At 42.7% G+C, this 127,708-nt stretch overlaps 3 protein-coding genes across 7 annotated transcripts; 2 read left to right on the top strand and 1 right to left on the bottom strand.

Annotated features, from left to right (window-relative positions):
- Window positions 1-20,874: 20,874 nt before the first annotated feature.
- Window positions 20,875-32,838, bottom strand: GFRA3 (GDNF family receptor alpha 3). Its single transcript, XM_087753927.1, has 8 exons — window positions 32,711-32,838; window positions 28,927-29,202; window positions 28,118-28,210; window positions 27,363-27,708; window positions 27,175-27,284; window positions 25,943-26,077; window positions 24,827-24,957; window positions 20,875-24,518 (listed from the first exon to the last, which is right to left on the bottom strand). The coding sequence occupies exons 1-8, from the start codon at window positions 32,751-32,753 to the stop codon at window positions 24,384-24,386; spliced, it is 1,269 nt and encodes a 422-aa protein (XP_087610053.1). The 5' UTR covers window positions 32,754-32,838; the 3' UTR covers window positions 20,875-24,383.
- Window positions 32,839-43,319: 10,481 nt separating this feature from the next.
- On the top strand, window positions 43,320-54,857 carry LOC104012039 (C-terminal-binding protein 2). The gene is made up of 10 exons (XM_087754246.1): window positions 43,320-43,879; window positions 44,521-44,675; window positions 44,768-44,912; window positions 47,335-47,541; window positions 48,161-48,375; window positions 49,155-49,285; window positions 49,446-49,573; window positions 50,133-50,253; window positions 51,307-51,511; window positions 54,495-54,857. The coding sequence occupies exons 1-9, from the start codon at window positions 43,831-43,833 to the stop codon at window positions 51,476-51,478; spliced, it is 1,323 nt and encodes a 440-aa protein (XP_087610372.1). The 5' UTR covers window positions 43,320-43,830; the 3' UTR covers window positions 51,479-51,511; window positions 54,495-54,857.
- A 2,282-nt stretch (window positions 54,858-57,139) lies between these two features.
- On the top strand, window positions 57,140-126,738 carry KDM3B (lysine demethylase 3B). 5 transcript variants are annotated; one of them, XM_087754245.1, is made up of 25 exons: window positions 57,309-57,444; window positions 73,516-73,650; window positions 78,882-79,049; window positions 81,500-81,613; window positions 82,065-82,170; window positions 83,665-83,789; window positions 85,216-85,284; window positions 86,215-86,793; window positions 89,356-90,601; window positions 90,901-91,102; window positions 92,464-92,678; window positions 93,756-93,908; window positions 96,480-96,587; window positions 100,811-100,938; window positions 101,577-101,856; window positions 102,864-103,120; window positions 106,215-106,481; window positions 114,447-114,618; window positions 117,707-117,797; window positions 117,885-118,015; window positions 121,309-121,428; window positions 121,942-122,081; window positions 122,412-122,588; window positions 123,144-123,278; window positions 125,390-126,738. In XM_087754245.1, exons 3-25 carry the CDS (start codon window positions 79,005-79,007, stop codon window positions 125,468-125,470), a joined length of 4,941 nt encoding a protein of 1,646 aa, XP_087610371.1. In that variant the 5' UTR covers window positions 57,309-57,444; window positions 73,516-73,650; window positions 78,882-79,004; the 3' UTR covers window positions 125,471-126,738. The 5 variants fall into 5 exon arrangements, 3 of the variants coding, with proteins under 3 accessions (XP_087610369.1, XP_087610370.1, XP_087610371.1); XM_087754243.1 differs by lacking the exon at window positions 73,516-73,650 and having other exon boundaries at window positions 57,141-57,444; XR_015703988.1 differs by lacking the exons at window positions 73,516-73,650; window positions 125,390-126,738 and having other exon boundaries at window positions 57,141-57,444; window positions 122,320-122,588.
- Window positions 126,739-127,708: the final 970 nt, after the last annotated feature.

The raw sequence follows: 127,708 nt of genomic DNA, 5'->3' as shown, positions 1-127,708 counted from the left end.
CAAGCAGGAAGAGAGAGCATGCATCCAAGAATCGTGAAATAATTTGTTGAAGATATTTTTGTCCCAAATATGTTAGATTTTTTAAAAGTAAATATTGAAATATATATGAAAAAAATCTAATGCCCTGCTAAGTTTTAAGAAGGGCAAGCAGGAGAACTTCCCTAGCTGACAGCTGTCTTAGGCTTGCAATAGTTTTCAGATAATATAAAGAAAATCCATTGTAGGATCCCTGAATTATAATTCTATGCTTTAATGATGTTTTTTTTTGGAAGACAGTTGTTATCCAACTGTTTCATTCTTTGATATTACAGATTTAGTCAATAAAATCAAAATAATATGCTTAGAATTCTGCAAGGTCTGTGAATTTAGGATTTCGTACACATTAAACAACATGAAATTTAACCACCTTTCTTTAGCCACCTTCTGTGGTTAAAGAAAAGCCAAGCGTTCAGGCCTGTTTCATAGCTGCTGAAGGGCATTGGTTATTCAAGAGGATGGTTTAAAGTACGTCTTTACCAGGGTTAGCAGCCTAATGCAGTTCACCATTGTTATTGATGGTATAAGATAAGCCAAGGATGTGTCATTCGCCAACCTGTAAGTACTGAGGACATGGTAATCGGAAAGGTGCCTGGCTTGCTTGGTAAGCTGAGCTCATTCAATGGACTGTTTTAATGCGGCCAAATGCAAAACTGTACGTCTGAGTACATGTAGGCCATACCTGTAAAATGGGAAGGTATTCTGGAAAGCAGTGACTCTGAAAAGGATTCGGGAGGTATGCATACGAGTGACAGTGAGTTTCTTCCCTGAGGCTGTAGCAGAACCAGGTAACATCATCTTTGGTGTCTTTAACCGCAAGTAAAGCGCATGGAAGCGATTTTACTTCTGTCCAAAATCAGGAAGTTGTCTCAAAGCCTGGGACATAATCCCTGTTCTGACAACCTTAAGCTCCGTGTTCCCTTTGCATAGAACTGTAGTAATTTACATTGGAGGAGATTTTTGGTCATCAGGTCTAACCCCATGCAGAAAGTAGGACCACCTGTAAAGCAAGATCCAACTTCAAATTTATCTGTACGCCTTCTTCATTTAACAAGGCGTGACTTTTTTTTTTTTTTTCCTCTTCCCTGTCCCGCCCCCCCAACTCAGACTTGGTACTGGGATGAAGAAACGCAGCATTCCCAAGATCTGTCCGAGACAGATCTGTGAGTGGACAAAGTAGGAACACGCTGAATAAACATGAAAAGAATGCAAACCCACAGGAGGAGGAATTGTTTAGTATAAACTGGAGGTCTAACAAGTGATATGAAATTAAGAATGTTATGAAAAAAGCATAGCAAAGCTTCCTAGTGAGGTGCATTAGTGTGGACAGTGATCTTGTTGGGGCAAAAATAGACACTCCATGCTGTGAAATGACACTTGAAGTGCACTGGAAAATGGGATGTTAGGGATTGCAATCTTTGGGCATAATGGAAGGGGCGGTTTTCAAATCTTCAGTTTGTGATATTTTTTTCCCCCCATTATTTCGTCACGTATATACCGATTGTTAATCTTGTAAATCATGTATGCTGCATAACAAAAACAGGGAACCGTTTATTAATTATGGGGAATTGACTGCAGGATATCTCATGTGACAGAGTTGCAGTGTAGTCCACAGTCATAGCGCTGACCAGTACAATCTAAAATGTCTGATGTCCAGAGAGCGTGTTAACATGAGTAATGGAGCACAGAATATGATCTTTTTTCCCGGCTGTTTGATGCAGTGCTATCTACCCTTTGCCCTTAGGCGACAAACTGTGATAGAATACACTGCAGGGCAAGTTTATAACCACCCTGACTGAAAACAGACATGTCTTCATTACAGCCATGATAGAATAATATCATTCACTGCAACAGTTGTTTACTCTTTTTCATCAGAATTTAAGTGACAGGTACAGTGCAGATAGCCCTGGAAAGCACGTAGTCCTTGTCCACAAAATTACAGCATGCGTAGCAAGGCAGCAAGCTTTCATACCTCACTTGTACATCCATGTTTTGTGTTACAGGGATTACCATGAGGAGAACTGGGGGCTGTGATAGCCAATGGGTTTGATGTGGCTGTGGTAAAATCTGCTCTGCCCCCTTGAGACACTTCCATTGATGGCAGAGTAAGCAGCTAGATTTCACGTTGCAAAAGACGAGTAGTGGGTGCGTGTTCTTTTCTGCTTGTCTGCTCTGCAAGGGCAAAATGAGTAGTTGAGGGACAGTACTTTCTTAAATTGTCATTGGGCAAAAATCTTGAAATGAAATCTTAAAAATGTCTGAACAGCTTTAGTTTCCTTTGCCACGTTGCTCAGGCTGCAGTTTCCTGATCCTTCTTCACCCGCTCCAGGCTGCTTTATCCTAATGCCTCTGCCGTGCTGGTGGTAGCAATTACGCAGTCATGGAATCAACTGGATTGGGAAACTGATCTGGCTTTAAACAAATTTTGGGTGAAAGAGTGCTTCAGCTTTCAGCTGAATTGCCTTGTCCAGCTTGTGGAGAGACCGTAGGACTGCTCATTTGGATGGCAAAAAGGCTGTAAGAGCGTATGGGAAGGATGGGACTCTCCTTTGCAGCAGCAGTTCAGGCTTAGTTTGCAATCAGGTGGTTTGGAATCCATGTGTTTCACCTGCTAATGAGAAGGCAGTGCTAGTTGTGAAGAGAGTTTTGTAGTGTGGACATCTCTGTGCTGGGGGCTTATGCACTAGAAGAGGTACGAGGTGGCAGCCAGGCTGAAACAGCTCCCTGCTGGAGCTGACCCGGTGGTTTGATATGAAAAACTGTGGTTTTCCTCCTGCAATTATTATTTCTAAAGATCTGTATAAGAACTGCAGAAATATATGTGCTCTTGTATCCTGATCACATCAGGGTTATTTTAATTTTATTTGAAAGCACTGGTGCTGTAATGCTGGATTGCTATAGACGTTTTGAGCATCTGGTCCAAACACCATTAAGGCCTGGTTTTGTTAAGGTTACTCATTTTATGATTAATGTATTTTATGTTTAAGGTAGTCTCTCTACTAATAAGAATTTCTCAGTGTTGCTAGAACCCTACATGCCTTTGCATGTAGCTGCAACAGTCCTTGTGATTTGTCCTTTTGATCCATTACCGCAGACTGCTGGCTTCATGCAACCAAAAAGCATTCCTGTTTCAAAGGAAGTACTGAATTTTCTTGTGCCGAATGCAGTGTAGCATAATGAAAAAAAGCGTCTTAAAATCATGTAACAGAGTACTGACAGTTATTTCTGTCAGTGCTGCTACGTAAAGGGTGGTGCTGGAACAAGAATGGCAGATCAGGTAGTGGCAGCTATGAGTTTACAGTAAATTGTCTTTTTTGGAAGTGAGGAAATAGAAAACCATCTTGTGACCCAGAATCTACTGTGAGAGAGTTAGAACTATTGTATTCTTCGTTTGCAGTAGGTGCAGAATTGATATGGGGAACATTTTGAAGCTGAATAATGTGTCAAGGTGCAGCTCAGAAAACTTCTTTAGCTTTCAGCAGCAATAATAACAACTTCATCGGCATATGAAATAATATCTCCTCTGATTCACAGCAGGTAGCTGTTCTTCTTTCTGTATTCTTTATCGCCTGCTTTCCTGCTTCAAAACTGAATTCCAGGAAATCTGCCTATGACTCAAGTAATACAGCATTATGACATCAGAGTAGGCTTTTGTGTGTTGTCAGTAATGTCTTTTTTTCCCCTCTCTTGCTCAGATCTGAATTGCTTTTTTGGGAGGTTAATTGAGATGAAGTGACATAAAATGCCTCTGAGGACCCTGGAGTCATACAGCAAAAGTGTTTACTGTGCCTGAATCACTTTATATCTGAGAAATCCATTGACTCATGTCATATATTTTCTGTTTTGAAGAGATTTTATTTAATTGCAGCTTCTGATGAGCTTGAATGTAGTATCAGATATGCATGCATAACTAGCCCAAGTGCTCTGAGGAAACCAGCATGCACCATTTGCTTAGCATGTTGCCCACTAGACCCCTAGATATTGCAGTGAAACTAAAGAACTGTGGAGGTTCTTCAGGATTCTGTTATTCAAGAGCCTTCAGATTGTTGCTAAACTGCAGTTCCTGATTTAATGGAGAATAGACTTGCTCCCTTTTCAGGAGACCAAGACAATTGTTTTAACCAGTCTTCAAAAATTATCATTAGGCTGAATTGTAAGAACTAGATTAGTTTGATTGGATTGCATTTAGTGTGCTGCTATGCATCCTAGAAGTCCTTGAGGAGAAGAGAGTCTGGAGACAATTTATTGAGTGGTGGTCTTTGTCTTGCAGGTGAGCAGTAGGAATCTGTCACTGACGATCAGCCCGATCAGTACTGAGATACCGCAGCCTGTGGTTCCACTGGCGCTGCTGTCTGACCGAAGTCTGCACTGTACGCTGAAAAGGTTAGTCCTATGCCTGCCATCCTCATTTGATGTTAATGATTGTACACCTAGATGGTAATGAAAGAACTAAGGGGGATGAAAATCCATTGCTGTTTTTTCATGAGGCCGCTGGAGTCAACGTAAGAGTGAGGGAAGTGAATGTGTGAAAGCAGAACTGCCCCTTTCATTACTGGTGAAAGTTTATGCTGGAAGAAGTAGAAGCTATTGATATGCAATGATTTTTTTTCTCCCCTCCCCCTGGGAACTGAGCATGGAAGTAAAACAGTGCTCAAAGCTGCTGGTATTTTCCTTATGCTTCAGAGCTTTGCTACTGAGCAAGTCAGTGAAGAGTGCTAATGTCAGGAAACTTTTAAAAGTTCTTTCTGCAAATCCTTATTTATATTTGGTCTGTCCAGGCATTTTTTTTTGCTTTTTCACTCTATTTACTCTCCATTTGATAAAAGAGGAGGATGTTTTATGGTGATCAGCAATCCATTACTATGTTTTAAGGCAGCAGCATTTTATACAAATTAGAGCAGTACTTTTGACCTTACCAAATAAATAAATGACCGGTACCCACAGCTCCTCCTGATTGTAAGAGGGACTTGTGGTTGTTCAGCGCATCACAAAATCAGAATGCTTAGTAGCATTTCCATTTTGCATCTGTGTTACTGAGAGGATATATTTAATAGGAAGGATGTCATCATCAGCTTGATCTTTTTAAATAAAACACAGTATTTCTCTCATATTCTTTTGAACCTTAGTGTTGATTAATGTTTTCTGCATACTTCATTAAGAAAAAAACCAGTTCTTTAAATAGCTGCTATAAAACCAACTTCTCTCCAGCAAAAGAATGTTGTGACTGTTTTCTGCATAGCACTTTCTTTGGGGCTAATGAAGGCATAGTGCAAGTAGAGCTGTATGTATTAGAGAACAAAACCAAAACAGAGGTGGATAGTTGTCAAAAGGGTGTGATAGTTCCTAAGATGCTGAAGATGCTAGTACTCTGGATACCCTTGTAGAATTTACCTTCAAAAAAATAGCTTGTCTTGGCAGTTGTGGACAGCTTGTCAGAGTTGATGAGCATCATCAGTGCTCAAGAGCAGAAATCTTAACTGTAGTGTCTGAGCAAGACAATAGAATGAAAAGACTCATCTAGGTTTGGTTTGGGTTTGGGCTTGGGTTTGGGTTTTTTTTTTGGTTGGTTGGTTTTGTTTGTATGTTTTTTAATAGCCAGAGTAAATAAAAGTTCAGCAGGTAAGAAAACAGAGAATAGCTGACGAGTTTGTAAAATGGAACTTTTGGGTTGTATGTTGTCCATTACCCCTACAGGAAAAAAATAGAATGTGACAGGAAGAAACTTGTATAAAACATGGTACCTTAGAAGGTTCTTTGGACTACTAGGAAAACCTTCTTGATTTGTGAAATATTTCTGGTTCAGAAAAAGTCAAATAACAGTTAGGCTTGACAATCAAAGCAGGAGTTGTGCAAGACATGTCACGGTGTGGTATTTTAGTAGTCTGTGACTTTTTTCTAGTAGACACGTCTTTGTAGTGGGAAGCAGTAAAGCTGTGTGATCCCTCATGTGGCTCAGACACTGGACTGGAACACAGGACATGAGTTTGGGTACCGATTCTGTGCATCGTCTTGTTTGGATTTGGGTACGTTGCTTAATTTATGCTGTGGTTGTAGATGCGCAAAATTCACAGAATGGTTGAGGTTGGAAGGGACCTTTGGAGGTCATCTGGGCCAACCTCCCTGCTCAAGCAGGTCCACCTAGAGCCACTTTCCCAGGACCGTGTCCTGGTGGCTTTTGAATATCTCCAAAGTGGGAGACTCCACCACTTCTCTGGGCAACCTGTGCCAGTGCTCGGTCACCCTCACAGTAAAAAAGTCTTTCTTGATGTTCAGAGGGAACCTCCTCTGTTTCAGTTTGTGCCCATTGCCTCTTGTCCTGTCACTGGGCACTACTGAGAAGAGTCTGGCTCCATCCTCTTCGCACCCTCCCTTTGGGTATTTGTACAAATTGAGAAGATCCCCATTTGAGCCTTCTTTTCTCCAGGCTAAACAGTCCCAGCTCTCTCAGCCTTTCCTCATAGCAGAGATGCTCTAGTTCCTTCATCATGTTCCTGGACCTTTGTGGGACTCTCTCCAGTATGTCCATGTCTCTCCTGTACTGGGGAGCCCAGAACTGGACACAGCACTCCAGGTGTGGCTTCACCAATGCTGAGTAGAGGGGAAGGATCACCTCCCTCGACCTGCTGACAACGCTCTTCCTAATGCAGCCCAGGGTACCATTAGCCTTCTGTGCGGCAAGGGCACGGCTTGGTGTCCACCAGGACCCCCAGGTCCTTTTCTGCAAAGCAGCTTTCCAGCTGGGTGGCCCCCAGCATGTACTGGTACACGTATTATGAAAGTAATTTTCTTTCTGCTTCATAGGCCTGGTGTTAGAATGAAGTTAAAGATGCTTTTTAGCAGGTTAGGTTCTACTGTGATGGTGATAAAATGAATTTTAATTAACTTTTCAGTGTCATTGTGATGACTCCTCAAATTTCACCAGTTCTTTTGGAACTTAATGATTTGTAAGCCTTGCTCAAGTGAAGAGTTTCTGAGGACACTGTGAATATCCAAGTAAACAGCAACGCTAGATTACAGGGCTTTTATTACTTGTGCTAATTAGATTAAAATTCCTAACTTGTTAACTGAGCTGTACTGTTTCGGATGGAAGATAAAGTAGCGCACATGTAGACTTCTACCATGTTGATGAATTGCTGCAAAAGTGGTTTCTCCTGTCACTGGATCTGATACAAATGCAAAATTTATTTCCTTGATGTAACAGTGTATCGTATTAGACATCCTGAGGAAAATGAAGTTAAATATTACTAAAGTATGTTCTGCACATAATTGACTTTATTTTCTTTAATTGGGAGTGATGCCGTTCTGAAACAGAATTTAGTACATCTAAATTGTCTGGTGCTAGCCGCATTATGATGGATTAGAAAGTCCAAGAAACCCAATAGTGACTTCTATGACATAGCTTGTTTCCAGTTACTTTTCCACAGATCAAGAGAAATTGGGGTATTAAGGACCTTCAGTTTAACTGGTGGTTTAACTCCAACACTGATAGGTTGAGTGTTAACTCCAGCCATTGAAGTACTTAATAATTTCTGTAATCCATGCTTTTAAACTGTTTCTGAGAGAGTTTTGTGAATTTCATCTAGATGCCCAGGCTGTTAAATTATTTTAAACATATATACAGAATATGCCTCTTCTCCTTCCCTTTAAGAGCAAGAAATATAAAAACCCCACAAACCCCACTAGGTTAATATAATGGAGATGCAATATAAGGGAATTTGTAGGGATGTTTTGAGTGAAAGTAGATTACTTTGTTTTTTCTTATCACCATGAAAACTTAGCATGACTCCCGATCACCATGTAGTCCATATCAAAATACAACAATATAAAAATCCCTGGTAACCGTCTTGGTTCAGGAAAGGAAAATATCACTTTATATAGGTTTACTGCCAGTGGTATGTGATTTACTGCTTATCCTCATTCTGTTTTATTAGGTGCTGACATGATCTGGAAGAACTTTTATGGCATTTGATGCCTTCTTTTCCCAGGTTGCATAGTGGCATTTGGTCAGATGACTGTTAATGATTAAGTTAATAGTGATTTAAACTATTACTGCATCTCCTTTGAAAGATATCCCTTCATCTGCTGAAGGATGACAGTTGAATATACATTCTCCTCTCGTCTGTTCTAACTAAAAGTGAAACGGGTTAGCTTAAGTCACCATGGCGTTTCAGTGGACTAGAAATGTGTAGCCATTTGAAGGATACTCGTGTTTTAAAATTGCTTTAACTTGTCTGAAGTCATCTTCCCATACTGCTATTATGCTGTCAGGGTAGATAAGTAAGAAGATTCTATATTCAAAGGCAAAGAGGAGGCTTTGCATGCTCCCTGAACCAATGCTTTCTGCCTAATTGAAAACTGAAACTAAATCAAGTGCATGTGTTCCTGCTTAGTAAATTGAATTTTTTTCTAGTAGTTTCACTTCAAGGAATTTTGGTGTCCTGTCCTCCTTCAGCCTCTTGGCCGCTCTAAATAAGCGAGCTAAAAGAGGTCTGTTGGTACCTAGCTCGTATAATTAATTCAGTTCTACAGACATATCAAATTAATAACTAGCAAAGAAGGGCCCAAAGAGGACTGATTCTAAGAGTCTGGAGCTTTCTGTGAGTGACAGGTACAATAAGCAGGGATGATTGGACTGAATCCAGTCAGTTTACAAATGGAGAAGGCAGCACTGGTAGCATGTCACAAGAGTGTAAGCACAAGATTTATTCAAGGAACATTTAATTAAACTGGAAGGTAATGGAAGATACAGTGTGTAGCTCTTCCATTATAGAAAGTACTACATTGCTTAGATGATTTATTACTGTGGAGAAATAATGGCTTCATGTTTTTCCAGGACACAGTATGCAAGTGCTATATAACATTTGAGAGCTACACAGATTACATTGATATAACCTTCAGAAGTTTTATTATGCTGAGTTGGTTTTTGGACTGTACATCCAAAGGCAATAAATTCTGGTGGCCCGTGTGAAGAGTTTGGGGTACTGTTATTTAAAAAGCGTGTTTGACAGATACTACAAAAGTCAGTAGTGGAGCCATAGGTTACAATCCGATTCTTTGTGTCAGTGTGTTTTGTGAATTGATAGTCAGTTCTTGATAGGCATGACACTTCCTTAGCATATTCTATTGTGTCATAGTATGTTTTCTGTTAAAATATTTTTATGGTTCCCTAGAAAGACTTGTCGTTCTTTTTTTTCCTTCCCTTCCCCCCCCGTGATTTGGGTTTTTTTGATGGAGAGAACTTGGGTGAATGCGCTGCTTGTCAGCTGGAGATTTACAGTGCTGCATATTTATGTTGCTGGGCAATTATGCACTTTGTATTCTATAGAATTTGTATTCTATAGAAGTTGCAAAAGGGGAAGATGATCTTTGTGATGCATTTTTCAGGAGCATAATTTTTAAAAACAGTAGTAGCTGGGGGTTAATTGAGCAATGCCTTCAAGTTTGCACAGCAATAAGGCACCGTGCAGTGAGTGAATGTCAGTTTTCTTCCTAGACTAGACTGTAATTTTTTTTTCCAACTGAAATCTCCTTCTCCTGACAGTCACATTGTGCAGTGAGCACTGCTGATCCTTGACTTTAGGAACATTTTGCTTATTTAAAGACATGGTGTTCTGTACACTGACTTCAAAAAGTCCAATAGAAAACAGCTCTTTCTATTTTACATTACATAGTGATTCTTATATTCTCTCCAGACCTCCTATGACCCTTTATATTTTCTGTTTTCCAGTATGCGGGCTTTCCTCATGAAACCCTTCTGCTGTTTTTTGACCATGAAGTCACTCTTTTCATTTACTATGTTAACCCCACATACAAAATTAAGGCTGGTGAAAGATGATACTTTGTGAAAGAGCATGTATTTTAAGATGACAGTCTTTTAGAAATAAAGTTATTAAGAATTGTACAGGGGTGGGGCAGTAGGACAGATTTTGGTAAAGTTTGGATAGACTGCAGTATCCAAAAATTTTGAGTGCAGTGTATTAAACCGACGGAAAGTGTGTAGTAGTAGCTGTAATCCAAACTTTTACCATGTGCAGATACTTACCTGTGCTATAGTGTGAATACTTTTGCACAAGCAGTTGCCAGTTTCAAGAAGGCTTTTGGTTGAAGACACTGAAAAATAGAGGCAAACTTTGTGTCCTGTTTGAAGTGTGAAAGAACGGAGACTTAGTATAAGAAAACGGGAAGGAAGAGTTGAACTTCTTGCAGATGCATCCATTGATGTCAATTATCATCCTCCTTTGTATGCTTAAGTGAAATATGAGGAAATAGACTATATAATAAAGTCCTACAATGAACTCCTGGGAATGGGGGGGATTATAGGAGAAGTAAAGAGAGGCACATATTTTAAGAATATAGGTCTTGAAACAGCCTTTAAACAATAAAAAGTTCACTAAAGCAGTAAGGTTTAGAGAGTTCTTAGAAGGAGGGTGTTTTGAAGGGGCAGATATGAAGACTTTTCATTAATTCAGGCTGTCAGTTTTGTTTTGTTTTTTTAAATACTGTGACATGCAACATTTGTAGAAAAGACACCATGTTCAAATCATTTGTCATGTTCACTTATATTTATTCTTAAGTCCTTTGCAGGAATGACTGCTGTCAAGAATCCATTTCTTTTGTGACGCTTCAGCTTCTCAAGGTACACAGAATGGAGCAAAGAAACTTTGATCTGGATGGAAGGAAAATTTCAGTCAGGGGGACAGATCATTATTTAGTTCTAGAGCATCAGAAGGTTTTTTGATCACTTCTTTTGACATAATGGTAGTGTGTAGGTGGGCTGCCCCAGTGGAATCTCTTATCATCAAACCTGCAGTATCCAGATCACTGAGACAAAGCACTGGACTCGAAGTGGTCCTGTTGTGCAGTGACATGGGAGATAGCACACTGGAACAGTGCTCATGTCTTTTTCTCCCCCAGATCTTTTAGAATTGGGTTGTGGAAGCCATGTTGTCAAAACTGTTTTACCCTCTATAGTGATAGGGGCATCTGTCAGGACTCTCTTCTTTCTGAAGGTATGTCTGCTTCCGAGATATTCGAAGTTGAGCGGGACACTGGGCACTTCTGCTTTGAATGCACTTACTGTTTCTCATGTGCAGCTAAAATTCGTGAGTTCGCTTTTATTTCTGATTTTTGTATTCTATAATATCTCTGATAATGTGTTTTTCAGTCTGCTATAATGTTCCGTGCTGTCATGCTTACCCATCTAAACAGGAATAATGAAAATTCCATCTTACTGCTGTTGCCTGCCTTACGGATACTTGTCTCCCTTAGCACGTTGTGGATGTTGTAACCACTCTTGTCAGATTATAGTGTCAGTCGGTACTAGCTGCAGTGCTGCCTGTTCCTAGTCGATTATGGAACTTAAATTTCTGTCAGAAAGTATTTAAACTAAATATTCTGTGGCATTTTAGATATAGTTAATGTTTGCTTCTATTCTGTTTGAAATGTCAAAGCCCTAGGTTGTACACATCTGTGTAATGTGAGTGTGATCCTTGTTCTTTTAGTACTGTCCTCTTATAGATCTACTTGTTTCTTATTTTGTTAGATAAAACATTTCAGGGGAAAGATTTGGCTTTGCTTTGTAGCATCCACCCGTTAAGCAGGGAATTTGTAATGTAGCTGCTGTGCGCTTCCTTTGAAACAAAGGTAAAATTCAATACAGTAAAAATAACTTGCTGGTTAGGTGATAGATGGTATTGCAGTTTTACTTAGGGAATATACAGAATGGAAAGCATTTTAAATTTTCGTCCCGAGACGTGTGTGCTGCTGCTACGTATAATATTGTCGTGTCAAATTTCATACCAGTTACGGGAGTTGTCAATTAGGTATTTTACACTTGCTGATTTCAGTATTGATTTGTATTCTCTGCAGAGGTTATAAATTCAGGGTAAAAACTGTCAGTCTGGTGTGACTGACAGGTTCTTGATTAATGAAGCGTAGGACTGAAACTGCAAAAAGGGGTGGACCTGCTGTTGCCGGTATGGAGATGGCGGAGTTTTACAGGATGGAGCATCTGTATGTAAAGATGCTTTTCAGTCACTCTTTCTTAAGATAACTGTGAAAATAGTACTATTAATACATGTTGGAAAGCCAGTGAGGTTTTAATAGAAGTAAATGTGGCTTCTCCAGACTGTGGGCTGCCAGTCCCATTTGGGAAGGCTTCTCCGTTAATCTGACATCTTGTTTAGCACTGATAACACTAGAGAGTCCAATTAAAGTATTTCAAGAAGACATCCCCATACAAGACTACATTGATTGTTCACTAATGTGTATTGAATTTTAGCTAAATACAGCCCCGGGTGCTGTGCTGGAAAGCAGGGGAGCTTGCTGTCCGACCCCTTAATTCCTTTTATATCGATTTGCCTGCTAATGATATAACCTTCTACTCTAATTAACTGACATCTGCATTAGGCTGAACAAGAGCCCCCTGCTTGAAGCTGTCCACTTGTTTGTGTTATGAAATGTGTCCTCCTTTTGTGTTAGATTTTGTCCAGATTAGCTCAGGCTGTGCAAAATGGATCATCTAAAGGATCGACTTTTCTTTTAAATATCTTGTAAAGCAAGATTGTCTTTCTGCTGTCTGCATTCCTGCCTATGTGTCCAGGGCTTATGTTGCTGGTGAGCCTGGCCAGAGCTGGTTCACTGACTGGACGCTTTTCTAATCCTTCTCAATGGATTATTTGCTCCTTTGACTGACTTGAGGCTGCCAAGAAAGGTGTAAATTTAGATAAAGATGGGGTATGAAGACCTGAGGATAAATGGGTCATTTTGTATGTCTTAGGTCATGAAGCAACCATCAGATGTAAATGACTAAATCAAGTTAAAAACATTGCTAGATTGGAAGGGGTAATCTGCTTATGAAACCGTATTGCCAAATCTACAAACTGCCAGTTCTCAGATTGGGACATTTTGATTTCAGCATCTGAAAAATAAGATGCATGTTTTTAGTGCAAAATTGTTTTTACAACCCTGGGTAAGTTAAAGCCACTAGTTTGCAGAATTTCATCACAAGCCGCTATGTTGTTTTGTTACGTGTGCTGTTGCCACAGCTGTGCTTACACGTTTGCTTTGGGAGAAGGTTGTGAGTCTCATTAGTAAGGATGATGTGAAGTCGAGACGCTGTTATGTTTTTACCTCTGCAGAAGCTTCATACTTGGTGACAGGCACTGCAGGAAGCTGGTTTCTCTTGCTCTGTGTATAAAATGTTGTTGATTTTTTCTTTGAACACTATTTGAGCTGCTTGTTTTTCCATGTTGTTTGTGCAGTTAGACCATCTCCTAAGAAATAGAGGTATGTATGATTGCATTTCCACTGTTCATTTGATGGCTGTTCAGCCAGACTTGACAGCTAATAACTGTTCCAAGATTTCTGTGTCTGTGCACTTCGGCAGCTAGTAGCTATGAGGAGAGCTGAAAATGAGTGCTGAGAGGGAAAACTCTGACCGAACTCAGCTGGCAGCTACCAGCTTCTTCCGTCAGCATGTGCTTATGTCACTTAACGGTCAGCACATCCATAATCCTGAACGGGTTTATAGCGTTTTCCATTTCTTGCCTGATGGGAATATTGTTAGGAATACAAGCTTATTGTGTGTGTGTATACACACTATATATATATATATATATGTATATATACGCTGTTACTTCAAAGATGACAATAGATCTGTGAGAGTAGGTTTCATTAGTTCCTTTTCTTAGGGAGCAAGTTGTTTCCCATGTTATTCTAGTCGTACAATGATTAAAAAAAATCTTACTCTAGTCTGTATGTAACAAAATAGTTCTAGTTCTGGTTTAGTTATACTAAAATGATGTTCTCATTCCAGTTTCTGCTAAGAAAATGTACAGCTTTCAATAATTTAAGTATTTATTCGCAGCAATTTCTTTTTTCCTTATTGTACCATATTTGGTAAGAACTAACAAAATCATTTTTATATTCTTTTCCTAGCCTGTGTCTCAGGACATGCTTAGAGAGGTAACTAGACGATGAAAGTAATAATTTTTCTCTCCCTCGGTACTGCACAGATTCCAAGCCTTTCCCCTCCTTTCTCTTTAATTCCTCTTTACTCACTACCTACCTTACTGCACAGTACGCACAGCCGTTCACAAAAGTTACTAGAGCAAAAATACAATCAGTACCTGAGGTTCAGTATACTGATAATGTAAAAACAAGAAAATTCAGGTTAAGTAGGATATAATGCATCAGTCTTGCTGTTGTATTTTCACTGTACACAGACTGAGAATTACTGGATGTAACAACACCGCATTCCAACTTCAGTGCTGGAAGTTTTTTTGTCTTCCAGAAAAATCTCAACAGAAGCTAAGTGGCTTGTATTTCATGAGTATCTCAGGATCTGAAGGTCACCATCTTGTCTGAGAACTGGAATTCTGTGAGTAGAAAGCAGGCATTTTCCTTTCCAAGAAGAGGCATTTTTTTTCCCCTTGAGGCATTAATGGAACGGTGCTTCGGTGCTGACAAACACATACACAATGAAATTTCTGCTTGTTATTCAGTGTGGAGGGGTCAGCTAAGCCAGCTTTTAAATTATACTAATAACAAAATGCGTGCCTGAGTATCGGTGAAAGAGGGCAGAAGTGAATTTCCTAGACTGCTAGTTCTATTTCACTGGCAAGCAGAGCTCAGGAAACTGTGCTTAACACCTGGCCTACACCTCTTTTTATTTTTTAAGTCTTATTGATTCCTAGTTATGTTCTTAGGCATAAATTGAGCAATTCATTTTACTTCAAGCAATGCAACCAGTCCTAATTTAATTCTTGATCGATCACTTTTGATTTGTCAGAGACTTGCATGTGTAATTAGGGCTGTCACCTTCTGTTAATAGAAAGTCTGTACATGTTGTAGTAGCAATGATAATATATTCTGCTAGGTCATGGCCTTGCTTTTGCATAATCTGGTTTCTTTACAGCCAGTAGCTGTGAGCGGCAAACAGAGGAATGAGGAAATAGCACAATCCAGAAAACAGAGGAACAGCAAACAATTTTTCAGTGTGGCAAAAGGTTAACGTCAGTGAGTCCCCAAAGGTGGGTTTATCAGTAATTTTAGAAGAAAGGTAATTGGCAAGGAGATGAGCAGTACCTAAAATTAGATAGGGTGCTTGAGATCCATGGTCATCAAAGGGATCTAATGAAGCTGAAGGACTAGGCAACATGATTACAGATGAAATTTGGTGTTGGCAGATGTTAGAGAACACATACAAGAAGGAATGGTTGGAATACTCCTGCTTATGGGGCTCTATATTGCTTATAACCACTTAAAAAGATCCCCAGGTATTGCTATGGCCAAGACGATAAAGACTTCTGCTCAGTGAGCAATAGTAGTGGTTAGAAGAGAAATATCCATCTCAAGATTTTGAGTTAAAACATTATTCTGGTGGTCCCAGCTCTGGGGCCTCCGAACAGCTAGGCCTCACTAAGTCTGCTTTGCCTTTCTCTTATTAACTGTTCTGTTCAGGGGTAAAGAGAAAAAGCAAATCAGACATCAGTATTAAATTCCAAACGGAATGGGCCAGAGAAAGTGTCTGAGTTGAAGTTTCCATCTTTGTGTTCCTGGCTGATACTGGGCAGACCAGTGTACTGAATCCCGAAGCCAACTTGCAGTAGTTGGCACTGAGCAATTGGGAGGAAGAGAGAGTCTCGTGCAGAATTTGTGCAGTCTCCTCTTAGATAGGAAGCCCAGCCTCTGCTGGGGATGAGGACAGTTGGGTAGAGATGACAGTGACGGCGTAAAAGGAGCACATCGCAGAGCAATTGATGGATATCCACGGTTCAGTTTGCCTTTTCTCCAAAAATCATTGCTCTGTCATTCACATGTAGAGGGAGGGATCTTTTTGTTCCTCTCTCCTCCCTCAAGCATCTGGCTTTATTCAAGAGCTGGGAACAGAAGAATGCAAGAGAGGTGTTTTATTGGAACGGAGTGTTGATCTGTTCCTTCAGGAAGCTTTGCTGCTTTTGTTGGGGAAGTGGCCTGACATGCAAGAAAGTCTTGACACATGACAGGCACTTCAGCTGATGCTGCTCCTACTTAAGTGGAGTTTGTACTTGAGGAATACTGAAGATTAGCCATACCCTGTTGCAGAAGGTTGTGTAACCTTTGACAGAACATGTTCCTTAGTTAGCCAAGTTCTATGACAGCAGGATGTGGTATGATTGAGCTTAGTTTGAAAAGTTGCGTTTGTATTTTTTTACAACATAACAGATTATATGAACTTTATTTTTCTTAAAATCAGAAGCGAATTATTAGATTAGGAAGCGTGCAGACCATTTTTACTTGTGTCTGTGTGGCATTGCTGATTGAGGGCATAATCAGAACTAAAACAGAAGAAAAATTATTTGGGTCTTAAAACAGGGTGGTAGACTAAGTCTTGGAAATGTTATGCCTTAACATCGGCAACTGGATTCTGAATTGAAAAGTTCATGCTTGAAAATCTGAATTAAAATACAGACTCAGGTGGATACCTGAGTAATACTATGCTATCATGAGTAATAGTAGGATTTCTGGTGAGATCTGCTAACTAAGCTGAGATCAATTTAAAAAAAATTAATATTAATCTAGTAAATTGATCAGCTCATCATCTTTTCCCTTTCCTTACCTTTTTATTGTGCCTCATTTACCAGACAGAAGATGTAACTTGGTGATGCTTGAGAACTGAGGCCAACCTTGAGCTTCTAGTGTTAGCATTTCAGGCCTGTAGAGGGAATGTATGTCCTATGTAGTATGAATAAAACAGCTGAGATTTTACTCCCAACTTTTTAGTAAATTCCTTCATGACAATTCATAATATCTCTCTGCATAAGGGCCTTTCTGTGTTGAAAATATATACAAAACTTGTATTTGCACTGTGATTTGCAGTTCCATATTAGTTCCATTTGCACTGTGGTTTGTACTTGCATATTAAGAATTAAGTGTTCAGTGCGTTAAAAATGTGCTGCTGATGTGATACCACTGCAGCTCCAAGGTGACTGCAGAACAGCAATCAGTTGTGTAGCGTATTTGAGGACCTGGACTACTTACACATTAAAAATTTTGCACAAGGCTGGATTGAAATTGAGAAATAAGATGGGAAATCTCTTAACTAGTTTCTGGTAGAACTGTCATAAAAGACACACATGCTCTGATTTGGAATGATGGGAGTGAAATCCAAAGAGCTTGAGGCTGGAAGAATTAGCTGCTAATCTCACATTTCTACGAAAAGACTGAGCAATTCCTGGTTTATAGCCCTGGAAACGTAATGGAGCCCTGGGGATCACTGACACAACAAGCTTCTGAGCGCCACTAGCACTTAGCAAAATTGACTTCGGTTAATCAAAAGATTCTTCAGGGAGAGGAGGAAAAAAAAAAAAAAAGCTGCTGGTTTGGAAAGCTGCAAAACAAGTAACTGTGTAGATGGGTAAAGAAATTTCAGTTCCTTGCAGTGGGGTTCAGTGACCTACAATGACAATATCTAATGGGCAAGCTGAAATAGAAGGAAAAGTAATTTAAGTGCTAGACTGCGGGGGGCGGGGGGGGGAGCGAAAGGGAGGCGAGTACAGTGGCACTTTGCTCACCCTTTATTAAAACGTTTCTTGAGCGAGTTGTATATGAATCTGCAAGCACCTAAGAGACTACAGCAATAATAGGTGCATTAAGAACAGAATTATCCAGTGTGCGTGATCTGGAATATTAACATGCCCCATTATGAAGAAACATTTGCCATTATTCTGACTCACGTGGTGTTTTCCTGTAGACCTAGGTAAAAGGAGGCACTGAATTATAACTGGTACCCCACAGTTCTTGAAAGTCTTTGGCATTTTTTTTGAAGAGCTCATGGTGAAATCTCTGGTGCAGGATCCTAAACTGGCATGTAGGTTTGAAGTCAGCTTGCTTTTAGTAGTATAGCAACTTTATAATAGTAGCATATAAATATACAAACATGGCAACAATATAATAGTAACTTTTCTTAGGAGAAAGCACATTTTATTATGTTCTGCTTATAACTGTTGAGTGCTAGATGTTTTAAAAGAAATCTGGGGGGAATCACCCTTTCTACAGTCCGTTGGAACGACCGATATTGTAAGAACAAAGCCAGAATAACTAAAATAGGACAAATATTGCATAAAACGGTTTTGAGAAGTTTCCATTTGCTTTGTTTAGGGACTTAAGACTGCAAGGGACCTCCTGTGTCATCAGGTCCAATCTCCTGTTGTCACAGTCTCAAGTTCATACATATAATCTGTCACATAATACTTGTTTTTTCTGAGAGCAAATGTGTTATGATTTGTATGGCTCACAATAAAGGAACAAATGTTTTTGTTTTAGTGGAGTTTACATTCCCCTGGCATCCACCAGTGACTAATTTATCTGCAACAGCAATTCCAGCATTATAAAAAAGCTAGCATTTTTTTCTTGCTGAATAGGTCACTGTAAAACAAAATTTTAATTTTGGCTCTCTGTATGTGTTGCAATGCAAATGTTTCCATTTAATGGTCCTCCCTGACCAAATGCAAAAACATTAGGAGTAGGAATGGACACAGTTTAGAACAAGAAGCATGGTTACGGGCAAACACTTCTGTTTTCCTTACCTGAGCAATATACTGGAAGGAGGAAGGCAGGAATATAAAACATCAAAACCTTGAATTTAGTTTTGGATGTGAATGTGGAACCCTAGATGGTTGTGGCAGGAGAAAGAAAACTGAAGTCTCATGCAACTGTTTTATTCTTGCACGATCTTCAAGGGGATGATATATGCAACAGAATACAGGTGAGCGTGTTGCGTAATGAAAGTGAAATAAAAATTGGTAGATACATAGTTAACTCTGTTTAGTGCTTTTCTATAATTTTGCTCTTTATTTTGAGTAGAGGTTTCTGAGATATAATTCAGTTGAAGACTAATTTACTAGTTAACTTTAATTCAGTCAGATAATCAGTAGAACATTTCTCAGGCTTTTTATCTACACACAAAGATAACTGTAATCTTCTCCTATGTTCTCAAGCTCACCAGCAATTCTTGCAAGGTGCTTCTAGAGGCTCCAGTCCATATCTCTCAGGTCTTCAAACATCCAGTGGTGCGAACTCTGTGATTCTGGCCACGCAATAAAACAAAGGCAGAGAGGATTTTCTCTCCACCAGGAATAAGCTATTTGAATGCTGCTTAATAAATTCTGTCATCTGCTGGGAGGAGGGGAAGAGCAGCTGAATCTCATGCCTTACAGGAAAACAGGTGGGACCAATGAGAAGAAAGATGAGCCAAAAATCACACAATTATTTTGTGCTAGCTTAATGGCTGCCTCGTTCTGCCCAAAGGTAAAGACATAGTTATCAGCGCCATTTATCAGGTATACCATTTTAGTATAAACTTGTTTGAAACCGGGTAGAGCCCCTTTTTCATCTTAATTAGACAGTAACCCATTGATTCCAAGTGGGCCTTCATTTTCTAATTATTTAGTACATAATATAATGTCATTAAACATCTTTGAGTGGACAGGATTGCTCTAAAAGCTTTCGCTCCAGAGCTCTAATATTAGGCTTTTGGCATTCATCCCTGTGTGTGAAAAGCAGTCAGTTTGTTTACCAGGAATTTAGATTCACATTACTGGGGGAATTAGCAGTGAGCTATTAGCCTGATTCAAGCACTTAACAATTGCTGATCATCTCCTCCTAGCCTGGGGATAATGGAGGTGATCAGCTGTAAATGGAAGGTATGTGGGGCTATTTTCATGAAGGCACTTGGAGAAAGTGCTGCATCCCCTGACCTCTGCTAACCCTGGGGTTTGCAAGAAACCCAAACACCAAGTGGCTTCCTGGAGGAGGGCTAATCACCTCGAAGAAGAGCTTCCATTAGAGACAAAACCAAGCTCAGCCTCAACAGACCCTCCCTCATCTGCAAGAAGGTTCAGCCACAAAATCCCTGAGGTAGAAGTGATTCAACTCTGATCGTATTTACCAGTATCTGCTTCCATGGGGGAAGCAACTGTAGAATAGCGGCTGGTTTTGATTCCACAGCAGTGCTGAATGATCCTGTTGAGCTCGGTGGTGCTGGCTGGCTTCTTGCTTCTCCACTGTTGACCCCAAAAGCTTTGTCTGGTTCAGGGACACCTGAAAGACGACTCTGAAAGTTTTCCTTTCTTCTTCTTGTCTAAAGTTGCCTACCATTTTAGCAAATAGAGTGACTTGTGATTTTTAGGATGTATTGAAAAAGATACTTTCATTCTTCATAGGTGTTGAACCTGTAGTGTTGTAACTCGAAGTTACCTTTTATTGTCAGCAGATGTTAAGAGGCATGCCAGGGATCCGTAGCCAGGAATTACTCTTTGAAGCAAAGCTTAGCTTTTCCTCATCTGCAGTACATATTGTGCCCCCCTTTAAAAGGAAAACTGCAGTAACTTGATTCTTACTGAAACATATGCATTTGTTGGAGGCTGTGGGAATGATTTTAATGAGGCAAGGACACAATAATTTTGGACTTCCCAATTCAAGGCTTATCTCTGCCATCACCTTGCTTATGACCTCGGGCAAGAAATGCGTATTGCTTCTCCCACTTGTCCCACAAGAAACAACTTACCTAACACAGTGACTGAGCTCGCTGCTGGAGAAGGACTACGTGAATGCCCTTTGTAAATGCTACATTAGACCATGTTAAGGGATCTAAAGCTATGTCAGAGTTCTAGAAGCCACGTCTGAAGTACCTGACAGTGAGTGATGTCTGTAAAAGTTGTTAAGATTGCTTTGTAAGAGATTCTGTCTAACTCTGTTCTTTAAATTTCTTTCCCATAATGCCTCCAGCAGTAGGAGACAAGGAATGTAGCTTCTATTAAATGCAAAGGAAGGCCCAAGACTTCTAGAGTTGCAAGATAAATTTTATTAGTGAGTTTTGGCATTATTTTACACTTTTAAAAATAATCTACATTACAACAATTAGAAGGTTCCCTCCTTGTATATGCTTGCTGAGAGCTCAATGTTAAGACTGTCAGGATAGAGAATTTTTATTAGATTATTTTTTTGTATTTAGACCAAAGGTACTCACAGGATGCTGTATTCCAGTTTCTGGGGAATAGAAGCTGAGGGGTTTTTGTAAGTTGCCCTGTAGTCTGGCTAGCAAGAACTGCTCTGAATGGGTTCAGGTAACTGTGCCAGTCTTTGAACATCAGTGGTGCTAACAGAACTGAACTGATACAGATATTGGCATGACACTTCTAGTAGTAGTTATACTTGTGCATACATGTATGCTGTGTAGCTGAATAACTGTGATATTTGGAGATCAGGTGTCACAAAAGTCTAAGTGAGAATGGGTTTGTACTCATAGCAGTGCAAGTACCTGTGAATGCAGGTGTATTTAGAGGTGAATTTTGTTTGCAGTTATTGATGAACAAGCCTAAGAGGTAGCCGTGTATATAACGGTGCATATGTACATGCGAAAGGGACACAAGGACACTTGGAGAAAAACCTAACCTGACACATTTTGCTTTAATTTCAGTCTAGAGCAGGATTTGCCTGAGTGTCAAGCATTTTCCTATGTAACCCAGGACATGACAGGAGGCTGCAATTGCAATCAATAACCACCTTAGTAGGGGTACAGGGCTAAAGGTCCACAGTGCCCTGAATATGAACAACAAAATGCTAGTACCTTTTTCCATATCAACCTGTCTTAGAGCACTGAAGTGGGGAAAGAGGAAAGATCACAGTGCAGATGAGTGGAAGATGAATGCAGTACGCTGTGTGTGATACAGACGGCTCAGGGAAATCTACTCCGTTATTCTCACAAATATCCTCACTGATTTGTGAAATATTGGAAAGAACAACATTTTCTTCTTCCCTGTCACTCTCCACTAAATTCTGGAGATGACAGACGTTATTACGCTACAGTCAAGAGTCTTGATGCGTTTCTAGTCCGACCATATGGAGGATGGTCTAGCGTAAGTATTAGAATATGGTAACATGGACTCTGTTTTCGTTAAAGAATGGTAGCAAACATGTGGCAACAGTGCTGTCTCTTGATCCAAATAGCCATATTTCAGTAGGTAATCGGAAATACCAGCATTTGTAGTCCTCTTTCTTAATAAGACATGGTATTTGTTCCTACTTCATGGAAATAAGATGTTGCTTCTCTGTGCGATAGAGGAGGTGGTTCTGCTGCATGCAGTGATTTCCTTGCCCTACCTGCCCAGGAAGTAAAGCGAAGGCTGGAATTTGAAATGGAAATATTACCACTGCAGGAGGACAATTCGTCTGATACGCATGACAGTGTAAGATTCTGTAATAAGAAGGCATCTGACAGCGACTGGGAACCACAGCATATTACCTAGCTCGTGCTTCCCTGGCAACAGATAAAGCACAGGGTAAAAAGAAATACCCACCCTGTTCTGCATCTATTCAGGACTGTGATATTGTTTGGCTGTGTATAATAATATTCAGATCTGCTGTATCTCATAGGATGAGCCATGGGCACTATACGTGTGCATGGAGGAGCTGCTTTGAGCTGAGTTTCTAGCTATCTTGAAAGCGTAGGCTGGCTGATGAGGCAACTCTTGCACACAATTGATCGTGGACTATTAACCTATGCTCAGAAATCAATATTCACTTAACACCACATTTTAACAGGCAAATGCAGTACAAAACAGTTACACAGTGCACACGTTTACACTCAGAATAAACAGGTCATGAAGTAGAGCTTGGCAGAGGAGGAGACTGGGCAGGCAGCGTGGAAGGGGACAAGGACAACTTGAATATGTGGAGAGGTACAAGGTAGTTGCAGCTCCCAGAGATTTTTGCAACTGAATGTCCCAGGGGTTTTGTGGTCAAAACAGCTTCAATGAGCTATAAGGCCAGGCAAGGTCATCCTTTGCTAGATAAGACTAAATTTACTGGGGTTGAGCACGGAAATCCATCTTAACCCACAAAACCCAAGTCTGTTGCTAGCCATGAAAATAGATGATATATATATAAGTTGCAAGGGGCAAAACAGAAAGGAGCAAGTATATAAACTGTAGTATAGTGTCCTTGATCTGGTGTTTTTCATATACTTAGAAGAATGGATTTGAAAAGGGAACTGACAGTAATCCAGAACTGGTGTTTCCCAGGGACTTTATGTGTATGTTTATTGAGCTTTACTTGCAACCCACCCTAGAGCGCGGACTTCCAGTCTTTAGGATGGTAGGCTGTACTGTGCGCCTCGACGGGCTTGAGCAGTGGACCCATGTGAACCTCGTGAAGTTCAACAAGGCCAAGTGCAAGGTCCCACACCTGGGCTGGGACAATCCCTAATATCAATACAGACTGGGGGATGAATAGAGCGAGAGCAGCCCTGCAGAAAAGGACTTGGCAATACTGGTGGATGAAAAATTGGACATGAGCTGGTAATGTGCGCTTGGAGCCCAGAAAGCTGTATCGTATCCTGGGCTGCATCAAAAGAAGCGTGGCCAGCAGGTCAAGAGAGGTGATTCTCCCCCTCTACTCTACCCCACCCCACCTGTGTCGAGCTCTGGGGTGCCCAATACAAGACAGACATGGACCTGTTGGAGCAGGTCCAGAGGAGGCCACGAAAATGATGAGAGAGCTGGAACCCCTCTCCTATGAAGAAAGGCTGAGACAGTTGGCGTGGTTTGGCCTGGAGAAGAGAAGGTTCTGGGGAGACCTTATTGTGGCCTTTCAATATATTAAAGGGATCATAAGACAGACGGAGACTTTTTACCAAAGCCTGTAGTGACAGGACAAGGGGCAACAGTTCTAAACTGAAAGAGGGCAGGTTTAGATTGGACATAAGGAAGAAATTTTTTACAATGAGGATGGTGAGGCACTGGAACAGGTTGCCCAGAGAAGTTGTGGATGCCTCAACCCTGCAAGTGTTCAAAGTCCGGTGGGATGGGGCTTTGAGCAACCTGATCCAGTGAAAGATGTCCCTGCCCATGGCAGGGGGGTTGGACCAGGTGATCTTTAAAGGTCCCTTCCAACCAACCCATTCTATGATCGTATGCCTGAGGAAGAGCCCCAGAAGGTGGGGTGGTAGCACACACTGTGGCAGGTCCCTCCCTGCAGTCAGAAACCGAACCCTGCACAAGTTCTGACAGAACTCGGACCTTTGTTTTAAAATATTGCCCTGGAATATTTGCTGTCTGTTGCTCAAAATGCTAACATGGCAGAAGTGATGGCGGGTACCCTGTCTGCAGAGCTCAGTGCAAACTGATTCAGGGAAAGTCGGGTGCAAGCTGGGGGGAGGTTTTCGATGACTGCCGTTCTGGGTTAAGGCTGTTCCATTCCTCTTTTCTGGAAGCCTTCTGTTTCCCAAAGGTAAATCAGTAATGGAAGGTGCCTGGATATGGAATAAGGTTAATAATATGGGAAGGAAAGATGACATTTATGCCAAATTAACGTGGGCTCAGCAATAGGGGCAGGAACAGAGCCAGAGACGGCCAAGAAATAGCAGCTCCAGAATATACAGAGGAGGCCATAGGCATACTGCTGTGTTTGGAGATGTCTCGCTGTGTCTTCCCTTCAGCCACCTAGGAAATGAAAAGGAGGAATGAATTCCAGTTAGACACGTTTATGCTCAAACGTCTGGCTGCAGAGCCTCCTGTTCTGAGCACTAATGTGAGACTATAGAAAACTCCTGTGGCCAGGCAACACGGCCTCCTATTTCTGCTTGTCTGTGGAAGGAGTAGCTCGAGGTAAAGTGGTCCAGGGTTCTGCATGCATGTAGTATCCCTTGCTTTGATGTCCAAAATCACACATTTCCAGATCCAAGGGTTTCAACTACTGTCTCTAGGCCGTTTGACTTGCTGCTTTGTATAGGCAACAAAGCAATGCATACCTGGGACATTTCTGAAGCAAGAGATGTGCTGGCACTGTCTCCTTGGAAGCTTAGGGAAGACGAATAAAATAAGTCCTCCTGTCTTTCTGGAGCTGTCTGCTTGAGGTGCATTTGAGACCAAATGGCATTTTCTGCAAACAGAAGTAAAGCAAGAGTCTTATTGTGCTTTTCTTGTGCAGACCTTGGAGTCTAGTGAACAGAAGCCTAGGGAAGCTATTTTAGGAAATGCACTCACAGGCTGTGTGGCTTTGATTTAGAAAAGACATATTCTCTGTTCAGTGAATGGCGTGTTAGTTTGTGGGTTTACTTGTGAGGTTGAGCAGACTGCAAAGCCAATTTGCACTGTACTTGAGGACCTCTGGGTCCCTCTGGGACTTTCCCAGCTGTCTGTTTCGTAAGGGGCAGGTATGTAGTATCTCAGATGGGATGTTTAGGTTGTAGGTCTATCTATAGGGCTGGCTGTCAGGCTTTTCTATACAGCAGGAGATAGATAGGTTTAAATATTAATCATTTATCTAATGATGCTGGTTTCTTTAATATCCTTTAGAAGCTTTTACAAACATAAAATATTTAAATCTTATTAAGGTCTGTTGCTAAAATGCTAGGGAGATAAAAGAAATACAGACTTAGGATTACATAGTTGCATGTAACAGGATTTTTGTAACTGCTATGCTGCTGAATCTAATAACGGGCTGGGTCAGGAGCTATTTATCTTGACCAAGTAAGTGAGGGCCAAAGGCGAGCATAGGGAAGGAGCAGGAGGAGGGGAACCCACACCCCATAATCCTGGGGCACTGATGTGGTTACTCAGCAACCTATGGATACAGCATGTCTGACCTCCCCTCGTGATATTTTTGCAACCCCTTCATTTGAATGCTGTCTGGAAATAGCTTCATGGTGTTTGAGATGAACAGAAGTGTTGCCAAAAGATACAGAAACACTTCTGAGAGCAGATCCAGGCTGGTCCCATAGATTGGGTAGGAGATCATGGAGACACTGCAGAAGAAGACAGAACTATATGCAAGAGCAATGCAACGTAGGATCTTGAAATCAACAGGATTTGAATTTCCCTGTGCTGAGCTGTTTCTCTGATTCTCTGACATGATTGATGCTTACCAAGGCATTTGTTGCTCTCAAACATGCCGAGTATCTGGTCACACTTCTCCTTCTGGTTGCCGCTGCTCTCGCATGTACACCACAGGGAGACCTCCACACTGGAGTTACTGACGTAGTTGGGTGTCATGGGCGTGCCTGTCCCAAACCCCCAGAAACTGGAATCAGGATTTACTTCACCAAATGAAAGAAGCCTTGTGAGTCCTATTATGCTAAAGGGAATGCTGCCCTGGAGGCAGAAGCCTTCCCCTGTGATATGCATGTTACCCAGGAGAGGTCAGGAGCCCCTGCGAGGTGACCCAGGCCTGGTGGATCTACATGAAGTCTTGCTGGGCTGTGAGAAAGTGTGGAGATCGCTACCCCTGACTCTGGCAATCTGATGGCGAGGCAGACTGATAACTGAAGCTGGTGCAAGCATTAGATTGAAGGATGTGAAGCATCTGCAGGGACTCAACTGCGGTACTGGCATATGGCAGCAGCAGGAGCTCGCTCTTCTTGTGTAGCTGGCAACTCTGTGTGGCCAAATGCCTTTTGCCAAAGAAATGCTGCACACCTGTAGTGTGCCGTTCTGCCAGAGTTCATTTAGTACAAAACCAGCACAGACATCTGGCAAACTGGAAGGTATAGTCTAGATCTACAGCTTCTGAGATATTGCTGGTCTTTACAGCTCCTCTTTTGAGCCACTCTGAGAAAGTATTAGCAGGTTGGCAGTGAATGCCTAAAACCAAAGATGACCTTCCTTCTAACAGCTGGTAGTGCCATGTTCCGGCTGGCTCCGAGAAGACAGTGTGTACAACACTAACAAACCATCAGGAGTCTGGAAGTCAGGCAGTGAGGGAATGTCATGTTTAATCACTGCTGTGATGGGATGTAACTCCTGCAGCAGGGATCACTTGGTTCATACAGGACCAGAGAGCCCTGTTGGTCAGGCATTTAGGCCCTTTGCACCAGCTGATGATGCAAATGGGTGTTCAGAAATCTCAGGCAAGTGCTGCTGACTTGACAGCAGAGGATGGGACAAAGTAGAGCGATAAATGCCATAGAAGAGCTCTCTTTGGGCTGCATTTACCTCAGAAGCAAGAGGGAGCACTAGCATCAATTAGGCTAAGGCCTAATGGTATACTGAGCACTATCTCCTGCAGGAGAGCAAGATGGTCCTTCACAGCACCAGAGCGTGCCTGCAAGTTTGTGGCCTGAAAGCATCCACCCTGTATGTTCCTGTGGATATCACTTACCAATCATCCCCATGTAAGCCTGCAGGCATGCAGCATGGCTGTGCTGAGAGCAACCATCTGGAGACATGTCTGCAGGTTGACAATTTTGTTGGAAGTCAGCCAGTCGGGATCTGTAGGAAGGAAAATGAGACTATCAGTGTCTATGCTGTTCTCTTCTCTTGGCTAATGTCCGCTGCTGCTGGACCTACTTGCAGATGTGGTCTTCTAAGCAGAAGTCCAGAAGCCAGAGGCAATTGGGTTTCGTGTTATACTGGAAGGAACAATCGGGAACAATAGTTTTCCGGCGTCGTTCTCCACAAAGTTCATCTTGACACGGACAGAATAGGATCCTTTTGGTGAATTCCTCAGGGACTTTCTCAAAGAAATTCCTTAGCCCTCTGTGGCATTTGCGACGGTCACACGTGTCCTCGCTTCCTGCTCCCTTGGTGCAGATCGAGGCGTAGTCTGTGCGCAGACGAACACACTTCTTGCTCAGATTGCAGACATGAGTTGCTTTCAGGCATGGATTTGTTGCATCTCCTGCTAACTGTGAGCCTATAAAGCCAAAAGAAACCCAGAAACAATGAAGCAAGTCTCCAGAAGAGATTCTGTGTGGAAAGAGGAGTAGCCCTTACTTGATGGCCAGATTGGGAACATCAAAAAGAACAAAGCAAACTAGTCCTGCTATGTGCCTGTAGTATGACATTGCAGTTATACTAGTTACAAAATCATATTTTTTATTGGTTCATGTTAGGGTGTTTGTTTCAGAGTTATTCCCTGTTTCATGGGCCTGGATCTGTGGCTATATTTACACGATAGGGGGGACAAATTTAAGCAAGTATCCAGAGCAAGCGTTCCTCTGGTTAAAGGGGCCATTACCCCAAATTGTTGTTCTTAATAATTTTCAGCCCCTGAAAAGATAACAAAGGACAGTATTATATCACGTAACTGTTACAATCCTTACCTGATAACAGAGCTGCCAGTTTATTATAATCTGTCTTCCAGTGTTCTTCATTTGCAGGATTCTCATAGGGAGAGGTCTCCAGATTGAAATAACCTAGGCAAGATACCAGATATTTTATGCAGTGGGAGAAATGCTTTGTGACCAGTTGTTTTTTTTTTAAATTTGATTTTTTTCTTATTTGTGCCTGGCTCTTTCCTCAGGCTGGAGTTCAGAGATGCTCTGTCTTGCTCAAAGCCAAATGCCAAGAATGGTTCTGCTGGAGATGCAAAGGTATTAGTGTGTAAAAACAGCATTACATTTTGTTATCAGATTTCCTCTGGCTGGAATTTGGTCTACATTGTCATTTAGTTTTTTTCAGCCTCAGTACGAGTGAGGAGATGCGCAGCACAGGCGGTCTTTAGTGGGAGGCCAAGTAGAAGCATCCCACTAAAGCCGGAGAGAAGCGGCATGCTCAAGGGTGCCATTACCGTGTGTGTCATAATCACACGTCTCTTTCCAGTGACGGACAGACGTGACCATTTTGAGGTGATTTTCACAGCAGTCTCCCCTCACAGCACTAAATCTAACTGCCTCAGAGGAGCTATCTTTGTCTCTTAGGGTCCCTGGAGCATTTGAAGGGCCGGTCCCAGACCAAGCCAGTTTTCTCTGCTTATCGAACAGAGCAGTAACGAATTCTCTTCACTAGGAGATGTGGTTGCAAAGCGATACCTGCAGTGTTGGGAAGCGGCCTTTCGCAGTTGTTTTCAGATGGGGGGCAAGGGTGAGCCTTACTAGTAAGTACCTTGTAAATTCGTATTATTTCATCTCACCATCTGCCATGCTGGAGTGAACGGTCCAGAAAACGCGTAAGCAGTGCTCCTGCCTCTTCATGCGCCGGTGACACCTGCAGTGCAGCAAAGAGCTGTTTCCGAGGTCTAGCTCTGCATTCAGACATCTGACCCTGCTGTCGTGATCCAGCGGAAGGATGTGAGTCTTAGCCAGGGCACAATGTTCCAGGATCCTGTAGGTGGCATTGCAGGTCGAGTCCGAGAGGCACAGTTGTTCTGCTGCTATGCAGTCACTCCTTGGCAGAGCCAGGAGGTCTCCTGGTCAAGGAGGGAAAAGATTGTTAGGACGGCAATCAGGACGAATGCCACACAAGCACTTTGTTGTTGTTCTGTAGGCATCCTATATTCAGTAAGGACTCCTCTCAAGAGGCAGAACTGGTTGGGGTCTTTCATATGGAGTAGTAAGGAACAACAGCTATCTCCATTTAGAAACAAAAGGATGAGTATTAACGTATGAAAGATGGAACAAAAGGTTAAAGAAAAGCCTCAAGAATAATTTTGTTTAATAAAACCTTTTTTTATCACCCTTAACTCTTTCAACTTGGCCAGGATCAGGGATGGCTCTGTATTTTATGGAGTAGTAAATCCCTCTGGAAACCTCTGGGTGGCTGAGGCCTGCTTTGAAGAAGCTCTTCTACCTGGGTAGTGAAAACGGCAGTGCAATGAGCACATAGTAACGCCATACTGTGCGCTGTACATCCGTGCTGCTGCCATTGCTGAAGTGTATACTGGTCATGAAGAGATGTGCTGAGAAAGCCACTTGTAGGGTGTAAAAACAACTACTTTACTGAGCTTGGAAACTTAAGAATGCATATTTTTTGCACAATAGAATAAATCCTTAACCCTAGATGCAAGTAGCTTCATATAGAAGGGCTGATATGCAATCAATTTAAGTATATAGAACCCAGTCCCTGAAATCCCTGCCAAAAATGCTGGGATGCAGGCTTGGCCTGCCAGCTTTCATCTGTTGGTTGACCGTGAACTCTGACTATATCTCGGTGTATGTGTGTGTATATTTGCGTAACACATGCATTGATTATATATATATATATATATATATGTATACACACACACACACACATGCACCACCTTATGTTGGAAGTATTAAATAATCTCAGTTTAACAATATAATCTTTAAAACTAGACTTTTTTTCAGCTTTTAAAAATTTTTATATGGACTGTGGTCTCCTAAGGGTAATACTGGGTTGATACCTAGGGTGATGTTGTCACAGGTAGGTGAATTCAGTCCATAATCTTTCTTCGTTTCTGTAGTATATGAATCTGTGTTTACAGTAAAAACATAATGAAGACCTGGAACAAGACTGTTTGCCAATAAAATTTATATATAGGCTAGTATGTTTCTTCCCTTCAGGACAATATTGCTTGGCTAGTTTTAGGAAATGACTGCGCTGAGCCTTACATCTACCTTTAATGTTCTTTGGGTACATGATCTTACCTATCATCCTCTTGCTCGGCAGGTGCAGTAGTGTTATTTCAGTCTGCCTTCACTACAGATTAGAAAAAAAGTCTTGGTGCAGCTCATCATATGACCTGGTATACTGTCTTCACCATCTAATTTGTCTCTCACTTCCTTCACTTTTGCTGGCTTCATCAGCTTATTTGCTGTAAGCAGTAGGCTGCATAATTCTGTGCTAGTCTGCTTCTCAAACTTTCTACTTTTCCTACAGCCCGGTAAGGTTATCTAGGTGTCTGTCTCACTTGTACAAATTTCTTTGCTTTTCAGGCAACTTCTTGTACTTTGTTGTTCATCTGGCTGTTATGTACAGACTGTGTGACTTTGTAAGCTCCCTGAAAAACAAATCTCTCATCAGAAATGCTTTGTACCCAGGACAGTGGGTTTTGGTTAGGCATCACACCCAGGCACAACCTTAATGAACGCTCCGAGTGTGATTACATCCCGTAAGGCTGCAATCAGTGCCAATTCCCAATAGCAAATCGGTCCACTCTCTCCAGTAGCTTTTGGAACTCTAAACTGAGCGAACTGCTCTACCCCACCAGGCCAGACCAAAGTATCAGCTCCCCCAGTATCCCATCTCCAACACCGGCTCGCAGCAGCTGGCGTAGGAAGTTCCTACAAGGACAGAAGGTGCTTTCCCAGCCTTAAGAGCTCTGCTCAGCAAGCATCTGAGCTTGACGTGACGTTTTTAAAACTTTATAGTGACACGGTATTTGCCAGGGTAGAGCAGAGCTGGGTGTAAGCGCGTGGACTGTGTTTCTACCACAGGCCTGTACCAGATGCTTCAGGTGAAGCTGCTGAAAAACTCAAATTTAAAACAGTCCTCCTCTACAGACATCATTTAATAGCTGTGCATTGTCTTAAGCCCTAATACTTGACATGTTGTTTCATTTTTTAAAACCTTGTCTTAGTATTCCGGATAATAATGTGAAAGAATGAGAAAGGTAATTCTTTCCTAGACCCATGGTCTAGGTTGCAGAACACGTTAAAGATGCATGTGTAGGGGAGTCCCTTCTCTAGTTTAAAAAAAAAAAGTTAAAAGGTAATAATCAATTCACAGACTATGATTATTTATACCTTAGAAAAAAGGGATAGCTAATACAATATCCCTTTATTCTCCCTCTTCACTCCACGTCCCGTCATATCTATCTATCTATCTATACACACACATGTATTATTTTGATGCCCCTGGTGCATGGTGCTGTTGAAAGAGAGGACGACTGCAGAAGGGAAACCTTTCCTTTATTAAGCACAGTTATCAAAGAAGCATTAGTATTTGGACGTGGAAAATTGTGGGAAATCTACTGTAATCATGTGGCTGCAAGTGCTACTGAGGTCTCGGTGCAGTAGCCCATTTTTATAGCAGTCACCGTGCTAGCGATACAGCAGCTTTTTCTGAGTGTCAAGCACTGACATCCCATAGCCAGGGTCTCGGAAAGCTTCAGAGCAGTTTCGTAATTTCTGTATTTCTAGTCACATCAGCCATGAAGACTGCACAAGAGATGAAGTGGAAGGGGGAATAATTTCTCTCCTCGGCTTCAGTGCCTTGGCAGTAGTAGAAGGCGGAGTAGAACAAACAGCTCCATCTCTGCAGGAGCTCCTTGGATCGGTCTTTGCAAACTGAGCCTCAGCTCAGAAAACTCAGCCTGGAGCATTTCAGAGGGGGAAGGGAGGGAGGGTAGGTATCAAAAAAAGCTTTCGGCAAAGTCATTGGGAGCGAGGTACAGCAAGGACTGCGGGCAGGTCCGGCTCCGGCAGATGCTGGCTTCGTGCCGTTTCTGCCGCGCTGGGGGATCGGCCCCCGGCAGCCCCTGGCCGCTCCGAGCGAGGGGAGCGAGGGTCCCCCGCCGCCTCCTCACGCCTTGCCCCGAGGGCAACCGCCTCCCCTCCCCGGAGCCTCCCTCCACGTCGGTCACAGCCACGTTTGCCATTCCCGCTTCGGGCCGGAGCAGCAGCTCGCCTTTCCTCGCCCGAGCAGCGGGCTCTGCCCCGGGGCAGCGGGGCGCCCGCCGCAGCCGGCGGCCGGGGAAGGGAGAGGCGGGCGGCGGCCGGGAGCCCCGAGCTCTCGGGAGGCGCCGGGGGAGCCCCGGCCGCCCCGCCGCCAGCAGCGAGGGGCCCCGCCGCCGCCCCCAGCCGCCGCGGGTGCCCCCGGGGCAGGGCGGCGCGGATCCCGCTCGCCTCCCGCCGGGAGAGGGTCGGGGGCCGGGGGCCGCGCCGCCCCGCCCCGCCGCGCCGCCCAGCCCGCCCCGGCCCGTCCCGTCCGCCGCCCCGCGCTCCGGTCGCTGTTACCGGCTCGGGAGAGGAGCAGCCCCAGCAGCAGGGCGAGCCCCATGCTGGAGCCCGGCGCCGGCCGTCGGTCGCTCCGAGCAGCGGGACCGCAGCTCACATGCTGCGCGCAGCCCGCCGGCCTGGCACCGCCCGCCGCCCCGCCTCGGCACGCCCGGCCCCCCCCGGCCCCGGCCCCGGCCCCGGCCCCGGCCCGTCGAGGTGCGGCCGGCGAGCGCCGCCCCGCGGCCCGGCCCGGCCCCGGGAGCCGGCGCGGGTGCGGGGCTGGGGGGCTGCCGCTGCGGCTGGCCCCGGAGCGGCCGGCCGAGCCCCGCGGTGCAGGGAGGCGCGTCGCAGGCAAGGTCTGCAGGGGGGTTTCGAGAGGGGCGGTTTCGAGAAGGGCTGTGGAAGGCTTGCGTTTGTTTATTGATTCATAGTCCAGCCCAGGACGGAGGGCAAAGCTGGGACTGCTCGGTGAGGAGCACCCACAGGGGCCTACTTTGGTAAAAGAAAGTCTTAAACAGAGGGAGCGTTCTCGGCGGTGACTGGCTTTTCAATAAAGTCCTTTTGTGCTTCTTTGGTCTGCAGAAGGGATGGGTGAGCTTCTGCCTCCTCCTTTTTGGCCTTGTTGTGAAGGGTCTTATTTCAGTATCTTACCTGTGGCTGGCTGTGCCTTGATGGAACTGTTTGTCTGTATCCGCACTAAGGATGGCATTTCTGAGAGTCTACCCGGCATTTAGGCAGCTGTGCTTCTCTCTGAACAGTTTGCATCCTAAGGTCAAATTAACCAATACGAATAAAGTAACAGTCCAACGTGCGCACGTCAAACATTAGTATATGCAAATGAGGCAAACCTTTTGTAGGTTGATTGTTTGCACAAGTAGAGAGACGTACCCCATCCGCTCAAAAAGCCCAACAGCAAGGGCAGTAATTGTGCAAAGACATGAAATATTCACAATCCCAGTCAGTGGTGCCCTCCTCTTCTTGGGTTTTGAAAAAGATTACAAAAAACCAAGAAGTGGGTTGGTCCTGTGAAACTCTCTATGTTTTTTTTTGTGAGAAATGATGAGAATAAACAAGTGGAGCTGAAAGTTTTTAATCACGATCCAAATTGTACCTGTGACACAGTAGAGACCTGTTTGGACGATTACTGTGGCTGGAATACTAATTCAGTAGTGTGTAACTTGTCAGGAATAACAGGCAGGAGAAGAGGAGATGTTGCCCTCTGTGCCATGGATTCGTGTACTTGCTTTGAGGCTGCAGGAGGATCTTTTCTAAGCAATCTGACTGATTGTTAAAATGAAAGAAAACTGGGCGCTACCATGCATGTTCCAGGATGCCTGGCTGGAAAACCAAGCAGAATCATCCAGTGCACAGCAGCGGGAGATTACAGCTGCCCCGGCACCCCTGACTGCAGGAGTACCGCTGGCACAGGGACTTTGTGGGGCCTGTTACCGACTTCCTCGGTACAGCAGATGATGACAACCACAGGACGGGAAGCTCTGCTAGACCGGACCGTAGCTGACGGGTGTAGCTTTTTGAGAATATGAACGTCAAGGGCAATTTGGATGGTACTGGTTGTCAGTCTGCGATCCTTAGTCTGTTGTTTCTATTTTCCTGGTTTTAGGCTTCTCCTAAGCAAAGACAGATTTTGGTAAACTCAGTGAATTGATAGGCAACATCTCACAGGAGAAAAGCCCGGAGAAGAGAAAACAGTGTGTGTGCCTTGAGAAAGGAAAGAATATAAACAATTAATCTTAACTTCAAGCTCTAGGAAAATTCTGGAACACATAAACAATCTGTTAGCGTGTGGAAAACAACAGGCTTGCTATTTGTCTCCCAGATGGCTTTGTCAAAGACAATACAATTTCTTCTACAACAGGATAACAACTTTTGTGGGGAGGGAAGAAAAAGAAGACATCATATGTACTGGGGATCTTTAAGAACAGCTTTAGATAGGTCAGTCCGGCTTGGTACACGAGAATAGTTTAGAGGATCTTTCAAGTTCCTTTCCAGACCGTTTTTCTGGTTCTGTGATTATAAATCTTCACCCAAAGCCCACTGAAATGATTCATTAACTCAGCTTTGAATTATGCTCTGCAGCAGATAAAAAAGGAAAGGGAAAAATTCCTCCTTCTGTGTTAGAGCTGAATGCTGGAGCAGCGTTTTCAGGTTGCCTTGGCAAGTGGCCAAGTAGAGGAACCCTAATGTAACGTCTGGTGAAGGGCTGGCCAATTCCCTGCACCTCCCTAGCCCGCACAGCCGATGACTGCAGTGGAACAGGCCCTTTCTCCATTTTTGCGCACTTACATGTGCCTTTGCCCGGGAGCAGGACATATAAGGTTATTTGGTTATTCCCCCCCTGCACACCCGCAGAGCAGCACTGTAACCTCATTACAGGTCTCAGAGAGTTGGGTAATTACCAGTCTCTCACGACCAGGGCTTTCATCACTCTTTCCATTTGAAATTGTATAGGCCAACTCTGACCTGTGGGGGTCATCTACTGGTGTAATGTATAATATCTCAGGAATCAGTTTCTCTAATTCCGTGCGAGGTCCAGGCCTTTGACCTTCTCAAACAGTTGCAGAAACAGTGGTCAACTCTGATCCGATTTCCTCAGCTTTTAGCCGCAGTTCCATGGTTTATGTTATCTTTGTTGCTCTTTGCAGGTTCATATAGGTCCTGGCTGATTTGGGGTTAGTGATGTCAGCAGGTCCTCTGACAAAATGGATATGACTAAGGCTCATAGTAAGTAAATACTTGTCAGGTCTTTGCTAGTATTTGGTTATATCCAAAATTGAAGTGTTAGCCTTGTGCATCAAGGCTGCATGGGGATTAAACACATGCAAAAATCGGACACTTTGTTCCTTTCCTTCCTGGCCCGGCAGATTTGCCCGTAGCATCTTGTCAACACCTCCTGCAGTACGCACCGTTCTGTTCATAAGGCTAAGCAGTACCTGGGCAGTATATCATCACGCAAGTATTTAAGAGACGCTCACTTACACACAAGCTCATGAGAACTATTACACATGGGACCTTGAGGCACAGAGTTGCCCAAACTCATCAAGGAAGCCAATTTGCATGCAAGTTCTTTGAATCCAGAGCTATGCAGTCACATTCATGTGGTCTCACTCTTTTCCTAGCCTCTAAAGAGAGTTTGCTCCTCAGCAACTGGTTGGAGGGTGTCATCCCTGCACATACGAGAGAGATGGGCTGTCACTTCAAAAGAGCTGAGGGAAGCAATCAGTAAGGTGGTCTGTCATGGCCAAGTAGGCAGTCAGTTACCTTAGAGAACCAGAGCCCATTTTATTACAGAGCTGCAGTTCCTTTCTACTGAATCCCAGGAAGACAGAACTTGTGCTCTGACTCCGGCATGAACCATCTTCCTCTGCTTTTGTTCTCTGAGGGAAATGCTGCTCTGCCTGCTGGGCATTGAGCTTGAAGAGGCCAGCTGTATGCAAGGCGATCCGGCATCAGGTTTGCATTGCCTGTTTCATCCTTATTTCATCCTCATGGAGGCTGTGTGGTTTTGACTGTTAGGCTGAGAATCATCAGCCAAAGAGAGCAACTGCTTTTACAGCAGTCGCAGGAACTCTCTCTCCATCCCAGTACACTCCAGGCAGCATGACCAGTACAGCTTTGTACGTGTCCTCCCCTCACCGCCCCACCTCTGCTCCCTGGCATGCTGCCTTACTTTTTGCTTTTCATTTTTGTTTTATCATTCATGAGTCTGGATCCTCTGGTCCTTGCAGTGCAGATTACCATCCAACTGCCTCTAATGGAAAAGACTAAACCTCGCTCGTGAAATTCATTGGAGCCATCGCAGTTCATCTTCTTTGTATGCTTTCAGGCTATGAAGGACTTGATACAACGCACGAAAGTTTTTCCTCTAACACATTAAGAACTCGTTCAGCAGGTTTGGACCCATGGCAGGCCACATCTATGTTATGTCTTATCCTAGACTGTGCGCGAGGTGCACGCAGGATCCTCTCTGGAACAAGGATCCATTCACCATGCTGGTGCTGTTTCCTCATGACTTGTTCCTCTCCTTGGTGGCAGGAAGATCCCTACGGTATCTGCAGGAGAATAGTTTCAGTTTTCTTGTCTGTTCAAATCAACAGCAATGGACAGTCCTTTCCATTACTGGGGAGCCCTTTTGAACAAAACGAGAGCAGAAATCATTAGTTTCCCTCTGAAGTGACTGTATATCACTCTATTAAAGCAAGTAGCAGTTCCAGTGATGTCCTAGGCATTTCTTCTCTACACCTGCGACTGCCACAGCCAGTGAAGAATGAGTTTCATGAAGCAAATATTTTGTTTGCAGTATGTGCTGAGTTACTTAGTTGTACCTTATTTTGTGTAGTATTAATCTTAGGAAGATTATAGCACGCTGGTGCTTCTGTTGCATTTTTCAGGATTTGATCACTACAACCCTTCTTGAGTCAAAACCAGAGCACGTTACTGCACAGTGCAGACGATGCGGAGGCTCTGGCAGCTGAGCCTGGGTCCTCTGCGAGGAGCACTGTCAGAGTACTGCTGCAGGAGGCAGCACCGAGGAGGGCTGTGCAAACACTTCTCTGCCTGCGCTAATATTGACAGCGCCACACTCTGCTCTTTACAGGGCTAGAGACAGACAGCAGACACTCACAGCTCGTATTAACACCTGTACACTACAGAAATATTAACCTAATGCAAACAGCCCAGCAGAAGTTAACGTCTACATTCACAGAAAACCAAATAAAAACCTCTTCCATTTCCCAGCACGAGTGCTAGTGCCCTGAACAGCTCTGGCTGCTCGTTGCCAAAGAAGGTTCAGGGGTTTGACATCCAAAGCAGTTACCCGTAGTTTTCTGCTTCAGCACCTGTGGTACTTGGCCACTTCTGGTTCAGATAGTTTGATTCTTTCGTTCCTGTGAATAAAGCATTCAAAGATGCTCTTGTATTTTAGCCTCAGTGTGGTTCACAGCAGGGAGATCAGAGACATTTAGGTGTCTGTCTGGATAGGTACAAAGTTATATAGCTTAATGGATAGGCTTTATCGTCGGTGAGAATAACTGTCTGTAAGTCATCACACAGGAAAAAGGAACTAGCAAATTTACGATGATAATAATTTAGGGTGAGCAATTGACATGCTGAAAAACCGAGCTGCAATTCAGACTTTGAGAAATGAGAGGACTGGGCCAACAGGCACCTTGTGAAGTTTAGGAAGGAGAGCGGAGTCCTATAACAGGGGCACAGTAACCCCATGCATCTCTTCTGGGTGGGGACTGACTGGCTGGGAAGCAGCCCCACTGGAAGGACCTGGAAATTGCCAGTAAGCTCCGATCCTGAATAAGACAACCCATGCACCACACTGTGTGAGGAAGAACATGGCCAGAGACCGAGGGAAGTTATTCCTATTCCTATTCCTATTCCTATTCCTATTCCTATTCCTATTCCTATTCCTATTCCTATTCCTATCCTGTGCAGCCACACCTGGACTGCTGTGTGCAGTTCCCTACTCCTGAAGTTCAACAGGGATGTGGAGGAACTAGAGAGACTCCAGTGGAGGGCTACCAAGATGGTAGCATGTGACCTACAAAGAGGTTAACAGAGCTGGGCTTTTTTGCTTGGCAAAGAGGAGTTTCAGAGGCAATCTATTATCAGCATACAGCTACTTGATTGTGAGTTGCGCAGGTGGCAAACCCAAACTCAGGTTGGCAATGGCAGGTGATATAAGAAGTGATGATGGCCACAATTTGTAGCTTGGGTTTTTCAGGCTGGATTCTATGAAAAACTTTTTTGCTAAGAAGTTGGTGCAGTGCTAGAACAGGTTATCCAGAGACATGCTGGAGTCTGTATCCAAACCCGGAGAAAAAGCCACAGCTGACTTGCTCTTGCGTTGGTGGTAGTACTGCCTAGTGCGCGGGTTTTGGATTAGAGACTCTGTAAGTCCCTTCCCACCAACTCGTCAAGGCAATGGTTAGTGTGTGCATGCTTGGATGGCAGATTCAGAAGCAATCCAAGCTACTTGCTTTCTCCTTGTCTCAAGTGAAGCTAAATTAGCATGCGGGACAGCGGCTCTGGCAGTGGCAAGACAGACCCAGGCCTTTAAGGGGTAGCAGCTGTTAGGGGCATGTACTATATTGAACATGGTAACAGACAGAAAAATAATGAACTGAAAACAAGATTTTACTGTTCCTGTAGGTTGGCAAGGTACTTAAGCAGGTATGAGAGCAATCAAGTTAGAGAACATATATTAGATTTTTCCCCTTGATTCAGTAGCAGCCCTACAGCTGCTTTCTGCAGTGAAATGGACTTGGTCTCCATTCATCCAAGCCGTGAGACAGAGGACTCCAAGGCACATGAGGCGGCAAAGATCAGTGGTCACACCCTGCTGCCACCTTCACTGCCCTTCAGTGCTGTGGAAGACAGACCCGGAGGCAGCAGGCTCCAGCTGCTTGCAGTGGGTTTGTATTTTAATCCCTCCTGCACATTTTCTCCTCTTTGCTTGTAAAAGAGATGGGCACATGGCAGGGCAGCAGCACAGGGGCTGTTTACTTTACATCTTATCAGCAGCATTAGGTGCTCTAGAGACTGCCAGGAAAGACCCAGGTACGAGCCACTCCCACATGGCAGGACTTTGGACCACAACATAGAGCTGCTGTGTCCAGATGGATGAGACTGTCTCTACTAGTGCTGGCCCTGGCAACAAGGTTTCTAGGATTTCCAACTCCTTTGTCTGTCCTCAGAAAAACCATCTCTTCCCTCCTGTCCCTCCTGTTCTTTTTAAGCATCCAACAAAGTACTTGCCTTAAGAGCTATCAGCAAGATACTCTGACAGTCCGGGAGGATAACTCACTGTGCTCAGAGAGGTTTTAACTGAGGTTTTTATACGGAGGTGAAGGTCAGTCAGCATAAATGTAAAGGGAGACTCCACGTGCCATACGCAATGTGCTCCGGAACACTCGGGCTGTTTGGCTAATAGGTAGGAAGGTAGGGCTTGCCTCTGAGAGTTTGCATGCAAGCCAAATGGGTACAGCTGTCCAATTTTTTTTTTTTTTAGTAGCAATATATAGACACTGTTGTGGTGGTGGTTTTTTTTTTATTTTAACTAACCCATGCTGAAGGGAAGCTGTGCCAATAGCTGAGGCACCATCGCAGGTATGCTCATGCACCTCTTTTACCCCAACGATCTAGTTAATGTGTAATAAAATGGAAGATGTTCTACCTAGATCCCCAGGGCCCTGCTCGGTGGCAGGCGCATGGCTGGGGAGGCAGGATAACCAGGAGTGACACAAAGGAGTACAGCACCATCTCTTCTCGGGGAACACGCATAGACAGGGGCTGCCGTACCGGAGTCTGTAGCCCACCTAATGCCCCAGGGCAAAAAAAAATCCCCTCATGCAGGCCTAAGAAGGCTCAGGAACATTATATATTCTGCAGGGCTCTGCAGTTTCTGTTTGTGCCCTCTCTCGGGAGAGATCTGTCCTAATCCCCTTTCCCTAGGAGTGAGATGTGCTGGAAAAGCAGTTGGGTGCAGCGGGCTGTGGCGGCTGTCCCTGCCGGTGCTGCAGGACTGCCACCTGCTGGGGCCTGTCCTCATGCCGGCACCCACTGGGTGCACTGACGGCCACCTCCGCCTTCCAGACAAGCATGCACAGAGCGGTGTCTAGAAAACACTGCCATGAACAAAAAAACCCTGACAGTGCCGTGTTTATTTCTGCCATCTCCAGAGGACGCGCAGAAAAGGTAACGCTCTCTTCCTAGCGAGCACGATCTTCAGGCTCTCTTGCTCTCAGGTGGGTTTTGTTAGATAAGAGCTGATAAATGAATATGGACACATCTGAGAATCACAGCCTTCAAAAATACTTCATAGGACAAGAGAAAGTTAAAACATAGATGGCTGGTAGAGTGCAATTCATATACAATAAAGTTGGAGTCGCAGTGCCCAGAATAGCCCAGAGCAGAGGAGGCAAAGGAATGATGGCTATATATGATACACTGGTAGTCATCCATGTTAATTTTCTTCCCCAGCTCCATCATGGAGGTCACAGGAGAGGGAAGAAGCTTGCTTGTCGGACAGGAGTTGGTTCAGTGACTAGAAGACTACTTGTAGCTAGGGGCTTGCTCTCTAGTTAGAAGACTGACTTGAGCAAGTACTGAGTGGAGCAGAAATCTGCCCTCCCACAGGGGGTTATGGTGACAATCGGCGTGGCACGCTTCACTGCTGAGGGTTTCTGGAGCTGGCCATCACTACTGCGTGGGCTGGTGCGAGGGTTTTGGTCCTTCCTGAGATGCGGTGACTCTGTTTCCCTCCGTAGCCTTTCCCTCATCACCCCGATGTGGCCTGCGATGGCAGTTCCTCCAAACTGTTACTTTGTCTGGATGGATTTTACCTGCTGTACCCACATCAGTCTCTTCCCACCCCCAGCTCTTTTGTGGTGAGTTTGTTGTTGTTGTTGTATTTTTTTTTTACTGGTTTAAATAGTTATCAGAGATGAGGTCAATACAAACGTGGAATGGATTTGATCAGGGGTCAGTTTGCAAAGTGTGTGTGTAAGTTTATGGAGGAGAAATGCTCAGACCCTTTTCTGGCTCTAGGAAGCACAAGACTGAGACTTGCCCCTTGTTTCTTTTGTCTCAAGACTGTGTTTCACCATATGCCTAGTCTTAACTCTCCTTGTCTCATCATGCATGATTTTGGCTTTTCTGTGGCATCAAACTTAGCAGCTGGACTATTTGCTATGTGACAGTTCTTTAAGGTGGCTCCTGTTGTTCCACAGCACAGGCATGCATGTCCTATGCTGTCATCTCTGTCACCCATATCCAGAACTGCAGCTTGCCCGTATTTGTTCAGCTGAGGGTTTGGTGATCTTAGCGGGCAACTGAGATCATCGGCTTTTCAGCACGTTGCTGAAATAGGCTTCTTTAAGAACTGGTGGTGCAGCAGCAAGGCCTTGCGAATTCCAGGAGCTGGGCAGTGACTGTGGCATCTGCTGCGCTTCAGTGTGGTGCATTCAGACTTGTGTACACACTTACTCAGTAAAGTTCTTTGTGCTCAGTTTCTTTTTTGGGGAAAAAAAAGGGTAGTCAAGGTGATCACATCCCCTCTTTCACCTCCAAACTCTAACTGGTGTATATTAATGCTCTGCTCAGGGAAAAGCCAGTAAGTTTTGGGTATCTGGAGTCCAGTCTGTGCCCTCACTCACTTTGTCCCACCTCCTGAGGCTTGCTCCGTTTGTGTAATGTCCTTTGCGCCCCACCTATCTGACAATGATTGCATCCTTTCTTGTTTGGTCAGAAGGAAGCTGTCTCTGTTTAGGGCAATCTCTGCAAACAAGACAGATTCTGGGACCTGTGTCCAGAAATAACCAGCTCCAGCTCTTTGTGGGCGCTGGGTAACAGTAGTAATGGAGACTGTTGGGGGGGGGTAGCTGGTGAGCTAGAAAATTAGCCTGCTTTGTGATATTGTGCCGCTCGTTTGTACATGAAGCGTGAGCAATTGTGGTGACTAGCTAAGGGAGTTGAACTGTGACATCAGTCAGCACACACTGGGGCCAAACGGTCCTCCAGGAAAGGCAGTCAGCACGACGCACTCAGTGACACGGTGAGCACAGGATATTACTAGATGGGATGCAGAGATGCTGGAGAGGGTGCTGTAGTGCTGATCCACTCACAGGCCCATGGGACAAGTGTGGGAGCTCTGGCTGCAAAGGTGGCAAGACAGAAGCTGAGCTGTTTTGGATGGCTCCCCGTTTTGTCTCATGCAGACAAAGCTTCCTGGGAAGACCTGAAGCCATAGGATCCACCTTCCAGGCAACGCAGGCTTTTGTAACCACCCTTCGTGGCTGACTCCTTGCAGCCAAGACACTGCTCTCCAAATGGCAAAGTTGCATCTCAAACATCTGCTGAGGACTCTCTTACTTTGGAGGAGACTTTAGTTCCTCTTTCCAAGAGGCAGTGCAGAGGCAGAGCAGAGCCAGGCCCAAAAAGCCTGTGTTCTCAGCTTTGGCTAGGCCTCTTGTGTCTCTTTCCTGCACGCACAAGGCAGCAATGAACAGTCCCCCTTTCTCTCGCCTGGGCCTCTGCTGGGAATTCCCTGTCGTCGAGTTTCTGAGAACTGGAGATATCTTGGATCTTTACAGACTGCACTGCTGCTTCTCATTGTCACCTTTCACTCTTGCCCTTCCAAGAGAGTTCACGTGCCTCCATGCCAGAACTGTTGAGATACCAGCGACCTCAAGGGGCACGAAAGAACACGTAGCAGGCACCCGCTCAGCTGCCAGAATACGATCCACATGAGGTGGTGGCAGAGGGCTAAAGGGGCAGAAGCGACAGGGTTGTCTGGCTGCGCTTTCCGTCTTCTCAGGAAGGCGCAAGAAGCCGCGTAGTTCCTCCCACTTCCGTGAGCGTTCCGGTTGTTTGTAAGGATCTTCGGGGTTGACGACCACCGTGATCCATGGCCCTAGCAGCCGGGGCTCGGAGAGGCACCCCCCCGCAGCGGCAGGTCTCCCCCTGCCCCGCATTCGCGCACCCCGAAGGCCCGGGGACCTGACCGCGGGGCCGCCTCGGGCCGCGCAGCCCCTCCCGGCGGGCGGCGCCGCGGAGGCCGCGCAGGTCCCGCCCGGCGCGGAGGGGCGGAGCGGCCGCCGCGGTCGGCCCTGCTCCGCGCTCCCTCGCTGCCCGCCGGAGGAGGGCGGCTCCCCGGCCGGGCCCGCAGCCCGCCGGGCCGCCGCTCTGGTTGCCGGCCCGCAGGCGCACGCCGCTCCCGCAGGACCCGGACGGCCCGGAGCCGGCTACGGCCACGGAGAACAGCTAGGGCCGGGAGGACCGAGAGGCCCCGGAGCGGCGGCGGCCGGCTCGCCCCCGCCTCGCCTCGCCCCGCCCGCGGCGGCCGCTGGGCCGCGCTCGCTGCCGCTCCGCAAAGGCTTGTGGGGCGGGCGCGGGCCGGAAGCGGAAGCGGCGCCCCCCGAGCTGCGGCGCCTCTGTGGCGGCTGGGCCGCTGGGCGCGGGGCCGCGGCCCGGCCCTTCCGCTTCCTCCCGGCAGCCGGCGGCGGGCGCGTCTGCGCGGGCGGCGGGAGCCGGCGGCGGCGAGTGGCGGCGCGTCCCTCCGCGTCCCTCCGCAGCGCTGAGGGGCGGCGCGGCGCCGCCCGGCCCGGCCCATGGACCGGCACAAAGTGAAGCGGCAGCGGCTGGACCGGATCTGCGAAGGTGAGGCGGGGCGGGCGCCCCTCGGCAGCGGCGGCGGCGGCGACGGCGCCGGCGCCGCGTGGGGCCACGCCCGGCAGCGGCCCAGCGCCCGGGCGGCGGGGACCAGCGCCAGCCGCGGCAGCGAGCCCTTCTGCGGCGGGGACCCCGGCCCGGCCGCCGCTCTCCCCGTCGAGCTGGGCCGGGTCCCGCCGCCCGCGGGGGGGCGTCCGCCCGGCGCTGCTGGGGGGCGTCGGTGCCCCGTCCGCCCGGAAAGGGGCGGCTGCCAGCGGCTGTCAGGGGCCCCGTGAACGCACAGGTTCTCCTGCCCGCTGCAGGAGGAAACGGCCGTAGTGTCTTGGCACGCTGAGGGGGGAGGGTTAACGGGGAGTAGGCCTGAAGGCATGCTTCCCAGTAGACCGCTTCTATTATCTCATTATTAATGATAAAACATGTTTTTCTTTATATTGTGGTGGCAGGGTTTGGTTTTTTTTTTCCCTATCTTCATTTTCCTGCGTTTGTTTCCTATTTGTTTCTTTTGCTTTGACTAATTCCTTCCTAAATACCACAGAACTCTAACAGAACTAGTGACTTGTTGGACTAGCAAATGAGCGTTCCAGAACTCTTGTCTTTCACGTAATCACTGTTGCTGACTTTCTTAACAGGCATACGGCCTCCTATTGTGAATGGCCCAATGCCAGCACGGCCACTGGTCGCGCTCCTGGATGGACGCGATTGCACTGTGGAGATGCCCATCTTGAAGGATGTTGCTACAGTGGCATTTTGTGATGCTCAGTCAACTCAGGAAATCCATGAAAAGGTGGGCAAGAAAACGTGCAAGCATTCGGACGTAGAGCTCTGCTTCCTTGAGTAACCAAAGCAGAGATTCATTTGAACTGGTTTTTGTTGTAGGTGCTGAACGAGGCGGTAGGAGCCCTGATGTATCACACCATTACCCTTTCTCGTCAGGATCTGGAGAAATTCAAAGCCCTCAGGGTCATTGTGCGTATTGGCAGTGGCTATGACAATGTTGACATCAAATCCGCTGCAGAATTAGGTATGATGACACCATTAGGGCTCTGTTGCGGTCAGAACTGAATGTGAAGTGGAACACTGCGCATGTTTTTCTGTTTTATAGCTGAGTGCATTTAAAACCTTTTATGTAAAAAGATTTGGAGCTGCTTAGTATCAGGCATCTTTACGAAGCTGACCAATATCGGAGCCGGTAGGTGGCTTGAAGGAAAGATTCTCAGATTGCTCTGCTATAGGTGTCAGCACCTTTGCTGTCGTTTGGGATTCAGATTGTGGGGAAAGAATTGAGCAAACTCTGATGTCTGAAAGCAGCCTGCAAACGCTGATGCAGGATAAACTCACTGTAAATGCTTGATTAGTGAGTCTTCCTGATAGTTTTTTATGTGCAGGTAGGTTCTGATTCAACACTTTATTACTGATCCCTTTAGAGCCCTAGGCATGTGAAGAGTCTCTGGATCAGGTGACAAAGAGCTGCTATTTATTAAACATGGCAGTGAGACCGTTGGACCTTGTAGTATCCTAGGTGAGGTGCGTCATCTAAGTACCTTGCCCCTTCTTTTTTGGGTTTGTGTCAGTGCTTTGAAACCTTCCTTAATGTAATGCAGATCAGATTAAGCTTAAATCAAATGCAAGTATTTTATATATAAAATTGAAATAGGCATTACAGTTTCCAGATCTGTAAGAACAGATGAATTGCAAATCAATGAAGAGTGCATATTTGTCTAGTGCTTACATGAGGTCTAAAGAGTCTTCTCGTCTGAATGGTCTCAGGAGTTCCTGGCAAGGTCTTTGGCTCTCATCCAGCCATTACAGTTTTGGGCTGAGTTTGGAACCTAATCTGCTCTTAGGGCTCTCTACTTAAAGTCACCATCCGTAGCTTTGATTCATTCAGATTCAAAGCTTTCCCTTTCCCCCCACTCCACACTCATTAACCCAAGGAGAAATGGGTCAAAGGTCTTTCACCATCAGACTGCTGCTTGCCACTTTTGCTTTGGAGCGATAGTATGATGATCCTCAGCATGGCCAGATTTGCTTTTTCATGGACAAGGAATGGTTATTTTCATGCTTAGCCAGGCCATTTAATTCATTCTGAGGTAAGATACTGTTCCTTATGTGTTCTGAATCTTCAAATCAGACCAAAGGGCTGTTGTATGTGTTTGCGTTTTCTTACGTTTAGGCATAATGTTGCATGTAAACTCAAATTTGTGTCTAGCTGTATAACGAGATGAATGCATGTGACTTGTCTGAAGTTGAATGAGATGGTAACCGGTGAGATTAAAAGAAGTTAGGTTTCCCTGTCTCCCCTCCTCATGTCCTCCGAGTTGTCTATGTGGCATTGTGGCATAATTGCAAAGGATTTGATAGAGAAAAGGAGTCAGCTCTCTGGGATTGTGTGTGGCCATTGCTCTCCTAGTTCTTTTGGGAGAGCGTGGTCTGCCTTTAGTCAAATGTCTCCTCTGTAATAGGCTTACAAAAGAGTGATGCATTGCTGAATTTTATGTGCCTTCAACCGTTGCCTAGATTTTATTCCTAGTTTTTAGATAGGTGGTGGACTTTTGAGGAGGAAGAGTTTCCTTGGTTTGGCAAGTGGCTCAGTTTACGTTTGGGAAGAGACCACTTTCATCTAGTTATTTTTATTTCTTGGCTGGTGTGTTGGATGAAGGATAGTGGCAGTGAAGTGGTATGTTGCCAGCCCCCCCTTGCCTTTTTTTTTTTTTTTTTTTTTTTTTTAATGGATTGCTCAGGAATGACCAGATTTTGCTAGCGTTCCATCTTTCCCTTTCCTGACAGTAATTTATGCTTCCAGGACTTTAACTCTGTTTGCATTAGTAATTTACCTGATAGTTCTAGCCCTGGGTTTTATGGTCCTTTGTGGTTCTATGTTATTCTAGAGTTGGGAGCGTTATGTGTTGTTATTTTTAAATGTAGCTTCAAATGGATTTAGAGAGGCTCCTGTGGCTTCTCTCCGCATTTAATGTGTTAGTTACTTATTGTTGCTCCTGGGGAAGCTGATGCTTGCAGTGAGCATCTGGACTGTGAGGCATGAAAGAGCTCAACCATCTGTCTTAATTCTTCTACAGTCTGCCAGTTAATCTGTCAGGAGTATCTCTGGAACGAGTGCATCTATTTGGATGCAGATCTTCTAAAACAGTCAGTTTCTTGCATCACTTGTATGACCCAGTTTTCTCATTTCAGCCTGTTTTTTTTTTCTGGTGAGCATGTCAATCAAATGGATATTTATAAGGAAGGAATGGTGTTTCCTTGGGGTTAAAAAGCTGGCTGGTCGCAGCTATGTTGCTGTAGAATGAGCGTCTGAAATGAATCCTGTGCTTCTTGGCAGTAGTTCTGGAGCACTGAATTATCTTTCAGCACTTATGCCTGAAGAGCTCTGTGTTGGTTTGGCGTTGTGATGCTAAAAATCTTATATGACCTCTGTGGCTTTGTAGGCATTGCAGTTTGCAACATCCCTTCCTCCTCAGTAGAGGAGACTGCTGACTCCACCCTCTGCCACATCTTGAACCTCTATCGCCGTGTTACTTGGCTACATCAGGCTATGCGGGAAGGGAATCGAGCCTCGAGTGTAGAACAGATTCGAGAGGTGGCTGGAGGCGCTGTGCGTATCCGTGGGGAGACTTTGGGCATCATTGGACTAGGTAAGTGATGGGAATTGCTAGATTGAAAAGTGAACCGTGAAAGTTTTTGGGAACCTAAGAGGCACAGACTGAAAAAAGTGATAATTTTACAGCTGTTCATTGTGGAACACACTGACTCATAAGGAATGCTAGTGCCCTATTCTGTGATGCTGGATATCTTCGAGAGTTGGGTGTATGTCATGGGATTGGGGATTTTTTTTTTTGTATTCAAATGGCTAGAAGAATTGGAACATTCAGACAGCTCTTCTCAGTGACTGTTTTCCTGTGTGCTAGGCTCTGTGTCAGTAACAATGCCACCTGAAAGCTACCAATTCCTTCTCCAAGTTCCTGTAATCAGATTATTACTGCCTCTGACTCAGGGTCCAGATTTGGCCTGAAAAACAGAGCTCCTTCTAGGCTAAGCTCTGGCTATTGCATGGGGAAGGACTAGAATTAGCCACATGGGATCAGCACTGAATAACCTCCTCTGGATCCCTGTGGCAATCCTAGGGGTTTCCAGGGCTGCAGTACCTTGGGCCCTGGCAGTAAACTCCAGTGTAGGCTCCCAGTCTACCCCAGTATCTTGTCTTTAAAGTTTGTTTTACCTTTCCTTGATGATTGTGGGTTTTCTTTTGTGAAGGCCGAGTTGGACAGGCAGTGGCTCTGCGAGCCAAGTCCTTTGGCTTCAACGTGATTTTCTATGATCCCTATCTGCCGGATGGAGTGGAGCGATCCTTGGGTTTACAACGAGTAGGAACCCTGCAGGATCTACTAATGCACAGCGATTGCATCACATTGCACTGCAGCCTGAATGAACATAACCATCACCTCATCAATGACTTCACTATTAAACAGGTGCAGCAGGAGCTTGATTTCCCCCACAGAGCACTGTGGAAATGAATGCAAACAGAAACTGCTGCTTTCACAGAGGCTGAGAGCGTGTGAATCCTGCTGCCTCTGTCGTGTGCCTCCTGCTGCCTTTGGAGGCTGGGAGCGTGTGGATCCGGGTGCCTGTGCTTTGAGCTGTATAGAATTTCATGTTAAGAGAAGGCTAGGATTGGCTCTTTTTGCCAAGTAATTTCATTTATAAAGAGTGTTTTAGGTGATTCGATAATTTCAAATTACCTTTAAAATGCATAAGTGTCTGTGTTAGAGCCAGATGTGGTGTGGCTGGGACTGTGTAAGCTTCTTTACACGGCTCTGCCAAAGGCTCTCTGCCCAAGCCCACTGCAAAGTCAGTCTCGGGCTCTGCTCCACTAGTCTGTGAATGCTTTTCAGTGCTTTCATGAGGGACATCTGGACGTTGTAGTCCAGTTTTGTATAGCTGGATACTTGATTCATGTCCTCTTTCTTTTTTTAATGCAGTAGGATGAATATGGAGTGCAGAACTTGAGAGTTCCACTTTTGCCCTTGTTGTCTTGTGATTTTGTTTGTTCATTTTTAAAGCAAATTTCTCAAGCATTGCTTGCAGGCATTTCCCCTGTGGTTAGCTTTGCAGTGAGAGCACTCCTAGTTCGTCCAGGCCTCATCTAATCACTGCAGGCTCCTGCTCATTTCCAGTAGACTTCCCAAGATTCACTTAGCTTCGATGAAAAGTCTCATTCTCAACCCACTTAATATTTTTCTTCTTCCAGATGCGGCAGGGCTGCTTCTTAGTGAACACAGCCCGGGGAGGGCTCGTAGATGAGAAAGCCTTAGCGCAAGCCTTGAAAGAGGGGAGAATCAGAGGAACAGCATTGGACGTGCATGAGTCTGAGCCTTTCAGGTAACGTTGCACCTACATGCCTGCTGCTATCCTGTGACTCAGCTATGCTGGATGATTCGTTTGGTTTTTTGTTACTTGAGTTACAGTGATACCTGAGAGGACAGGTGGTGTTCTCTCTTCTGGAGAGAAACCACTTTTTTTTTTTTTCCCCCCACCACAGCTTTGCTCAGGGGCCCTTAAAAGATGCCCCCAATGTGATCTGCACCCCTCACACTGCCTGGTACAGTGAGCAGGCTTCCATTGAATCCAGAGAAGATGCAGCTAAAGAGATCCGCAGAGCTATTACAGGTAATGAGGAAGACTGTGTGCTCTGGAGCTGCTGCTGAATTAGTATTCTTTTGTTAGTTCACTGCAAGGATTATGCTGATTGTTCTGAAAACTTGGACTCAGTAACTGGTTTCTGGTACTGGAGCGTAAGTTGATAATTGTCTCTTTGCCTTTTGAGAATCTTGTAACTGATGCTGGAGTGGCACTTTCCCTCCCTGGGACAGCCTTGTACCTAGTATGTCTTCCAAATTCTTTGCAATAATTCCTTTGACAATAACACGGTGTACACCTTTTTTCTGGAGTAGTACGTATTGTCTCTTGGGGAAGGAGAGGCTTGGCAATTGCAGTTTGTGGCCAATAATCTCCACAAGATCACAGAAGTGGGAAGGGAGGATCAGTTTCTTGTCTTCTCCAGAGACCAGTTGTTCAGAGGAGAGTCTCCCCTGCCCAGCGTTATCCTGTGGAGGTAGATGGAAAACATGTGGCACATTTTCTTTCTACTTTCCTTTGTAAATGCTTCAGCAAATAAGTCCCTCCTACTTGTGTTGTGGTTTTTTTGTCATTCTTGGTGCTCTTCCAGGTCACATACCTGATGCTTTGAGGAACTGTGTTAATAAGGAGTACTTGCTGTTACCAGCTCAGTGGCCCAGTATTGATCCTGCAGCTGTCCACCCAGAACTCAACGGAGCTGCAGCTTACAGGTGAGCTATGTCGGTTGTCCAAGTTACTGCTTCCAAGCACATCTTCCTACTGAAGCAGGCCGACATCCCTCTTTGGCTTTGAGAACTGCTTGTACCTGCCAGCAGATGTGTTTCTGTTCCTATATGCTCTCTATATGAGCTCTTTCCAGAAACTTAACAGCAGCGCTTCTGAAGCTGTACTAAGATCTAACATTTACTTGCTCATATTTAGTTCCATACTGGTTAATTTTTCCAAATCCTTGCAAGACCTGCCCAAGAGATATCTTAACATAAGAAACCCTGCTGGGTGCTTGAAAAGAGGTCTGGATCTTAACATTTAGAAGTTGTGCATATCATTAGGGTTGTATAAACAAAGCACAGTTCTTATCTGGCCCAAATATAGACTATTATCCAGTGGATTTTAGTGGCCTAAATAGGGTGTATTTCAGTTTGTCTGTTACAGACCCGCCAAGTGATTGTGGGCAGGTTGCTTCCCTTCTGTTTTTCTCCCATCTGAAAAGTAGGAAATACATTCTATTCCCGTCTCTGAGAGATCTACAGAGGTTTGGATATATTTATGGAGAAGGCACAGGGAGGCAGAATGAAAATAATGGAAGAACGGTTCATTAGCAATTCACGAGTATCACTCTCTATTTTTCATCTTACATCTAGCTGTTTTATGAGTTCGGCTTCTTAACTTTTTTTCTCTTAGAGCCCGGTGAAGGATAACTGGCAGCTTGCCCTCCTCCTGCTGATGGGGAGGGAGTTTCCAGCCCTTCAGGGTACCTTCATACATTGCCTTACGCTGTTTTCCACGGGAGATAAACTTTGTACCTGTTTTCGAAATGCTTAGTATGTGACCTGAGATCTCTGCCTGGCTGAGGACAAGTGTCATTTCACATTGGGCTATAGCTGCTACTCTGCAGCTCCGGAGACTTTCCCTGTGTTCTGTCTCAGAGCATTTCTGTTAGAAAGAGGGGTTTGTATTCAGCAGGTGCCTGAGGGCACGGCTCCTTTCCCCTTGCCTAACTCTGTTGGACAAGCTTGTAATTTCTATGTTTCTGTTGGTTTCAGGTTTCCTCCAGGAGTAGTGGGAGTAGCCACCCCTGGGCTACCAGAACCGCCAGTAGTGGAAGGGATTGTAGCTCACGGGATCCCGTCTGTTTCTCACTCTGCACCGCGTACCCCTTCCCCAGGAGAGACGAGCAAACTGGATGCAGACAGAGAGATTCCTGCTGACCAATAGCAGCGTCTTTCTCTCCTCTGGCAGCAGAAAACAGTAGGAGGCGATCTCTCCTAGGACCTTCTTTAACACCCTCCAGAGACTGGTTCCTGTTCATACGGGACGGGAGAATGCATTTCATTACTGGCAAACTTTAGCTCTTGCCTTTATTTTGTAACCCTTTAGTTTTAATCTCTCAATGAATCTTTCTCCTTCTCTGGGGCAGGGCAGCAGTGACCTTGCCTCCCCTCGGAAATACTTGGTTTAACCAATGATTTTTCCCATGCATCTGCCTCGGTTGTCTGTGACAGGGAACTGTCCTTGTGCACTTGAAAACAGAAGTGGAGCTGCCTGATCAGGGATGGCCCTCAGTGTTCCTAACACCAGGCTTCAGTGCACACTTTTCAGTTGCGACTTGTAGCTTAAATTTAATTTGGCTGAACCTCTGTAAGTGTAGCCATGGGGAATATTAGAAAAATATTAGTGAACTGGAGAAGTTGTGACTATTGTCTTTATTATGCCCTTGGTAGAATGCAGCCTAGGCTCAGCTCTGTGTGTTACTTTGCTTGTTTTAATTAAGGTTTCCTGTGAGAACAGACATAGCGCAGGCATTGCTGTTTCTTGACCATACAAAGTTTTGTCTATGCAGTACCAGGCCTGAAGTTAAAAGTAACAGTCTCAAAACCAGCCTTGTAAATGATTTGGAAGGGATTAAAATGTCATCAAATGTGTTCTGGTGGCCACTGTTTTGTGAGGCTTCAGAATAGTTCACCCTGGAGTCTGTGTAACTCGGAGAAGGCAAGAGAATGCAGAAATGGGGAAAACTTGCACTGGGAGACAGCAAGTAGCAATAACTTGCAGCTGCAGTTGCTGGTTCCTCACACACACGTACCTCACAGTCTACTGGCGGTGGTTATCCACACGGTATCTGTCCTGCTAGAATTCTAAGCTTTGTGCTACAGATTTTTTTTTTTTTTGGCATAACTGCGTCAACTAGAAGTAACACAGCAGTTCCAGTGACACTTGTCTCTGTGCTGATGGAGAAGGCAGCTTTTAACTGTTGACCAAATTACTCTACTTTAGCTCTGCTAGCATATACTGCATCTCCAGTGGTGGGCAGGGCAAGGCAGTGTTTTCTCACACGAATAAGCTTTGTGATACTAAAGGAGAAAGAACGCTCTTAGCTTGTCACCTGAAGCCAAGGCAGGATTGTTGCTCCCAAGTCTTTTCCCATTTCCCAAATGACTGAATGTGAATCGCTTCTTTGAGGGGTACGGAGTCTTCAGCAAAACAGGTTCCACAGGAGAAGATTTCCTTAATTCCAAATCTTCCTTTAATTTCATCGTTACGCTTTAGTTACAGCCTTTCCATGCACAAGATGTAACAACTCCTGATTGATTTGTGCATGTTGTGTGGGTATATTAAAGTAGGTGCTATATGGGAGGCGTGCCCTACGCGTGGGTTTGTCTGCCTCCCTTGATTCTTCCCTCTGTTGTGTGTGACTGGAAGCTGAACAGCTGGGAACTGGAACAGACTGGAAATACACCTTGAGGTGTGGACAAAATCCTCTGTTTAGGGTGTTTACAGTTTGTGAAGCTGAGGAAAGCTTTCAGAGTCAATAAGTTGTCAGATTTTTTCCTGGTTTTAATTTTTTCTCCAATACTGCCTTCATATAATGGCTTACTACTGATACAGTGAAGTGATTTCATTCCTTTCTCTGCCACCCCCCCCCCGTTCCCCCCCAGCAATTCAAGAAAGGAAAATAAGCAAGAAGTAAACTTCAGGTGTTTTCTTACAGATTTTACACTTTAATTATTTAGCATTAGTACGATGATATTAGTTCTCTAGTGCTGAGTGTCTTTTTTGATAAGGTATTTGTCTCGGTGAAGGTTCTTGGCTTCTGTGTTTTCATGGATGATGCTGATTCTACTTAAATTCATATACCTCCTTGGCGGCTCAGGTTTAGCAGATCGGACTGGGACTGGTGGTAGGCACAAGTTACAGGAGAACTTTTCTGAGCAAAAGCCTAGAGCTCAGAAGCACTTTGATTGCAGCTGTACCTAACATAACCAGCAGCACTTTGCTGAGTTCTCTAATCTCTAGGAAATGTAAATTTTAACAAGCTACTCGCTCAGAAAGCTGTTCTTCTGACAGGCAGATGGGGAAAAGTTTTCAGGGACTGAGAGTCATCTTCTGGCTATTACCACCGTAGGGAAGCAGTCTGTCAATAACTCCTCTTTCCTTATTTGCTGTGGAAAATTCCTGCCCTGCTTACAGGTTCAGGTCTGAGATTATTTTGTGGTAAGGGCTTCTAGCTATGAGCTTTGTGAATACAGAGAATCGGAGTACATGGACCTTGTCTCTTCTAGAGCACAGTGCAAGATAGGTTTATTTTTTTAAAAGAGGCAGCATTTTTTTTTCTTCTGAACTGCAGGTATCTCAAATAACTGAGCAGAGGAAGAGTGGAAAGATCTCATTTGGGGGACACTTGAGTTTCTCAATTCTTATTTTTTTGTGCCTAGATATACTGGTGACTAGTAAGCATAGGAATTAAATAATTGATTTCATAAGAAATATTTCCAGTTATGGATATTGGGGAGTTGAAGCTGACAGCATTGATAGTGGCTCTGTTCTGTCCAATGCCGTGTAGGCTTGTGATTGGATATGAAGGCAATTTTCCCCTTGATTAAAGCCACAGCAGAAAATGTTGAGGTAAAAATGAACAGAACCCTTATCGTGACCTGAAAGGAGGACTCTCTCTGTGCTTATAGGATTACTCTGCTTGTATGCCATTTGTACCTCTGCTTATAGACTGAACCTGTTATCACCAGACGAAGGCTGTTCTGAACAGATAGCTCAAAGAAAAATTTACCAGTACTAAAGCACCCTGTGGTCTTCTCCATCTCCTGAGTGCCAAGTCCTTTGTTAGTACTCTCTCCTGTGTGATACACTGATTTACAGCTCCCCCTCCCAAGCTTAGTGCAGTATACAGAAGTGGAAGGATTTTTCTTTTTCTTTTTTCTTTTTTTTTTTTTTTTAGAATGCCTTCCTGCAGAACTAGCGCAGAGCTTTAATCCCAAAGAACAGAAGTCTCCCAGGGTGAGGCAGGAGTGCCCTAGCTGCACTAATCTGCTTACAGGAGGTGCTCACACTGTCGCAAGGTACATTCTGTTTGTCAGGGTCACTGCTGCTGACCAGCTTTTTTATAGAGGACTCAGAGTTTCAGAAATATATTTTTGTAGACAATGACTAAACTGTGAAACATTGAAATAAAGCATGTAAACAAAAACTTACAGCACTGTCCTCTGTACAGATGTTTTTCTCACTGGTTCTCTCCTGACTCGTTAGAAAATGTTTGATTACTTCTTGGATATATTTTAATAAAGTTGTCCAAAGAACATGGCTGCTGTCTATGGAAGGGGTGGCCTTAGATACAATATTGAAGGGGAGGGTTGAAAACCTGTACAGGTAAGTGTCTGCATCACTCCCGCTTTTCTCAAATTAGGTAAGTTGGATCTTCCACACACTCAGTCCCTGGATCAGCCACTCTGGCAAATGTCTTTCTTTGGATTCTGGAGCATTGACCATCAATCAAGGCTGTGAAGGTGGCAGACTGGAGAAGAAGCCAACTGCAGTGGTTAAGGGACAGCTTTGGATGTAGCCTGGTGTTTACTTACATGACTTCTCACAAGTTGAAATTGTGGTAACTGGTTTTGCAGCCTTTTACGTGTGTAATTTAAATATACATGTGTAAACAGCGGTAGCTGTCTTCATCCTTTTACAGTAAAATTGTATTTGAAATTAATACACAAACTATTTTTTCTAACATACAATAAAAGTTGGTGCAACAGAATTAGCATAGAAAAGTATTTAGGTACTTCATAAATTGGAGTTAATTCATGTTTTATGGCCTCTGCGCCCTGTGTTGATCATTAATGAAAGCTGGGAAACCCCTTCTTACTCTTGGTGGATGACATCACTATTTGGCTAGCTGGTGCTGCACGCCTTTGCAATATCTAGCACCATGCTCAGGAGATGGGATATGGGAAATGCTGGCCTGCTTTGTCGTGGCGATTTCAGTCTTGGAGCTGGTGGAATGGGAGGGGGACATAGGACCACTTGGAATCTTTCACGTGGTGGTACTATCTCTAATACACAGCTGATGATCTTACTGTTTCAGTAAAGAAGCTTAAGACATGAGGGCAAAGCCTGGTCTTCAAAGAACGTAGTCCTGATCTTGGATTTACCATGGCAATTGCTTGGACACAAGACATCATGGCTCTGCTGCCCTTCAGCAATGTTTCATGTAGGTATTGGCTCCTGTACGTTCAAAAAAAAAGGGCGGGGGGGGAGTTAGCAAACCTAGCGGTGTGTAGTAAATCAAAACTCGTAGATGCTGCACAGCAGGAGGGTAGAGCAGAGTTCTGATGCCACTAATGTCAGTTCTTAAGTTCGATGTAGTTGTTCAAAATACCAAAGGCAGACCCCACTTCCAAAAAAAAGTCTTTTGAACCTTCTCTTGATGTAATCTGTCTTAGAATCTGTTCAGTATTTTATCTGTGTGCCCCATCAGGACTAAAATTACACCATAAAGAGTACAGATAACAGGATGAAATGATGACATGCACTTGTGAGGATGGGCACATTGTACAAACCGGCATTGTGCATCACCTTACCCATTTCCCAGCACAGTGAATTGCATCCCTCTAACCAGAAAGTAACGAAGATGAAATGTTGCCATCTACTTAAGACAACCCGACACAATCATTTTGAATAAATGAAAGTGAAAGCAAGGAACTTGCCTTTACTGCTGCTAATTCAGTGTTGCATGTGACTCTCCCAAAGCGAGGAAACAGTGCACACACAAGAAAACAATTGCACAAGAATATCCGTGTTCTGGTAGGGAGTATAGCATCTGCCCCTCCTTCCAGTTTCTGTCAGTGCTGCTGTGTCTTTACTGCACAAGCAGAAAGAGATGTGAAGTTGCATGCCACTTCTCTAACAGTGCAGGATTCTGAAGTATTTTGTGTTTGTTCAAGAATGTTGAAAAGGAGCAGGTTTAGGGCATTGCACCATTCTATATGAGAACCGTTCAAATGTATCAGTGAATCATGACAGCTGCATCCCATTAACATAAGGATTTTATGTCTTAACCACTCCCTAAATAAATGCCTTTTCAAAATCTACCTCGCTGAAAAGCAAAGCGCCCAGACCTGGGACGCGCTGCTGTTGCGCTGGGGCCGGCAGCGTTTACTCAGGCCAACCTGAAACATTCAAAACTGCAACACGGATCCCAGATTTCAAGCTGTCGTTGTACTGTTTTTTGTGCACGTTTACCTGGAAATTTAGGTAAAACCTCCTTAATTTCTGTCACAATTTCAGATTTTGAACTTGGCGTTAACGAGAGGCCCTACCGCGGGAAGGCCGCCTGCTTCGGCTCCTCGCCGCCGACCGCCTCCCCTACCCCGCCGCGGAGCCTGTCCCTCCGGGCGGCCCCTCAGCTGCGCGACGGCTCCGGTTCCCCTCCGCGGGCTCAACGCCGCAGGGCCTTGTCCCTCCCGGGCCCCGCTCTCCCCTCCCGGCCTCGCCGCCGCCGCCGCTCCTCAGGGCCGGCGGGCCCGCAGCGCCAGGCGGGGCGGCGCGGGGCATTGTGGGGCAGAGGAAGGGGGGGGAGACTGTGCGAGCGCGGTGCATGCCGGGATCGGGGCGGGCGGCGCTCGGAGGCCCAGCGCGGGGCAGTCGCTTGCTCGGTGTCTCGGGGCGTCGGCGGCGACCGGTGGGCTCGGGCCGGCGGCGGAGGAGGCTCCTGCCCGTCGGGGATGGCGGACGCGGCGGCCTCCCCCGTGGGGAAGCGGCTCCTGCTGCTGCTGGCGGCGGGGCCGGGCGAGGGCGAGGCGGTGGGGCCGGAGCCGGGGCCTGCGCTGCCTTCCCGGGCCTGGCGGAGCGGCACGGTGCGGGCCATGAGCGGAGCCGTGCCCCAGGACCTGGCGGTGAGGCCCTGACGGAGGGGGGGGTCGGGGCTGGGGCGACGAGGAGCCGGGGGCGGGGAGGCCGCGGGTCGGGGCCGCCCGCGTGGGGCGCGGCCTCCCGCCGCTGCCGGGCAGGGCTGCGGTGCGGGCCAGGCGGCGGGGCCGGGGCCGCGGGGCTGGGGCTTCCCCCGGGCGGGTGGCGGCCTCGCTGGAGCGGGCTGCCCGCCGCTCCCCGCTGGGCCTGCCGGGACGCGCTCCGGGCCCAGGAGCGGCGGGCCCGGCCTGTGGCGGCGGAGCGGCCCTGGGAGCTGTCGGGCGTGGGGGCTCTCCGGGGCCGAGAGGGTCCGGCAGCCTCGGGTGCGGCGGCTGAAGTAACTTAGGTGTGGAACAAATGTGCCTGGGACCTTTCTGATGCTGATACGGCTGTATGTGACTTCTGAGTGTTGTGGGTTTGGTTTTTTTGGTTTTGTTGTGTTTTTTTTTTCGGGAAGATGTTAAGTATTCTTGATGAGCCTAAATGATGCCCCTTGTTTGAAGGCGTAATTTTGAGCAGGCGTTATCGATTTTATTCTGTCTTAGATTTTGTTTTCAGCTGTAGGAATTTGTGCTTTGTGTAATGTGTTTAAACACTCTTTAGCATTTGTTTGGTTTATTTCTAGTGTAGCTCAGTGAGCCGCTTGGGTCGAGATCTTAAAAAAAGCTCTTAAGATATCTGTGCTGTTCTCTCTTCATGTGTCAGTGTGGCAGGTATTCGCTGTAAGTGGTGGCGTGCTGCTGCGAACTGTGGCTGTTAAAATGACCCATGTTAGGGGGGATGAGGTTCCATGTCTGTGAAGAGTTTTGTCAGTTCTCTTTATGATTAGCTTTTCAAAAATTTGTTGTTGTTATGATAAGTTCTTTGGATTTCTTTGCAGAGTTCCAACTCCGAGAAGTGTCCTTGACTCCCTACAATAATGCTGCTTTCTTTGGCCTTGTTTTAGAACTGCAACTGGGGCTATCAGTAGGAAGTAGTATGCTGGTTTTAGCTTTGCAAAGCCAGGTGGCCTGGCACCCTGTCTCTGGTTGAGAGCGGTGGTGATGCACTCTGGCTGCTCCCTTATTTGTTTAAGAAGGAGGAAAAAAAAAACCAACAAAACAAACCATGCAGAAAAGGGATCTTCAAAAGGAAAATGAGACAAGTGTTTGTGACTCTATCTGAAATGTGAAAATGTAGTGGGGCTAGCGAAGACCTGGTGTGGAGAGCTACTCTTGTAGCAGACTGCATTTGACGTGTGTATCATCAGTACTCTTGCGTTATAGAATCATCCATCCCAAATATAAGTATGATGTAATGAATTTTTGGTGTGCCTGATCTTACTGCTGTTTTGGTGGAAGGACTGGTGGAGTGTTGCTTTTTTTTGGGGGGGGGGTGGGGGGGGGAAGGGAGGAATCTCTGTCCAGTAAAAGGTGGTCACTTGTTTCCTGGTTAGTTATTGTTGTCCAACCATGTGACAACTGTTAGACTACCGTAACAAAGTAAAATTAATCTGTGCTTGATAGCATGGGAAGAATAGGATTTTTTTGGCGTGTGAATTCATTACCTTCGTTCAGCACTGCAGTTCTCACCCCAGTTCCTTTCATCAATAACCTTCTACTTAGCACAGTTTCAGTGATATAGCTGTCTCTAAACAGTATGTTCTCCAAATCTGTACAAGAACTCTTAAATGTAAACTGTGTAAAATACTCAAGGCAGATTTTTCAGAGTTCTGTAATGTGGAATATTTAGTGTTGTCATGGAACCTTCCATGCATAATGAACACTGCTTTGACAATGTTAATGATGTACTATCAGAAAAATAAGTCTTCTTTTTAAACTCATTCTGCCAGAAGAAATGACGAGTTGGCACCAAGCAGTCAGCCACAGTTTAGGAAATACTCATCTAAGGTAAAGTAATAATGTGGACTAGATCTGAAAAAGGCTAGGAAAAAAATCCGTTCTACTCTTCGGGTTACTTAAGTGTGTGCTTTCTCATGGTATCCTGTAAGGATGGTTTCACTTACTAGCCCCTAGTCTGACACTTGGCTTTCAGAAATACAAAACTGCAGTTGAATGTCTACGCCTTTCCAAGGCAGAAAACCCAGGAACAGACAAGAAGTATAGAACTTCAAGCATTTCAGAAAGCAGCTTTTTTTTTTTTTTTTAAATTAGAATTTTAGGAGACTTACTTTTTCTGGTAGGGTGAAGCCTCTGAAAAGGTTTTGCTTTTTTTTCCCGTGTATAAATTTGGCTTTAGAGAGTAGCTCTTAAATATTCTTACTTTGATAAAATGTGGCATAATCTAATCATGGTTAGTCCACAAAAAATATATATAATGGTCAGCCGTAGTTATACCATTTTCAGAACACCTAGAAGAAATCCTGAGGAAAAACTCTGCTGCTATTAGAAAACAGCTTTGTCTCTTCTGAATAGAAACAGACCTTACCCTTTTTCTGAAAATGTCTCTTAGGACAGAATCATAAAAGACCTGTCAAGCTTTAGCTCAGTATTGTCCTAGTATTGTAAAAGGGCATGTTACATGTCAATGGCAAAATAGCTCAACGTGTCATGCAGGACAGTACTGCTTTTGCTTATGTGGAAAACAAAAGTGTGCGAGATGACTATTTTAATGCATAGACAAGCTATACAAATACCGTGGAAGTCAGGAGGCCTGGGACACAAGGTGTTTTGAGTAGGACTGTTTTGGAATAATCCACATATGCTTCTTACGGTAGATGGTAGAGAAAGGGTTGTTTTTCTCCCCCCCCCCCCCCCCCCCCATGGGTAGTAAGTTATGTCTCACAATTTTTTAATGTCTGAGGTTTTATCTATTTCCTAGAGTAATCTCCACATATGTATTTCCTACATACAATCTCCACTTGTATTCTGAAGACATTTTCACTTGTACATGATAAGTAGATTATACAGTTTAATGAAAACATAGTAATCTAAAGTATCTTATTCATAAGGAATTTCACTGAATAAAGCTGATATTTAGAAATAATCTGAATTGTGGATTAAGCTTAATTTACTTTGCAAGTATCAGAACTGTTTGAGTTAACCATAAATATCAGGGTATTTCAACTAGTTTTTCTAACTAGGTCACATTGGAAAAGAATATCTTCCTGTCTGGAGACTGTATGTAGTAGATGAGGGATGCTGGAACCCTGCAAGGCTGGATTTAGATTTATGTGCTCTCAAGCAGTTTTCAGATGCTGCTTGAAAGTCATCTTGACAGTAGAGAAGAAAGTGGGAAAACGCGTGTACTGTCTGTTTGGGATAGGGTGTGTGGAGGTTCTTGCCAGCTGTGCATATGTGCCAGCTGCAGAATTTTAGTTCTCTCTGAATGGGACTGAATGGGGAGTTTGTAGAGGCTTTTAAACAGCAATAGATATGGAAAGAGGAGTTTTCAGACAGGGAGTTGAAACTGGGACTCCATGGAAGTGGTGGAAAGGTTCACAACAAGCTGAGGTTGGTTGAGTCCAGGATATCCAAGTTGCTTTCTGTGCCTCTGTACTCGTCTTCATTTCTTTCTGTCCTGCAGACGTGATCGTATTCCTGGATCATTCTTCCTGTCAGCAAGACACTTGCGTGTGTTTGCATATTGAAATATGAGGGGAATGGACCACGGAAAGTGGTCTGGGCTTTGTCTCACTCCCTAAGTAATGTCTCCTATCGCTGCTGTTGAAGGCAGAATACTGGGCTGGCTGGATGTTGGTAAGACCAGTAGGCGTATCTTTAATGCTTCTTGTTTTAAAAGAGATGTTTAAGAACAAACAGAATGTTGAACATTTTTTCAAATAAATTTTTACTTGCTTTGCAAATAAAATACAGCTCTTTGAAGGAGAGCTGACTGCAAAAGTAGTAGATGTACATTTTCTCCACATTTCTCCGCTCTGTGATACTTTATTGGTGGCCTAAGTACGAAGTACTATGAACGCTTGTTTTGCCACCGTTTTTTTTCTGAAAGCCTTTCTGTCTTCCCCTGTGTGAAAGAGAGACATCTACACTGAAAAATTTGCATCCGTATGGGGAGCAACATCTTCTGTGGCTGCACTGATTACTTTTGTTAGGGCTCAATAGGGTCATGAGGGATTCTGTAATCATTTATACTACTGAAATGCAAGGAGCAGGGATGATATGAGGGGGCTGGAATACCTCTGCATTTGTAGCTTATGTAAGCATAAGTTTACGTGACTTATTTAAAAAAAAAAAAAAAAAAGTCTTGGCTGCTTTGGCAGTGTAACTGCAGTAGAGGAAACTCAGTGTGACTTGCAAAATTCTCAAAAGGATCTTGGCGGATCTGAAGTGGTTATCAAGTTAGAGATGAGGAATGGAGGGGAGACTCAAGCTACTGAGCCTTCCCAGTCTTGTGCCATCTCTGGTGTCCCTGTGTCGTGCTCACTGAATAGTACGGGCAGGGCAGGTGGTGGCTGTGGAAGGAATTCGTAAGAGTGATCTCAGCAGTGGTGTTATCAGGGCTGGCAATGGGACTGGGAGGTGAAGGGCTGTTCCTCCAAAATACAGGTTATGGAGGAGTAACAGTAACAGAATTGGTGTGGCAGTGTACAAGAGAAGCTTCTTAGCCTGCATGCATTTGGTTAAATCCTTTGGGGAGTTGTCCTTACACATCACTGATTCCATGTCCACCCTGTTGTCTTCCATGTTTCTGTTAACCAAGACACTCCAAGTGCCTGTTTTTTTCTGTCTTTTTTTTTTTTTTTTCCTCCCCGTTTCCTTATTTGAGGATACTTGTTATAATTTCTTGACACCTGGTAGCAATTACTGTACACGTGCAGGAGTTTAGTTGAACTGCTTGTCGTGGTTTAACCCCAGCCAGCAACTAAGCATCACCCAGCTGCTCGCTCGCTCCCCCCCGGTGGGATGGGGGAGAGAATCGAAAGAGTAAAAGGGAGAAAACTCATGGGTTGAGATAAAGACAGTTTAATAGGTAAAGCAAAAGCCACGCAAGCAAAGCAAAGCAAAACAAGGAATTCATTCACTCCTTCCCATGGGCAGGCAGGTGTTCAGCCCTCCCCAGGAAAGCAGGGCTCCATCACGCCTAACGGTTACTTGGGAAGACAAACACCATCGCTTGGAACGTCCCCCCCTTCCTTCTTCTTCCCCCAGTTTATATACTGGGCACGACGCCATATGGTGTGGCATAGCCCTTTGGCCAGTCTGGGTCAGCTGTCCTGGCTGTGCCCCCTCGCAGCTTCTTGTGCACCGGGCAGAGCAGGGGAAGCTGAAAAGTCCTTGACTGGTGTAAGCACTGCTCAGCAGCAACTGAAGCATCAGTGTGTTATCACCATTATTCTCATCCTAAATCCAAAACACAGCACTCTACCAGCTCCTAGGAAGAAAATTAACTATCCCAGCTGAAACCAGGACACTGCTTTATTCCTGAGGATTATGGAAATGCCCACTTTCAATGTTCACTGTGCCTACATGGCATTTATGCAGTGTTTCTGGTATTTTAGGAAGTTTCACACTGTTGAACATGTGCTATGCTGATCTGCATGTCTGCTGTAATTTCAATGTTTTAAACCTGTTGGACTTGCACAAAATAAATATGTTTGGGGAAGTCTAGGTAGAAATATGGAAGCTCTAGATTGTGAAGGTAAGCTTCTAACACAGAGAAATGCTGCCTTTAATATAGCAGTCTGAGTATTTTACATTTGTGTCAATGAAAGAACAGCTGTACTGGACAAGGTCAAAGGTCCACCTAGTCCGTCCCCCTCTGCCCTATCCTGTCCTGCACTGCTCAGATGTTGAGGTCCCTATGGAGCTGTGGAAGGAATCAAAATTATTAAGCCTTCCACCAACAGGCTGCCAGGCGGGAGTTTTCTGAAATGATGCTTAGCTGTAAAATCACACACAGCGTGACTGCTATTTATTTGCATCAGTGAAGGGCTGTAAAATAAGTTTTTGCTCATCTGATAGTGGATGCTCTGTAGAGCTCACTGACTTGTAAATATTGGATTGACTTTGGAGGGTCGGTCTCTTCCTCCTGTGTGGTGTTTGTTGCAGCAGAATCAAAGATTTCAGATTTCCTAGTTCAGACTTGGTGAACCATGTTTATTTGACTTTGGAATATTGCTGCTCAAATAGGCCTACTGCTTAAAATGTATATTCAAGGAATCTCTTACTGGAGTTAACCCATCTTCTTTAGTGGTAACTGCATCTACAAGTTTTATTTATACCGATATAAGCAACGTGAAAAACAGTAGTGTTCTTGCACGTTAAATTCGTAGGAGTATTCAGATCCAGCTTTTGCAAGTGAAAGCTGGAAAGTTACTGTGTACTGGCAAAGTCCGTCTGCAGGAAGCTCCTTGTAAGTGTTTGCATTTGCAGATCAAACTGCCTTTGAAAAAGCTGAATGTTCCAATTACAGGCAGAAGAGATTTAGAGATTTCATCAAAATTATTTGTTTTGGCCGTTTTGAATATTGTTTTGTAGTGTTGAAGTGTAACAACAGAAACAAGGAAAAAAGGCTAGAAAAATAAAATATACTTTGGCAAGACCTTGCATTTTTTTCCCATCATTGTCAAAACATAGCATATTTTTCCTTTGATAGTTTATTTTCTTGAGTGGACAGTGTTGACATAGTATGTACAGGGCTTGCTTTTTACCGAATAAAATGCCATAAGCTGGGAAAGTAGAAACCATATGTTTTACGGTCTGTTTGGTGATATATAATCACTTCATGTAGCTGAATTTTTAGTTATGGCTACAGAAAGCAGTAGAGTCAGTAAGAGCTATGCAAATAGAGTAAAATTTAGCAAGTTGAATACTGGAACGTATAATCATAATTTAGGTCCCTGTCTTGACACATTTGTTGGTATGTTTTTCTCTAAGGCGGTTGTATGTGTCACACTTCAAATAAAAACAAAAAACTGCATCATGCATTTGTAATGGCAGTAGTTCAGCACTGCAACTGGCAAGGTTTTTGAGCCGCAGGTTGGCAGCTGGGAGTCCATTTTGTCATTCAAGGGGTTGCAGAAAGTCAGGTTTCTGTAATATCCATGTGAAGATGTTTTCTCAGTTTTCAGTGGAGGTTTCGGTGGAGATACTAGAAGTTTGAAAGGTTTCTTTTGTTTGTTCGTTTATGCTTCTACGTGTGACTGCAGTGCACTGCCTGATGCAGGAATTCCTGTGGAATACGGGCAGTTGCGTACTTTTTTCTGTCAGGTTTCAAATGGAAGACTGATTATTTCCTAGGAGGTGAAAACACGTGGACTTGTGGATATGGAGCAACTTCTACTTGAAATGCAAGTGATAATGACAAAGTTGCTTGGGGTTTTTGTCTTGAGTTATTACTGTGTTACATCTCTCTGCTTTGATGGCAGTCCGTTTCCTAAACATCTTGGATGAAAAAAGGTAGGCCAGCATTTTAACCGAGCAACTGCTTCAAGAAATCAGTTTTGTAGGTGTAACTTCTTAAGGTATAAGGCATTCATTTTTTTTTCTGTTTACATATTCCTTGGGCAAGTTGTGTGTGCTGAGTATCTGTTTTCTTTTGGCTGATCTTGTTCTGTGCTTCAGTGAATTCCTTGATTATTAATTAGACTGACCATTCTTTTTTTCCTTCAAGGTCTGTTTTGTGATTGTTTGGATTTCTAGGGTTTTTCCATGCACAAATTTTGTCTTCTCCGTGTTGCTACCATGTGCTTGAGGTTTTTACGGAGCTCCCACTTTTTTAACCAACTTCCTAGCTGATGGTGGCTTCAGAAATATTTCTATATAGCCACATCATGTTCTTATAGAAACGTTTGGAGAAATGCCTTTCCAAGAAGACTTAGCCAGTGTAATGAAAGTTTGTGTATCATGTTCGCGTTTGGTTGTTGAAAAGCTTTTTAATGTGGTCATAAAATACATTTGCTCGCACAGCAACTTCTCTCGATAGTGTTGGAGTGCTCTCTAAGTAGTCTTAATGCTTCCAGTTTCAACTGCTGATTACAGAACCAAAACAAAACTCAGTTTTACCCCCACATAGTTATTGTCCTGAGGTCACTGTGCTTGTGACTCCAGTTACTTGTGCAATGCTTCGTGCTTTCCCTGTGAAGCTGCCGGTGTCTGCATCTAATAATTTGTGCTACCTTCTTTGGATTAGATGCTCTATTTTATGAAGGTATCCAACTTTCAGTCAGTGGCAGATGTATTTTCTTCTGTAATTTCTAAGTAAGTTTTGTTTTGAAACTGTTCTTAATGCAAGCTTATCTGTAGTTGGAAAAAAAATCTCGCTACTTCAGTCTTGTTAGCATTTGATTAACTGATCATGCTTTTCTGAGGTAGTGCTGCTTGGTAGTAACTGCCTTGTTGCCAGTACTCACTGTTGGGAGTCCCTTTTTAGTATCTCACCTACACTAGATGCTCTGTTTGCAAAACATAAAGATGGGGAGGTTTTCTTGTACAGTCAGGTTTTCTTTGTGGTTTTCGCATGCTTAGCAGACCTTTTGCCATCTTTCTGAATTTTCTCCAAAAAGCCATGGTTTTGTTGATGTCCACCTTGTTCATTTTGACATTAGTAACTGTATTTAGAGATGAGTTTCATCTCTTAGCGTTGCTTAGTATGATAAATGACATTGAGGTGGGTGATTCTGGAGAGAGACTGACAGTTTCTTAGACATTCTTCTAAAGAACAGCATAATTTTCTACTTAAGAAGAATAGCTTTGGTTTCTCATTTTCAGATTGTTGAGAATGTGGCATTAAGGTCCAGGGTAAAGCTTTTCTTTGAGATTGGGTTTCTTTTAACTATAGTCATGTGGTCTATCATAAAGCAAAACATTTATTTTAGTTTATCCAATTTAATCTATAAAACTCGGCAAAAATGAGATGTACTACTACTTTATCACTAATGTTTTTTCAAGGAAGATGCCAAACTTGGAAAGCAAAGGAAAAAGTGAGGCAAACCAGAATTAGCAATTGGAATAGCAAATTTTCAGAGGCTGTGATTGTAAGAACTTCCGAAAGCTCCTCAGATTCTTCTCTGGTCTGCATAAGGTACCATTAGACTTGAGGCCAGGAGTGCATCTAAAGAAATTTGATACTTTTTATGCCAGCCTCATCAGTGACATCATTAATTATTTTGCAATAATAATTCTACTGCTCCAATACTTGCCATTTTAAAACTAATAATTTTCATCCTGCTTTTACCATTCCCCTTAGACTTCTGTAAATCCCAGCCTTCTTCATTTTCAGTGCAGTGCCATTTAATGCTCTGGGTACTGAAGTTCGGGTTAGATGCAGTAAGAGAAAGTCCTTCATGTCGTATGGAAGCTATGTAGTTAAAACTTCCTTTCACTTTTAACTCCTTCCATTTATTGCCACTCTTTTTTTTGCAGCCCCCTCCCCCAGCCCTCACCTGAAACTTATTCTAATATTTGGCAAATCACTGGTATTGTCTTAATAGACTAATAGTTATGAGGTTCTTTTTTTCTTATTTTTAAATACAGGTGCTGTATTTGCCACTTGCCAATTATACAATACCAATTTTAAATTGTTTGAAAAATCTGAGCATCAAACCTGCAACTTAAGATGTTGCTTTTCCTTCAAAGTTCTGAACTGGAGGTCCTCATCCCGTTCTTGTTGATAATTGGGTTGTAGAATACTTGGGATTAGGAACAGCCTACTTGGATTTCTAGGTGATTTGTTTTGCGAAATGGAAGATTTCATCATCTCTACAGTCCAAATAGCTGCAGAAAGAAACAGTAGTAAAAAAAGATTGTCTTGCTATTTCACTGAAGTCATTTTTTATGATACTTTGGGATGCAGGCAGACATCAAGTAAAGATGCATTTTAGAAGAAATAGCAACAAAAAGCACAGTATTTGACAAAAATATGTATACGTTTCCAAAAGAAATTTATTCTATGAAACTCATGCTTTCCAATAGCTCAAGTATTTCAAGCTACTAATAGCAGAGAAAATTCAGAACTGTTAATTTTAGTATAAATTAAGGAAAAAAGGTGTCACTTTTTAAGGATAGGCCTGGGGAGTGGTGAATGAGTTCTTAGTGTGCAAAACGGGCTGGTGCTGCTTCAAAAGGCAGTCTGTCTCTGGCTATGCAGCAAGGAGGTCTCCGATGGCAAGAAGTTTCTGTAGGAATGCAAACATTTTCTGAAATAAAGTTCCGCTTAAAAAGCAAAGCACGGTGATTAACATATTTGGCTCTGCCTGGTGTAAAATACACCACAATTACTGGATTCACTGCAGAGTGTGAGGGGTGTTACATAACAGGCTTGAGATACGGCTTGCATAAAGTGGTACTGTGTCTAACGTGCACGGCGTTGCAGGTTTTGCTTCAGCTGGTTTGATAGACTCATGCTGACTGTGCAGCCACAGGGCTATGAGGTTACTGTTAGATCCCAAATTTGACTTGGATAGCATTTGTTATCCGAGAGACGTGCTTGGCACGGTCATTTTCTTGTTTGGCGTAAACCAATACTGTCCAAATCGGCTCATATCTGGAAGTGTTCAGCTGCCTGATAGTTGTCGTGAGTCTTACTGGATAAAGTGGAAAAAAGCAGTGCTGCATGTGGGGGAGATGATAGTGTGGTACTTTATGTTCCTGCTCTTAATGTGTAAGAAAAAACTTGTTGATGAAGACTTCAGTGGAAGAGTTTGATCTGATGTTACTATTACATCAGTTTAGTAGCTAGCTACTTGTCGTGGTTTAACCCCAGCCGGCAACTAAGCCCCACCCAGCCGCTCGCTCACTCCCCCCCGATGGGATGGGGGGGAGAATCAGAAGAGTAAAAGGGAGAAAACTCGTGGGTTGAGATAAAGACAGTTTAATAGGTAAAGCAAAAGCCACGCAAGCAAAGCAAAGCAAGGAATTCATTCACTCCTTCCCATGGGCAGGCAGGTGTTCAGCCCTCCCCAGGAAAGCAGGGCTCCATCACGCCTAACGGTTACTTGGGAAGACAAACGCCATCACTCTGAATGTCCCCCCCTTCCTTCTTCTTCCCCCAGTTTATATACTGGGCATGACGCCATATGGTGTGGCATAGCCCTTTGGCCAGTCTGGGTCAGCTGTCCTGGCTGTGCCCCCTCCCAGCTTCTTGTGCACCGGGCAGAGCAGGGGAAGCTGAAAAGTCCTTGACTGGTGTAAGCACTGCTCAGCAGCAACTGAAGCATCAGTGTGTTATCACCATTATTCTCATCCTAAATCCAAAACACAGCACTCTACCAGCTCCTAGGAAGAAAATTAACTCAATCCCAGCTGAAACCAGGACACTACTATTAAAAAAAAAAAATTAAAAAATTGCCCTTCCTCTCTCTTGTGCATGATGCTTCGTTGGACCCTTAAGCAAACGGCACGGAGGAAGATTGCAGGAAATTTAACCATTCCTCGGGTGTGCTTAGTTTCTAGGCCGCACGTTCCCTAAATGCACACACCGTGGAGTCGGCTGGGTGGCTTGTTCGAGGGGAAACAGTGGGACTGCGTAGTGACAGTGGTGAGGTGATGTCCTGGCGCTTTCAGTAACAGCAAGCTGCTAGAGTGTGGTTTGATCTTCATCTAAGCTGGTCTCAGGGTTTTTACCCATGTGAATTTCTAAAATATGTTCACTACATACATTGACTACAAAGAACCTCCAGCATTTTCTCAAAGTGCTGTTTTGAAAGTAACATCGTAAAGATACTTTGTGTACAGAATAATAAATGCACATATTTGTTACCTGCTATGTATCAGGAGAATAAAGCACTATGCTACTTGAAGACTCTTTAAATGTTGAATTTTGGACAACTACTTTTCTTGGACTAATGATCCAGTTTGCATGGTGGCTAAATCTCACGGGGAGGGGGCAGAAGTGTTGAGGCCACCCTCAGTCTGCCTTTGGCATTTGGATTGTATTGAGTGGAGTCTTTGGAGTTCCAGGCTCGATGTAAATCTGCTTGTACTTCACCTTGTGTTGTAAACGAAATTGTACATCAGTTTTGAGTAGTGTCTTGTTACAAGGATGAGGTAGCATGGATTGAGGCCAAACTAGATTGCTCCCACATTCATACCTGTGATAACGGAGGTTGTGGACTGTCTCTGTGTCACAGAGGCACCGACAGGGCTGATTGTACAGGGCTCTGAGTGTTGCTCACGTTTGTTACGACAGGAATGTGACAGTTCCAGTGTGCTCTAAAATGACTGTGAACTGACATTGGTACGGAATGGGGTAGGGTCCTTCCGAAGATAAGGCTTCTTCCCTTGCATTTTGTGGTTTATGTGTAGTTTCCAGCACTGATGCTGAGCTGTGATATTCACAGTACTTGACATTTTCCTCCGTATATGTGGCCAGCGTTAGGGTTGGTAGTGATGCTCAAGCTGGAAATGCTATAATACTGAAACAAACGGGATACTGACGGAGCGCTGTGGTGGATTCTGTTTGTTTCGGCACTTTGTCATTCTTTCTTTCCTACCTACTTAACCCAACTTGTCTAAATACATACCTTTTTGAGCCACGTAAGGAGGTAGTGGAAGACCAGTTTTCTCTGAAGTGGTTTTCTCTACTATTTTTGCTGAAATACATGTTGTGGGCTTTTTTTGGCTCCCTTCCCCCACCTTGTTTTAGAGAGCTTATTAAACCAGGTCCTGCCTGGAACTGTCTGGGGTTTTAGGATAACTACAGAATTTAACTATGGCATTCTTGTTTTGCAGTTGCTCCTAATTCCCCCTATAATTCTGTTACTTATTAATCTCAAAATTTCTTTTTCCTCCTTTGTTAAACTAAAGTAAAAACAAACAAACAAAACCTCGAAAAACAAACAAACAGAAAGGGAAACTTATCATCCTTGTAGTGTCAAATGAACAAACAAACTCATATTTTTCAGATACACTGTATTTGGGTACTTAAAGATCTAAATTTTACTGTGGAGTTTGCCATACAGTACTGTGGTGTCAGACCATTGTTTAGACTTTAAATGTAATAATCATAATGCCAGCCAAGAGAGATTTAAATTCTAGGAAGCTATTTTGATTCAGTAGTTGTTTGAAGTGGCTGTACAACTAATTCTTTTTGTATTGGCCCCAACAACTTATTGTATAAAGAGTGTTCCAGAAAGGTGTCCAACGTTGATTTGATTCTCTGTGTCATATGGTGTTCTGTCACTTTTTACTTATTCATATGAGTGATCACCTTTGAATAATAATGACAGGTTCCCCCCATCTCTTTTTTGTCATTCCATCCTGTTGCATCAAACCATCGTTAATTCTGCCAGTGCCATTCCTGACATGTTTCTCTTTTTTTCAGTCTCCACCATATAGAGGTCTTTACAGTGTCCCCTCATAGTCTCTTCATTGCTTCTGTTCTTGTAATCTGTCATTCAAGAAAATTTTCTTACCCAAGTGTTTCTAGTTGAATCTTAATCGCAATATTGTGTCATCTCTATAGTGGACAGATCAAATAGGATTATTTATTCTCTTTTTGGCAGGCCTTTCACGAAGAACATGTTATTAATTCCCCTTTCAGTCTTCTTTTTTCTCAATAAAGCAGCCTAATTTAACCACTCCGAAGTTTGCATTTTCTAGACCTTTGATTGTTCTTGTTTGCTTTCTTCACTGTCTCCTCTTCTGACCCAAACTGGTCATAAATATTTTAGCAGAGGACTTACTGAGGCTGAGTAGAGAGACAGTCACTTCAGGTGTGTTGTGCACTATAAACCTGTTCAGGTACGTGTCTGTCCTTTTTTGAAACAGCATGAGATAGCTGAACGTATACCACCTTACAATCCATTATAATCTGCTCACTTTTTTTTTTTTCCTCCTATAAAACTGATCCCTGTCCTGTCACTGGTAGTTTCTGCCTTTGTTTAGCACCTTGTGCTTATTTTTGTGGTTGTGTCTTCAAGTGTGCTTGCAGAGCTCTTCAGCATGTGATCTTTCTGCTGAACTTTGCAATCCTGGTCTCAGCTACAACGTTCAGTGACTTGTTCTCAAACGCTTTCATTTTTGGAACTGGAACAGATCCCTGTGAAGACCCTCAATCAAATGCTTCCATTTTATCAGAGAATAGTTGTTTTTTGTGCTCAGCACATAGGCTATCTTTTCCTGGTGTGAAATGCTGTACCAAAGTGTTCCAGAGCCTAGCTTCAAGGTGTGAGACCTATATTTCTCTACTTGGAAGACCTGGTAATCTTTCTGCAAGTGGAGAATGACAGGGCCTTTAAGTATCTAATCTGTATCTACCAGTGAATGTTTTAAAGTAATTCTTATATGGGGAAGTTCCTGCTCTTTCTTTGTAGCAATGGATTAACAAAGCTTTTTCATATTTTTTTTGAAAGCTTCAATAGTAAACTGAGGCAAAATTGTTATTTGTGTTACATGCAACTGAAGATTATAAAAACTGTATTTCACAAAGAAAGCTGTTCATTTAAAAAACAAAGTGAATCGCTCGCATCTGTTGAATACTCCAAATGCGTTACTTCTGAGGATGCAATGCTTTGTTCTGACCGCATGTCCAACATCTTAAAACAAAGAAGGAGGCTACTAATTTCTGACTGGCAGTGCTAAACGTGTGTTTTGTGATGCCATCAGCCTACCCAAAAACGTGAGGTAGGGCTGTGCTGTTGTCCTTGGTGTTCCCTTTGGAACTTTTTAAATAAGGTGCTAGCTTTGTCATTGTTACTGTGTTTCTGGGTCATCAGTGCATCAAAACGAAGTGACGTTGGATCAAATACCAAGGTCTGTTGAAGCTCACATGAAATACTCCTTTTCAGTGTTTGAGATCCATCAGGTTCATGGTTTTTGTGTGTTTAACTCGTACTCTTGTATGTATTTAGTACGGCGTGACACTAATATTTTACAGAAGTAAAAAATAAAAGTTTGATTAGTCAACAAAATAATAATTTTATCAAATCAGATTTGAGATAGACCTGTCATTTTTGTAGTTTTGTTTTAATTTTCATGCTCTCCTCTCTGTTTTGGCCAGAACTGCACTGAGGCTAGTAATCAGATTCATTTCTTGTCCTTTTTTACACCTGGCTCCTCAACTGCTGAAATTGTTGAAAGAAAGGTTTTTAAAAAAGTCTAAAGTACATGAAGGCAGGTATTTTGTTAAGCTCCTGCAAAAAAAAGTTACTGTTACCTGGAACCCATTGATTCATAAACATGTTCATCTTTATTAGAAATTGTTAAGTACTGTTGTAGATTACTGTGCACTTTAAGTGTTGACTCACGTGATACCAATGCTCATCTTCAATTGCAAAACAGAAACACTTCTGATAAATATTTATGGCCATTTATTAGCAGTTCGCTACCCCATAAGGTAATGGCTTTAGTAGAGTTATGATTTCTCTAGTTCCTGCTGTTTTAATACTGTTTCTGCCCTAGATCCTGTCAAAAGCGTTTCTGATTGTTTTGCTTAATTATCATTATGCGTTATAAGCATAGGAAGGTGCCAAGGAAATACAAAAACTATGTATATTTTCTAATTTTAGTAATATATTTAGTGTGTTCACTAAACATATAGTGTCTTAATCAGTATCAGCCTTTAAGCATACTTTTTCTGTCTAATAACTGTGATTTCTTGGTTATATGATGAAATCGACTTTTTGTCTGGCTCGATACAAATTATTTCAGAGGAGGATTTTTCTCCTTTTTTTTTTCCCCTATTTTTCCTGGCTTTGGGAATAAGCTGCAGTAAAACACCTAGTGTGTGTATATATATACTTCAGATCAGATTTTTTTGCTTTTGCTTGTAAGAAATAGTTTGAAGCATGATTACTGGATCAGAAGCTAAAAGTTTTCTAAGCATCGGTGTGTACGTTGTCTTTGTCCCACATAATGGATTCCAAAATAATACTTTGATTGCATTAGAAAGCTATTAGAAAACTGCTGTAGTTTAATTTTTTTAATCTCATTTAATGGTGGTACTAGCTGCACAAGATCTCAGATGTGTCTCCCAAGTTGAAATCTCAGTATCTACCTTCCTTTCTTTCCTCTCCCACATGTTGACAATGTAGTTCTTTCTACATCATGAGTAAGAGGTCATGGACCAACTTGTTACCCAGTTTTACTTGGTAGTCTGCAACAGATTCCTACCAGTGCCTCCTTTCTGGGCATAAGTACTATTATTCCAATTTACAGATGGGGAAACTCAGCCAGTGAGACTAAATGGCTTGACCAAGGTCATGCAGGAAGCCTCTGATGAAGCAGGGAATTGAACCTGGGTCTCTGGCTACTCTCTAGCAACTGATGGACCATCCTTCCTTTCAAAACTAGGTAAAATTTAAGACCATTTTAAGGGATATTTTTGAACTTGGATTTTTTGCCATCTTCTGCTTTTTATAATATATAAAACCCTAAAATGTAAAGATTTTATGTTTTTCATAGATGGCATCTACATTAGACCTTTGTGCAAATTCTAATGCAATAAGCTGTAGTATTTTTTCTATTCTAAATCATGTTTAGAGCTTGTATGACACGTGATGAAAAAGACCAGTATATCTGTCTTAGCTATACTATGGTCTTCCTATTGTTGCTGCTTTTATAGTGGAACTGATGTTGGAAAGCTTCAGGGGAAATTCCACTTGAACCAGACCATAGTCCTCTGTAATGTATTAAGGCCTGAATGTTAGGGTAGTAGCTAGACAAGAACGTGTCTTCTGGAAAAAAATGCTTCGGTCTGTCTGTGTCTATCGAATAAAGCAGAGCAATGGCTCTGCTTTCTAGTGTCACTTTTTATTGGGACAGGCAAAAAAAGGGGGGGGAATTACAGGTGTGTATGTACCCTCTGGTTTTTTGTATTGGAAAAAAACCTGGGTTTGTAGATTTAAAAAAAACCCAAACCACCAAAACATAAAAATCTTTATTGTTTGCAATTAAATATTGCTTAGGGAAGGTGTTTTTCCCTGTAGGAGAACTTGGGAAATCCTGCAGGTGCATTTTTGTCTAAGCAGCATAATTTTTTTTTTGTGATACAAACATATCTGCACTAATTGCATATCTAGTTGCTGTCATCAATATCACTGTTCAAAAGCATTGGTATTAAGAAAGCACCACTGCTTTTCTGATCAATGGCTTGTCTAAACTGATTGTGAGCAGACTTAGGAGGGTGAACAGAAGATGTGGTTGGTAGATGTGAACCTATGAATTGTAGGGCCATTGATACATTTTAGAGGTAATTTATTCTGAAAAGCCAGGGCTTTAGCGTACAGACATTTCCCTCTTGACTCAGAACTACACAATTTTCAAATTAAGATGAGAAAAAACCCAGGAAATTCTCAGTTATAATGCAGCTGCTTTGCTTAAGGCTTCTGGGTTTTTCAACAAAGGTAGAATGTTTCTGTTTGCCTCTTTAAATATCAAAGGGAAATATGTTTATTCACTCTGAAGTCTGTCTCATCTGTCCTTACTTTCCTTGCGTTAGGCATCTCTTTCAGGATTCCCTTAGTGTTTTTCTCCTAGAATCTAAGCATATTGGGCATCAGTTCATGAATATGCTGTAGTTATTTTCTGTAGTGATACCAAGTGGTATATGCACAAACACTCCGTGTGCTGTGCACGTCAGCTTCTGTTTCTTGCACACGCAGTACACAAAGTGATTTCTATTCCACGTTCTAGAAACAGAAACTGAGAACATAGCTGTTTATATTGAGGCTTTCATCCTTTTTGTTGCTGTGTGATCTGTTGGAAACTACTGACAATACTGACAATGTCATGTGTGGTGTTGCATGGTCCTGGAACAGCTGCCCTGCATATCTGTGTGTAGGAAAATGCTCTGTTGGGTATCAACTGAGAATTAGTAACACCTTTTTTTAATGGTTGTAAGTCAAGATTTGGCAGGACTCTATTGCTTATGCTGATTATACAAAGATGGAAGAAAATCGAATATTGAACGTAAAGCGTGTAAAACAAAACTTCCATGACTTCTCTGTTTTGCAGGGGAGAAAGATGATCTTAGTATGATAATGTTGTAAGTTTTTTTCTCTCCTTTTGAACCAGTTTGTTGGTCTGGGATTTTAGAAAGGAAAATGATAAGGTCTGTTTTCTGAGTTAAGTGATGGAATAGAATAGTTCAGTTGGAAGGGACCTAGTTAAAGCATGTTATTAAGGGCATTGTCCAAATGCTCTTAAACACTGACAGGCATGGGGCATCGACCACCTCTCTAGGAAGCCTGTTCCAGTGATTGACCACCCTCTTGGTAAAGGAATGCTTCCTAATGTCAAGTCTGAGCATCCCCTGATGCAGGTTTGAGCCATTCCCAGGCGTCCTGTCCCTGGATCCCAGGGAGAAGAGCTCAGCACCTCCCTCTCAACGTCCCCTTCTTGGGAAGCTGCAGAGAGCGATGAGGTTGCCCCTCAGCTTCCTTTTCTCCAAACTAGACAAACCCAGAGTCCTCAGCTGCTCCTCACAGGACATGCCTTCCAGCCCTTCACCAGCTTTGTTGCCCTCCCTTGGATGCATTCGAGGACCTTCACATCCTTCTCAGATGGTAGGGCCCAGAACCGCACACAGTACTCGAGGTGAGGCCGCGCCAACACTAAATACAGCGGGATAATCCCCGCTCTTGACCGGCTGGTTGTGCTGTGTTTGATGCCCCCCAGGATGCGGTTTGCCCTCTTGGCTGCCAGGGCACGCTGCTGGCTCCTGTTGAGCCTGCTGCCGACCAGCACCCCCGGATCCCATTCTGCAGGGCTGCCCTCCAGCCACCCCTCTCCTACTGTATACTTGTGTGAGGCATTACTCCTTCCCAGGGGCAGAATCCAGCATTTGTTCTTGTTACATTTCATGCCATTGATGATTGCCCAGTGCTCCAATCTATCTAGGTCCCTCTGCAAGGCCTCTCGTCCCTTGAGAGAGTCAGCAGCACCTGCCAGTTTGGTATCATCAGCAACTTGCTAATGATGCATTCAACTCCTGCATCCAGATAATTGATAAAAATACTGAACAGCACTGGCCCTAGGATTGAGCCCTGAGAAACTCCGCTGGTGACCAGTTGCCAGCCAGATGTAGCCCCATTCACTACAACCCTTTGAGCCCTGCTGTCCAGCCAGTTCTTCACCCAGCGCACCATGAACCCACTTATCTCCCAGTTGGACAACTTGTCCAGAAGGATGCTGTGAGGGACGTTATCTAAAGCCTTCCTAAAATCCAGAAAAACTACATCCACGGCCTTCCCTTCATTCACTAGGTGGGTGATCTGGTCGTAGAAGGAGATTAAATTAAAGAGGACTTTTCCTTTGTGAACCCACGTTGACTGTGCCTGATGATTGCGTTGTCCTTTAAATGTCTTTCAGTAGCACCCTGTGTGATTTTTGTAATTTTTCCAGATAGTGAGGTTAGACTAACAGGTCAGTAGTTCCCTTGGTCTTCCCTCATGCCCGTGTTGTAAATTGGAATAACGTTGTCTAGCTTTCAGTCAGTGGGGACCTCTCCAGACTCCCAAGACCTTTGGTAGATGATCGAGAGGGGTCCTGCTGTAACATCGGCTAGGACGTTACGGATGGCATTGCTACTGCTTTGTATATGATGGGTATGCAGTATCTGTCAGAATATTTAGTGAGCCTCTTAAACAAACGTGGAACACCCATCTTCAAGTTCATCACAGGCCATTTCTTGTAGTATTTTTCTTTTTCCCTTTTCTTTGTTTTTTTTTTTTTTGAACCAGGGAGTAACATGTTAAATTTGCAGCTAGAAGTACAGCTGTTCCACTTCATCAGTTTATAATGGTTCATAGAAATGTGAGGTGTCTTATAGGTTAAGACTGGAAGAAACTTTCTTGTAGTCTCACTTCACGTGTGTCACAAGGTAAATTGACTTGTTTAAGTCTTGTGTGAAGTAATAAATTAAAAATAAATCTAATAGGTATCCTTATATATTTGGGACAGAGTGGTAAACTGCACTTTATTGCTTGTTTGAATTTGTCTGGCTTTAGTGATCCTTGCCAGCTAGTTTAAGGGGACGTGCTAGTGAGAGGTCCTGTCTGTGTAGTTACTTATAAAATCTCCCCTTCTTTTCATCAAATTCTTAAATATCTTGCAAAAAGGCATGTATTCCAAAGTCAGCATTATTCTAATAGTTCTTTTTGACAACCTTTTTTCATATAACCTTTACGATAAGAGAATTGAAACAAGATGACGACCTCACTAATATTGTCCACATAAACAAATAATTCCATTTTGTTATTCTTATGTGCTAGTCCTCTCGTCATGTCACATTCAACTGCCAAAGTAGCACAAATATAATATTAAGAAGGGTACAGGCCCACTAAAACCAAAAAGGTGTTCAGTCCAATTTCCACTATATTACTGAAATTTGTTGAATTGAAGGAAGCATATCTTGAAAGGTCCAGTCATCTTTCTCAGCAGGGCAGCTTAAGCAGTTACGGAGTTCAAGAATTCATCAGGAGAGTTGCTTCATATTCTCTCCCTCTCCTCTTGGAGTTTGAGCTTTTGAGTCTGGGGGGAGGAGTGGGGAAGAGGAGTGTATGAGTGGTCTCTGATACCCCTTTTAATAAGGATTACTGGTAAAGCAGAGAGCTGGCTGTCTCCGGTTAGTGCTCTGTTACCCTCAATGATCTTGTAGTTATTACAAAACTCTGTTTTGACTGTCTAGCTTAAGGTGTTTCTTAACTGATTAAGAATTTCTTGCTGTTCATCTGACATATTTGATTATATTTGTGCAGTATGTAAGTTCTGTAGATGAAAGATTGGAATGTGACTGTGCTTTAACGTTTAATAGCCCTAGTTGTTAGGATGTGGAATGAGACTTGTAGCCCACGTTCCTGTTCTTAGCATTCTTGTCATGTAATTTCATATGGCTTTAACATTTGTCCTTTGTGGTAGAAAAAAGAGGATGATATCTCAGAACAGTGATTTAGAATTGTAGTGTGGTTTATATTGTCACACTTGTAAACAAGGTAATGAAAAATCTAGTGAGTAGATCTTTCTGGATAATCTCATGCCATCCAAAATATTTACATGTGGTTCAGGGAGTTTAATAAGGTACAAGGCAACACAAACCTTCTGATTTAGAGTGGATTTCACAAACACAAACTTTCCTGGCTGAAGGATTTAATTCTGTGAATGTCAGTTAACCATACTGATACAGGCCGTCTGCTGAAGTGCCAAGTAAGAGTGTCTAAATTCTCTAAAAAAATCCCAATGTGTAAGAGACTTGCATTGGATCATCAGTTGTATTTTGGGATGAACAGTTTTCACATCTTTAATTTTGTATGGGGAAATGCAGCATTTGGAGCCAGTGGTGTGTGTTTGGGATTAAATCATTTTTCATAGGTTTAGTAATTGCTGTGAATGAGAGTCCCGTTTCCTTTGTAATGTTTGATAGCTACGTAGATGTGATGTTCTCAGTGTTGTTATTACAATACTTAACCTGATTTTTCTGACTAAAGCTGCTGTCTCCTTATCCATAGCGATTGTAGGAATCTATTGTTTTTCTATTCAGTGTCTGAAAAGAGCTGAAATACCTTCTGAATTTTTATTTTTGGCAGATCTTTGTGGAATTCGATGGCTGTAACTGGAAGCAACATGCCTGGGTGAAAGTCCATGCTGAAGAAGTTATAGTGTTGTTGCTGGAAGGATCGTTGGTTTGGGCACCTCGAAATGATCCAGTGATGCTTCAGGGGACTCGAGTCTCGCTGGCACAGTGGCCTGCACTGGTGAGTATTTGGCCAAAACTCTCATATCCTCAGAGGTCTGCATCAACTCTGCTGTGAAACACAAGGCTTGGATATCGTACAGGGCGTCATTATGCAGGTACCAAAAATTGCTTGGGGATGGATTTTTTTAAAATGGTAAATAGGAGAGCAGTTAACTGGGAATTATAGTGCCTTTGGAAAGGCGTAGGAGAGGCAGTATGCTTCCAGTTCCTGCCCTGGAAACTGAAAGCTCACAGAAATGAGATGTTGTTTACCAGTGGGTCTCTGAAGAAATGTGATACATATCTGAAAAGATTACTTTTCCCTATTTTAGAACTTTGAGTGTGTTAGGCTTTTCTGAATTGTGCGAATAAGCCTTTTGGTCTTATTATGGACTCTCTAGGGCTCTGTATGGTAAAGGTTGCTACATCATTTTAACAGGTATTCCTGAAGGCACTTTGGGGAAGAGAATAGATTGTGGGCTGTGCCTGACCTATAAGTCATAAGTTGACCACTCCTAATCTAAAATAAAATTTTATTTCAGTGTTGTTTTCAGCATTAACTAACGTGACGTGCAAAATTTTCTCCTGTTTCTTGAAGTGGTTATCCATATTGCTGTTTACATGGCAGTTACATGTCATGACACTTGAGACCAAAGCCAATATGTTTTAGCTGGCATATCTGAGTATATGCATTCTGCAAACATGTTGATGAGTAGTATATAGTGAAGAGCATGCCTTGCATCCTTCTTTCTTCTCTTAGTGGCTTCTGCATTATATGCGAGAATCCTACCCTCATTTTCATGCTGTCTAATTTTTATTATTTTGCCCTTCTTTTGTTTCTTTTCTCTTCCTGCAGTCCTTGGACTGCTTGGGATCCTACTCTCTGCTTTTTAATACTACATTTTGTGCATAGGCACATTGGAATGTTTTTTCCAGTCAAGGACTTTGTGCCTTGGTAGAATTTGAATTTAGTGTTTTAAATTGACACTTGGGCTCAAAGCAAAAAGTTCGGCACTGCATCTGTCTCTGAGGGTTTCTTTATTGCAGTTGTCTTAAGGCAGAAGAAAACCAGGCCTGTACAGCAGAGCTTCTGTATATAGTGGGTTTTTCCATAGGTGGAGTTTTCCTTTCAATGTGTTTCCAACTTGTCTCCAAGAGTGAACTCCAGTTTAATTTCATCTGGGAAACTGTGCTTATGCAGGATCAGTTTCTTTCAGATGATTCCCAAGTATCTTGATATCGGAGTGATTTGGGGGTGCTACCATAGTCCACACACTGATTATGTAATGAGTTGTGTCAGAACCTGTTAGAAGATTGTTAGAAGCAAATATGGGTCTGCTAAGATTCCAGAGTATTTCCACTATTACTCAAAATATATCTGTAGACTTGCTGAAAAAATGTTTCCATACCATGTGCTCCATACCATGTATGTTCCATACATGAGCACTCAAGCTTTCACTAAGTACTAGAGGCCTACGCAAATAACTGCCTGGGAATATCGACTGGAGTTAGCCAAAGCACCAGAGTACATATGTGCAATGTGGACAATTCTGAGAAGCCAACTACTTAGCATTACAAAGTGAATGGTATTTTTTTGGGGGGGTGTTGGTGTTGGGTTTTGGGGTTTTTTTTGGGATATATCACTTACGAATGTGTATTCATCCTTCATTGTTTCTTTCTTATAGTCCTGGTCACTTATTTATTTTCTCAGTTTATGTAAAACTATTATATTCATACTGTTGTGTACGGGAGTATGGAGTGTGAACGAACTTGATGAGAGCTGTTAAGGGAAAAATGTCGTGAATACTTGTGTGTTACAATCATGTAAGTGTGAGCGTGAGCCAGATAATACGTTTCAAAGGCTCCAATGGTTGGCAACTTCCTCTGCCATCAGCAAGTTACGTTATAAGGTTGTCATTCTGATTCTGCTAGGTATTTTTAGTGGCTTGTCCTGCAGCTTGAATAACAATAGTACACCTGTTATGAACTTCAGTTTTGCACAAAACAGTAGTAAAAAATGCCCCCCTTTATTAATAGGCCTATAAATTACTTACACCTGACTTCTGTATGGGAATAAAAATGCTCCTTTCAGGAGGCTATACCTGAAATATGTAGCATAGTTTCAACCATTAACCAAAGCTTTTTTTTTAACCTGAGCATCAGAAGGTGCTTACCTATGAAAAAACAAATACCACAAAAAGTGTTTTCAGTTCTGCTTTAAGTTCTAATGGAATAAGTGGAGCCAATTTTCTGTAATTCCTTCTTGTTACATGCCACACTTGCAAGAACTGTTGGCTTAGACCTAATGAGTAATAATTTGCATTAAAACTCACGCAGTGGGTGGTGCAAGTTGAGAAACGAAACTTTTTATTCTTTGTGATATTTAATTAGCACGTGAAAACAACCATTGCTGGCCTGTATGTGTGCTCAGTCATTTTTATAACCTTTGTTTTTTGTTGTTCATCACAGACCTTCACTCCTCTAGTAGATAAGCTGGGTTTAGGCTCTGTGGTCCCAGTGGAGTTTCTTCTGGACAGACATTTACGTTTCCTGTCTGATGCCAGTGGATTACGTTTGTTTCAGGTATTTGAACTGTGTTCAGTTAAAGTGCAAATTTAACTTTGTGCTGTGATTGTCAGATTAATTTTTCTTTTACTGTTCCACTTCCATATTCTTGTCTTCCTCCTTTCACCACCCTGTCATGTATTTGCATTTTATCCCCCTGCTTTTCCAGGTGCTTACACTAACCTCCATCTGCATTCGAAAAGTCCTAGTTCTTCTCTATATTGGTCAGTTGGAGAGCTAGCTGTCAAGCATCGTGTAGCTGGTACTTGCAATGGAAGTTTTGCAACAGCTTTTGCATAGCTAGTCCTTTTGTTCCTCCTGGCATGTTCAGCAATGTTTTTCTTAGTTTTACTTTTTTTTGGTTTGTCAGTCTCTGAGAGCAGTCCAAGAAGAGCTCTCTCTTAAAAACTAATGATTCTATTACCTTAAAAGACTATACTTTTATGTTAAAACTGTTTGTTGTTGGCAGATGGGAACAGAGAGTCAAAATCAGATTCTGCAGGAACAGCCGTCACTAAGAGAATCTGTCAATGCATTGATCAGTGACCAGAAGCTTCAGGAGATATTTAGTAGAGGTGAGACTGTGTTTTTCTCTCTCAGAGCTGCTTTGTGGTGGAACAGTTAGACTATGCTGGGATTTGTGAAGGAGAATAGTATAGTGTCTGTTAATGTTTGATTTGGAAGGTCAATTTTCTGTATTGTTTTGCAAGTTCTTTACAAAGAAGCATTATTTTGTCACGGATACAGGTAAGCAGTTGCTGAGATACAACCAGAAATACCTACTGGGAATGACCACTGAAGATGTAGTTAAAGCAGGACGACGTATTCTTGATAATGTCCATGTATTTACAACTTCCCTTATTTTAACTTCTAGTTTTGAATTTTTAAAGTTTTGATCCTATTCTATGGATCTGTTCTATAATTCTGGAAATTAGAAGTGAAGTTACACTGTAGTTGTTGATCTTTAAAAAATTTCTTTTGTTATGTCAAATTCAAATTTTGGCATTTTGATAATTAATACATGAATTGTTTAAGTTGAAAATATGGTGTGGCCATGGCTGCTCAGCCTAGAGTTAATACCTTAACTGTTTGTGGGTTGTGTATTAGGGTTAATCCTGATTGCAGCTTTTGTTGTCAGATTCTAGTTCAAGTGCTAAAACGATTTTCTACCCAGAGTTTGGGTTCATGGGCCAGGTGGCCACCCTAGATGTAGGCCACTATTATATTTGAAGGACGATGTAATTCTTAATGGGGATTTGGTGCCTTTTCGTTAAATAAAATGTTTGTTGCTAAAAATGCTATGAGGACAATACTTCTTACAAGAGCAAGTAGCTTCAGAATTGTCCAGTTTGGAGCCTTCTTCTGAAGCCTCATTCTGGTTGTATCAGACACAGGCTGTTGGATCATGTGGATTTTGATGATCTAATACTAACGAAGTTTTTGTCGTCTGGACTTAGGGCAGGAGGAAAGCTCCGCATGCTGATGCGGAGAGTGAGGGCAGGGTCGGAGGAAACCTATCTGTAGATGATCTGTTACCCGTGTCAAAGAACTAAGACTGGTTGGTTTAGAGATGTTGGATATTCGTGCAATTCTATTACATTTTCCACAGTTACAGATATAGGTTTCTATTCTGAACTACATGCAGTTTATACTGGGATTTGATGCATCTGGACTGAGCCAGAATGCTGACTGTCCACTGGATTGATGCTTAGTAATTACTGACCTGTAGGTTAGAAAGCAAAAGAGGTTCGTTAGCAAGGAGCCCCCATCTAGCTTGATTTTACTGAGTTTATTTTGATCTTTTGCATTTTTTTTTAACTTGTAAACTGCATTAATTTTGTCTTTACAATAGTTTTGAGTTACAGCAATGAGGGCTTACTGACTTTTTACAATAGAATGCGTGGCTTATGCAGGATTTGCAGCAGAAGCCCTAGCGTTTTAATTTCTTTCCAGCTGAAAGATGACACTTCAAGCCCTAATTATCTGCACAGAACTCTTTATTGTATGACTCTTAATTAGTATGACACAAAGCCTGTTTGGTAAATGTACTCAAAGTCCTTCTTTTCCAGGTCCTTACAGTGTCCAGGGCCAAAGAGTTAAGGTTTACCAACCAGAGGATGAAAATAGCTGGCTCTCTGGTGTTGTGAGCCATCAAGACCCAATAACTCGTCTTATGGAGGTGTCTGTGACTGAGGTAAAAATATGAAGCACTGCTTTAGTGTTCCTAAAATACTATTCCTCAATATCTTGTGGAGAATGACAGCTTCACCAAAACTTGTACTTATGGTTCTTTGTTTTTTTGCTTTAAAAGATGAGTAATTATCCATGTTGCAATTTGCAGAATTTTTTTTTTTTCTGTTATGATGACTTCCCACAATAAATGATGATACACAGCCCACTTCTATAAAAGAAGCTATAAGAATTTCTTGGGAAATAAGTGCTATATGAAAAAATATTGGAACGGGCTTTCTGGATGGGGGAGCGTGCTGATGTACAGAAAGCTGCCTTCTGGGTCTGTTATGCTGTGGTCTTCCTATGCCTTCTCTCAGCTTCTGTCTGACAGGCTGTACAAGTGGTTTGAAACAAGTGTAGCCTAGAAGATGAAGTCTTAGTCTAAACATAACTGATTGATGTATTTTAGCTTAGGCTGTTTATTTTTGCCCTGTTCCTATCTGTAAACCTAGTAAGTGTTGTAAACAGCACAGAAAATCTGTGCCCTGCTAGAGTTTTCTGGTTTGTATTATATGCCTCTATGCGTCTGACAGGTAGTTCAGTCTTACCAGCAGCCTGCTCCTACAGGCTTCCTTTTTTTCAGGAGCAACTAGGAACAGGTCTGTGGTGCTGTGTGTAAATTACTGTAGCAGCAGCATTCTTCTCAGTTTTTTTGGGTCCCGTCCCATGGCCCCTGCCCCTGTAGCCTTTTCCATGTGCAGAATGAATGCACTGAACGTGCCCAGTAAGTCCTGTGTACACACGCAGTAATCCTGCGCTCTTGACTACTAGATCTATTGCTGGTGCACAGGAAAAAAGTATATTATGTATGGTAAATAAGTATAGTACTTTGGAGAGGCATTGAAATTCTGGAGTATGTGCTTTCAGCAGATGCATGCCAGGAAGCACCCAACTCTGTGTATCTACTGTGAAATAAAAAGGTAACCTCCAAGGACAGTGGCAGAGATTGGGTATTCGTTGCTCCTGTTGGGGAGACGCTGATGAGGATAGTTAGCAGGAATAGACTACTGGAAGGAAGCATATCACTTCTACATCTAACAGAGTGAATGTGCAGAAGGCTAGAACAGTACTAAAGCAAATTTAAGAGCTGTATTTAATGCAATGAATGCCTCTAGAGATGCTCAGTAGAACAAATGCACAAGGAAACAGCGGTAGGAATCAAATATGAAAGTTTCTGAAATAGAGGAGGAGCAAAAGGATAAAAGGTAAACTGGAAGGCTGTAATATTACTAAAGAAGCAGGACAGAAAGAAAAGGCAAATGGGAGAGGGGCTGCAGAGTAACCCTGTGTTTAAGGTCTCTTGTGTTGATACTATATACTCTGAATTAAAAACTAACCTCCTCTCTTCTTCCTCCTACCTCCTCAATATCAATCTGCATAAAAATCAGAGTGGTGAAATAAAGTCGGTGGATCCTCGACTGATTCATGTGGTGATGGATAACACTTCTCCAAGCGAGGTACTACAAGAATTCAGGTCTTGTATATATAGTATGAAACTTCATAAAGATTTAGATATAAAACATCTAAAACATGGAAACAACTGAAAACTGATGCTGTGTTCACTGTGGGCTTTTGATTATGTAATTGGAAGAGGAAAATTTTCTTTACCACTTCGAGAGATGGTCATAGCTTTCTTTAAACAATCTGTTTTCTTTTTGTTCAGGCCTGTTTTTCTAAGTTCAGCATGGATCTTGGGGCGGGGGGTTCAATAAACATGGTGGTTGTGCTCCATTTTAAAAGGTAGTGCTCTGATAAAGAATGTCTCTGTGCTCACTGCCTTTTTCTAACGGGATCACTCTGCTCCTTCACAGACCTTTTTAGGCATTTCTAAAAATTACTATCTGGCTTCTCTGAAGCAGGCTTTTATGCTTGTGGCATTTCTTTGCTTCAGCTGAGAGGTTCCATGATAACATTTGAACCTGTGTTTTTACCTTCTGTAAAGGGCAAGCTATCTTCTGTAGTTAAATATTGCAGGCTTTGGGTAGTGAACAGAAAGTGTGCCCTTCAGAAGAACTGTGGGAATTAGACTTGTAGCAAAAATTAGTGTGCAAATAGTTTTCACACATTAGCAAGAACTGTGTTGGAGTATGGCCATGCTGCATGTTTCCCAGAATCTGCCATGATGTGGTATGTGCTACAGCAAAGTAGCTCAGCTGAAGGTCTTATTGTGACGATCCTACCCTAGTACAAAAAAGACAAGACTGCACTTATGCTTGTGTTCTGTGTTCACATACTATCTTTCCTTCGATGTCTCAATTTGTGGTTAAAAGAACTGTTCCTAAGCTTAAGAGCAGTGTAATATATTCTTCGTTCTAACAGGAGAATGTTATTTGAACAGGTATTCCTGATTGTTCTGTTTAGTGATTGCATGGTTTTGTTTATTATAGGGAGGGGGCCTAAAAGCAGCTAAATCATCTAAAGGGAAAAAGAAGAAAGAAAGTCTGGAGGGAAAGGATGGACGGAGGAGGAAAAACGCTTCAGATTCTGGGTGTGATCCTGCAACAAAGAAGCTAAAGGAGAGGGGTGAGGTGGATAGCAATGGTAGCGATGGAGGTGAGGCAAGCAGAGGTCCTTGGAAAGGAGGCTCCAATAGCGAAACAGGACTGGATCCAAGGGCCAAACAGTTGCCTTCATTCATTCCTCAGATTAATCGCAATATTCGTTTTGCCACTTACACCAAAGAGAATGGCCGAACACTAGTAGTCCAAGATGAGCCAGTTGGTGGTGACACACCATTGCCCTTCACTCCATTTCCCTCTGTGGCTGGGCAAACGTTACTAGTGGGATCTGGATGTAAAGAGGCAGGAAAATCACTGGAACAGGTTGGCCAAGGCGCAGTGACTTCTGCAACTGCAGTTACTACAACTGCTTTGACACCGACAACTGTGAGAATCTCTGATACCAGTTTGCCGGCTGTTACGGGACAGGAGAAACTGAAAACAGGCCGATCACAAGCCCAGGGAGAGGTGAGTAGCTCATGATCCAGCATATTCAAGACATACATATTTGCAACGGATGTTCTGCAACATATTCCTGTTATAAAGTGTGCCCATGGAATTGAGAAAACTACTTTTTCTCTGATGAATCCCTCCCAAAGGAAACCTTTCTATTGTCTAAGAAAGACCTCAAAAGCAAAGGAAGATATTTGGTGGAGGAGTTGTAAGAGACAACTTTTTAGCACTCTTATCTGTATTCAGCCTTAATCTGAGAAATGCAGCCTTAAAGTCGCTTTAAGCACTGCACTTAATATCATTAATTTTGTTGTGTCGTGTGGAAGATAACCTACTTAATATCTCTTGCCTGTATATAAACAAATACGCATGAGTGTGCACTGAGTTGAACATTTAAGTTACTTTAAAAAAAAAAAGCCTCAAAACCAGAAAAACAATAAGGCTTCATTTAAAAGACCTTTTATAGATGCCTAGCTTGTCTTTTACAGCTATGATATCTCCGTAGTAGAAAAATGAGCCAGTTGCATCATATATTATCTAGGGCTGAATACAAGGAAATAATTAAAACATTTAAGATGGGTACCTTTTTAGAATAAATTTTAATAAAGAGCTCAGTCTGGAAGCAGCTCGAAGACCTTTTAGTTGTTTCTTTGTTTGCAAGGGGAAAAGTGGAAGAGTAGAAGGGAAACCCTGTTAAAAACAAAATAGAAGACTTTTTAGGTAATCAAATGAAGGCTTATAAAAACAAAACCCCACCTCAATAAGTAGAGCAAAAATTAAGAAACCTGTAGTCTACTGTATAAAAAAGTGAAGAAAATGGGAGATACATTAGAGAGTCCAAGGTGATTGCCAGGAGGTTAAATGGATTACTTTTATCTGTGTCTTCTGTATTAGCTAATGGAACGGGGTGGGGAAAGGCAAGATGTTTACCCTGGGATAAAGATTCCTAGATGGTAGGGTGTAAAGGAGAAATGGAGTTGTAGGAGACAGGAGTGTTACGTAATGAAATTGTTGTATAACAATATAACCTGCTCTCTCTTCCACCCCACCCCTGCCAAAAAAAAAAAAAAAAAAAAAGGAGGGGAAGAAAAAAGTTCAGAGTTGGTAGCAGCTACAAATTGTGTAGGTGAACAGCCAAAATTGTATCTACCGTCAGTGGCATTAAGGAATAACTTCTAATTGTGCTGGGAAGTTTTGGTACCACATCTCCTTCCCTCCCTCTCCCCAACCCCAAATCACTTGTTTTAAATCATTATTAATAATCTGGCTTCAGAATTTGCAGGTAGACCCCTAGTCCATTTCAAACTGTATTTTCCATCAGGGAGGGAACCTTACATAAATTAGTAAGTGTTGTAGATAGTTCACATGTGTTGTTGCTTCAGGCTGTCCACTTTATCATAGAGCGATTTGGTCCTTGAGATTACTTAATAAGCTTGGTTCGCATTCATATTCATATGCTTTTTAAAACTGTTAGAACGCAGTTTGTGAAAATTACTTTGGCTCTGAAAAAAAAATATCTGAAATTCTAATATCTGGAAGAACTGTCATGGGGGACATTAATATGTTATTAAAGTTATTACAGCTGGAGGTTGATAACGTGGAACAAGCTAAACATTAATTTGCAGTGTAGTAGGTGTGCAGTGACACTAACGACCAGTAAGATGTGTTGCGCAGAGGCTGTGGTTTTATTTAACATGGCCTTGGAATAAAAGTGTATTAATCATGAGTATTCCTCATGAGAAGGTTTCTAAGTTGAAACTCAAAGAAAAGGAGTAGAACTGATGAGTTTGTCGCAGAATATAATCAGTTACAGTAGGACTGTTAGAATTGGAAAATCCGAATAAGTATAAATTGAGAAGAGAGTAAGTGAATATTCCGTATCACAGTTATGGGTCTAGTAGAAATCTGCAAGTTAGAAAACTTCCCAGTATTTGAAGATCATCAAAATTAAGCCCTTTGTGCTTAACCTCTATTGAGTAATTCCCTTGAAGGCACCACTTCACAGGCATCCACCTGCCTGTCAGCAGACGTGGCTTGCTGTGACCAAGAACGGTTTGTTCACTAATTGCTAGAGGGCTTTCTTTGTTTAATTAACTTTGCAAACTGAGTTAATTATTTCAAGAGTGCTGGTTAAGTAGGAGAAGCTTGTCAGGATGATCTTGGGGGAGGGTGAAAGGCGGGAGATTATTGCAAGGCAGTTTCAATTAAGGTTCTCTTCTTGCTGATTTGCATTGAAACAATCAGCAGTTTAAATAACTTGCTTTTCCGTGGATTAGTTCACCTTATCTTGCGTCTCACTTTTGTTCTGAAGCCTGATAAGACATTAAGTGTTCATTTCCTCCGTGTGTCTTCAGTATGTAACAGACACTGTTAGCTCATTAGTTTCATTAGCTTCTAGGTAGGAAAAATTAGTCTAGCAGAATCTTTAAAGAACTTTCTTCATTGTAAATAATTCTGCTGGAAGTTTCTATTACAGGTGGATAAGTAGAATGCTAATTGTACAGTTAGATGAACCAAAGTATTGCTGAATCAAACAAGAATCCTTTAATAGGCTAATGCTTTTTAATTTTGTTTCAGAGTTCCCGAAATTCACTTTTGGCTTCTTCTGGATTTGGAGTCTCTCTCCCAAGTGCTTCCCAGTCCTTGGTATTTGGGGGTGGAAGGAGCCAATCAAATGGAGTGGTGACTCCAGAAAGCAAGCCTTCTGGATTTCCTTTTGGCTGTAGTACTGGACAAGAGGCTCAGAAAGATTCTGACCTGTCCAAGAACTTGTTTTTTCAATGCATGTCCCAAAATCTACCTTCCAGTAACTACTTCACAGTCATTTCGGAGAGCTTGAATGAAGATGCCTCTAGTCGGGACTCATTCAAGCAGTGTACAGAGAGTGTGGGTGCTGGGATCTGTAAAGGTAAAATGCTTTCAGCGGACACTAAACCAGGAGCCCAGTCTGGCAGTTCTGTGGAGCGGAAGCTGCCTGTGGAATCTATGCCTACCCTCACTCCAGCCTTTTCACGAAGTCTGTTGAATACTCGCCCCCCAGATAGTCATGAAAACCTATTTTTACAGCCCCCAAAGCTATCAAGAGAGGAACCCTCAAACCCTTTCCTGGCATTTGCTGAGAAAGCAGAACTTAGTCCTTTCAGTGGCTTTGCATCTTCATCTCAGACAGGGGTTTCTACTCCCTCTACACCTGTGGGTCATAAGGCCACTTCTGGCTGGCCGGAATCACTCACCTCTACAGACTCTTCTCTAGCTAAGAAGAAAACCTTGTTTATAACAACTGACTCCTCAAAGATGATCTCCAGTACTCCTGGTTCAACAGTTGCTGCTGGTGTTCAGAGCCCTTCCACTGTAGGGAATGGCCGTTCCAGCTCACCGACCAGCAACCTGACACAGCCTATTGAGATGCCCACGCTCTCCTCCAGCCCAACAGAAGAAAAACCAGCTGTTGGGCCTGGCCAGCAGGACAATCCTCTTCTGAAAACTTTTTCTAATGTGTTTGGAAGGCATCCACCTGGCTTTTTCTCTTCACAGGCAGAGTTTCCACAGGAGAACAAAGCCCCTTTTGAAGCTGTGAAAAGGTTCTCTCTAGATGAGCGGAGCTTGACATCCAAACAGGACTCGGACTCCAGTACCAATAGTGACCTGTCAGATTTGAGTGACTCTGAAGACCAGTTGCAGGCCAAGGCTTGTATGAAGGGAATCCCAGACCACTTGATGGCAAAGTTAGGCCCCAATGCAGAGCGCAATGCTGAATTGCTGCTGGGGAAAGGAAAAGGGAAGCAAGCCCCAAAGGGCCGGCCTCGCACAGCTCCCCTAAAAGGTGATGACTTGAATGCAGGGTGTCTTGGAAGCACAAGGATGTGGGATACTGGGATATCTCCTCTAACCACAGGTGTAAACCTCATTTATGCTCAGTAGGCAGCACACAGGATATTTACAAGAAGCATTAAGCTTTAGCCTTGTATGTGAATTAACGTGTTCAGTTTGAGAAACGTTTAAGCAGATATTTGTCAGGACAAGAGTGTGGTATGCTGCAGACTTGAACAGTCGTACTGGTTTTACGTGGGTTTGCTGTTGCGGTTAACTAATGGATTTTTACTTCTACTTTGCCTCACTCAGTTGGCCAATCTGTGCTGAAAGATATGAGTAAGGTGAGGAAGCTGAAGCAGTCAGGTGAGCCTTTTCTCCAGGATGGCTCTTGCATCAATGTAGCTCCACATCTGCACAAGTGCCGGGAGTGCCGTCTGGAGCGGTACCGCAAATTTAAGGAGCAAGAGCAGGATGACTCAACTGTGGCGTGTCGCTTCTTCCATTTCCGGAGGTGCTCAAATTCTTCCTTCCTTCATATATAGTCTATGTGCAGAGCTTGGACCATGTCCAAGCACAAAGTAATATGTTTTACTTATTTAATATGCTTGGGGTACAATAATGAAGATTTTGAGTGTCTTGCATTTCCCTGCGTCACCTGACTGGAATTCCCTCACTGGGGCGGGAAGAGCTGCTGTTGGAAGATACAGCTATATGATACTAAGTGAGCCTCCAGGTCCAGCCTCAGGGGATTGAATTTGCTTTATTGGGTAGAATTTTACTGTTGGGTAGCAGTTTGTATGTAATAACTGTTCTCTTCCTCTTTCATAAGGAGTTCAGAACAGAGGAAAAAAAAAATTAATTTGGTTAACAAGTAACTAAACATTGCCAGCATGAGGATAATGTTTGACTAGGTTTTATTGAGTACAGAACTGATTTTTAGGAGTAGAACACTACCTGTGTTTTTTCTCTGTCGTGTACCCATCTTACCGTTCTTTGACTTGTCACGCTTCTCTTCATCTTCCTTAACTGCCTATTCTAGCAAGTGCTAGAATAGCACCCAAAAAGATGTTCGTTCACTTTCTGGCATATAAAGGATGAACTGAATTTTTAGTATGTGCCACCTATCCAGTAAGGATTATAGCTGCTTCTCTTCCTGAACTTGTTAAAAATTAATCTAGCATTGAGATTAAAGACAAGATTGTTTTTGCCTGAAAATGGAGTTACCTTTAGTATTGGCAGGAGATGTTCAGGGTTCTGTAACTTATGTTGTTATATCCTTTACCATACAAAGACTAGGAGGGTCAACAGCTACTGATAAAGCAGTTGTGACTCGTCTTTGTGGAGAGCAGTGGCAAGAATAGTAGATATGATAAGGATTTTTGTATGTCTTGTAATGTGAACTGCTAGAACAGTTGCCAAGTGCTAGTGGCCCTAGCCAGGACTGAAAATACTGGTTTCCCAAAAGTTGGGAAATAACTTTCTCCTGAGTTAAAGTAGAGTGAGAACCATGCACAATTTTACAAGCAGCATCATGCAGCAGCCCAAATAAATTGAATTTTGTTATCTCTTTCTATTAATAGTATAGAGAAATGTGACTTACCAAGCTGTAGGCATTTCCTGTATGTGGAATTTCCCACCAGCGCTTACTGGGACCTGGGGATTCATTCTAGTGGGTTTTGTAGCCATTGCTTTCGTGTACCTTATTCTCTGTGTTATTTGGATTTGCATAATAATTGTACTGGCTGTGGAGTATAGCACTCTAGCTCAAGCCTTTTTTCCTCTTTCTGTGTTTATGTTCTGACACAGATGGCATTATAAGTTAATTAAAGGTGGCTAAGCAGCTTCTCAGTTGCTCCATTCTGTTTTCTGCAGGCTAATATTTACCCGGAAAGGTATTCTACGAGTCGAGGGTTTCTTGAACCCACAACAGAGTGACCCTGATGCCATGAGCCTATGGATTCCTTCCTCCTCCCCTGCAGAGGGGATCGATCTGGAAACTTCCAAATATATCCTGGCCAATGTTGGGGACCAGTTCTGCCAGCTTGTTATGTCAGAGAAGGAGGCAATGATGATGGTGGAGCCACATCGTAAGCTGGGCTTTTGACGTGTTTTTTGTCCATCTTCTCTGTGTAATGTGTGTACGATGCAGTGGAATAGAGTTGAAAGTATAATATAATTTGTTGTCAAAATGCTTCTCCTTTTCTTCCAAAGAGAAGGCTATATTCACTTTTTTGGGGGGGGGGGGGGGGGTGTAATTGTGGGACCAGCATTGGGGATTTTTCTTTTGGATCAGTGCGACATTACTACCAAGGAAGCTAACAGTAACTTTCCCAGACATCTTAAATTATTTTTCAATAAATAAATGCAGAAATCAGCTGACCCATGCTCCTAAGAAAATAGAAATAAGTTCAGAACACTTATCGCACTGGCCAGCTACGCTTTAATGAGCAGCTTTTCTTACGTATTCCTATCCTGTTACGCTCCAGGGACGTGACATAAAAGCACAGGGTTTTCCAGGGAGGGAGCAGCACCTGTGTTCAACCTGCAAGGACTCAGCTGAGCGACTAGTTGGCAGCGTTGCCACTACAAGGGGAGTGGGTTTAGAAAAAATTTTCTAAAGGTATCCAGCGTATCACATGGATAGCTCTGACTATCTGATTTTTCCCTTTAGCTTCTGGAATGTTCAGGGGCAGCCATTTGGAGAGGACTTCCCCTTCCTTAGCAAATGTGTTGGTTTAGAATCCAAAGAGTTGACAGGCATCCGATTAGTAAAACTAAATACATATTCTTTATAGTATTATAAGTTCACATTATTTGTTCATAAAACTAGCAGAAGTTTTATACTTTTGCTGTAAGTTCCATAAGTGCTCCTTGAAATTCAGTTACTGCAGAACTCTGTAAGGTCCTCCATTTCTCTGTAGTGTGTGCATTTTGGGACTTGACCTTACCCACTCTTAGAAATGGGGATTTTTAATAGTGTCACAAGACTAGCAACTCAAAGAATGTATCTCTGAATGTAAAAAGTATGTGTTTCAATACTCTGTCCTCAAGTCATGTTTCTGTGAATTGTTTTCTTTATCAATGTTAACTGTGATATTCTCAGATTCGGTGGGAGAAATACAAAATATAAAAGCAATAATTCCTAATGTTTCTTCTCTTTATAGAGAAAGTGGCATGGAAGCGAGCAGTACGTGGCGTGAGGGAAATGTGTGATGTATGTGAGACAACACTCTTCAATATTCATTGGGTTTGTCGCAAGTGTGGTTTTGGGGTCTGCCTGGACTGTTACCGGCTGAGGAAGAGCCGTCCACGTAGCGGTGAGTACTGGAATTTTTTTCCCCCCACTGTAATCGTTGAACTGGCTGGCTTTCAGTGGGGATAGTTTCTGGGAAGTTGCTGAAGGTTTTCTGGGAGAGTTAGTGAGTATCATCTTGGGAGGCTGGAGGTTTGGAATTTTGGCACTACTGTCTTATATGCTGCTGTTCCATTCTTTGTTTCCTTAGATACCTCTGTTTTATCTAGTTGGTTAGAATTTGTATATTAATATTATAACGTCAGCAGGCATAGGCTATGTACTGAGACAGACTACTGTATAGTTCCATCTTTTCCTCAGAAAGTATAAAAGAAAATTAAGTAATATCTTAACAGTTCGGAACCATCACAAGGTGAACTAGTAAGCAGACATTGCAGAGAGCTCCTTTCTGTAACAAGGAGTTAGATTGGAAAGTTTTCTTCTTTCTTTGATTCCTTGATGCACTAGGGTTTATAATTCAGGAAAAAGTTCAGTAAGTTCATTTTCTAACAAATAGAGGCACACTATGTTTACAAAAGTGAATACCTGGTTGTATTTTTGTGTATTTTACTGTATTGAGACTGCTTTGGTAGTGTGGGTGCTGACAATGGACAATCTTAAGTGTAAGGCTCTTAGTGACAGTCACGTTATTACATGGAGCAGATGTACAAAATGCTGGATGTTCATAAGTGTGAGTACTGCTGTCTATTCAATATGATAAAGGTGCCAGAGAACACTGAATGAATTATAAAAGCAATAGCTTTTTGAAATAGATAAAAAGTCACCTATTTTTATATCATTGTTGTGGCGTAACCTCAGTAGGCAGCTAAGCACCACTCCACTACTTGCTCACTCCCCCACGACAATGGGACTGGGGAAAAAGGAAAGGAAGAGTAAAAGCGAGAAAATTTGTGGGTCAAGATAAAAATTGTTTAATAATTGAAGGAGAAATACAAAAAGAGAAAGAAGACAAAACAAAGCAAGTTGATGCAAAGGCAATCACTCACCACCTCCCATGGGTAGACCATTGCCCAGCAGTTCCCCAAGCAAAAGATGGCTAGTCCCCTTAAACTCCCTCCTCTCTGTTTTTATGACTGAGTGTGACATTGTACGGCACAGAACGCCCCTTTGCTTAGTTTGGGTCATCCGCCTGGTGGTGTTCCCTCCCAACCTCTTGTGCACCCCCAGACTATTCCCTGGTGGGGTGGGTAGAGTGAGAAACAGAAAAGACCTGGACGCTGTACAAACACTGTTCAGCAATAGCTAAAACATTGGTGTGTTATCAGAATTGTTTTGGTCACAAGTCTAAAACACAGCACCACGTGAGTTGCTATGAGTAAAATTAACTCCATCCCAGCCAGATCCAGTATAATAATGAAGCCTATGAAATTACTGCCAGAATACACCAGAAGAGAGCATAACAATCTTTAAGACGTGGTTAACCTGGGTACAGTGGAAATAGTTGAAAGTAAGTAGAATAGGGTTTCTTGTATCTGGCGCTGTACATGTTTGGAAAAAAGCATTTGGGACTGAACATATCACTGACGGAATGTGGCATAAAGCTGTCCATGATTCAAGGGCAATAGTCTCTTAACCCCTTTTCTTCTCACATCAAGCAAATAAATACGATTACCTTACCCGTGCCGGGTTAAAATGAAGAGATGTCCAGGGCATATGAGAAGCTTTTACTCACTGGTGTACAGAGGAGGGTCAGTGTTGAACAGACTGATATTTTACAATGTCAAATGATAGTGTGTGGGGCGGTGGTGTATACATATATATTGCTTATCAATGATGTTTTCTGAAAACAGTATTGTAATTGTGGATTATTGATCAAGTCTGAAATTTTGGAATGAGCCAAAATGTAGAACCAAGGCATTACTTAAATACAATTACTTGCCTCAAGAGGCTTCTAAACTTTGTGCTGTAGAAATAACCTATGCAGATACCGGGTCTAAAGGACCATGAAATGAAGTTTTATATGATCCTTCTCATATCCTACCCCATTCACCCTTCCCCCCCCACCTTCCTTTTTAAAGGAAGACAATGGCATGCAGCTTATGCAGCTACATATTTGTAGGCCCAACTTGGTTTAAAATCTGAAGAATTAAAAGTTTGTCAGACTATTCAAACTATTAATTTGCTACTTGTTAGCTTTGTAAGTAGATACACTGACAAGAGAGCTTAGTTTCTTCTTCCTGGAACTGATCTGCAGATAACTTTTTGTTGAAAAAGCTTAGGAGATGATGACAAGAAAAGACAGAATTACTCTATAACTTAGGAAAGCATAATGAGAACAGGAGTGTGATATTCAAAAACTGAGGCTAGAAGACAAGATTTTTAGGTGATTGAAAATAACAAGCTGCTAGAGGTAAAGGGAAAATGACTGTGGTAGCTGTATAATCTGAAGAGGCAAAGAAGTTGCTGTAGATCCTGTTCTAATGGTCTGTATTTATAATTTATTTCTGAGATCACCAGGTTAATCTCCTGCACTGTGAAGAATCTAAAGAAAAAATATCGATGCAGAAACATTCTGTATTGTAAAGTTTTAGTGACTTTTGTACAAAATTTTACTTTTTTTGTGTCTTTATTCCAGAGACAGAGGAGATTGGTGATGAGGAAGTCTTCTCATGGCTGAAGTGTGCAAAGGGTCAGTCTCATGAACCAGAGAATCTTATGCCGACACAGATCATTCCTGGTACAGGTAATGCTTGAAACCTGAAAGGAAAAATTCCAATTTTTTTTTTTCCTCAATTCTGAGCAAGCAAGTAGAAAAAATACTAAGATGGTTGGTGTTGTAGCTGTTACCTTTTCTAGCATGGATTTAGAGTAGACTTTCACTTGCTACAGCAGAAGGGTTGAAGGGAAGGTAACCCAAGTAAGATCAATCTGTGGGTTTGAAGTGAACACCCTTCTGATACTAGGTGTGACTTCTTGTGCTCAGCTGTTTCCAGTTGTATCAGTAAATTTGGTTAACTTGCAAGAAAGATCTTTTTCTGTTGGGGGGAGGGAAAGTAAATAGTCAGTGCTGAACATTTACTTGACTGTTTACATAACTGGTCCTAAAAATCATAGAATCATAGAATGGTTTGGGTTGGAAGGGACCTTTGAAGTTCATCTAGTCCACCCCCCCTGCCATGGGCAGGGACATCTTTCACTGGATCAGGTTGCTCAAAGCCCCATCCCACCAGACTTTGAACACTTCCAGGGTTGAGGCATCCACAGCTTCTCTGGGCAACCTGTTCCAGTGCCTCACCACCCTCAGAGTGAAGAATTTCTTCCTTATATTTAATCTAAGTCTACCCTCTTTCACTTTAAAACTGTTGCCCCTTGTCCTGTCACTACAGGCCCTGGTAAAAAGTCTCTTTCTGTCTGTCTTATGATCCCCTTTATATATAGAAAGGCCACAATAAGGTCTCCCCAGAACCTTCTCTTCTCCAGGCCAAACCACGCCAACTGTCTCAGCCTTTCTTCATAGGAGAGGGGTTCCAGCTCTCTCATCATTTTTGTCGCCCTCCTCTGGACCTGCTCCAACAGGTCCATGTCTGTCTTGTACTGGGCACCCCAGAGCTGGATGCAGGACTCCAGGTGGGGTGGAGTAGAGTAGAGCAGAGGGGGAGAATCACCTCTCTTGACCTGCTGGCCATGCTTCTTTTGATGCAGCCCAGGATACAATATGGCTTTCCGGGCCGCAAGCGCACATTGCTGACTCATATCATGGTCCCGCTAGATGGCCTCCCTTCCCTCTAGCATATCAACTGCTAAACACAACTCAGCTTGGTGTCATCCCCAAGCTTGCTAAGGGTGCCCTCAATCTCACTGTCATTGATGAAGATATTAAATAGTATTGGTTCCAGTAAGGACCCTTGAGGGACACCACCTGTTACTGATTTCTGCTTGGATATAGAGCCGTTGACTGTAACTCTTTGGATGCGGCCATCCAGCCAGTTCCTTACCCATTGAATAGTCCAGCTGTTAAACCCATATCTCTCCAATTTAGGAGCAAGAAAGTTGTGGGGGACCCCATTAAAGGCCTTACAGAAGTCTAGGTAGATAACATCTGTTGCTCTTCCCTTGTCCAATGATGCAGTCACTCCATTGAAGAAAGCCACAAGATTAGTCAGGCACGATTTGTGCTTGGTGAAGCCGTGTTGGCTGTCTCTAATAATCTCCTTGCCTTCCATATGTTTTGACGTGTCTTCCAGGAGAATCTGCTCAGTGATCTTACTGGGCACTGTGGTGAGGCTGACTGGTCAGTAGTTCCCAGGGTCCTCCTTTTTACCCTTCTTAAAAATGGGCGTGATGTTTCCCTTTTTCCAGCTAGTGGCGACTTCACCTGACTGCCAGGACTTTTCAAGTATGGTGGAGTGTGACTTGGCAACTACATTAGCCAGTTTCCTCAGGACCGTGGGATGCGCCTCATCAGGTCCCATGGACTTGTGTATGTTCAGGTGCCTCAGGTAGTCTTGAACCTGACACTGGTGGAGCCCCACCTCAAGTACTGTGTGGAGTTCTGGGTGCCTCAATACAAGAAGGACATCATACTACTAGAATGTGTCCAGAGGAGGGTGACCGACATAGCAAAGGGTCTCGAGGACAAGACTTATGAGGAGTGGCTGAGGACACTCAGTTTGTTCAGCTTGGAGAAGAGAAGGCTGCGGGGTGACCTCATCACAGTCTACACCTTCCTCAAGGGGGGCAGCGGAAGGGGAGGTGCTGATCTCCTCTCTCCGGTGACCAGCAACAGGACATGAGGACAGGGAATGAAGCTGCGCCAGGGGAAGTTCAGGCTGCACATTAGGAAGAGGTTCTTCACTGAGAGAGTGGTCGGTCCCTGGTACAGACTCCCCAGGGAAGCAGTCACGGCACCAAGCCTGTCAGAGTTCAAGGGGCATCTGGACAATGCTCTTAGTCATATGGTTCAGTGTTAGGTAGTCCTGCGAGGAGCAGGGAGTGGGACTTGATGATCCTTATGGGTCCCTTCAAATTCGAGATATTCTATGATTCTCCTATGATGGGAGGAACTTTGTTCCCCTGGTCCCTGCCTTGAGGTTCAGGGACTTGAGAGAATACCACTGAAAACAGAGGGGAAAAAAAAAATAATTGTTGAGTACCTCAGCTTTCTCCGTGTCAGCTGTGACCAGCTCTCCTGTCTTATTTAGTGAAGGTAGGGTGTACATTTTCTTTAATCTTCCATTTCTGGCCAACATACCTGTCGAAGCCCTTATTCTTTGCATGCCTTGCCAAATTCAGCTCCAGCTGTGCCTTAGCTTCCCTGATCCCCTCCCTACACATCCAGGCAGTGTCCCTATATTCTTTCCAGGAGACATGTCCCTGGTTCCACTGCCTATGCGTTTCCATCTTACATTTTAGTTTGACCAGGAGGTCCTTACTGACCCATGCTGTTCTCCTGCCTTCCTTGCTCGATTTTTTGCAGATGGGAATTTGGAGCTCTTGCACTCTAAGAAAAATGTTCTTAAAGAGTTGCAAGCTCTGTTCAGTTCCTTTGTCCCCGAGGGCAGTTTTCCAGTGGGTCCCATACACTAATTTCTTAAGAACTAAAAGTTCACTTTCCTAAAATTCAGCGTCCTGACTGTACTCTTCACCTGGCCCATATCCCTCAAGATTGTGAATTCCACCAGGGCATGATCACTGCAGCCCAGGCTGCCACCAATCTTGACATCTGTAATTAATTCTTCCATGTTGGTGAGCAACAGGTCCAGTAACGCTTATCCTCTAGTCAGGCTGTCTTTTTCTGGATTAAGAAATTATCCTTGATGCACTGCAGAAGTCTTCTACACTGCATACAGCTTGCTGTGCTGCTTTTCCAGCAGGTGTCAAGGTGATTGAATTTCCCCACCAGGATCAGAGCTTGTGAGCATGATGCTTCCTGTAGTTGTAGTAAGAAGGCTTTGTCAGCAGGCTACCCTTGGTCAGGCGGCCTGTAGTAAACAGCAACAGTGAGGTTTCCTGTGTTGGCTTAGCCCTTAATTTTTACCCATAAGCTCTCAACCTGTTCATCGCTGTTTTTCAAAGACAGCTCTGTGCAGTCAATCCATTCTTTTACATAGAGAGCAACCACTCCGCAGTGCTCCAGTCGTGCGATTTGTCCCATCATGTTTCAGCGATAGGGATTAGATTGTATCTTTCTAGTTGCACAATGACTTCCAGCTCCTCCTGCTCGTTACGCATGCTGCATGCAGTGGTATATAGAGGCACTTCAGCTGGGCTGTCAGCCTTGTCAGCTCTTGAGAGGAGCATGCCCAAATTCCTTTGAGGCATTTCACAGATGTTTCCCTGTTGCTTCCTAATACATCAGCAGCCCCTGGCTCTTCTCTGTTGCTCAAATATCCATCCCCTTCCCCCATTAAATCTAGTTTAAAGCTCTCCATACAAGTCTGGCCAACTTGTTGGCAAAGATTCTCTTGCCCTGCTTGGGCAGGTGAATCCCATCAGCTCCCGAGACACTCAGCTTCTCAAAGGTAGGTTTGTGATCATAGAAGCCAAAACCTTGAGTATGGCACTGGCCACACAGCCAGGCATTCACCTGTTTAATTTGACCTCCATCTTCTTACTGGGAGGATAGAGGAGAACACCACCTGTGCTCCAGATCCTTTTAGCATTGCTCCAAGGGAGATACAGCCTCTTTTGATGGTTCTAAGTTGCCTCATTGCAGTATCATTGGATGCTGCAGGGAATAGTAGGAGCAGATGATAATCTGTAGGATTCGCCAGGCTTGACAGCCTCTCAGTGACATTGCAAAGCTAGTGCTAGCACAATTCTCTATTCAGAGACAAGTGTCTTGTTACAGCATGTGATCTTGAAGATACTTAGCAGTAATACTAAAAATACTGTGTATATATTGTAGTTAAGCCCTTGTTTTTAGTTTTCTTTACATGTGATATTAAAGATTAACTTTATTTCCAGCGCTTTACAATATTGGAGATATGGTTCATGCAGCACGAGGCAAATGGGGTATTAAAGCCAATTGTCCATGTATTAGCCGGCAGAACAAATCAGTGTTGAGACCAGCTGTCACTAATGGAATATCACAGGTATGTAATTTTGAGGCTGAAATTACCTTGTTTGGGATTACATTTTTAAGATCTATTAAACGTTAGATCCTTTAGACTAATCTATTGTGAAACACAAACTTTATTTTCTCTATCTGTATTCTGAGTGTTTTAGCTTAGCAAATATCTTCTGGGACATTTTTCAGGGATGTGTGCTGCAACTGTTATTTACCAAGTGGATATTTGGGCTAATACTCTTATGTAGAAGTTGGGTGGGAAGCCATTCATATTGATGCTGTATCTTAAAACAAACCACTATGAGTAGCTTGCAACATGTGCATTTATTTTGTTATGGTTCCTGAATGTTATGCTGAATCTCGAGCAGTTCTGTTTCTGTTCACACAAAGAGTCCTCCTGTAAAAAAGAGAAATGGAAAAGCACGGGCTTGTGTTAAAAGATGATGTGATAAGAATTCACACCGCAGTGGAAGGTTATACACAGAGACGAAGCTCCTGTGCTCTGCTGCCGCATAAGCATAAAGGAACTCTACTGTGCACGTAAAGCAAATGAACAAACAAAAACAACAAGCAAAACCCAATGCATTGGATAACTAAAATGTCTCCCAAGTTGAACTCTTCCCTTTATTCAGCATTTAGCAGTTGTTTATATTTTTGTTTTAGCTTCCAACTGTAAATCCTAGTGCATCAGTCTCTGGAAACGAGAGCACCTTTTCCACTGGAGCAGGGACAGCAGGAGTGGGGCAAATAGAAATGGACACTGTTCCAAAATCTGAAGCACCTGATAGTAGGATAGAAGAATCTGCAAAAACAGAGACATTACCAACCAATAACACTGGTGAAATAAAGACTAACAGACCACTTTGTCCAGAAACAGCTCCGTCGTCAGCCTTACACTGGCTTGCAGATTTAGCAACGCAAAAAGCAAAAGAAGAAACAAAAGGTGAGCAGAAGACGTGTCCTCGGGGGTTGGAATTAAAAGAGAAATGATAATGTACTGCTTGGTTGCTATTCTTTGTGAGAGTGCCTAGCCCTAAATAGAAAAGAACACGGTCATTTTTCTTCCTTTGCCTCTTAGAATCAGTTTTCTTTTACAGGCTTAGGAATATGCAAAGCTGGAAAGATGATGATACAGCTGAAGATAAAAATACTGTCTTGTTACTCCCCCTTTATTTCAGTGTCAGTTCTTGTATTTATTTTCTAAGTAATAAGCCACTGGTATCCTGATGTAAAATGATAGTAATTAATTGCAGATGCAGCTTTGTCACTTTATAAATATTGAAGTAAATAAAGCTGGTTTGTGTACGATGTGAAGAGTGCATTTCCAAAGAATTGAGAGACTAGAGTCTACTTGGAGGGTCAGATGAAAGCTTAGAACTTCTTTAATACTCAGTAGTTTAAGTGTGATTCTCAATATGAAATAACTGTTCACAGAATACACCTCCCAGTCATCAAAGGTAACATGACTAACACAGGATTTATTCCTGTCCATATATCTAGCAGGGGATACTTTATATGTCAATGTTAAATGTTCATGACTCTTTCACTAGTTTTTCAGGGCTTAGCCACTGCAATATTTTGACTACAGTTAAAATTTGAAATATTTCATATTGAAACATTAATTCAGAAAGTCAAGAAAATGTTTTTTAATTGAGTTTATTACAAAGTTGTGGTTTCTTGTGTATCAAGCTTTCAGATCAGATCTATTGTGCTATTCAAAATCTTAACTAACAGCATACTAAGGGTAAAATCTATGTGAAGTACATGTCTTTGATTCTTTTTAAAGTCACTCATTCACTGTTGCAGTGATAATTTACCTTTACCACAAGATTCTGTCAATATCCTATTTAATGCAAGAGCAAATAATTTCAGAGAACTTTATGATCATTTGAACTTTGCCTTTTTTCTTCTTTTTTTTTTTTTTTTCCAATGTTGATATTTATCTTGCAGAATCAGGATCACTGAGGTCAGTGCTTAATAAAGAATCCCATTCACCCTTTGGATTGGATTCCTTCAACTCCAGTACAAAGGTTTCCCCACTAACCCCGAAGCTGTTTAATAGCCTCTTGTTGGGCCCAGTGACATCTAGCAACAAAGCTGAAGGCTCCAGCCTCAGAGATCTGCTACACACAGGGCCAGGAAAGCTTCCTCAGGTCCCGTTAGACACAGGAATCCCCTTTCCTCCGGTCTTTTCTGCAGCTTCTACGGTAAATAATTTTGTATTCCTTCAATGATATCTGTTCTAGGGAAGAATTTCATGATGATCTAAAAGTTTTCATCTAAATGTTTTTATAGTGTCTTATTCTTAAATGTTGAAACAAATGCAGTATCTTAGCACTCCACAAAGCTGTAGAGAATTTTGATGCTAATTGTTAGTTTGTGGTTTGGTTTACTACTGCTGTGGAGAAGCTAGTCCTTGCAAGAGACCAAGAAAGTGAGTTTTTAAATGTAGCCTTTAGATTGTTTAATTGATAATCAGCATGCCTCTAAAAGCTCACTTTAAATTGCACATCTTTAAAAATGTGCAAGAGCATACCACAGAAAAAGACAAAAACCTATGAGCAGACCAGTTCCTTAAAAAAACTTATGTATACTTGAAAGGCATTTAACACAGAATATGAATTTAAGAATTTAAGGTGTAGTTGCTACTTCTGGATGCTTATTCTGGAATAAGGATACTTTGTTTCTCTTTAATCCATTTTGGAGGAAATAACCTTAAAAAAAATCCTTGAATAAATCAATGATATTTGAAATGGTTACAAGCATTTAGTTGAAGAGAAGGATAGATTCTGTGGAATTTATCAAGGCTTAGCTCTTCTTGGAGAATACTTTCTCCAAAAGCTGAGGCAAATAGAATGAGAAAGATGATGAAATGGCTTGTCTCGTAGCAGGATTTTTTTTTTTTTTCCTCTGAGTCAGGCTGGAAGGATGAAACCTTAATAATAGTTCATGTTGTTTTGGTTTTGGTAGAGGGACCCGTACAGCTGTATGGGAAAATATGTCGCTGCTGCAGGAAAGTGAATCCAATAATACTTCCCCCCCGCCCCCTCTCATCACTGAGTACAGGCAAAGAAATTGCCATCACTTGTTTTAAAGCAAGTTATTCCTTCAAGGCTTGAGAGGGCCTGTCTCAACTTGTATCCCTGTCCCTGCGACTCTATGCATTCTTTCACCACATTGAATCAGATCTACTATGTAATGTCTTTTTACACTTTCTTGACTTCTGGTTTTCACAGAGTAATTTAGATTTGAAAGAACTTGTGGGGAACTCTGGTCCAACCCCCAGCTTGAATGGCTGGATGCTTAATATAGACTATATATGAACGAAACATACCTGAGAAACCACAGTTGTGTTGGTCAAATTGAGAGGAATAATAGATAGCTGCTCATGAAGAGAATCATCTTGGTGTTTCTGGAGCATTGACATTCTGTTGTGAAGAGTAGTTAGCATTGACTGTAATAGCTAAACTACATATTATCTATTTCGTGGCCTCTAAAGAGTTAGCATAAAGGTACATTTTTAAGACCATTGTAAGTGGATGATGTTATGATCTAGTCTTACTTGCATAAGACAGGCTGTAGAAAACTAATATAATCCGCAGCAGCAGTACAGGCTGGGGTCTGACCAGCAGGGGTGTAACGCTTCTGAAAGGAGCCCAGGGAGGACAGCAAGCTGAACATGAGTCAGCATTGCACCCTTGCAGCTGCGAAGGCAAACTGTCCTGGGCCTCATCAGGAAGCGTACAGCTGGAGCACATCAGGGAAAGTGATTATTCCACTCAGCACTTGTTAGGTCACACTTGGAACACTTTCTGGTTTTGGTCTCCCCAGTTGAAGAATTAAACTGAAAAATTGGAGGGGGTCCAGTGGAGGGCCATGAAGAATGATTAAAACGTTGGAGAGCTTGACACATGAAGAAAGGTTGAAGAAACCGGTTCTCTTCATCCTAGAGAAGAGAATGCTTTGGGGATCTGATCGATCTTATCGTATCTAAAAGGTAGTTGTAGAGAATATGGAGGTACTCCTTTCACAAGGGTGCATGGTAAGAGGGCAAGAGGCAATGGACACAAGTTGCTTCAGGGGAACTTCTATCTGGATATAAGAAAAAATTCTTACTTTACATTCAAGCAATGGAACAGGCTGCCCAGAGAAGTGATGTAATCTCCTTCCCTGAGAAGTTAAGGTTTGGCTTGACCCAGCCCAGGGTAACTTAACCTGATTTCAACAGAAAGTTATACCAAACGATCTCTAGGTCTTCCTTCTGACCTATACTCTTCTATAATTTCATGAATATTTTTTACTGAATTTGTATCTTCAGTTATGAATAGTGTTATATTTTAGATTGATAGCTCTGCATATGGTAAATTTTCTGTCTGTTGAAGTTCAGTTTTAAAGAAGATGGCAAAATTGTTCCCGTAGTAGTTTTTCACTGTTACTGTTCATTCAGCTTCCAGTCCCTGCTTTTTTTTGGAGGGGGGGCATTTTTGGGTTTTTTGTTGTTTTGGGTTTTTTTTTGCTAGAATGAGAAGCTCTCTGCTACCAGAAATCTATTGCACCCCTGCCCCCTCCTATAGGTGTCTTGTGAATAATGCTCCAGTTAGTGTTTATCTTCTGTTAAATATATGAAGTATATTTAGTGTCTTAAGTATCTTGCTATAGGTAAGGCCTATAGGCAGGCTTTTTTTTTTTTTTTTTTTAAGTTAAGAACACGATTTAAGATTGTGTTGTTAATGTCTTCCAAATTTTAAACATCCCTTAAGGAGTTTTAAACATCCCTTGAGGAGCACGGACGCCACAGCCAGAGAGGCTGTCTACTAATGGTTCTATTAACATTGTACATCCAGGAAGCACCTTCTCCTCTCTGTCTGTCAGTGTTTAATTAATGTTCCCATATCCCTCAGCTTACCTGTGCCAGGGTTGTATTCACTTTCTTAATAATGGAATGAGGAAAATGGGGAAATAGAGTTGAGATGTTAATGTAAGTTAAGAAAAATATGAACCTTGTTTTACCATTAAAGTAGCAAAGTTTAGATGACTTAAGTTTTCTGTTCCATGATTGTTTGCTGTAATATTTTTTCTAGATACCCTGTAGCAGGTTGTTTTAAGTTTTACTATTATAAAACAGGGGCATAGCTGTTTCTGTTCTTATTGGGTATGTGCCTGTCTCTGAGCTGATTTGTTTACTGTTGCGTGTTTTTCTGATAGCAAGATGTCCGTGACTAAAATCTGAATGAGAGCATACATACATTAATATGTATGCTATTGCAAGACTAAACTTACCTCTGGATTTACATCTTCTAGGGGGCCAAAGGTAAAGCCAGCCTGCCTAACTTCTTAGACCATATCATTGCTTCCGTGGTGGAAAATAAGAAGACGTCTGATGCTGCAAAACGGGCTAGTAATTTAGCTGACACACAGAGAGAGGTCAAGGAAATGGTAATGGGCTTAAATGTGCTGGATCCACACACTTCCCACTCTTGGCTGTGTGATGGTAGACTCCTTTGCCTTCATGATCCTAGCAACAAAAACAACTGGAAGATCTTCAGGGAGTGCTGGAAACAAGGCCAGGTGGGTGATGACAAATAACCAACCTTTACTGCTTATAAGTATCCTGAAATTTTAACCGGTACCTTGATTATTGACGAGTCCATTCAAACTTTGGCCAGTTGCTCCTGAGTGAATATGATGAATGAAGGTTTTGACTGTAGCACTATAAACAGGGGACACAGCGGCCCTGTCCACTCCATGCTGTACTGACTCAAGCCCGTGTGCCCTTGCACACTGAGCTTTTCTCAGCTTACCAGTATGAGGGTGTTTGCTTTGACAACCTTTTTAGTTGTGGTGTGGTTTGTGCTGAACCCGCTCTACTACAGCCCAGTAGTGAACCCACTATGATTTCCCACATGCATCCTAGCATCTACCCCATACTTAATGCTTTATAGCCTCAGGAAAAGGTCCATTCCTTCCACCTGCAGCATGTGCAAGAATATACTGCTGCATGCAGTAACTTCTGCTGAATTTCTGCTGAAATTTTTGGGTGTGCTTGATGCAGTGTCTCATCCTGAGCCTACAGCTTATGTGAAGCCAAGTATTGTTTTGAATTCAGCATCTCATGTATTGAGCACTCTCCTGGATTGTCTGAGGGGTCATCAACCAATTAGGCCTTCAGTCAAGAGACTGGACCTTAGAGCTGCTGCCAGCATAGCCACTTTTTCAGATCTCGATCCATAGTGCTACAGCTTAGACTTCTTCAGAGAGTTATAAAGATTGGCCTGGTCAGACAAGCTGAATCTTAAAAAAAAATGGGTGAGTAGCTGCTGCTGCAGAGGAAGCACACCCATAGATCTAACAGAATATGGTGTCCACCAGTGTTCGAACTGTGTTCTTGGCACTTGGTTCTGCAGCTACCTCTGACACCATTACCTTCACCAGCTACTCAGCATTGAGACCATTGGTGCTAGACAGTTATGTCCCTCATCATCTTTTCTGGAGAAGTCCTTGTTGCTGGCTGTTCTGTTGTTATTGTGCTAATGCACTCGGCACTCACACTCCATACTTATTTGTGGTTGCTCACAAGACGTGCGGACTGCTGAGCTGTGGTAGAGGAACAGATCAGGCTGCATGTTCCTCTTTTGGCATTCGGGGTCCATTCCTGCAGAAGTGGAGTACTTTACTTTCCAGTTAAGTTTAGCGTGTCCCATGGGACTGCACATTCTCTGGGTCCCCTGGGCACAAGCATAACTAGCATGTAGCCATGAGAACTGCGGAGAGGAATGTGGCACCACCAACCACAGAGTTACCGGTTCCTGTTTCTGACTCCCCTAGCCAGCTCCTAAGAGGTGGAAGAGGCTACTGTGCAGCACACCCTCCTTGTCTGACTAGAAACTTAGCTTGCTGCTGGTATTGCCAGCTTTCCCCCTAATTGCAGGTAGCTTCTTGTCCTGATTTTTTTGGAGTGCACAGGGGTCTCTTCCTGTTGCATCTTTCTGTATTTATGAAGGATTTCAGACCATTCTTTTGCAGTGCTGTGGTGTCAACCATCTGCTTGAATTGGCAAAGAGCTCCTTAGTTTCTGGTCAGTATACTCTGATAACTTTCTCAACCCTCTCTGTCTGCAAATAATACTGCCTCTCTGAGGCGGTTCCTAAATATTTTGGGAGGTACTTACAAAAGATGTGCTTCTCAGTTTCTCTGCAAATGAGACTGGTTAATCACCAGGTGCAAGATGCTGCACTTGGCCCTGGGGTTCTTGACTGTTAACGAATCTTGAGAGACTCCTTATGGAGTCTAGAGATGTGATTATCCATCTTCTGTCTGATGTGTAGCTTGCAGTGTGCATCGCCTTCCAAGTTGGTGCACGTTCTGAGGCTCTGGCCACAACTGTCATGCTCATGTGCTATTTGTGACCCTCTATTTTAGGCTTTGCCCCAAGATGTGCTATTGATGCTTTTGGATGATTTTATCATTCAGAAGACCCCTTGTATAGCAGCAGACTAGGCAAGTCCCTTGCTCATTCAAGGATTCTCCAGTGGTGTTGCACTCACTTGAGTTTCCAGCTGAAATGGGGAAAGCAACCTAACTGAACCTCTCTCATTCCTGCACGAGAGAGAGCCGGTGACCCAGGCAGGCGTCGCTGTCTTGACAAGGGTATTCTAAACAGAATTTCTTCAAGCAGAGATTCTCTCAACAAACTCTGCTCTATCACAGTTCTCCCTTGGCTGACATCCTCCTGTACATCCCAGCTGCACCCTTAAAAGTGAAGTCAAAGAACATTATTTCCACCACAATCCCCCAGATCATCTTTCCCTTCCCATTTTGTGGGCTGGAAAAGGTTAGTTGGAAAAAACCTCTTAGCTACTCTCCCCAGCACAATAAATGCACACTGGACACTAGATCTTAGTTGGAAAAAACCTCTTAAATTACTCTCCCCGGCACAATAAATGCACACTGGACACTAGATCTGAGCCTTATGAAGATCTTAGCCATGGTAGCATCCCAAATTGTTAAAATTCTTTTCACTTTAACAAATGGATAACGAATGGCACTCTTTCAGTGTCATGCAGAAAGAGCAACATTTTTCAACTCCTTTGTCTTCGAAATTGTCAGAAATAAGTTAAATTCTGTCTTATCCCAGAATTCACTTGCAGACCATAAGATTATTTCTTTCTGGAGCTGTTCTTCAAGAGCATTTTGCTCTCCTGAACATGGTTGTTGCTCATCTGGGGATACTGTCAGGATTCTCATCCTATAGCAACCTGCTCTTTTCTGAGTTTTCATACTCAGCTTTCTCTTTTTTGAGATACTGAAGATTTGGAGTGGCGTTGGAGGTTTTTATTTGTTTTCTTCTAGTAGTGAGAACTGAGCTGGCAGGAAATGTCTACCAACCAAATCTGCAATCCTTTTATCTTGCAACCCTAGCTGTGCTCTTCACTAGAGACAGCATTTTCTTTCTTCCATGAGAAATTCTCTGCTTAATAGCTGGAAGGGTTCCAGTAGGTTAAGTAGATTTTTTTCTTTTTTTTTCTTTTTTTTTTTTCCCCAACTGTTATGTTCAAGTGGTCAAGTGAATACAGCAGGGATCAAAATTTGTCATTATTTTCATGGACTGAAGAAGACTAATTTATCCATCAGCTTTATCCATGAGTTTCGACCCATCCTGTGAAAGGTACTGTCATTTTACTCCTCATCCATGATCCCTAGGTTTTTGTAGAATATGATTAAAACCTTTCCATTGCCTTAATGTTACAATTCCTGTTGGGATCAGGGAATATATTTAAATTTGGGATGAGTGTATCTGCTCTGTCATCTTAGGGAGGTTTTCTGCTTGTCAGGGCCTCACATTTGGGACATAGTGGAAAGACTGCCAAAGCTTGTCTGTCCCTCAGACATTTACCCTCTGCTACTCTTCCATATTGGCGTGAACAATACTATCAGGGAGACCTGGACAGTATCGAGAGTGACTGTATGGCTCTGGGAGTAGTGGTCAAGGCCATGGAGCCCAGGTGGTTTTCTTAATCCTGCCAGTGAGGGGTAGAGGGGTGGACCGATTCTGCACATCAACCATTGTTTGCGCAGCTGGTTTTGACAAGAGGGTTTTGGGGTTTATGATCATGGGATCATAGGAGAGCTATAAGCCAGGACCAAGGGAGGGAGAGTATGACCAGTATGACCAGTTTTGAGAAAGGAATTAGTTGATTGGGTTGGCAAGCAAGCAATGTGGAATGATGTGAACAGGAGAAATCTCATACTCAAGAAAACAGGGATGAGAGATGTCCACCTCAAGCATATGCACAGAAGTAAGGAACTGTGTACATCACAGCATTGTGAAGAAAGCTGTCATACCATTTCTGGGAAATCAGTGTGACTAGGTGCCTTCCTGAAGTGCCTGTACACTAATGCATACAGCACAAGGAACAAACAGGAGGAATCAGTGTGCAGTTGCATGGCCACAATCTCATTGGTATGATGGAGAAGTGGTGGGATAGCTCATGCAACTGCGTTATGGCAAGGGCTAGGTACAGGCTGTTCAGGAAGGACAGTTCAGGAATGACAGGCCAGGAAGATGAGGAGGGAGCAATGCTGTTCATGTGAGGGAGCAGCTGGAATGCGTGAAACTGCATAGGAACAGATGATGAGCCATTTGAGAGCTTATGGGCCAGGATTAACAAGCAGATTAACATGGGCAATGTTGTGGCGAGTATCTGCTACAGACCACCTGATCAAGAAGTGATAAGGCCTTCTTCAGACAACTGGAGGAAGCCCTGTGTTCACATTTCCTGGCCTTGTGGGGCCACCCTGGTATCTGCCAGAGGAACAACACAACAGGTCACAAGCACTCCTGAAATTTTCTGGAGTGGATTGATGACAGTGTCCTGACACAGCTGATCAAGGAGCCAAGTAGGGAAGGATGCTCTACTGGACATCATGCTTACACGCAAGGTAGAACTGGTTGTTGATGTGAAGGTAAGGGGCAGTTTTTGTTGCAGTGACTATCAGATGGTGGGGTTTGGTTCAAGATCCTGAGAGGAAGGAGCAAAGCAAAAAAGCAAGATCAAAAGCCTGGGCTTCAGGAGAGCAGACTTTCACCTTTTCAGATATCTAGAAGAATCCCATGGGATATGGTCCTGAAGAGAAGGGGGGCTCAGGAATGCTGGTTGAGTCATGCTTAACCTTCCTCATAGCCTTCTGTGATGAGACAACTGGCTTGGTGGACGAGGGGAGAGCCCTGGATATGTTTTATCTTAACTTTAATAAGGCTTTTGACACTGTCATAATGTCGTCAGACAAACTGATGAAGTACAGACTAGGTAAGTAGACAGTGTGGTGGATTTAAAACTGACTGAAATGCCACGCTCAGAGGGTTGTGATCGCTAACACAAAGTCCAACTGGAGGCCAGTTACTAGTGGTGTACCGTAATGGGTCAGTATTGCATTGAGAATTATTTAACATCCTCATTAATGACCTAGATGGGATAGAGTTCATGCGCAATCAGCAAATTTACAGATGATACAAAACTGGGAGGAATGGCTGGTACACCAGATGGTTGTGCTGCTATTCAGAAGGACCTGGACAGGCTGGAGAATTGGACCGAGAGGAATCTCATGATGGTCAGCAAGGGAAAATGTAAAGTCCTGCACCTCAGGAGGAATAACACCCTGCGGCAGTACATGCTGGGGGGCAGCCGGCTGGAAAGTAGCTTTGCCTGGAAGGACCTCGGGGTCCCGGCGGACAAGGAGGTGTCCGTGAGCCAAGAATGCGTCCTCGTGACAAAGCAGGGCAGCGGCATCCTGGGCTGCGTTAGGAAGAGCGCTGTCAGCAGGTCAAGGGAAGCGATCCTTCCCCTCTACTCGGCACTGGTAGAGGCCACACCAGCAGTATTGTGTCCAGTTCTAGGCTTCCCAGTCCAAGACAGACATGGACTTACTGGAGCAAGTCCAGCAAAGGGCCACCAAGACGATTAAGGGACTGGAGCATCTTTCATATGAAGAGAGGCTGAGAGAGCTGGGACTGTTCAGCCTAGAGAGGAGAAGGCTCGGGGGAGTGTGGGGAGGAGATCTTGTCAGTGTGTCTGAATACCTGGTGAGAGGGAATGAGGAAGAGAGGGAGGCAGACTCTTCTCAGCAGCGCCCACTGGCAGGACAAGAGGCAATGGGCACAAATGAAAAACCAGGATGTGCAACCTGACCACAAGAGAACACTTTTTTTAGTGTGAGGGTGTTTCCTTCCAACCTAAATGTTTCTGTGGTTCTGTGGGGTTTTTTTCTTTTTTTTTTTTTTTTTTTTTTTTTCCTGAAGTTGACAGGAGAAGACAACCCTTTTTTATTTTCTTAAACCTTACTCTTCTGGAGTTGATGTTTCTTTGCTGCCTTCTAGAACTTAAGGGCTATGTTGTGTTATATTTGAAAACCAAGGCCATTTCTATTATCCCCAAAGTTGCTGGGTTATTCATTCAGAAATGAATGGAGGAAAAAATTGTCCCCCCACTTAGGGACTAAAATGGATACTAGTCCTGTTAGAGGCCGTCAGGCAATCCAGGTGAAGCAGTGCTTAGTCACTGGAGTGTTTTTAAGCAATCTAATTTTGGAATTGCACTAATACTACTAGAACATCTAGGGGCATCTGTGCTCCCCAGGGCTGTACTGAGCTCTTCATGTGAATAAACCCATGATCCACCTTCAGATCATTGTTAATGTAAGGGCACAGCTTGGAATTAATTCACATAGACATGTGAACTGTCATTGGAACATAGGTAGCAGTTACTAAACCTAGAGTTCTTCAGGTGCGATAGCCCATGTGCAAGTTCACTTCATACCCTCTTTTGCTTTTCTCTCAAGTCTTGTACTTCTCTCTAGAGATTGCAGGGTGAGAAGAACTGACAAGGTCTTGGCCAGTGTTGGGAGGATTGTCTGGTATACCTTTTCCTAGTACTGTTAGGTTAGCAAATCCTTGAGCATTTATGGGGAGAGGCCACTCAGATCTTGCTGTGGAATGTATATATGTGGTTAGCCTAAACGTCTTAAAACCCTTTTTGCAAGTGAACAACTACTTTTCTGCTACTTGGTTTTGTACTAGGAAATTAACAATGATCCATGATTATACATTAAGAATGAGTGAAATAGTTGAAAAATTTGTATCAGAATATGAAAATTTCATATGAGAAGGCTTTACTATAAATGCTGTTTCTAGTGGTAGTTGCATTTGTGCTTAAAAAAAGGAGAGGTGGTGGGACTCAACACCCACTGTACTTCCACAGGTGGATTGACCTTGGGTGGCTGCCAGACCCCTACCCAGTTGCTCTCACTCCCCCTTCTCAACAGGACAGGGGGAGAAAATAAGGTGGAAAAGTTTGTGGGTCACGGTAAAGACAGGGAGATCACTTAGTGATTGCTGTCACGGGCAAAACAGATTCAACTTGTGAAAAAGTAATTGAATTTATTGCCAATTAAAAATAGAGTAAGATGGTGGGGAACAAAGAGAAAGCTAAAAACAGCTTACCCCCCCTACCCTGCTCCTTCTTCCTAAAGGCTTAACTTTACTCCTTCATCCCCAACGCTTCTACCTCCTCACACCCCCCCCCCCCCCCCCCCAAGCACAGCAGGGATGGAGAATAATGGGGGTTGCGGTCAGTTTGTAACACTTCATCTCTGCTGCTCCTTCCTCATCACACTTTTCCCCTGCTCCAGTGTGGAGTCCCTCCCACAGGATACCATCCTTCACAAACTGCTCCAGTGTGGGCCCTCTCCAGGGCCTGCAGTCCTTCAGGAATAGACTGCTCCAGCGTGGGTCCCCAACAGGGCACAGTTTCTGCCAGAAAAATTGCTCCTGCATGGGCTTCTCTCCAAGGGCTGCAGCTTCTGCCAGGAGCCTGCTCCAGCGTGGGCTCTCCATGGGCTGCAGCTTCCTTCAGGGCATCTCCCTCTGCTCCACTGTGGTCCTCCACAGGCTGCAGGGGGGCAACTTGCTTTCACCATGGGCTCTTCCATGGGCTGCAAGGGAATTTGTGGAGCACCTCCTCCCCCTCCTTCTTCACTGACCTTTGGTGTCTGCAGAGTTGTTTCTTTTGCTTCCTTCCCCGCACCCTCCCCACCTCCCCACACCCCAGCAGCCGCGGAGCATTTTTTACCCTTTCTTATTATCACAGAGGCACCACCAGCATCAATTATGGGCTCAGCTTTGGCCAGCGATGGGTCTGTTGGAGCCAGGCGGAGCCATCTTTCTCCAGCACAGGGCAGCTCCCAGCTTCATCTCACAGAGCCCACCCCTGCTGCCAACACCTTGCCGTGTAGACCTAATACACTTGCCTTAGTAAGTCTAATATAATACCACTTCTAAGGCAACTGCACATGGCCTGGAACTGAAGTTTGCTTTGACTCTGGTTATTTGTTTGATGCACAAAAACCAGACATGGATGAAAATAGATTTGTGTGTCTTTTGTATGATGGTAGCCAGGAGTCTCAGCTCTTAAGAAAGTTTGGCTGCATGTGTAAGAAATTTGGTTATGGTGGAGTAAGCATTCATCTTTGTATTCTCAGCCCGTGCTGGTATCTGGTGTCCATAAGAAGTTGAAGTCAGAGCTTTGGAAACCAGAAGCTTTCAGCCTGGAATTTGGAGATCAAGATGTAGATTTGGTGAACTGCAGGAACTGTGCCATAATTTCAGACGTGAAAGTGCGTGACTTCTGGGATGGCTTTGAGATAATATCTAGTAAGTAATATCTATGGCTGACTAGTTTAACTGAGCAGTCTGTCTCGCTACCTTCAACTCCTCCTTTTCCCACCTATTTTCTCAAAAAATAAAAAATAATATTAAAAAAAACCCAAATAGCTATAAGTCTCATCCAAAGAAGCCATTGCTCCTTAGCTGTAGCGCACCTTAGAAAATACTTTGGTGAAGATTAAGGCAGGGCTGCCCAAGAAAACTTCATCTGTACTACAGCATGTGGATGTGTGTTACTTTCATGTGTCAAAAGATGATCCATTTCATGGGATACTACTTTTTTTTTTAACTTTCCTCAGTGAAATTAATCATCGGTTACCGTTATCAAGACAGTAAGTGATTTGACTACCCTTACTCTCCTTCCAACCTCAACATTTATTGTAAAACTAAAGGGAACCTGCAGAGCTAAAACAGACTGAGGCTTTTGATGCTAAAACTCAGACTTGGTGGAATACATCAACTAAGTAAACTTGACATTGCAAATTATTCTTACAGTAGATCATCTGCGAGTACAAATACATGTTTATATGTATTATGAATAGCAATGCTGTATGCATACCTCATGTGGTAACACATTACTTAATGCTTGAGTTCTTCTTTGAGGAAACCTTCTGTCAAGGGTGGATGTGGAAGCTAACCGGCTAAAATTTCCTGGGGATATCACTGGTCAGATTAAAGAGCTCCTGAAAAGCAGAGTGCTCTATTTTAGATTGTATATGCCTAGATCAGAGTGGTCTTATATTTACAGATGTTAGAGTTGTAACAGTTCATTGCAGTGTTGCTGATTGTAGTGTTTTCTGTATTTATTGCTATGTGCACATAGCAGAAATGGTGAACTATTGGATGGCTTAATGGAATGTTTGTTCAACAGCAAACAGTGATAGATTTGTAGACCAAGAATTTTCCCTTCCCTAGTCATTTTCCAATCCAAGAGCTCCCAATTTTTGACTTGTTTTTATATGGTTTCAAGTACAGAGTCTTGTATTTTGTACTGTTAAATTTCATACTATTTCTGTTATTACTCAGAAATAAATGGCCTAGAAGGATATAATGGTGTGGTCTTCCTGTGTATTAACAGTAATTGGGAAATTTCACAAACTCTTCGCTTTCGTGCTAGGGTCATTCATGAAAATAGTAAATCTGTATAGGTCAAGTTACCTTTGAGCAATGTTTTTTGTAGTTTGTCTCCAGACAGACATGCTCCTTTCTGCAAAATCAGCTGCTGCCTTTCTTTTAGATGATGCCTTTACCACACTTTATATGAGAAATGTTAGTGATCTAGGTTGGAAAACCTGATGACTTTTGCTAGTTTCTTTTAAATACATTTTCTTTAGTGTTTTTCAGCCGTGTGCAATCCCCGATTTAGAAGAGTATGGTTTGCTACTAGTCCGGAGATTTCACACACCAACTCATATGAAAACTGCTTGCAAATTATATAACGACTCTGACTTCTCTGCGTTACATGAATTTTAGATTTCTCAAGTACATGGCTGGTTCCCTCCCCCCCGACTCGCATTAAATTATTGAAGAGATGTAGAACAGCCACTGAATTTGGAGGTGGTATTGAGCCTAATCCCTTGATTAGTCAATATGATACTTTATTTTAATCTTGTGCTGCTTACTTTTAATATCTTTGAGTTCTAAGTGGACTTTTGGCAGGTCTAACTTTTTTGTTTTGATCCTTCTTAGACCTGCTTTTCTTTGCTGATCGGATGTTTTCTGGGTTTTGTCCAGTTTCGTGTAATTTGTCAGATCCAAATGTTTTCTTCCAGGTAGCTCTTTGCTCTGTCCTTTCTGAATAGCCTTCCTACAAGTTTCTTCTTATTTGGAACAAAGATCCTTGATGAGTTCAAAATCTTGAATACGGGAAGTTCTGAAACATCTTTAAATTCAAGTCCTTGAGCTTTTCGGTTCACTTGCTTCTCTAAAATCCATAACTCATCAAAATTTGTTTTCTTTAAATCAGTCACTTTGGTTTACATATCTGCAGTTCTTAATTCCTTTTAATTTCAATGAAATCATTTTTTATATTGCAAACTAAGGCTGGCTTCTGTAGCCTGTTGATATATATAACGCAGATGTGATTCACAGGTCTCCAAGTCCTAGTTTCTTAGATATGCTTTTTCCTTTGGTACTGTCAGCAGCTCTGCTAGGTCTGGGTGAGATCAGTTGCTTTTTGTTGGTAAGGTAGGAAGTGGTGAAGGATGTTACTTTCTGGGGAAAAGGGGATGTGAAGGTGTCAGACTGCAGTACCTCCTGTTTTCCAACTGATGGCTTCATGTAGAGTTGTGAGGAATCCGGTAGAAGAGTGAACTTTGTTTCTCTCTAAATTTTATACTGAGTCTTCTAAGCTGCTGCACGTACCAGTTCCAGATATACTCTCTTAGCCATTGTAACATCTGAGGCAAAACAGCAATTGGTGAGGTCAGTGCTGTTATATCTTACATCCGCTGTTGCGTACGTAATGTCATCTTGCTGTGCTACCAGCTTTCTCTGTTACCAGTCAGAACTCACGTACAATTCTTGGAAGTGAGGAACCAATGTTTGAATTCAGCACCCTGCTAATTTGAGTGCCTCCAGCAAAGAAGAATTTAAAAAACTAAAGGCTGTCTTCCTCAGGAACCACCTGCTGTTTAGCTTTTTTGAGTGTGGTGTACCATGGTTTCTTCCTTTATACTGAGGTTAGGGTTGATTTCAGAGCATTGAACCAATAACTTCAATTTTATAGAAACACAACTCCTCTTGAAATGAAAGATAAAACTCCTTTAGACTTTGGTAAAAGTAGTAAGGCATAATGCTTTGGAAAGGCTTGGTTTTGAACTTGAATAAAAACTATTCTAAAGCTTAGCAGCTGCACAAGATCTGTGAAACTTCTGCTGTAGGTAATGATATACAGATCTGATTGTTAAACTGTTGTTTGGGCATACTATGATAATGCTTGGAAGCCCAAAGAAAAATCAGGATCCATTTTGCTGCGCAATGTAAGAGGTCTTGGTACAAAAGACTTACAGCTTAAACAAGGTAATGGGCTGTGGTAAAAATACTACATGAAGAAATCTTAATTTGTTTCTTGCAGAACGGCTCAGGTCAGATGATGGTCAGCCAATGGTACTAAAGTTAAAGGATTGGCCTCCAGGGGAGGACTTTAGAGATATGATGCCTACAAGGTAAGTAAACCTTAGTATCAATGCCTACAGGCCTGCTGTAGGCACTACAGGAGGAAAAAATGCCTTTGTTCTCTTTTTGCTCTCTAGGTTTGAGGACTTGATGGAAAATCTTCCTCTTCCTGAATATACCAAGAGGGACGGCAGACTGAATTTGGCTTCTAGGCTGCCAAGCTACTTTGTCCGTCCTGACTTGGGTCCCAAAATGTACAATGCCTATGGTATGTGAAGATAGTTCTGCAGATGTTGGTATTTGTGACTCTGTTATGCTCTTTATTATACTTAGGGCATATGCAAGACTGTGGCACTAATCAAAACTCCGTGCTTATCCTGGAGCACACTGTCATTTTTTTTTTTTAATTGGTGCTGTGATCTATTCTTATGCTAGTCCTTTCTCTGTCAGATGTGCCATTTTTTGCCTTGTGGTTTCCAAGAGATGTACATATGATAAGTTTGCAAACAATTATTATTTAATACATATAATAAGCATAATACTGATACAGGGTTCAAGGAGAAGTTAATATCTTTTTGAGACCAATTGATATATTTGAGTGGAACATCAGCCAGCTTCTGGGCACTTTGATCTGTGTGTTCATGTTTCTGACCAGGGTTGTAATTTTCTTCATCCATGTCTAACAACACAGATCACAGAGAACATGCAAGGCAAAACTGCCACCATGTTCCTACCTGAATTGGATAGTTTTGTCCTCTTAAGACTTTAATTATATAGTAGGTAAATAGCATACAAATGGAGGAAACCTTTGTCTGAACGCATACCCTGCATGGGACTGTGAAGCATTAAATTTTCAAATGCTTGTCAATATAGCAGAGTGTGGAGGAGATAGGAACTATTAATTCATGTTGTATCAACTTGAATTATTTCAGTTCCTGAATGTACCGACTTTGAAGTCATGGCCAAAAGCAGGTTTTGGAGACTTTTAATTTAAAACAAATTATTTTTATAGTTCCAGGATACTTTTAAATAACCAATTGATTTGGAAGTATGTACTTTTGCAACTTTAGACTAAGGTAACTAAAGTAGTTGCTCTTTTTATATACTGAAAAATATCAAGTGATACTGATAAGGAAAAAGTTGCAGCCATCTTGCAAAGCAAGTATGTGGAAGCAAAGTTACCCTAATGTAACTTCTGTAGTTCTCTTTGAATATTTATGAGACAGGGGTGCAGGGTTTTTTAAGGGTTTTGCATTCCAATTATCGATACACCTACAGTAACAACTCACCTGAGGATGTGAAAGATTTTTCATTGTTTTGTCTTTAAAAAAATGTGTTAGCTCAGTAACGAAATGTGGATCAGACTTCAGCTGTAAACCAACATATTGCAGTTCTGAGAAAGTGTTTGTGGGGTTATTTTTGGTTTTTTAGCAGTATGACATCACAAATAAGAGTTAAAAAAAGAGGGGTTTGTGAACTTAGGCAAATTGAATTTATTGAGTATTTAACGGTGTTCAATGCTTTGGTTTATGTATTACTCGACATGTAAGTTGAGTGAAGAAGGCTGTACACCAAAGAGCTTATAATGTAATCAAGCAATATATATATATATAAGGGTGCAGCAAGAAGCAAGGTCATCAGTGAGGGCTAACTTGTCTTTGTGTATTGCTAGTTGCTAGCAATGGAAGGAATGGATTAATGTTGTTGAATTTATCTTAAATGTCAAAGTTCTCTTTTCCTTTGTATCAGAGTTTGTGGAGGGAGTGTTGACAGTATTTTTTTTTAGCATAGAATGTAACTCTACTGTTTGGTCCTTCTTAGATGTATAGGTCTTGGTCCAAAGAGAGGAGGTATTACACTTCATTTACTTCCAAGTTAAAAGACAAAATTTAGCTAAGTCTGTCTTAAAAACCAGTTTTGTATCTTTTTGCTCTTAGCTGCTTTACAGACAAATTAAAGGGTGGACCTAGGTGTAAAACCAGTAATTCTGTCTATGGTGAATAAACGTAACTTTTCTAGCGTATTAAGTGTATTTTGGTTGTAAATACATGGCTTTGTTTTCTAAGTATGCGGTGGAAAAAACTTCTCAGTAGTGAGGTAAAGTCTTTCATGTGCTTAGCATTTTAAAGCATTAAGATAGAAAAATGGTGACTGAAGCTTGATTCTTAAAGTGATACTCAGTTACCTAAATAAAAGGACTGTTTATAGAAGTTAACTGTGAAGAAATCTTATTCCCTTCAACAGGTTTTGACCAGTTTTATATATAAATACCTGAACTGTTTAACATAAGACTTGCCATTGGTGTTGTATTTGTATTGCCCATCATACTCTGTGTGACTTAGACCACTAGTGAATTACTAAGGGAAGAATGACACTTCTTAAATTACATCCTGCTGCATCGGGCAAAGCAGTTTTGGGGTGGAGGTTGTAAGGGCCCTTACTTGAGGTCAATAATTAACCTCTCTTTTGTGAATCTGTCTGGCCTGTTTTTTGAACCTATATATTATGCTTATCCGTGTTTATATTTCAGTTGTGCTTTCTGAAAGTTCATGTTACAAACTGTCTAAATTAGCTACTGTTTCTGGTCTGTTATGACAGGTACTGTACAGGGAGTTGAGTTCCTGTCCCTAGAAGCTTATATTTTAAATAGAAAAGAGACAAATAGGATGGTGATCCTAAAACGTAACCAGTAGTCTTGTGGTCATACTTACGTTAGTGTTTGCTGATATAAAGATTTTTTTTTTAAATATTTTAATTTTTTTCCCTGTGTTACTTACTAGAGGAGATGGTAAAGCAAAAGTAGAGAGAGAGAGTGTGCTATTGAAGGGTCAGAGGAAGAGAGAAGAATGTGTTGTATGAGAAGGTGAAAGAATTAAGCAGCAAACATTTGAAATCTTTCTCCATTACTCATAGCCACTTGAGAGGTGTAAGATCATCCAGTGTATAAAGGTATAAGCACTTGAGAGTCTGCCGGTGTTTTTCCTTACTCAATTGTAATCTGAATTGTTCATGATGAGTTGGACAGTAACTGCTGTGAATTCAACTGATCACATGGATTTTACAGCTGAGTATGAGAAAATAGCTGCTGGAGGCTTATACTTGTAACAGTCCAATGACTTGCTGCACACGGTATGATGCTAATGCCACTTACAGCAGTCGGGCTTTCTCTTGTGCCTCCAAGCAAAGGAAAACGGTGCCAAAGAATGCCTGCTACCTTTGTATTACAACAGCTAAGTTCCCTACTACAGACTGTATAAATGACCCTCAGAGAGACAAAATTGTGAAGTACAAGTACAGGCTTTGGTTTTAAAATGCTTGTTTTCTCATGACTTGGGTGAACTATATTTGCTACTTCTATTTCCTGTAAAATAAAAATACTAGTTATCAGTAAATTTTTTACTTACACCACACATGACATGAAAATAACTACTTCACCTGCCCTTTGACATTGGTTTCTGCTCTCATTGCTGTGTAAAGTTAGCATTCTAGAAAGATGTTTCAGGCAGATTATTTCTCTAAGAGCTTAAACAGAATTTGGTTTTATTTTACACTCTATTATAGGCTTAATTACTGCAGAAGACAGACGAGTTGGTACCACAAACCTGCACTTGGATGTGTCTGATGCTGTTAATGTCATGGTGTACGTTGGGATTCCCATTGGGGAAGGGACCCATGATGATGGTAATGTTTGAGGAAAGCTGTTTTCTGTCCATTACAAATCAATTGTGTGTGAGAAAGACGACTGTACCTTTCATTGTTTAAGCTTGTCATATCTATGAGATATAACCCAAATATACAAGGCAGTTTGCTATGTCTGCAGCACATATTTAAAAGTGCAGTAATGCTTCATTGGTTCCCAACTGTGGAAGCAGCAGAGTTTTGCTAGAAATTAGATATCTCCCTGAAGAAAGGAGGAGAAATGGTGATGTTACTCTTTTTCTTCTCCTTGTATTTGAATAATTGTAGTTAGTTCAGTTTAAATTAATGACTTGCTTTGTGATTAGCTGTCAGTTGACACATTTCCTGCATTTTGTTAAGATGAAGCTTGATGTGCTTGGAAAGGGCTCTGTATGATGCAGCAGTTGCAGTAGCAGTGTGACTAGATTTAGCAGCTCAAAATGCTCCTTCCTCTTCTGTATGTCAAAAGTCAGAAGCTTTGTAATCATACCGCTTTTATGTGGATTCCCCTTTCAGAGGTTCTGAAAACAATCGATGAGGGAGATGCTGACGATGTAACAAAGCAGCGAATCCACGAAGGAAGAGAGAAACCCGGAGCATTGTGGCACATCTATGCTGCCAAGGATGCTGAAAAGATACGGGAACTTCTCCGGAAGGTATGTTGGTTACAAAGGAGGCTTGAGCCTACAGGATTCCTTGACTAGCTTATTTATAGCAGCTGAATGATACAAATTGCTATCAACATCAAGTGCATAGGTATTTTCATGTTGTCTTTGAGGACATTAGTAGTTATTCCCAGGTTTTCAGCCTGGTCTAGAATCTTCATACTAATGCACACATCACTAGTTAAGACCTAAATGAGCTTAATGAAAGTAAAGTTCTACCTTGAAATAGTTTGTTATGTTTTTTGGTACAGAGCTTTTTGTGAGCCAGCAATATCAAGGTGCTGTGTCATGGTTTCCCCCCACCCCATATCTTGGCCCTAGGTTGGAGAAGAACAAGGCCAAGAAAATCCCCCAGATCATGACCCCATTCATGACCAAAGTTGGTACTTGGACCAGACCTTACGTAAGCGACTCTATGATGAGTATGGTGTACAAGGCTGGGCAATAGTGCAGTTCCTTGGAGATGCTGTGTTCATTCCTGCAGGTGCTCCCCATCAGGTAAGTATGCCAACTCTAGGCCATATTGACAAATAGAATTGAATTGGAGGCCCAACAGAACTGCGACTTCAAAATAACTGTTAGCTAATATTGCTGACTTAGGTTCCTTTTCCTACATATGCAGTTCTTACAGGAACTGTTTGAATTGGATTTTAGTCATTATATTGGTAAAAATTATATAAATACCTGAATGATGTGTACATTACTGTGATGGAATTAAGAAAAAAAAAAATAGGGTGAATGGTGGGAAAACATTTCTGTGTAGTGAAACTTCAGCCAAGGGAACAGAATTCCAAAAAAGTGCGGAGAACAGTAGAGACCTTGCTTTAGAGAACGCTAGTGTATGTGGGAGAATAGGGAACATGTGAGATTGTCGTATTTTGTCCTGTTTTTACCATTAGACGCAATTCTGTGTGAGATCAAATGGGCTTCAGTTCCTGTTACTGATAAGTAAATGTGGAAGAACCTAACATACATGGTGGTGGGGTTTTTTGGGTTTTGTATGGTTCACTCAATCTTGATGTATCTGTCATTTGATACGGGGGTTTTTTTTAGGTCCATAATTTGTACAGCTGCATTAAAGTAGCAGAAGATTTTGTATCTCCAGAACATGTGAAGCACTGCTTCCGTCTGACGCAGGAGTTCAGGCACCTGTCTAATACTCATACAAACCATGAGGATAAACTGCAGGTAACCATTTTATGACAGTAGTCACTAAATATGTCCTGTTTTGCCAGCTTTGTTCAGTACTAGAAACACGTGGCTAATGATTTAAGAAAAAAATAACAACTTTCCACACTTTGGAGGTTCTCATTGATAAGTATTTAAAAAATAATTAATGCACCTATGTCGACAGTATTATGTAAACAAAAATTAGTAATAAACTTTTTGATTTCTCCAGAGAAAGGGGTTAGACCCGATGATCCTTGTGGGTCCCTTCCAACTCAGGATGCTCTAAGATTCTATGAGAGAACTTTCCCACTATTGGACTAGTGCATGTATCGGTATTAATAAGTGTTTAAATGGCTGAAACCTGAATGACAGTGAAGCATAGCAGAAAAAAAAAGCCCTATTAAAAAGGAAAAAGCAGTGCTTTGTTTTGAAGAGATATGTTTATTTGAGCAAGGACACTTGCATTTGTTTCTCTATTGCCGAAAGGAAAATTGCTCTGAAAGTGAAGGCTTGCTTATTTAAATCGGGGATATGGTTTAGTGGTGGACTTGGCAGTATTAGGTTTACAGTTGGACTCGATGATCTTAAAGGTCTTTTCTAACCTAAATGATTCAATGATTCTAAAGTAGTCCCAAACAGGAAAATTAAATGTGTTTTGGTTTGAAGAAATCTGACTGCTTAAACTAATAATTATGCACAGAACGTATTATGCACTGAAATAGTACATTGTATATATGACAGTAAGTTCTACAGAGAGAAGACTGTAGGAGACCTCTTATGATTTCCCCTACGTATGCTTCTGAAGAGTTAGTATCTGTTTAGTTTGCAAATTTTGTTGTCAGCATTTTTTGTGTATTAGTAATCTCATGCATGTAAAATGAAGGAGGGTGGAGATCTGCAGAATGGCTGTTCTTGCACAAGGGAGTACTCAATATACAGCCATTCTCCAGTATGTCACCCAAGAATGTCAGAACTTACCGTGTTAATTCTTTCAAACAATTCAGTGAAAAATTGCTGTAAATTTCTATGTGGATTTGCACAGGATTTTACAGGAAAGAAGAAGTAGGATCAACTCTCATTGTGAGGATCCAGCTTCTAACGCTGTACCTCTTCTGCTGTAGCGATACAGATGTGGAAGTATTTCTGTAAATGAATAGGTTGCAAATGAATAATGCTTAGTATTTAAAAAAAAAAAAAGAAAAACGTAACTGCTGGCAAAGTGGAACTCGATACTGCTGCGAAAAGGAATACTGGTTGTATTTGTGCCTCACAGCCAAACTTTACCATTTTTCTTTGTCATTTTTCATGTATATTTTTATAGTATTTTTATAGAAATATCTGTCTCTGTATTTTTATATATATATTAAAAAATACACAGAGACAATAACTGTCGCATAAATGATACAAAAGACTGAGATCATATGTACATCAGGAAAAAATGATGGTGCTTGGCAGTTAGTTGAGCAAGTGCAATTAAGCTACTCAGAGGTGAAACTTTTCCGTTCAATACCTAGAAACTGAATTCGAATAAACTTAAATCAGAAAAATCAGAAACAAGATAGAGCTTTGATTGTTAAATAGCTAAGCATGGAACAGATTGCTGTGAGTACTAGTAGATTTTTCATCTCTGATCTTGCTTGCCTTTCTGGAAGATGCACAAATTAGAAGAATTTCTAGCCTCCGTACAAAGACAATAGGATGATTTGTTGCATCATCTTAATTTACATAGGGTTAAACCATATGATTTTCTTGCTCCTTTTGGGTTTGATTCATGTGAATCTAAGAGATTCACATCACAAGGACTTTTTCAAATTAAACTCATATGGGTGACTTCGTAGTGTAGTCTCTCCTCCTCTCATGAAAGAGACTATATCTTAAAATAACATAAGTAAATATATGTTGTTGAGTGACCAGAAAATGAGTTAATAAATCAATGCAGGTGTCTAAAATATTTGTTGTCTAACCGTGATACTTAAAATTTGTGCTGTTGATATCCTGAAGCAGTGATAGTATATACTTTGTGTATACTTGCCAGCTATTACAAATTCAGCTGTCAAAATTGATTGCATAGGTATGTAAGACTCTCTTTGTTAGTCTGTAGAAGTTGATTTTTTTTTTTCCTGTTACAGGTGAAGAACATTATCTACCATGCAGTGAAAGATGCTGTTGGCACACTGAAAGCTCATGAATCCAAACTAGCTAGATCGTAGGAATTGCTAATTCCAAATGCCCTGTGAAGTAAGCCTTTTGCTCACAGTATATACAGGGACTGCACATGACTGCCTCTGCAGGAGCAGAGGCTTCTCACTAAGAGCTGGTGTGGTCAGTATTACACACACTCTTCAGCCACTGTTTTCTACGCTGCCTCAACACTGAAGGTCTAACGGAAGGTCGCACTGTTACACGCAGAATTCCAGATTCTAACGAAAGGTGCCATGTCCCTTTCCTGTGGCCTTTTGCAAATTGGAAGAACACGGAAACCACTTGGTGTTCCTGCATATTATGATTAGAAATGGTATAAAGAGTGTGGATGTTTTTTTTTTTCCTCATGCCCAGTTAGTCTCCACGAAGTTAGAAGGAATGTGCTGGAGGTGGGTTGTCCTGCTGCAGACTTAGTTGATAGCTGCTGAAGGAGTGTGACCAACGGTAGCCCAACTGCAGAAATTTAAGCAAACTTCCCATGTGAGATACAGGCCAAGGAAAAGAATAAAGCTATTCTCTGCACTCCCCTTCTTGTAGCCGTTTCTCTATACACTGTAGAGTTGCAGAAATAAAGGGAGAACCCACTTTTTTTCCCCAGGAGACTCCAGAAATAGGAGAATTGTGTATTTAGTGAAAAACTAGGTTTGTAGTGAAACAGTTAATATTTCATGAAAGTAGATATTTTTAGTATTTTTGAAGTACCACAACTGTTCCTGGATTTTCAAGGAAAGGCGCATTACATTTAGTCTTCCTTTCAATAAAATCAAGAAGTGATTTTTAGAAAGCAGTCCAAAATAGCACAAAAACAGCCAAAGGAGAGTGAATAGAAATTGACACCCCACCTCCCTTGCCCATATTCCTCACCCATCTTCCCCCCTCTCCCTACGCCACCCTGCTTCCTCAGATGAGAAGTAAAAAGGAGTATAAACTCTGTTCTCATGTGGAGATGTTGTACATCTCTCCCTGCACTGGTGACTGCAGGCAATAGTTCACCCAATACCAGTGCTAGCTGAAAACATCTATCCTTTCCAAAGTGAAGGAGAAGTTAACTTTCAGTGTCAACTTTGTCCAGAACTATTTTAAGTAAAATGTTCCTGCTTGATAGAACTGTATTCAGAATTTACTAATGTCAGCATTGATGCAATGGATTTCATTGTCCGGGTACATGGGGAAATGTATCTACCTTATATCCAGCTGTACTGTAGTGCCACCTGCAGGCCTGTTAATATGTTCACGGTTATTTCATTTTTTTAAAAATAAAAGTCATTTACTGTAACAGCCTGGGCAGTTTCTTTCAGACTTGTCCACTGATCTTCCTGCTTTGACTTTGTCTCAGCTTCTGCCTCTGGTAGCGTAGGCTGCCGGTTCATTTTGTGCCCTGTGTCTGATCAGAAGGCTTGGGTGTTTTACGCCTGGCGTCCCAAGCGCGTGCTGGGAGCATACCAGGCTACCTGCGGATTCTTGATTCTCAGAGGTAGTTTGGGTAGGGGATCTAACTTGTCATGAGCACAGCACAAGATGCTGTTTCCCACCTCTCACTGTCTTCCTAACAGCTTGGGGTTCAGAGCTGCCCTCTCCACTGGAGATACGGATATATGTATGGAGATACGGATGGGGTGGTAAAGGTTCCCTGGTTTCTGACCTTGGAGGTCGTGATGGCAGCAGCAGTTTGGTTCCCTGGCCCGTCGCATACTGGCAGCTTCTCAGGTTGGTTACTGGGTACAAGTAGTTTACTCCCGGGCTTTTGCGGCCTTCGTACCCTTGCAGCTGACCTGTGAATATGAGCTAATTCAGTCAGCTACAGATGAAAAGGATTATCCCGGACCCATGAACCGTTCAGCTTCACCCTATTCCTATTGTGCAGAATGTCTTGTGAACTTCTGTTGTACTCTGTGCATACAGGCCATTCTGAATGGTTAATTATAGCTGTTTCCCTCATTTGTGTGTGTCTGTATATCAGCAATTAGAATTAGATAAAGATCAAAAAGACAAAGACGTGGCTATTCGTAATGCAATAGCTTCCGTCATTTCCACTGCAGTGATCTACACTGAGAGTTCTGCATCTCATGCTGAACCTTTGTTTGGTTTGAGCCTCTCAAACATTGATTTTGTCTCTTGAATTTCCTCTTCTATAATCATGGAGTACAATCAACCTAAAGCAATATTCAGCCAAAATCAGAGGAATGATTTGGACAAAAATTACAGATCAAAATTAAGAAATATGTAGCAATCCAGATTTTAGACCA

This window comes from Nipponia nippon, unplaced genomic scaffold, assembly GCF_047370975.1.
Source record: "Nipponia nippon isolate SJK-2023a ecotype South Korea unplaced genomic scaffold, ASM4737097v1 scaffold_17, whole genome shotgun sequence".
In the NCBI taxonomy this organism is placed as follows: domain Eukaryota; kingdom Metazoa; phylum Chordata; class Aves; order Pelecaniformes; family Threskiornithidae; genus Nipponia; species Nipponia nippon.
Note: the sequence above shows the minus strand (reverse complement) of the source record. Positions and strands in the feature narration are given on the sequence as shown.

Excerpts from the sequence above, each read along its gene's own strand:
- LOC104012039 (XM_087754246.1), top strand. The coding sequence starts at position 43,831 with ATGGACCGGCACAAAGTGAAGCGGCAGCGGCTGGACCGGATCTGCGAA. Across the intron at positions 44,676-44,767 it reads CTCAGGAAATCCATGAAAAG|GTGCTGAACGAGGCGGTAGG; the intron begins GTGGGCAAGAAA and ends TTTTTGTTGTAG. Across the intron at positions 49,286-49,445 it reads CATGAGTCTGAGCCTTTCAG|CTTTGCTCAGGGGCCCTTAA; the intron begins GTAACGTTGCAC and ends CCCCCACCACAG.
- GFRA3 (XM_087753927.1), bottom strand. The coding sequence starts at position 32,753 with ATGGGGCTCGCCCTGCTGCTGGGGCTGCTCCTCTCCCGAGCCG. Across the intron at positions 29,203-32,710 it reads GCTGCTCCTCTCCCGAGCCG|GAGACCTCCTGGCTCTGCCA; the intron begins GTAACAGCGACC and ends CTCCTTGACCAG. Across the intron at positions 28,211-28,926 it reads TCACTCCAGCATGGCAGATG|GTTATTTCAATCTGGAGACC; the intron begins GTGAGATGAAAT and ends TATCTTGCCTAG.
- KDM3B (XM_087754243.1), top strand. The coding sequence starts at position 57,274 with ATGGCGGACGCGGCGGCCTCCCCCGTGGGGAAGCGGCTCCTGCTGCTG. Across the intron at positions 91,103-92,463 it reads CGCTTCTTCCATTTCCGGAG|GCTAATATTTACCCGGAAAG; the intron begins GTGCTCAAATTC and ends TGTTTTCTGCAG. Across the intron at positions 106,482-114,446 it reads AGTGCTGGAAACAAGGCCAG|CCCGTGCTGGTATCTGGTGT; the intron begins GTGGGTGATGAC and ends TTGTATTCTCAG.